The 144,179-nt window shown below is 39.8% G+C and overlaps 1 protein-coding gene across 2 annotated transcripts; it reads right to left on the reverse strand.

The window, feature by feature from the left end:
* Positions 1-2,538: 2,538 nt before the first annotated feature.
* Positions 2,539-115,988, reverse strand: PLD1 (phospholipase D1). 2 transcript variants are annotated; one of them, XM_065877026.1, is made up of 26 exons: positions 115,829-115,988; positions 115,218-115,345; positions 111,322-111,467; positions 110,990-111,095; positions 109,196-109,261; positions 105,273-105,331; positions 104,167-104,259; positions 98,070-98,222; positions 95,159-95,308; positions 94,374-94,457; positions 84,195-84,276; positions 77,190-77,300; positions 75,084-75,284; positions 73,821-74,034; positions 73,113-73,226; positions 64,078-64,206; positions 63,231-63,349; positions 61,633-61,746; positions 51,783-51,893; positions 49,291-49,379; positions 35,428-35,541; positions 33,017-33,066; positions 22,198-22,332; positions 12,899-13,052; positions 4,351-4,468; positions 2,539-2,763 (listed from the first exon to the last, which is right to left on the reverse strand). In XM_065877026.1, exons 1-26 carry the CDS (start codon positions 115,986-115,988, stop codon positions 2,539-2,541), a joined length of 3,225 nt encoding a protein of 1,074 aa, XP_065733098.1. The 2 variants fall into 2 exon arrangements, with proteins under 2 accessions (XP_065733098.1, XP_065733099.1); XM_065877027.1 differs by lacking the exon at positions 73,113-73,226.
* Between the last annotated feature and the right edge of the window lie 28,191 nt (positions 115,989-144,179).

Below are 144,179 nucleotides of genomic sequence, written 5' to 3' on the forward strand. Positions count from 1 at the left end.
CCAAATAAATCTTGCAGCCCCTCTCTTTGCAGATGAGCATCTTGCCTTTAAGAGGATGCAGTAGAAAAGAAACTTGCTAACAGTTTCTTTAGCAACAGCAGGAAGATTTCTTGTCTGAGACTCCATACGTTTTTCATTTCATTAGCTGTCTCCTCCACCTCCTTTATTCATCCGACAAACACGTACTGAGCACCTCCTATGAGCCAGGCACCGTTTCAGGCTTGGGGGATACACTAAGAACAAAACACGGGAAAGTCCCTGCCCCATGGAGCTTACATTCTAGTAGGGGGAGACAGACAAGCACATAAATACATAATATCACAGGGTTCAAAATAGCTTAGAGACATCCTGTCTGAAATCTCTTTACTGCATCTCCTGTTTTTGGGGCTGTGATGAGTGAAAGGAGAGGCCAGTAATGGACCAATGATGTCACTGGTCCTAATGGGTAAACTTCAGTGAGTCCTTCAACTAACCTGGGTCTCAGTTTCCTCAGCTATAAAATGGGCAGAGGTTGGATTAAGTGCCTTTTTCTTTAAGAGAAAGGGCCCTTTCAAGAGCCAGTTTGTTGACTGTTCTACATTTTTTAAAAATTTAAAAAGAAAACATGAAAATTCCTTAGGTATTCCACATACACTCAACATTTTAAATGCCAATCTAAACTTCATAAATAGCAAATGTCTTATTTACAACTGCTATAGAATGAAGTTATTTTACTGTCTTCAGCCACCATAAAAGCATATTCATTTCCATTGTTGGTTACATAGTTCCACCTCATTTGTAAAACCCTCCTGGGTATGACACTGTCTCTCTCCTACTAACCTAGTTCACAGACTTTGTGCTCCTGTTTAACCTTTTCCACTGGACTATCAGTTCTAGGAAAATAGGGATTGGGTCCTTACTCCTTTGGATGAGAGTCTGTCCAGGTAATCCATAGAGGTGTAATCATTGCACCTACACCATGTTTTATGGCCTCAGGCCCGTTGGGAACCCACATTAGTTCTTTAGGTTGTAAGAATAATTCTGCTTAATAAAATTAGAGCTATGGGTGGGGGCCTCCCTGGTGGCGCAGTGGTTGAGAGTCTGCCTGCCGATGCAGGGGATGCGGGTTCGTGCCCCGGTCCGGGAAGATCCCACATGCTGCGGAGTGGCTGGGCCCGTGAGCCATGGCCGCTGAGCCTGCGCGTCCGGAGCCTGTGCTCCGCAACGGGAGAGGCCACAACAGTGAGAGGCCCGCGTAGCGCAAAAAAAAAAAAAAAAAAAAATTAGAGCTATGGGGTACCAAAGGGTATGTACACTAACATCCAAAGAGGAGAAATGGGTTTCCAGAACAATTCACAGACTAGGATAATGTGAATTAAAAAATAATCCTAACCTCTTTGGAACCCTGGTGGAATGTTAATGTATATTTAATAACGCAAGTGAAATTGTATGCATTTTGCAAACAATTTTTCTTAAAGAATGTAACACAGCTGGCGAGCTGAATGTCAAATAAGGCTCATACTCATTAACTTGGCATGAGCTATGAAGCCCGTGATTCTCTTGAAAGACAAGTTGTATTCATTGGTTTGACTTTGAAATGTAGAAACTCAAATTTCAATCAATCCAGCAGCTAAGGATGACAGGAAATTTTACAGGACTATAAGAAATCTTCTTTTCTTATCCAGATCAGATTCCCACCAAAACATTGAAGACTGCTGAAGGCTGCATGCTGTGTCTTTGAGTTTTATTGGTTGCTGTGTAATCAAATATCCTACACGTTTTCAAATCTGATAGGGTGGGCCCTATCAAAAGGACACATCTTGTCAATGCCTTTGGAGGCAAAGTGAAATCTCTGCCTTAATAACCGAATTTAATTCCTTCCTGTTGATCTGTGGTGTCAACATACATGCTGTCAACGTTGTCAGAAGTGCCTAACGTGGGCTGCTGTGTAGACTAAGGTCGGTCCTGTCCTTTCAGTCACTGGAAAGGAATAAGGACCACATCCTTGGTTGGGTGCACACGACTACTCCGGGGCCAGAAGGGCAGGGGCAGGAGCAACCCATGTAACCTTAAATAACCTTGAAGCAGCATCACATCTTCTAGCAACAGACAATATCTCAAACAGAGCCTGTATGGACTACGAGAGGAAGGCAGGTCCAGCAGACATCAATTGCATACGTGAGGGTCAGAGAAAAATAAGGAGGTTCAGACAACTTTTGGCAAAGTAGATCACAGTGACAGGTAAATTCTTGTTAGCAAAGAAAATGCAGTTTGGTATACATCATGGAATTTTAGTATGTGTTTAAGCTGTTGGGTATACGCTACCTAAGAATACAGTCCTTTTTTCACAGGGACAGGCAGGAGGAATTATAAAGCCCTGCTGATTTTCACTGTCCTTCTATCAGTATGACTACAGCCCTTCCCAGCCAACCCAAAGGGTCCAAGGGTTGGACACAAGAGTGCACTGGGTCCGGCTATGGCTGTTAGGTCTCCAGAAGGTCACTGTGTGACATGTACTCTTCAGGGTGGAAGTCTTTGAGTTGCAAACAAGTATGACTCTTAAGTCCAAACCTCGGTGGGCACCATGGCTTCTTTGGTTCCAACAGAAGGCAGTAGGTTTTCTTCAGACAGGAAATAAAAGGGGAATTGTACCAAGAACCCACGGATCTTTTTCAGTTCTTCCTCAGCTCTAATGGGATCTTCCTTTGCTAAGATGGGCTTGCTTATAAAGTCTCTCAGCTGAATTAAATTGTGTACTTCATCATTGGGAAGGCACCGGAACACCTGATTAAATAGGAAACTGAGTGATAGGTTTGAAGGAAAGCGTATCCCCTTTACTGAAAATACTCATTCCGACGGACAAAACGTTTGTTTTATGAAACACATATTAATTAGTTTTATGTTACAGCGCAGACCTGATTGAAGGGTTGCTTCTTTTATTTGCTACAAAGAGAGTGCTAGATTTGCTTCCATCAAAACAACAACAACAACAACACAGATCCTATATCTGATCTACATAAGTGACTGACCTCAGGATAAAGTCAAGATAGTGGTAAGGAGTTTCATGGGTGATACCTTACTTTTTGGATAATAATCACCACTGAATTTCACTGGAGGCTCTGGTCTAAGAGGGAAATTGTGTATTATATTTTCTCTAACTTTTTAATTTTGAAAAATGTTCTTATCTGTACCTGTACTTAAAGTTATCAATTGTGCATGTATATTGCTAACTGAAAATAAGTCTCACACATCATAACACTTCACACCTCAATATTTCAGCATGTATTTCTTAAGAATAAGGACATGTGCCTATATAACCACAGTACAATTCTCACACCTCAGAAAATCAATTCTATGTTATTTAAGATATGGTCCATTTTCAGATTTATCTGATTATTCCCAAAATGTCTTCTATAGCTGTTATTCCTCCCAATCCAGGATCCAAACTAGGCTGTGCCCTGCATTTTAAAAATTACATTTGAAAAGACTCCATGCACACAACCTATTTGATCATGGCCTTGAGGCCTCAGTATGAAATAAGGCTATGTAGACAGTTGTCATGTTTCATTAGAAATGATGAATTTTCTGTGCTGAGGTGACTCTGGAAGTCAGAAGAAGAATGCACTCTCACCCAGTTTATAATAGATGGTCAGTGGAACTCAGCTTGAATATTTTCTATGATGGAATGCTGGCTACTTCATGATGTAACCTGTTTCAGTGTCGCGTGACTCAACTCTTGTACACTCTATCATCATCAGAAGATGCATTTAGCCTCCCTAACAAACGAAGCTGGTTTTAAAACACCTTTCCAAAATTAGAGCTGTCCAAAGGAGGAAGTTTCTCATTATTAATAAGCTTCATCATTAGGATGGACACCATTTACTCTATGTACTATGTGCTAAATACATTTAATAGACTGTTCTTTATCCTCACGACCACCTAGTGAATGTTCCTCCCAATTTATAGGACAGGAAAGAAAGGAAGGCTCAGAACATCAAATTACTATACACATAGTTATATCACCAGCAACTGTGGGAGCTGGGCTGAACCCAAGTCTGACTCATTTTTTGATCCCATCTGCCTCTTTTCTCTTTGTCACTAGACGTGTATAAAGGCTGGGTGCTAAGGATGCTTATGATGGGATTCTAGAATCTGCGACCAGAATGCCACTAAAGTCTCTTCTAAAAATAATCCATGGCTCTTTTTGACTCTGTTTGTTTAATGTCTACCAAGAAGTATTTTATTACACCTTGGAGGTGTATTGGTTTTTTACACTCATTAAGAATACTCTGTGCCAATAATGTACAGAAATAATTATGTGCTTTTGTGACGTGATTCAATTAAAAAAGGAGCAGGACATGTGAGTCTCACCTTGTCATAAATTGTAGCATTTCGAGCTGCCGTTGAAACCCACACCTCCTTGAAGAATTTGTCACTCACTGGATCCTGAATGTCTTCACTAGGGCCAGAAAGATAGCCGAGGACAACCCTGAAATACAAGTGTCCTCCAAAATGAGTAAATGAAACAAAGCAGTTTGCTGCAGGCACCGTTTCTAATGGTACAGCAATTCAGATACTCAACCACAGAAGTCCTCTTTTTTTAAGGAAATCAAAGGAAGCCATTAAGACTAAGTGTGTGTCTGTGTGTCTATATATAAAAAAGCCCAGCTGCAAAACAAAACAAAACAAAACAAAACAGGAAAGCCTAAGTTGTGATGATGTTTGAGACAGAGAAACACCTTCATTTTGCTCTAAGAGAGTTCTTGTAATTTGGCCTAAGAGGGCGAGAACCTTGGAAGACAGAATTAGTATTCAAAGCATGTGCCTTTCATCGTGCTGAGCCTTTCCAAAAACGATCTCAGTAAATCCTCAACAGCCTTATGAAGCAGCTATTAAAAAAAAAAAAAAGGAAAAGAATAGTAAAAACAAAAGAAGCAAGTATTATTATTTTCCTTTAACTGAAAAGGGAACAAAGGGGACATCCCTGGTGGCACAGGGTTAAGACTCTGAGCTTCCAATGCAGGGGGCCCAGGTTTGATCCCTGGTCCAGGAACTAGATCCCATATGCATGCTGCAACTAAGAGTCCACATGCCACAACTAAGGAGTCCACGAGCCGCAACTAAGGAGCCCACCTGCTGCAACAAGACCCAGTGCAACCAAATGAATAAATAAATAAATAGATCAACCGGTTAAAAAGAAAAAGAAAAGGGAACTAAGACACAGAGAGGTCAAGTAACTCTTTCAAGGTCATACAGCTAGCAAATTGTATATGTGGGACTCCAACCAGGACCACCTGACTCCCAAACCTGTCCTCTTAACCAAGACTTGACTTTCCTTCCTCCCTCCCCACGCCTTCCTCCCTTCCTCCCTTCCTTCCTTCCTTCTTCCCTCCCTTGGGCCAAGAACTATGCTGAACTCTAGGGTACAGAAATGAATATGAAAGACACGGAGCCTCTCTGGGTGCAGTTATACTCGGTGGGTGAGATCAACAATGACTAGAGAATCACCCTCAAAAGGAATTAATTAAAATGTGGTAAATACCAGGTGTGCTTTAAGAGTGTGAGATGGGAGTAGTCGGGGAGGCTTTTCCATCCCCTACCTGTTTGCCTAACATTACCTACCATCTTTCAGGATTCAGTACAAGGTCACCTCTATAAAAGTTTTTACGGCTCCCTTTCTCCCTTCTCCCATTTCTCCCCGTCAATCCTGAGAGATCTGAACTTTCTTCCTTTGTCGCCCTCACTGTGCTTCATCTGTGCTTCGTTTTTATCAGAGCACCTGCAATACTTCATGCACTTTTTGCTTTTAATAGGCCCATCTCCCACTTCTAGCATGTAAATTCTTTAAGAGAACATGACCTGGCTATTCTCATATCCCCAGAGTACCTGGCATAAAAGAAGCCATACAGTAGATTGTTTGAATTGATCAAATATAAACAGAGGACTAGAAATAATAAGAAATTCTCAAGCAAAGCAAGACAAGTTTTAGAGGTCATATGTGAAAATTATAAAAGTGCTGGTACCTACATAAAGCCTGAATGTTAAAAAGCACTGCCATCTTAATCCTGGAAGGTAGATGGTACAGGATTCCCATTTTGCAAATGGGAAACAAAAGGTTGGAGGCATTCTATTAATAGAGCTAGAATTGAAACTGAGTCCAAAGCTCTTTGCTCACATGCCTGGTAGGTTCAAGGAATACCAAAAAGGCTTGTGCTACATTGGAAATAAAAGTGAGGAGAATTCCCTGGTGGCACAGTGGTTAAGAATCCGCCTGCCAATGCAGGGGACACGGGTTCCATCCCTGGTCTGCAAAGATCCTACATGCCGCGGAACAACTAAGCCCGTGTGCCACAAATACTGAGCCTGCTCTCTAGAGCCTGTGAGCCACGACTACTGAGCCTGTGTGCCGCAACTACCGAAGCCCGCACGCCTAGAGCCAGCGCTCTGCAACAAGAGAAGCCACTGCAATGAGGAGCCTGTGCACCACAACGGAGAGTAGCCCCTGCTCGTTGCAACTAGAGAAAGCCTGCACACAGCAGCCAAGACCCAATGCAGCCAAAAATAACTAACTAAATTTATTTAAAGAAAGAAAGAAAGAAAAGTGGGGAAATGGGTCTCAGAAGGACTTTGGCTTTTACATTGTATGAAAGTGGGACATACTGCTGACACTGGAGCAAGGAGTGACAGGATCTGACTTAAATATTAACAAATGGCTGCTGGATTGAGAATAGACCGTGCAGGGCAAGGATTGAAACAGGGAGGTCAGTTAGGAGTCACTGCAGTGATCTCGGTGGGAGATGATGGTGGCTCGGGTGGTGGAGAGGAAGGTGGAGAGATCAGATTTCACTGATCCAGTGGACACAGGGTGTGAGAAAAAGTGAGGCATCAGGATGACTAAAAGAGCTTTGCCTTGAGCAAACAGAAGACTGTAGTTGCCATTAGCTGAGATGGGGAATTCTGTGGGTAGAGCCAGTTAGTGGGAGAAGACCAGGAATTCAGTTTTGAACCTGTTGGGACATCTATTAAATATACAAGTGGTGATGCTAAGTAGGCAGCTGGATAAAAGAATCTGGAGTTTGGGAGAGAAGGTCTGGCTGGAGATACACACTTGAGAATTGTCCACATATGTATACTCATAAAGCCATGTGACTTTAACTGACTTTACCAAAGTAGTGAGTATAGAGAGAGAAGAGGACCAGTGCACCTCAACAGTAGGGGAGAGAAGGAGCAGCCAGTGAGGCTGCAGAGAAGCCAGAGGATGGGTATCCTGGAGCCACATGGAGTCAAATTCAGATGAGAATTGACCATTGGATTTAACAGGGTGGAGGTCATAATATTGTTACCCTCTTTGTATTTAAATGTGTAGATTTACATCATCGTTTTTAATGGCTGTAGAATTTCCCATTATGTGAAATTTTATTTAACCAGCTATTTTATTATGACCTTTTGGGTTGTTTCCAGTTTTCCATTATTATAAACAATGCTATAATGAACATAATTTATTCATCATATATAATACTTTGTGAACTTCTATGATTATTTCACTAGGAGAAATTTAAGAATTAAAATCCTGGATCAAACAATTTGCAAAGGGCTTCCCTGGTGGTGCAGTGGTTGAGAGTCCGCCTGCCGATGCAGGGGACATGGGTTCGTGCCCCGGTCCGGGAAGATACCACATGCCGCGGAGCGGCTGGGCCCGTGAGCCATGGCCGCTGAGCCTGTGCGTCCGAAGCCTGTGCTCCGCAAGGAGAGAGGCCACAACAGTGAGAGGTCCGCGTACCGCAAAAAAAAAAAAAACAAAACAATTTGCAAAATCTACTTCAAGAAAGGCTGTTCCAACATACATGCTATTAACCATGTGTGTTCTCCCCAGTCAACTCCAATATTATCAACTCCTGAAAAGGCTCAGCCAGGCTTATAGGGATAAAAAGGCATCACATTTTAGTTTTAGTCTTCACTTTTTCTACTATATAAAAATTTTCTAAAATAAATGGATCTGGCATCTGGGCTCACTAGGATTCCTAGAGTTTTATAACCTCAAAATTCTATTTCCACTTCAAATAATGTCTCCCTCAGACTATATAGGAATAACTTTCAAAAAGGTTCTAAAGGATGATGTTTGCACCTAGATGCTGCCGTTCCTTAAGAACCAAAGCAAAATTTAACCATGCCAAATTTGAAGGACAGTGCAAGTTATAACAATAAGTCAATTACAGTAATGCCTTTGATTTGGGTGGCATCTAACCAACTGAAAACAGAGCTGAAAGAATATTTCTATGACTTTGCTTTTAAATGAGAACAGGAGGTGAGGCAATGTGTCTATCAAGTTATCAGTTAAGAGCCTGTGTAGAGAAAAAAGTATTTAAATAAGTCTATAACAGACAGTGTTCAGTAATAAATTATTTTCCCTGTCAGATTTTTTTTTTTTTTTTTTTGCGGTACGCGGACCTCTCACTGTTGTGGCCTCTCCCGTTGTGGAGCACAGGCTCTGGACGCACAGGCTCAGAGGCCATGGCTCACGGGCCCAGCCGCTCTGCGGCATGTGGGATCCTCCCGGACCGGGGCACGAACCCGTGTCGCCTGAATCGGTAGGCGGACTCTCAACCACTGCGCCACCAGGGAAGCCCCCCTGTCAGCTTTTTAATTATAAAAATTTATACAGTAAAAATAATACAAAGTACTCTAGATGTTCTTTAGAGGAGTAAGGTTTCAGAGAAAACAAATTTGATTTTATGTTGACGTGAATAATGTCAATTATTTAATGTTTAATTGTTTATGCATCAGTGGGATAGTAGGAAAACTGCAGAAAATTGTTTCTGTTCTTTCCATTCCTCATGTCTATCACTGTAAATGATTCTGAGCTCTACTTGTGTGGATAATGGTTTCTGTTGAGTGATGGTTACATCTGTAAAGTTTGGATAATTTTCTAGGACTTAATGAACTGTTTGGCATGCAGTTGTGACATTTAGTGCAGTACCCTGCTGGTTGATTCTATTTAGAATTGATTTCACATCGAAATGTGCCTCTCTATTTCTATTCAAAAATACCCCAGATGGAAAATGGATTGAAGTTGCATTTTTTTAAGGGAGAAAATGGTTCTGCTCTAGGTCACATTTATCTTTGAGAATATTTCCTAATAAAAAGAGCTAAAATCAACACAAGGTTTTCATGGTGCTTTTTAATGTATTATCTGTGTCTGCCATTGTGGCAAAGTGAAAATGCTTGTTCAAGAACTGCCTCTTCAAGACAGTTTGAAAATTGCCAGGAAAAATAAAGCATCTTGGAATAAACTTAGCATGAAATGCATAGGATCAGCATAAAACCAAAAGAACAACAAAAAAAACTTCAATGATCACTGAAGAACAACTTCTGCTTCCAATAATGAAAACCCTAGAGCTTTACTGAAGAACAGAAAAATGTGCATAACTTGAAGTCCACACCTTGTTCCTCAATAGGATGGCTCAATATTATAAAGACATCAACTCTTTTTTATATTAATCTATAAATATACTGTAGTCCTGATCAAAAAACTAGTGAGAGAACTTGAATAAACAATTTTAAAGTTCGTGTGGAAGAATGAATAAGAGTAGCCAAGATTATTCTGGAAAAGAATACTAATTTGGGGAAGTGGTATGGTAGAAGTAGTATTAAAGTGCACACCTACGATAATTAAACTGGTATCATAATGGCATGTAAGTCAACAGACTTTCAATAGGAAGTAGCAGAGAGTACAGATAGGTCAGGATATGTGGCAATTCGGTGCACCATCAAGAGGCACTACAGGTCAGAGAGGCAATGAGTACTGCAGTCATGCAGTTCTGGATCAGTTGGTTTGCCTGGGAAAAAGAGTTAGAGTCCCTACCTCATTTCTTACATTAAAATAAATTGCAGGTGTTGGCTTCCCTGGTGGCGCAGTGGTTAAGAATCTGCCTGCCAATGCAGGGCACATGGGTTCGAGCCCTGGTCCGAGAAGATCCCACATACCGTGGAGCCCGTGTGCCACAACTACTGAGCCTGTGCTCTAGAGCCCGCAAGCCACAACTACTGAAGCCCACGTGCCACAACTACTGAAGCCCACGTGCCTAGAGCCCGTGCTCTGCAACAAGAGAAGCCACCGCAATGAGAAGCCCACGCACTGCAACGAAGAGTGGCCCCGCTCGCTGCAACTAGAGATAGCCCATGCGCAGCAACGAAGACCCAGCACAGCCAAAATAAATAAATAGATAAATTTATTAAAAAATTTAAAAAAATAAATTGCAGATGTTAAATGTAAAAGTGATATCAAATGAGCACTAGAAGAAAATATAAGTAAATATTTTATCTTGGGGAAGCTATTCTAAGCATATTTTTAAAAAGGGGGGAAAAGAAAAAAACTGATAGATTTGATTAATAAGAATTGATGTTTCGGGCTTCCCTGGTGGGGCAGTGGTTGAGAGTCTGCCTGCCGATGCAAGGGACACGGGTTCATGCCCCGGTCCGGGAAGATCCCACATGCCGCGGAGCGGCTAGTGCCGTGAGCCATGGTCACTGAGCCTGCGCGTCCAGAGCCTGTGCTCTGCAACGGGAGAGGCCACAACAGTGAGAGGCCCACGTGCCGCAAAAAAAAAAAAAAAAAAAAAAAAAAAGAATTGATGGTTCCCCCAAATACTCTAAATATGATTAAAAGGCAATTGGCAAATCAGCTTTCCAACAAATGAGAGAAAGAAATTAGGCTCTTATGTACTTAAATTACTGATAAATCATTAAAAGAAAGTGAAACATTCCAACAAAATGGGCAAAGGACGTAAATAGTCTAGACAATTTGCAAAAGAACAATTACAAATGGCTAATGGATACATTTTTAAACCCTCAAATTGCAAATTAAAATAATGAAATTCCATTTGAAACTCAACAAATCGGCAAAGATAATAATAGAACTCAGAGGGCAAAGGAAATTGCACACTTCCTTTGGCTAGAAATCCTATAGATAGGATTTAGTTAAGGAAACAACTAAGAAGGTAAGCAAGATACTATCTACAACCATACCCACTTTTTTATATCAGCGAAAAATCTGCCCATCAATGAGGTTTTGGTTAAAGGAATTATGGCAGGCTCAAACAATGTAATACAATGCAGCCATTAAATGTTATAGAAGAACGCAATGACATGGAAAAGTGTGTGTAACATTATTTAAATAATAAAGGACTTTGTAGAACTGCAAGATCCTAATTATGTTTAAAAAAAGAAGTACAGTAGTGAATATTTATATATAGAAAAAAAGTGGAATGATATACATCAAATGTTAAAATTGTTAGCACTGGGTGGTGGGATTACAGATAAATATAATTTCCTTATTGCTTTTCTGTTTGCCAAATTTTCTACAATGAAAAATATGTTGTAATCAGAACCCTCTCCCTCTATAACTATTATACATTTAGAAAGTTATAAAGGAGGCTAAGCCTTTAAAGAGAATACTTAAGTTCTCATGGAACTGAAAAGGTGTGACATTTATTTCTAGCTTACAGGAGGAAATATTTGTTTCCTTATATGAGCTGCAGTAGGCAATCAATGGGTTGATTAACAGTGGGTTGGTTGCTAATCTTAAACTCTCCCCTGCTAAACAAAACAAATTAACATTAGAAGTCAATTAAAATGTCAATGGTCTAAAAAAAACAAAACCAAAAACCTTACTGACAAAACAATTAGTAACAAAGGTGATAAATACAGCAATAAAAACTGTGAGAAGGTCTGACAGTCAAATTTTGAGGGATGGATTTGCTGAGCTCCTGGGTCAGAGGGAGCAGAAAGAACGTCTCCAGAACTGAAGCTTGGTCCTCAAAAGTCAGAGTCTGGAGTGAGGTAGGAGGTAAGGGCCGCCAGCATTTGCAGGAGGGAAGTGCTGGTTTTGTGCCCATTTGCAAGTGAGCCAGTTTTCAGAAGCGACCATTAACACTGGAAGGGTTAAAACAACAGCACCACAACAGTATCTGTGCAGTGCCTTTCATCAAATAGCTTAAAATACCACCCTTAATCGGGGACACTTGGCTCTATCTCACCATACAGGCCACACTGAAATCCCATCCTGGCCAATATAGTTCTAGAATCTTATAATTGTGGACTTCCTGCAAATGCCTACAGGTGGGAGAGTGGTCAGGGTGTGTTCCACAGACAGTGGGGAGCTTAATGTGTCTTCAGTGGGCTGGGGGAGAGGGACAGGAGATAGATAAGCCATTTGAAAAAAAAAGATAAGAAGGCATTGAGGATTGGTTGAATAGCGGAGTGATAGGACCTGAGTTAGGTTCTCGAAGGATCACTCTGACAACTGAGACTGGACTACAGGGGCTGGGATGGGGCCAGTTATAGCCCCGCCCAGGAAAGTTCTCAGTAACACTTAACTGAATGAAGCACTTATTTAGGGATACACACCCCCTACTACTTAGCCCAGTGCTCTCTCTGTTGGACCACAGGTTTGTTTAAAATTCACATCTTCTTGCAGAAGATCAGGAATCTTCCATGTCTGGAGTCATCTTAAATCTGAGAAATGAAGTTTCCACATTTACTTTAACACCAGTAGTCACTAGCTTTCTCCTTTAGTAATTTTTATCATATCCTTGTATCGCTGGAATGATTTCAATTTCTAAAAATGGACTCACTATAAAAAACTTAAATAGACACTAGATGGTTTGACCTGGTCCTAAATCAATTAATAGATTTAAAATGCTAGTTTTCTCCATTACACATAAAAATAATAAAAGCTGTTCAAACAGGAAATTTTTATGCCCCACACAGAGCCATTTTGTATACGACTGGTGTGGTTCACGCTGTTTTGGACAAAGAAGAACCTGGAGATGGCATGTGTGCTAAGGGCCAGAGGCTAGGCTGGGTTCCATTGCCCACTGCAGTGGGATTATGTGAGGGAGACCCAGCTTCCGAGACCCACCGAAAGCACTGCAGCCGAAGTCCTAGGGCGAAGTGGCCAGCTTGGTACTCTTTTCCATCCATTACTGAAGGAACCGTCTCCGTGTCCTGCACAATGACAGCCATTTCACTGTCCCGTTTTCCCAGCATGCTTCGGTCGTTTATGTTGGCAGAGCCTATAAAGAGAAACAGTGAAACTGAACAATTTTCTTATTCCGGCAGACACTCATTTGCCCTCCAGACTCAATTCTTCCTTGCTAAAAAACCCCTAATTTTGTTCAGGTATCAAGAGATGCTGTGCTCTAGGAAGGCAGGGTGCTCCCTAACCCAGGGGTAAATCTTGATCAGTCTAAGGCCAGTCATGGTCATTTCATTGTTTTTTGCCAGTGATTGGCTTAGAAATGGGCACTTGTCATGATTCTAGTCAATGCAACGTAAGGCAAATCTGCCAGGGGCTTCTGAGAAAGTTTTTCTCTTTCTTATAAATAGACAGAAGAAGAAGATGGTGTCACTGCCAGTCTTTGGATACTCTGGCTTGAAGGGCTGCATGAGGACATGATTGTGGGAGCTGCTGCAGCCACTTTGTAACCAAGGGACAAACAGACAAGTTGAACATGGCAGAGCAGAAAGAAGAAAGACTCTGGGTCTTTAAGTCACTGAGCTGGCCAACCCTAGAACCTTCTTATTTTCTGTTATGTGAAGTAATACATTTCCCTTATTGTTTCACATACTTCTAGCTGAATTTTCTATCTTGTGGCTCAAAGGATTCTAACTGATATAGTCATTAAGCACACAAAGAAACAAGAACACTTACCAGCTCAGTGCAGTAAGGTTTCATGCTTAAGAATCACACTCTGTAGACTTTAACTCATGGTCACATAATCATAAATGTCAGAACACAAGAGGACCTTCACAAGCAATATAGTTCACTCCCAAATACAGATTATCATTAGTGGCTTTGGGTTTTCATTCTCTTGCCTCACTTGTGTGGCATGCCAACAGCTTCTGTATCAACTTCCCTCCATTCTATTTTTAAATCCAAACGAGCTGAGAATGCTGACTTTCACATGTGAAGGGCAAGTATTTGAATATTAGTTCAACCTGCACTTCCTGAGCTCCTCTGCTGTGTATTCAAAAACCTTGCAACATTTTCTGCATTAATCATTGTGGATCCACAGGTTTTTTTTTCTTTCTGGTACGCGGGCCTCTCACTGTTGTGGCCTCTCCCGTTGCGGAGCACAGGCTCCGGACGCGCAGGCTCAGCGGCCGTGGCTCACGGGCCCAGCCACTCCGCAGCATGTGGGATCTTCCCGGACCGGGGCACGAACCCGTGTCCCCCGCATCGGCAGGCGGACTCTCAACCACTGCGCCACCAGGGAAGCCCCAGGATCCACACTTTTGAATCCTTGAGGTGTCCTACAAACTACAAAAGGGGCCTGACTCTTTTTTCTTCTTGGTCCTCTTGCCCTAGTCCCACACTCCACTGCTTCTGCAGACAGGGTGCGGAAGAGTTAGGTTGAACACAAGCTCGGGCTACTGTCTGTGATGGGGACCATCAGGGTGTAAGGTGTTAGCAGTGCTACCCAGAGCCCAGACGGTGGGATGTTGGACATGAGAGGAAGCTGGCTCCTCCTGAAGCATCTATACCGCCATTTGCTACAATATGGTCACATAGTTAATACACAACTCTATGATAACTGTGGATGGGAACAGTGTCCCATAGGGACTCTGGGTGACAGAAAGGATGGAGCACCTCGCAGAAAGTTGGGAGCACCATTAGAGCGCTGTAAGGTGGGCCCCACCTTTGAAACACTTTGTTTTGTTAGCAACAAATCAACCTTTATACATACACTTACATTTTAATTACACTATAAAATTTGTAGCCATGTCTTTGGGCTTAACATGGGGCCCAGCATTAATCTGGGCAAAGTCATTTAATCTCTCTCAGCTTTAATTTGATCTTTTATAAATCGAGATAATAATACAGGCCTTGTAGGGTTGTTGTAAAAATTAAGTAAGACCATGTGAAAGCACTTACTGATCTATAAACTGTCCCACAAATGCTAATTATTACTGGCATTATTATCAGATACTCGTTACCTTGAGAATATCTGCACTAGAGAACATTACCATAGGAAGGGAAGACTTGCTGGCATGTAGCGTTTGTATCAAAGAAGCCTCCTCTCTGGGTGAATCACCTGTCAGGGGCAAGGAATAAGGACTCCATAGTGCTGCTTTGGGACATCACTACCACAGGGCCCCAGCAGAGGCCACTCTCGGGCTGGGGCTGCCAAATTGGGAGGACACAGCTGCTCTTCACCGTCAGGGAGACTGCGGATGTGAGCCCCCTGGAAAGCCACACACACACACACACACACACACACACACACACACACACACACACACTTTCACACCAGTCCTCTCAGACTCCTTCCCATCACCAGGGGAGGAATGCATTCCTGGCATTCTGAGCTGGAATTTTTAGAGGGTGTGGTTCTTGTACTTCCAGGGCCCATCTGGAGTTTCTCAGAGCACTGACTCTCAACCACACTGGATAAGTGAGTTGGCTACTACTTAATAGGAATGTGAAGAAAGGGAAGAGAAAATTTCAGGTGTGAATTTAATAAATGAGATACCAAAAATGAGATATTGATGGATGTAAATGTTACCCTCCCTTCTTGTTGTTAAACATTCCCATATTCTGAAAATCAAATTCAGAACAGCAGGTATAGTATTAACCCATTTCTATAGAACATACTAGGAAGAAGAGAGGGCAAGTGACCTCTAGAAAGATGCACACTGAAGGGTAAGAGTGATGAGTACCTTCCGGCAAAGAGAGGGAGACAATAAGGGGAACTTTGACCTTTTACTCTCTATGAGTCCTTAGAGTTTCAATTGTTTACAAGAAATATGCTCTGTTTTCATGTACTATGTTTTATGGTAACTGCAATCCCTTGGTTTATTAGGACATTGCCTTGATAATTTTTGGAAAATGACCTTTTCTAAGTTTGCTCTTAGGAACTTTTTAAACAGTATGTAATATAGCAAAATAGAAAACAGTATATGAAAACGTAAGTCCAACTTAGGTAATAATTTTAGAAAATCATTGAATTTATCACCCAAGCTGAAAAATAGAACATTACCACATCCCAGAAGCCCTCAGCTGTCTTCCCATTAAAGACCTTCCCTTCCTAAGAGAGAATCTGTATAGAATTTTGTGTTCATCATGCTCTGATGATGTTTTCCTAAACAAAAAAAGTTTACTTTTAGCTTATTTTTAATTTGTATAAGTGGAATCATATAGAAGATAAACTTTGGAGATTTGCTTCTTTCATTCAAAATCATGTCTTTGGGATTTATCTATGCATAATTGTAATGCATTATTTTCCTTGAATGAACACCCCCAAACATTTTATTTTATTTTTTTATTTTAATTTTTTCCTCACTCCTGGGCAGCCTAAATAGCACAGGTGGGAACCCAGGTGGAAGCATATCTCCCCCCCCCCCCCTTTATCACCTAACCTAACACAATGATAAAGAAAAGAGGACAAGAACAAAGTACCCTATGAGGTGAGGAATGCAAGATAAGCAGTCTGGCAGAGGCTAAAAATCCCCTTTTTACATGGGCTGCTTGCAATCTTGGAATCTCAGTTACCTTCACCACCCAGTGCCTATTTCAGCCTTACTCACCTTTCAGGTCTCAGTTTAGACATCACTTCCCACCTCTCCTCTCTCCCTGTCTCCCTCTCCCTCCCTCCACCCCATTTCTCCCTCCCCCCTCCCTCTCCTTCTCTCTCTCTATATGTATATATACATATATACTTAGAGAGAGAGAGAGAGAGAAACAGTATATATTCTCATAGCGCCTCATTTGTCTGTAGCTTACCTGATTTTCCCCAAAAGGGAGAAGTCATTCACTCTTGGGGTTTAAAACACAGAGGGGACGTGTTTAACATGTTTTTTTATTAGTGGATGCCTTTAGATGGGGCTTGCCTCTCATGTGCCACAGTTCCCCCAGCCCCGCCCCCGACTGCATCTTTTTGTCATAAGAATGGATCATTCATTGACCTGCCTGACCCCCCAGCCCCTCACCTCCTGCATCCCAGACCAGAGTAGGCCCTCAATAAGCATTTATCAGAGGGATGATTTTTTTCTTTTCAGGTTGGGTAAAGCACAGAACAAGATGGGAGTCAGTATTTCTTTAACGACCCCTGCCCCTCACTAGCCATGGCCCTCAAGACTGGACTGTCTTTACCTGCAGGAGTCCCCATGCCAAAAGCTCAGCCTCTCTGTACACCTGTGCCAAACTGAATTCAAGAGACAGAGTTTTGGGCGAAGTAGAAAAGGATAGCTTTCCTGCTTTGTCAGGCAAAGGGGAACACAGTGGGATCCTGCCTTGAAAACCTGTGTCCCACCCAAACTTAATTTTTCATTCTACTGTTGATGGATGTTTGGGTCGTTTCCAGAGTTTTGCTATAATACACAATTATGTTCTGCATAGTTGTGTATGTTTCCTGGTGTACACATGTGGGAGTTTACCTGGGCTCTGTATGCAAGAGTGGAGTACCTGGTGTTCCTCAGTGTCGTCAATACTTGGATTGTCCATTTTTTTTTTTTTTTTTTTGGTGGTACGCGGGCCTCTCACTGCTGTGGCTTCTCCTGCTGCGGAGCACAGGCTCTGGACGCGCAGGCTCGGCGGCCATGGCTCATGGGCCCAGCCGCTCTGCAGCATGTGGGATCCTCCCGGACCGGGGCACGAACCCGTGTCCCCTGCATCGGCAGGTGGACTCTCAACCACTGCGCCACCAGGGAAGCCCATGGATTTCCCAATTTTAAATTTTTGCCAATTGGTATTTTGAAAACCTGTTCTTTGTCTCATTATTATATTAATGAGGATGAACATGTTTCATATACTTATGGGCTTCAGGTATGTCCTCTTTGGGGACATTCCTATACAGTTCCTTTGCCCATCTTTCTTCGGATACTGTCTTTCCTTATTGATTTAAGGAGTTCTTCATATGTTTTGAATATTAACTGTATTGCAAATACCTTTTTTCAGTTTGTGGTTTATCTTTTTATTCTATTTATAGCATCTTTTAATGAATAAAGTTCTGAATTTTAATATAGTTGGATTTATCTGTCATTTCCTTTGTGGTTTTACTTTTTTAAAATGTCCTGTTTGAGAAATTGTGAATTCTTCTGTGGTAGGCAGAATAATGGCTCCCAAAGATGACTATGTCCTAATTCCCAAAGCCTGTGAATATGTTATATTACATGGCAAAGGGGAATTAAGGCTGCAGGTGGAGGTGGAATTAAGGGTGCTAATCAGCTGACCTTAAAAATAAGGGGATTATCCTGGATTATTCAGGTGGGCCCAGGATAATCACAAGAGTCTTTAAAAGTAAAGGGGATTCAGAGAGAGATGCGCTTACAGAAGAATGGGTTGACACTTTGAGAACTTTCAGAGAGATCTAACATTGCTGCCTTCAAAGATGGAAGAAGGGAGGCATGAACCAAGGAATGTGGGCAGCCCGGAGAAGCTGGAAAAGGCAGGGAAATGGATTCATCTTTAGAGCCTCCAGAAGGGAACACAGCCCTGCTGATACCCTGATTTTAGCCCAGTGAGACCCATGTTGAACTTCTAACCTATAGAATGGTTAGATAATACATTTGTGCTGATTTGAACCAGTAAGTTTGTGGTCATTTGTTACAGCAGTAATAGACAACTAACACACAAACTCTACCCTGTTCTAGCTTACTTGTTTTAAAGGAAAACTGATTCTTCAATTGAGCGTCAGTGGGCTACTCAGTACTTTCTACCCACTTGTGTTCCCTGTGCCTCCAGTTTGGGAGTTCTCAGCTTGACTCCACAGCGGCATCACCTAGGAAGCTTTCAAAAGATATTGGTGCCAAAACAAAAACAAAAAAACCTTGATGCCTGGGTCTCAAACCAGACCAATGAGTCAGAATTTCTGGAAGTAGGAACCAGGCATTAATATTTTCCCCTAATACCACTCCATCCCTTCACCTATCAATTAATCCCTCTTCGGCTGGGGAGGGGGGGGAATCTATTTGAAAGTAAATTGCAGACATGAATAATCTTCCCCCTAAATGATAGTTTCATTTACCTGAACTGAAACTCATCTGTGTTCAAAATTGTTCTGTGGTGACAGTGAAAACATTTTAGGGGCTGATTGACTGAGTGGAGACAGGAAGACACCTGTCAGAGTGATGGAAATATTCTGTATCTTGTTCTGGGTGGTGGTTACATGAATGTAAACATATGTGAATATTCATTAAGCTGTACACTTATGCAATTTACTATATATAATAGCTTAATTAAAAAAGGATAGTCCACCAAAAAAAAGCCAACAGGCAAACCTAATGCAGCCAGGGTTGAGACCCACGGGACTCACTCTTTACTGGGGTGGCCTTTCAACTACAGACTCTCAACAGCTGCTCTCGAGCCTGCCCCTTAAGCACTGATATCCATTCTCTCTCCATAGTTTCCCACATACCCACCTTCGCTGACAGTCTCTGGACCTTCTCGCACCAGGTCATCAATATCCATCCCGATGTTTCTGGTGTTTAGTGGAAAGAATACCTGCCTCCCCTGTAGCCCATGAGCTGTGTAGGGCAGTGGCACTGTGTGATCATGTTTTGTATCTCCCTATTGTGTTGTGCAATGGATTAGTGAATACTAAAAAACATCGTTTCACTTAGTCAACAGGATAGACTTAAATTCTATTTAAGGATAGCCTTGTTTTGTTTAGGAAAGCAAATAAATGTTAGTTCTGTTAAGTGCCAGTAAGATGAATTAGAAAATTGGACTTGGTCACAGATTTTGGGACCAACAGGGCCACCGGGGGTAAGAGATAATTAAAGGTACACACAAAAGAGATCCCAATGTGAGAAACCAAGTATTTCCTTGTGAGGAAAAAAAATGAGGATAAACCATTAGTCATTTTTCTTACGTCAATTATTCAATAATTCTGGCATAAGTCTGCCATGTTAGAAAATCTAATCACAGGTTACTTTAATTCCTTGTAAGCTCTCAACTACTTGCTTAACACCTGTAAAATACTGTCAACCTAACTTCTCAAGTTCCTCTTTGAGAACTTTAAACATTGTTCTCTGTCTGTGTTATGAAAACAGGCCAGATATCTGAGAGCAGCAATAACAAGCCTGCTTCTCCTAGAGTTTCCACTGAGATACAAAGAACAAAAGTACCTGTGGATTTTCCACGGGGGAAATGTGTTCTGCCCTTGGGGAAGGAGAAAAAGAAGTGCAGCCTCTAAAGACTAACAAGTGAGACCTCGTCATACGCCCAAGGCCACATCTTCAGTTTCAAGAAAGTCGGTAAGAACGATGTGCAAGATGGATCAGTTATTGCTAGCCTAAAGAAACTGTAGCCTTTGAGGGGTCAGAGACCTTTCCAGAAAATAAGTCAACTAAAAACCTCTACAAATCTGTAACTGTTAGCTCAGATACTGAAAACTACCTTGCATTTATACTTGATGGAAAGTAAAGCAGGCTGAAGGTCAAAATGACCTTTAAAAGGAAAATATTTACATCTCTCAATTTTTACTTCAAGAGTTCTGAAATCTTGCTGAAGAGATCAACTGAATTTTATCTGGCTTTGTTTGTTTTTTCATTTCAGCAAAATCAATATTTTTCCTTTCCTTACTGTCATTGCCAAATTTAATATAAAAATATCCTGAGATTGGCTTCTGAAAAGCAAGACCAGAATAGCTTGTGGGAAATGAGAGAAAACTTGTATATTGGGGGAAGTAAGGGAGGAAATAAATCCTTAAAGAGCTTTGATCCCTATTGAGCAAGAACTTGAAGACACAAGATATTTTTCTTAAATGCCCGATAAGTATTAAAAGAATGTCTGGGGCTTCCCTGGTGGCGCGGTGGTTGAAAGTCCGCCTGCCGATGCAGGGCACACGGGTTCGTGCCCCGGTCCGGGAAGATCCCACATGGCCGCGGAGCGGCTGGGCCCGTGAGCCATGGCCGCTGAGGCTGCGCGTCTGGAGCCTGTGCTCCGCAACGGGAGAGGCCACAACAGTGAGAGGCCCGCGTACCGCAAAAAAAAAAAAAGAATGTCTGTGTGTGTACACATATACATATATATGTATCACCACACTGTGGTCTATATATTTTATGGCTTCTGAACTACTTTTTCTTTTCAAATCATCTTCCAGACAAGACAGTCTCATTACTCCTAGGTATGAAAATTTTTTTTCTTTTCTCAGTGGAGGATAGACCTGGAAAAGGCATATTTACTGCCAAAATTTTTCGAAACACCCCATGACACTTAATTTCTTAAAGAATAGTTAAGTGTCTTATTATAGCTGAGAAACTACATTTTATTTTAAATGGATGAGTGGAATTCCCAATAGTGGGACACAGCATATCTCTAAGTAACATCCCCCCACCCTTGTCAATTAATTTATCCGGCTGGTTATTTATACTCTATTTCTCCTCCTGGCCTTTCAGTGTTTGTGTAACATGATATTAGAAGGCAAACCAATTCAATGATGGGAAAATGAAGCTTGTATTCTTGTATTCAGGTGTATACAAGAATGAAGCTGCAAACCCACCCCTCTGGTCAAGATCTAATCTGGGTAGAATGTACAACCAGTAACTCTCCCGAATCTGTCAGTGGGGCGAGGACTGCAGGAACAGACTGCAGACCTTAGTCTAGGACTACATCATATCATTACTACACAATGTCCACCTCACCCCCGCCCCCAACAAAGCTGGTCCGCTCTGCACTCTGATTAATAACGTCCAAAACATTGACTCCGGGGAAAAAATGGTAAGCACAGAGGCAGCAATATTTTAATATCCTTCCGATCCTAACTCTTGCAAAACTTCAGATCTGTGGTAATGCTTAGGTGGGTGTGATGCGTGCACGTACAAATTACCACAACGTACTCATTTGTGACACATTTCCCTCCCCACATCTCCTCCTTCCAAGCCCAGAAATCTAGGTACTTGGCTTCAAAATAAAAATAAGGAAATAATAAAGAATTAATGAGAGCAGGCTGATTATTGCACTGCTGGGTTAAATTGCTGTCTCTGGACTCTGTAATTTACACGATGGCCATTTGATTGTTCTGTGCCTCTGTTCCTTCATAGATAAAAGCAGGGATTAGACAGGACATAAGCAAAAAAGATTGCTTCGGAAATGTTTTAGATAACTGTGTGACTGTCCCTTTCAACTGCAAAGGAAGCTTTAGAGGAATAAAAAGAAAGATTGTTGCATGAGGTAAGTCAACTAACAAGGAATACAATTAGAGACCAAGTACTTACCAATAATAACAGTGTTGTCATCAGCAATTAGCAACTTGCTGTGGACATAGACAAGCTCAGTGACTAGGTTTCCTTCAAGCTCTGCGTGTGTTCTAAGACCACAGAAGGATATGTAATTTATCCACTGATTGCCGACTGTAAATTAAATAAGAAATCACTAAAATTAATATGACCAAGCTCAATAATGGCACGTTAAATTTTACTGTCTTTCAAAACAAATATACCATATAATAGGTTAAGAATAGATTGTAAAATATATGTGTGTATGTGTGTGTGTATAATTTCAGAATACATCTAGGATCTATATTTGCTTTCTGAAGAGTTTTATATTGTTAATATGAATGGAGATGCAATTTTAAAATATCATGCTGAAGTGATTTCTAGAATTCCTTATGTCGAGGTAGTCCAAAGATAAATTCAAATATGAACATTTTATTTTAATGATTTGGTGAGCAACTACTGAAGAGTGAAAAAGTATAGCTGCAGTAGATAACCCAAGACTTCAGTGTGACATTTGCATCTGTCTTGGTTGACACCTGCCGCTGTTTAAACCAGATGCAAGATGTGAGCCCAAACTACCTGATGTACACATACTTTGCAGCATATCCAGCGCAAAGCAACAGATAAATTTTGCACACTTTGGGTAAGTAAGAGTGTTGGCAATTAAATGACACTCCTCCTTCTAAATCACTAAAATTAGGAAAGAATCCTAAGTACATTTGAGTTCGGAGAATTTTCTTCAGAGCAAGCAGTACTAGGTTTGTACTTTAAAATGTTGTCCTCTCATCATGTGAGGGTCATTTATGTGATAAGAAGAAATGCATTCCATATCAAACCAACCCATATTCATTACCCTGGCATGAGTGTTAGTCATGAGATTTTATGGTCCCTCTCCCACATAGCAATCGCCCTGGATAAGCAAAGTCTGATACTAAGAATAAATGGAGTGGAATCAAACCATCTTAGATTCTTATAGAAAGAGAACATAAATTTTTAAAAGAATCTGAAGCATACTAATAGAACCAATGGTAGTTCATGTTTCATTTACTGAAGTTTCCATGTATCACTGATGCTTTCTATTTCACTGCTGACGTTAGTGTATCTATTAAATTTAGGTATACTGGAAAGAAGTCTGTTCATAGGTAATATACAGAGGTTCCTCCAATTACAAATAAACCTTCCCATATTTTATATTAACACAAAGTATAAAGTCTGTATAATTAAAACAGTGTAGAACTGGTACCTAAATAGACAGCCAAACCACTGAATGGAATAGGAAGTCCAGAAACAGACCCAAGTAGGTATGGAAATTTTGCATATGATAAAGGCTGCATCTCTAGGAAAAGGGCTTTTTAGATAAAGGACTAGAATTTTTAAATGAAAGGTGCTAGTACAACTGCACAGTTATTTGAAAAAGATAAAAATTATATACATTTCTCCCAGCAATCATAAGAACTCCAAATAAATCAGAGATGAAAATGTAAGCATATGAAACCATACAAGTGTTAGAAGAAAACAGGGTGAATTCCTGGTAACCTGAGTGCAGGGAAGGCTTATAAGTATCTAGAGCCAATAAAAGATCAATAATGTTGGCTAAATTAAAAAAAACATATTTGCATGACACAAAACACGAGCAAAGACAAATGACAAACAGGAAGAACATATTTGCAGTATACATTACAGACAAAGAACTGATTCTGAACATATAAAGAACTCAAAAACTGAAGGGAGAAAAAGATCAAAGTCTTGACAGAAAAATAGGCAAAAGACATGAACAGACAATTCACACACACGAAAAGATACATTTGAAAAGACATACATTCTCACTCATAATAACAGAAATGCAAATTAAAACCACAGTGAGAAACCGTTTTTTAACCTATGAGATTGGGCAAAAAAAAAAGTAAGATAACACATTCTATTGATGAGACTGGGTTGAAGCAAGCTCTCTCTTACACTGGTGGTAAGAATGCAAATTGGTACAAACTTGGAGGGTAATTGGCAATATCTAACAAAACCACCTATGTGTTTACCTACTGACCTAGCATTCCCACTCTAGAAACTTATCCTAAATATACACTTCCAACAAATAAGAACATATATGCACAAAGTTATCAACTGCATAATTGTAATTGAAAAATATTGAAAACAACCTAAATGTTCATACAGAGGAGAATGATTGAATCAACTATGGCAAATCTATACATGGGAGACTATGCAGAGCTAAAAAGGAATGAAAATCGCTATGAACTGATACGGAGTGATTTCCAGGATGTAGTGTTAAATGAAAAAACAGATGCACAAGAAAATATGTGGTATGCTATTCTTATGAAAGAGATTGGGAGAAATAAGAAAATATACATGTATCTGCCCATTTGTACAAAAAGAAACACAGCAAGAATAACTTAGAAACTGACAAAATTGGTTACCAATAGAGGATGAGTGGAATAGGGTGGAAAAGATGGATGGGGAAGAAACTGAAAGGAAGTATAGCGGAGTGGCACTTGTCTAAGCATGCCTTTTGTATAGTTCTGACTATTGGAAGTCTGTTACACACACTTAATCAAGAAAGACAGAGAAAAAAAGAAAAGCCTAAAATGAAATACAAATTAAAGCAATGAACCTAACTGTATTTCAAATTAATAACATAATCCAAGTAAATTTTCAACCCTAGTTTTTGAGCATATACTCTTAGGCTAAAGACAAAAAGAACTGTAAACAAATATTGAATTCTAGTGAGATTTATTTTTCATAGTAGTATGGGCTACAGATTTTTGTGTATTCTAAGATTGAGGAAGTATATATATCAGAGATAACAGAAGGAATCCTGTGGCATGGGACTGGAATTATAAGTATCAGTATGGAGATAGATAGATAATAGGTAGATAGATGGATAGGTAGATAGATAGACAGATAGATAGACATATAATAGATAATGTGTATACAAAAGGCCTAAAGCAGTAATATCCCAGTAGTAATGATCATATCTAGCACCCAGAATTTGGTTTCTAAATGCCAATTTCCACTAAAAGAACCTAGGTTTCTTGGAGAAATGGTTGACTGCAGGGCTAGTTCTGGGAATATACAAGATGGGTCTGGAACTCTTGTGCCAGTAAGAAAAAAAGGCTGATGGGAACATGTCCAAAGCACATAGGAGCAAGCTTAAAAAGGCCCTCACTGGTCAAATCTGTGCAAGCTGATCATCAAAATTATTACCCACTGAATAACATAAGAATCCATAGGTCCACACATGAATAAATGCTTAAGTGGGGAAGAAGGGAAAACTTTCTTATAGTAGAATTGCAACTAAGAAATTTAGAAGAAAGTAATAAATATAGAAGAAGCAATGGAACTAAAAAAATCAACATTTAGAAATATAGTAATAATAACTGAATCATAGTGTAATAATGGATCCAGGAAGAATCATTAATATATGCTAAAACCAGTGGGTGAATGTTTGATAAGAAGCAGAATATTTACTATATAGACTCAAAGTGTTTTCCCACGAAATATTTAATTACAAAGGGAAAAATGGTAATTTTACAGCAGAGAAACCTGGCAGATCTCACCTTCCCTAAATGATCAAAGTTAATATAACCAGTAATGGGGTAAATCAACACCATGTTCCTCCTGACATGGTATATGAAGGGCACATCACTTCTGTGATATTCCTGCTGAAAACGCATAACCTGAATCTAATCACAAGGAAACAATGGATATACCGAAACGGAGGGCTATTCTACAAAATATAACTGTACTCTTCAAACATACCAAGGTCATGAAAGTCCCCCCATTCTCCAAAAAAAAAAAAAGATTGAGGGATTATTTCAGATTACAGGAAAATAAAGATACCTACAACACATGTTGCTGACTGAAGCCTGGGACACACACAAAAAAAACATTTCCCCCCCTTTTGCTATAAAGGACCTTAATTAGTAAGACAATTGGAAAAATTTCAATAAGGTCTGCAAACAAGATAATAGTATTATATCAATGTTAATTTCATTAATTTCTATATTGAACTATAGCTGCTTTAAAAATGTCCTGCTTTTTCACAGAAACACACATTTATTTAGGAGTAAATGAGCATCATGGTTGCAACTTATTGTCAAACGGTTCAGAGGGAAAAAAACCATCCACCTGTCTGTCTGTCTATCTGTCTATCTACCTATCTGGAAAGAATGATAAAGCAAAGAAGGCAAATTTATTAACATTTGCGAAATCAGGATGAAGGGTATATGGCAGTTCTGGAAATTCTTCCGTAAGTTTGAAATTATTTAAAAATATTTTTTAAAGATTAACGATACCGACTGACTGTTAGCAGCCTGAAAAGCTTAAGACATAATAACTTGTAATTTCCTAAGGCACAGATTTGTGCCATTCCACAGCAGGTCTGGAGAGTCTCAGCAACACTCCAACTAGTGGGCGAGCCTCACAGCCCACAGTCCATACATACTCCTTCATCCTTGCTACAAAATAACTTTTTCTTTTAAGGATTTTTTGTTTTGTTTTGTTTTGTTTTAGATTTAATTTTATTTATTTTTGGCTGCGTTGGGTCTTCACTGCGGTGCCTGGGCTTCTCATTGGGGTGGTTTCTCTTGTTGTGGAGCACGGGCTCTAGGTATGTGGGTGTCAGCAGTTGTGGCGCCCAGGCTCAGTAGTTGTGGCTCGCGGGCTCTAGAGCTCAGGCTCAGTAGTTGTGGCACACAGGTTTAGTTGCTCCGCAGCATGTGGGATCTTCCCGGACCAGGGATCAAACCCGCATCCCCTGCACTGGCAGGCGGATTTCTGTCCACTGCACCAGCAGGGAAGTCCCCAAAATAGCTCTTGTGAAGTGGTAAAAAATCTTTATTTCTTTATGAAAAATACCTTTAAGAAGAAAGCTAAGGGTGAGTGCCAGTCACAGGGACCAGAAGAAAAACAAAGGTTCCAAGCCAGAAAGCAGACATTTTGATGAATTAACGTGTGGCCTGTCAAATGAGGTGAATGGATCCACCACACACTCTAGTGAGAAGAAGACAAATCAAACTGAGAAATTACTTTGGCCAGTACAGTCGTCCCTCAGTACCCGCGGGGTACTGCTTCCAGGACCCCCAAGGATAACAAAATCTGCCCTACTCAAGTCCATTATATAAAATGGTATAGCATTTGTGTATGATCTACACACATCCTCCCGTACACTTTAAATCATCTCTCGATTACTTATAATACCTAATACCATGTAAATGCTATGCAAATAGTTGCTTGCACATGGCAAATTCAAGTTTTGCCTTTTGGAACTTTCTGGGTTTTTTTTTTTTTTTCCTTTTTAAATATTTTCTATCTGTGGTTGGTTGAATGTGTGGATGGGGAACCTGCAGATACAGAGGTCTGACTGTACTTTATTCTGTGAAGGAAACTGGCTCAACGAGTAACAGGTACAAAGTTGGTGATGTTAACTTGTGGTGTGAGGATATACTCAAACAGTGCCTTCTGAGGAAAATATAAGAAAGCCAGGAGCATGACAGGTATTAATAAGAAGCAATAGATAGAAAAGAATCATGAGGGGTTCCAACTTACATGTTATGGAGGTATGTGAGAATCTGGAGATTTATCTAGGCTCCTAGGACATATCTGTTGTGAACGTTGGTGCATATATATCGATAGCTCGAAAGATGAGAAGTCTGATACAATAGACTCTATGTTTATAAGGACACTTTGTGAAAGGACTTGAAGAGTTGTTACAGGCTTTTGCTGCTTAAACAAGCACTTCCTATATGTACGTTTCTAATCCTGATTGAATACCTCTAGACCTTGTGTTAAATTAAACGAAATTGACTGCTAAAATGCCATAATTCACAACAATTATAAAAATAGTAAAGAAATGCTTTAAATTAAACACTAAATCCCTGAAGATTAGTGTATCAGAAAATCATACACTAATTGCAGCTGGTTTTCTTTTCAGGAATTTTAACATATTCGTAGCAGCAGTTTTGTTATTTCTAAAAACTACAGCTCTCTATCCAATTAGAGATTAGTTAGTTCATGTATTTAAAACCCACTATACATTTACAAAAACAAAACCAATAATACAACATTGTACCTCAAAAAGGGGCATTATGTAATTAATCTGTTCTTCCATGTTCAATGAACATTTTCCCCACTGAGATGTGTGATTTTGACTTGTTCCCAGGGTACTTGGAACTCTTTTCATAAGAGGGCTTAACATTGAAATGACTTATGTTAAAATCCAATTTTTCCCCAGAAGAGGCAGAGGCAGGAAAAGGGTCCAGAGCCAAAGAAAATGCTTTATAATAAGTTCAGGACACTTTTATGGTTGAGAAACTAAATAATAGGCGTGTTCTGACTTCTTATTCTCCTATAACCTCACCTTTACATTTTTACTAGCCACTGTTGTTACCGAATGGCTTTCCTGATTTTGTTTTTAATCAATATATCTTTTAGAACCTTACTCATTCAATATCAGTTTAATTTTCAACTGTTAGAAAATAGAGATAGGGTAATACTCTGGTAAATCTATGTCCTGGATAAAATTAGATACACCTTTTGAAAGTATTTATTATTTTTTTTAAAAATTTATTTATTTTCCTTAATTTTTTAGCTGCATTGGCTCTTAGTTGCGGCACATGGAATCTTTGTTGAGGCATGCAGGATCTTTTCGTTAAGGCACGGTCTCTTCGTTGCAGCGCTTGGGCTTCTCTCTAGTTGTGGCATGTGGGTTTTCTCTCTCTAGTTGTGGTGCACGAGTTCCAGAAGGCGTTGGGCTCTGTAGTTTGTGGCACGCGGGCTCTCTCTTTGAGGCACGTGAGCTCAATAGTTGTGGCGTGTGGGCTTAGTTGCCCTGCGGCATGTGAGATCTTAGTTCCCAGACTAGGGATCGAACCGGTGTCCCCTGCATTGGAAGGTGGACTCTTTACCACTGGACCACAAGGTAAGTCCCTGAAATTATTTATTATTGGTGATGTACATGTCTTATGTCCAAAGTTCTTTCTAAGATTTTTTAGATTGAGGAGGCCATTAGTGAAAAATTATTGAATACCACACACCAATAGATAAGTTTAAAATTATGTAGTCCTAAAAGCTTAATTCATTATTTTTAAACTTCCAAGTCATTTAAAAATCCATATGCCATAAAATTCACCTCTTTAAAGTATTCAATTCAGTGTTTTTTTTAAAGTATATTCACAAAGCTGTACAATCATCACCACTATCCAATTTTAAGATATTTTAATTACTCCGAAAAGAAATGTCATACCCATTAGAAGTCACTCCCCATTCCACTCTCTCCCCAGACCCTGGCAATGACTAATCTATTGTCCTGCCTCCAGGGATTTGCCTATTAAAAACATTGAATAAAAATGGAATTATACAATATGTGGCCTTTTGTGTCTTGCTTCTTTTCACATAGCATAATATTTTCAAGGTTCATCCACGTTGTAACATGGATCAGTACATTCCTTTTTAGATTTAAATAATATTCCACTGTATGGATATACACATTTTGTTTCTTCATTCACCCATTAATGGATACTTGAGTTGTTTACACCTTTTGGCTATAGTGAATAATGCTGCCAGAAATATTCATGTGCAAGTTTTTGTGTGAACATATGTTCTCAGTTCTCTTGGGTATATTCTATGGAGAATTGCTGAGTCATATGGTAACTCTATGTTTAACTTTTAGGGAATTACCAAACTGCTTTCCAAAGAACCCACACCATTTTGAATGACCAGCAGCAACATATGAGGGTTCCAATATCTTCATATTCTCATCATTATCTTTGTTATGTTTTAAATTATAGCCATCTTAGTGGATATGAAGTTGTATCTTGTGACTTTTATTTGAATTTCCCTAATGATTAATTATGTTGAGCATCTTTTTATAAGCTTATTAGCCATTTGTGTATCTTCTTTGGAGAAATGTCTCTTTAGATCTTTGGCCCATTTTTAAATTGGATTATTTTTTTACTGTTGACTTGTAAATGTTCTTTTGTATATTCAGGATATGAATCCCTTACCAGAGATATGATTTGCAAACATTTTCTCCCATTCTGTCATTTTTTTCTAGTTCCTTGATAGTATCCATCGGAGCACAAAAGCTTTTATGTCTGATGAAATCCAATTTATCCATTTTTATATTTTTGTTATAAACCCAAGAAACGTGTGCTTAATCCAAGGTCATAATGCTTTGTGCCCATGTTTTCTTCTAAGAGTTTTATAGTTTCAGTTTTTACATTTTAGGTCTTGATCCATTTTGACTTATTTTTTGTATGTGGTGTGAGGTAGAGGTCCATCTTCATTGTTTTGCATGTGAATATACAGTTGTTCCATCACCATTTGCTGAAAAGAATATTCTTCCTCCATTGAATTGTCCTGGAACCCTTGTTGAAATTCAAGTGACCATAATCGTAAGAGTTTATTTCTGGATTCTCAGTTCTATTCCTGTGATCTATATGTCTATCCTTACATCAGCACCACACTGGTTTTATTCCTGTAGGTTTATAGTAAGTTCTGAAATTGGGAGCATGAGTCCTCCAATTTGTTCTTTTTCAAGATTATTTTGGCTGTTCTAAATGCCCTATTCATTTTTCTGCATTCTTTTTTCTTTCTGGTCCTCTGATTGGATAATCTCAATTGACCTATCTTCAAGTTTGTTGATTCATCTGCCTACTCCAATCTGCTACTGAGTCTTCCAATGCACATTTCATTTCAGTTGTTATACTTTTCAACTACAGAATTCGTATTTGGTTCTTTTTATGTAAAAAAATTAATAAAAATATTAAATTAAAAAATTCTATTTTTTTATACTATTTGGGGAGAGATTGTTTTTAGACTTCTCTTTAGTCTTTAGACTTGTTGCTTTTAGTTTTTTGAACATAGTTAAACTAGCCATTTTAAAGTCTTTTAAACTGTCAGATGGGTGAAATTAGGACAATTCTCTGAGAATTGTTGGGGGATGGGAGCTTCAAACCCATTTGGCTCCTTCCAGTGGCTGCTAGGCTGTTGGTTTTCTTTCACAGCGATGGGGAGTTGGTTTTCAAGGCCACTGTGAAATGAGGAGAGGGGGATGGGCATATGGCAAATTAAAAAGCTTGCTGCTTTTACCAAGATACTGCTGTCTTTTTTTTTTTTTTTTTTGCGGTACGTGGGCCTCTCACTGTTGTGGCCTCTCCCGTTGCGGAGCACAGGCTCCGGACGCGCAGGCTCAGCGGCCATGGCTCACGGGCCCAGCCGCTCCGCGGCATGTGGGATCTTCCCGGACCGGGGCACGAACCCGTGTCCCCTGCATCGGCAGGCAGACTCTCAACCACTGCGCCACCAGGGAAGCTCTCTGCTGTCTTTCTTGAATAAACAGATTGTTACATGCCCTTGGTTAATTTCCAGAGTGCTGAAAAAGTTGATTTTTGACAATTTTTGTTAGTGTTTTTGTTGCTTTTATGTAGGAGTGGATTTGGGGGGATCCTTACTATACCATTCCTGCTAATGTCCTAATTCTTTATTTTTGAGGAAAGATATACATACATGGAAGGCCTAATTTTTTTCTCCCCACATTCTGATACATCACCCAGGGCACCACGTTTAGGAGGCTCCCAGTGTAAAATAAAAATTTCAAAAACCTCAGTTGAGGTGTATAGCATATGTGAACGCCATACCACATAGCATCATATGATTGCGGGAGCTCCTCCTGACTTTCCAGACCTTCGTGTGGCAGCCCCATCCTCCTGTTGAGCTGGGTTGAAACTCTTAGGATTATCTGACCCTTCCCTTACTCTTCTGCTCCCACATCCCCTCAAATGCTCCTTCACAGTTTTATCCATACATAACCTTTCTATCCATTCCCAAGGCACCATTTTCTCTCACCTGCCATCAGTCAGTGACCTTTGATATAAACACCACTTTGATGAGTTCAATCAGTGATCACAGGCATCCAACACCATACCTTGTCTTTTTCTGGATAAAAATCTAGTCTTTTTAATGTGACCTACAAATTTTCACAATCTTAATCCGATATGAACTAGAGGTCAGACAATTTGGGTTCTTTCTTCAGCTTAGTTCTTGTGGAATTTTCTGTACCTACTGTTCAGGGTATAAAAGATGATTGAGTACCTACTATGTGCTAAACTTAGAGTCAGTTCACAGAGATATAGGTAAGTAAACCCACAGTTACAATGTACTGTAGCTAAGAACTATGTGGAAGGATCAATTAAGATATCTGAGAAAGTGCCTTTGAAAATGTGAAGAATTTCAGGAGTAAAAGGTATTACTGTGGGTTTTTTTCTTATTTACTTACCTCCAGTATAATACCCTCCAAGATTTAGTCAAGTGTTATGGTGTTAAAATGGTTATATAATTAGTTTTCCTCCCTAAATACGACAGTGTGTGAGAACCCTGGGACTTCTACATCTGTAGGAGGCCACGTATATACATGCTGACTGTGTCCTCATCTTTAAAGCAGGGATGACACCTTCCTGCTTACTTCCCAGGACCGTGGTGAAGGATCGCAGGAGAAGATACATGTGGGGTCATTCTGAAGTGCCTTACAAATCCCACTTCTTATCAAAACAATTATTATAAATAAATAAAAATAAATTATAAAAAATTGTAAACATACTCTCATTTTTATCACCTACGCAGCTCATGCTGTGATGTCTTCATCTGAACATCTGTTTGGACAGTTTAATGACAATAAGTAATTTATTTCTGTTAAGCATTTTGTGGGCTACCTTTTGTGAAGAGTCCTATAACCACACTGTGAAAACATTAATAATCACTGATATGTCACCAAAAACAACCATGGAGGAAAAGAAAAGCAGTTACTTACGCTCTGCTTTTAATTGTCCAAGGATGGAATTTTCTCCTCTGCACATGGTTCTGAACATATGTAAAGGAAAGAAATAATTATAGAGGTTTCAAAGGTTTCAATTGCAATATCTGTGGGGTAGAGTCCTAATCCAAGTAAAAATAGAGCAAGTGCTTTTATGAGAAGATGCTACATAGATTTTTTAAAAGCCAAAAAAACATATGAATGTCACTTCTGTAATGTTATTGATGGGACAAGTTATTTTGAAGTGCGTAAATGGAGAAGTTATAAAATTGATCTTAGATTTCAGAAAGAGATGCTATTTTTAAAAGATGGGTTATGAATGAGCTTTCCCACTTAGAAAATGTGGTGACTGCAAAGATAAACTTAGAATGCCACAATAGATAAGAATACTTACAGAATCATATTACTTTCAGAGGTGAAAAGGGCAAACTTAGCAGAGTAATTCTGGAATTAAGGAAACTATTATACCTGAGCTGTCTCTGTAAAGTCAGAAAACCCCTTAAAAGTGAAAAATATAGTCTCAAAGAGCTGCCTCTACTAATGATTTTGCTTCTCAAGACTCCGATAATAGTCGATGAATTATAAAGACCGACAAGACAAAAAATTCTATGTTCCATCTACTTTGCTCTGTGAAAGTAATTATAAGTACAGTTATGCCTGGGAAATGCTGATATTATTAAAGATGATGCCAGAAAATAGAGATTTTTTTGCATAATAAAAGGTTATAGTTTTGGTTGCTGAACAAAAGCGAAGCATGTTATTTCATTCAGTTGGTTCACACCCAAGAAAATAGTTACAGAAAATAATTACAATCGATAATCTTCCAAAAATAATGTTAGCATGGCAAATGAAGTGGATAAAATCCAATTAAACATTATTGCCTTAAATACTTAAAACATTAAGTGCCTTAAATACTTGAAAAGCTTTGTTTGCCATGTTATAAATCAGATAATATTAGAAATGGGCAAATCTTCAATCCAAGTGTATAGACCAAAGCACAGTTAAAGTTTTCTCATACTGTAATGAGGCAAAATTACCCCAGATGAAACAAAACGCCTTACATGAAACCCTGGCAGACAGAAAGATACAAGCTTAAAAAGTCGGAAAGAAGCAAGAGGATTAAAAAAAAAAAGATTTCCACCACAGTGGTGCGCTCAAACTGTGCCTGGAGGACCTTGGATCTTGAGGAGGTGCCTCTAGGGAGGGGGACTCAAGCAAGAGGGCGTCTAAGTCCCCGGCCCCAATTTGACCAAGGCCCTGAACCCTTATCTGCTTTACACACTGGGGGTTTGGGGCAAGACTTCATTTGTCCCTCCCCCACAAAAGAATTTGATTAGAAAGGTGGGAAACTACAGGTGGTTCTGACGAACAGGGGATATTAAAAGAAAATATCCAGGCGCTAGTCCTTGCTTTGACTTATTAAGTGTGATTCTGAGTAGGGCTCTTTTGTGCTTCAGGTCACAGAGCTTATAATTGGGAGCTGGATTCATGCCAGGCCTGTCCATTGACCTCTTCTCAGCTAAGCGACCCAAAAAGAACGTCAGGGGGGCCTTTCCATCACTTTCTACAGCACCTCTCTACACCCGCCCACCAGCTAGCACCTCTCAACCCCCCCTCATAATCTTCCACTGGCCAAGTCTGAAGTCTCATGTGCCTTTTTGCGTGAATATGGGAACTCTGCTTTTTAGAATATTGAGAACAGGACTTACCACGTTCCCTAAAATTTTAACAAAGTGATGGTAGGGAAAACAATTAAAATTCCAGGAGACAGGAAAGGACCTTCACGCTTCACTTACTGGCAGAGACTATTATTACCAACCTTGTTGAAGGATTGCTGCCTAGAAAAATCATAAACCAATATGTGCAGATCATACCATTTTAAGCATTTAATTTTTTTCATCTACTTACTGCAAAGAATATGGAAAGCTCAAAACGATTTGGTGGCTTAAAGATAATTTTAAAATGATCTTTAAAAATTAATTATGTATAAAGGACTTCATATCTGTATCTATATAAAGTCCTTGTCTGCATTTATAATATATTAATATATATTAAAAGAACAAAAATATTAGTCTTTTTTATATTCATATATATTGTGTGTATATATACACCTCATAAATGGAGACAAGCACTCTATATATGTGATAGGCAATGAGTATAAAAGAGACACTAATATTTTAGTTCTTTTATATGTGTCATGTGTCCTAGGCCTACCACTTATGATTTTAGGCTCTATTTGAATTTTATCAACTAGTAAACAGGCCAAGATTCAAAAGTAAAATAAAGCAAAGTGTCCATCTGTTCAATGCTCCACTGAATAGATGAGGAGAAACATTTCCATTGCTTTCGCCAGCTTACATGCATAACTGATTGAAAGCTGTAAACAGAGGATTTTAGAACTTTGGCACCTGTAGTTGAAGTGCATTATTGCCTGTAGAGCATTTCCTCCACCGGTTGAAATGTCTCCTTCAAAACCTGGCAGAAGTGGTATCACAACATAAACCCGGTATCTCTGGCTTTCCCTGCAAAAGTCAGATGGAAAGAGTTGCACATACACACAAAAAGACACAGTAACAGTTAAAAATGACAGTCAAGCAGTTCACATGGTTTTGGAGATTGAGTGAATGGCTTCCTACAATACATTCTCTCACGTTCCAGGCTTTGGCAGGGAAGGGGATGCTGTTGGATTAAAGGCCAGAAACTGTTACCCAGGCTAACCATTCATAACAACCTGAAAAGTAAGCTGAACTTGGCAGTAAAGCGGGAATTGTACCCACTATCTCTCTATAGCACAATCCTTCCTAGGACAAAATTCACTGTAAAAAAGCCTTGCTTGGATCCCATGGGAGGTGGAGGAGTTATAATAAAGTTTCGAAAAAGACGTTATCCTAACTGTATTATGTATAACAAGTTATAGCCACAGTACCGAGCTCAGAGTCCAGCAAACAGTAGGCATTCAGTTAGTAACTACTGAGTAAATGAGCTCCCACAGCCTAAATCTCAGGGGCAAAAAAAGATATTGAACCCAGTATATTTACCAATGCAGAAATCCACATTGTTTAGAAACTCTGATTCATCTCTGAAAACTCTGCTTCAGATGCAAAATGTTACCCTGGGCCTGTCAAGAATTTTGAATGACTGATGTTGAGTTTTAAATCTCCTGTAGACGTAACACAATATTTCTTGGTCTGCTGTCCCAACTGATTAACAACAGCTTTTGAAAGAAAAGAAACAGAAGCAGAAGGTGTGGCTCCTAACTTTGATCTGCATTCAGAAAGTCAGAAATTTGGAGAATTATGTTCAAATAGGTATCGCCTCTTTGGAGGCTAGACTGTTAATATCCTTATCCCTAGAAAACACTCAGGAAGAAGAGAAAGTCTGGAGATGACTGTGGTATCCCTTATGGTCAGAATCTCGCCAGTTTATGTGAGAAGTCTGCATTCACACGAAGATGCTCCTACGGGTTAATTTTCAAATCGGAACCTACTTAAACTTTTCATAATACTTAATTTCTAAGGTGCATTGTCTTCTAAACAGCTACATTTTTCTTTCAGGTGAATATTATTACTACTCTCAGAGGGATGAGATTTCATTCCTGAGGTCTCTGATGCCAACATACTGTACATATCAGGGCACGGGGAAAGTGCAGTTTGAGACAGAGGCCACGGCCAACAGAACGGAGTCTGGAGGCCTATGAGCTTTAACCGCAGTGCTGAGAAATGAGGAATCTGAACCAGGGTGTTGTAATGGCATGGATTAATCGCTAGATGGCAAACACAGTTTGAGTTGGAAAAAAAACATTTTAAAAAAATACATAAATGGTTAAAGTTCTCTGTCAAATAAGGGTACGAAGCTCACATTCCTAGATAGTAAACAGGATAGTGGGAAGAACAGAAAGAATGCCTAAGCTATTTCCTCACAGCCGGTATTTAAAAGTCCAAACGAATTTTACAGTTGAAAATTGACACCATCTGGCTTCAACTGCCTTTACAGAATCACCTTTGGTCTGGTCCTCCCAGGCCCACACTCCAGTGACTGGACACCACTGCCCTGCGCTCAGAGGTGCACCCCCAGTAAGGCAGGTTAGTCAACCTAACTCATCTGCCCCCTGAGCCTGGATGCCCTTCTCTGCCTCGAAGAGAGGAGCTGATAACCAGCTCCTTCCGTCAAGCCATCCTGGATGTGCCAGTGAAAATTGGTTTGCTCCTGCCTCCGCACTCCCGCTACACATGGTTGGGACGCCTACTCAGCATCTTTTTTGCTTTACACAACAGTGACAGGTACCTCCGCTAGGCTAGGCTATGTGATAAGCCCTTTTGAACATGCGTCCACATATCTTTCTGTTTTGGGCGGTGCCCAACAGAGGACCTTTGCACTCAGTATGCACTTGGTACTATTTGCTTTGGGAGGATGGGGTCAGGTTGGAAGAATGTTTGTTTCTGGGAAGCCTCTGGTAGACAAGAGGTTAAACAGGATGTTTTTCTTTAAATTAGATTACATCTTATTTGAATTTTTTTTACTGTGGTAAAATATATGAAACATAAAATTTACCATTTTCACCATTTTTAAGCGTACTGTTCAGTGTTAACAATTACCTTCACATGTTGTGAACCATCGTGATCTCTATTTCCAAAACGTTTTCATGAGCCCAAACAAACTGTGATAATTAAGCAGTAACTTCCCATTTCCCCTCCCTGCAACCTCTGGTAACCTCGAATCTACTTTCTGTCTCTAGGAATTTGCCTGGTCTAGATATTTCAGCTAAGTGGAATCAAACAATATTTGTCTTTTTGCGGCTGACTTATTTCACTTAACATAATATCCTTAAGATTCATCCATGGTGTAGGATGGGTCAGAATCTCCTTCCTTCCTATGGCTGAATAATATTCTGTTATATATATAGACCACATTTGGTTTACCCAGTCATCTGTTGGTGGACACTTGCAATGTTTCCACTTTTAGCTATTGTGAATAATGCTGCAGTGGGCACGGGCATATAGTATCTGAGTCCCTGTTTTCAGTTATTTTGGGTATATACCCAGGAATGGTGTTGCTGGGTCATACAGTTATTCTATGTTTAGCTTTTTCAGGAACCACCAAAAAAAATTACATTTTCAAATGGATAATATATGTTCTCAGTGCAAACCTTCAGAGGTGGAAGATTATATGATGAAAAAACTTCTTTTTCACTCCTTTGTCCCCAGCCTTTGTTTCCCCTCCCTAAGGGCAATTTGTATTACCTTTCATGTTCTTTCAGAAATAGTCTATGAATTTATAAGCATATATATGTATTCTCTCCTTCTACACAAATGTTAGAATACTGTAAACACTTTAATGAATGTTTTTTTTTTTTTTTGTAATTTATCAGTGCATCCTGGAAATTCTTTGATAACTGTACTTAGAGAGGTGCCCATTTTTTAATTAATAGCGACAGTATTCCAAATCCATGCCATAATATTTTAACCAGTTCTCTATTGCTGGGCATTCAACTGTTTCTAATTTTTTGCTACCCCAAAATGCCTATTTTGCTATGTGTGCCAACCCACATAAGTCATCTCTCACATTTATTAGAAGCAGTACTGCTGGTCTTGAACACCAAGTGTTTGTAATTCTGTTTGGAAAAGATGGTTACCTTTTGCCCATGTGTTTTATAAAAGCAAAAATGACTTCAAAATGTAGACATTGGGAAATGTTCTATAAAAATCTTGTATCTTTAGATAAAGCATATTTGCAAATTTAGTTTGTAGAAATCAGAATATTCACATTTTCTTGTTCTTGGTTAGCTCTATATCAAAATCCTTGCTTTTTTATTTTTAAAAAAATTTTTTTATTTTTTGCAGTACGCGGGCCTCTCACTGTTGTGGCCTCTCCCATTGCGGAGCACAGGCTCTGAATGCGCAGGCTCAGCGGCCATGGCTCACGGGCCCAGCCGCTCCACGGCATGTGGGATTTTCCCGGACCGGGGCATGAACCCGTGTCCCCTGCATCGGCAGGTGGAGTCTCAACCACTGCGCCACCAGGGAAGCCCTATTTTTATTTTTTTAATACAATGCAGTTCTTGAATTTCCTAAATGATGAAATTTTTAAACTGTGTTCAGTAAATTAGCATAAATGACTTAGATTTTCACTGCTATAGAAAAAAAAAAGGGCTCTGGAATTTCAAACCATAAAGTTGTAGCTAAGTTTAAGCCAATGAAGAGAAAATTCTATGTGCTAACCTGTCCAGTCTCCTTCCTTGATCCGGTCCCCAGAAAATAACAGTTCTTGGCCACCGAGGATTCTAACCTCTTCCAAAACACTGCATCCTCACAATGCTGAGGTGGTGCAAATGATAGCAGTCAGCATAGGGCAAGAACCTGAGCCCCTAATGTGCAGAATTATTTATGATCTTAAAAGCAAGAGAAGAGCTAGTGGGCACCAGGCCATCATGCAGGCAACTGCTCCATCCACTTTAGTTCAGAACAATTTTATAAAATTGCATGCTCAGGCTTTTTGTTAAAATAAGTTTTTCTTTCAAAATCCACTAACTCTTACAGCGGTGTTACGTATAATAGATAAAAATTGGAAATGTTCAATAATGGGGGGATGATTAACTAAATTATGTTATAGTCACTCAATGGATGTAACTTCTTACTAAAATGACCACTATGACTTACTAGCAAAGTACTTCTGGTAGTGTGTTAAAATGGCCCTAATGCAAAGTTACAATTACAAGACAATTATAGATGTGGCAGGCTGATACTATGAAATATTAAATAATTTTTCCCCTTAAATATGTTAAATTCCCCCTCTCTGTGACTGGAGATATGAAGCAGGCTTTGCTCCTAGGACGGCGCTCTCACTGAGGAACCAGGGCACAAAGATGTCAGCTTCTTAGATTTGGGGAACTGAGGAGAGATCCTTTGAGCTGAGATGGGAGTATAGAGAAATAAGAGGAACTCCCCTGGTGGTCCGGTGGTTAAGAATCCGCGCTTCCACTGCAGCGGGCATGGGTTCGATCCCTGGTCAGGGAACTAAGATCCCACAGGCTGCGCAGCGTGCCCCAAAAAATAAATTAAAAAAAAAAGAAGAAGAAGAAATAAGAGTCAGACTCAGTGCAGGGACCCTCTACTGCCAGCAGTAGAGAAGGGACAGAAAGGCAGGTTTTAAAGGAGAAGGCTGAGGACCCCAGGTTACAGGAAGCAGATGCCAGAACAGGCTTGACAGATCGACACTGAGCGCTAGAAGCCCCTTCCCAAAGATCCAGGGCCCCTTAGCGTCTATACCAAGGGTGGGGGAGGGGAGGAAAGACCAGGGAGCACCCAGACGGACTGAATACAGAGCAGAAATGAGAAACCACTGGATTTGGCCACATTTATCAGGAAGTGACTAAACTAAATTTCCTTCTATTGTGTGGAAAAGGGACTTGAGACAGAAATCCAAGTGAGTTACAGGAAAAGGAAATAAATTACAACTCAGAAAATATGTCTGCATATTAATATGGACCAAAAAGAAAACAGGAAAACAAAAAGTAAATTGTTTAGGTGATGAGAATGTGGGATCTTTAATATTTTCAATTTTTGTGATTTGCTGAACTGCTGCTTTGTCCCTTTAAAAACAAGTCCTAGGGGCTTCCCTGGTGGCACAGTGGTTGAGAGTCCGCCTGCCGATGCAGGGGACATGGGTTCGTGCCCCGGTACGGGAGGATCCCACGTGCCGCGGAGCGGCTGGGCCCATGAGCCACGGCAGCTGAGCCTGCGCGTCCAGAGCCTGTGCTCCGCAACGGGAGAGGCCACAACAGTGAGAGGCTCGCGTACCGCAAAAAAACAAAAAACAACAAACAAGTCCTAGTTCAGCAACATAAGTGGGTCTTAGCAGTGGTTTTCCTCTAACTTCCCACCTTGTTCTCTCCAGAAGAACCCCTCCTCCTTCACCTCCTCCTTCCCCAGCATGGTGGGTAGTCAGGGGTCTTCTGCTCAGAGTGGGGTCTCAGGATCTATAAGAAGGCCCCAAAGGAGCTCATTGTGTTTCTCCAGTGACAAGATGCTTTATTTTTTGAGAATTTGAGATTTATAGATCATGTTTCATTGCCATAAACTTCAGGAGCTGGTATAAATCTTCTCGTTGTAGATTTTGCAGCAGTGAACGCTGCCAGAAGTAAGAAGAATTGTGGTTGGGGATTAGTGGTTGGTTTTTTTTTTTGTGGAGAGAATTTTATTCTATAGTGGTATCAGTTATGGGAGAATTGGATCTGTATCTTCTCAGTGGTTTGGGACACAGCCCATTTTATTTTGTGTTTGGCAAATCTTTTAAAAGCAGTAAACTTTTCTGGGCTTCAGTTTTCTCATCTGTAAAGGAAGGAGTTGGTGAAAATCATTGTTGGCCCACTAGAAATGCTGGTTCTATTTAGCACTGACTTTGCATATCATACGTGAGATTTTTATAGATTATGACCTTACATATTGTGTGAGCACACAAAAACACACACACATAATTTTTTTCATTGGTTATCTATTGAAAACGGCAAGCTTTTAAATGGAAGAATGTTCAGGGTCAGCCCAGCATGTGTGACTTAGACTTCACTCTGGACTTGATAACCTTTGGCAGGCATGTCCCTCAGTGTCCCTTAAATAAGATTCTACAGAACCTCTTATTAAACTGTTCCCACAATAGCCCATTTTCGTTTTTAAAAGAGTCTCTCCCTTCCTTCATCTCTCTGCCAGGGTACATGCTCAGGCTCAAAATGGATTTGTGGCCTCGGACCAGTACTAATCTTTACTCTCTCTATCTGCTGAGATTATCATTTATATAATTTTTGGAATCAAATAAAAGCAATTAAATGATCTAAATCAAAAGTTCTCCTGCCATGATCTGTCATCTCTGCCCTAATGTAACCTCTTCTCCATGAATTTCATAGAGCTTGGGAGATTATCCCACAAGATAAAATGTGAAACCAGCCATTGGCATACTTAATTTTCATATTTTTCTTCTTTTATTATAACTGCAGCTTAAATTTCATTAAGACAGTGATCCTGAAATATACCCAACATGTCCTTTCAACTTGGTACACAAGTTATAGGATGTGGTAATTACAGGATGTAGATTTTTCTTTAAACCTAAGAAATTTTTTTTTTTTTTGCGGTATGCGGGCCTCTCACTGTTGTGGCCTCTCCCGTTGCGGAGCACAGGCTCTGGACGCGCAGGCTCAGCTGCCGTGGCTCACGGGCCCAGCCGCTCCGCGGCATGTGGGCTCCTCCCGGACTGGGGCACAAACCCGTGTCCCCTGCATCGGCAGGCAGACTCTCAACCACTGCACCACCAGGGAAGCCCTAAACCTAAGAAATTTTAATCAAGCAATTACTTTAAAAAAAGAAAATGTTTATTTGATTTAAAAAAAATTTTAAATAAAGTACCTCTTCTAGATTTCTTGCAGGCTTAACATTAGAACATTTCTACTTCCCTTGAAATGAGGGAAGCTTTGTAGCTGAGCTACAAAGGTAGCACAAGGTAAAGAGCACAAGTTTAAGTCCTGAAGATGTGGTCTGAGTCACAGTTCTACTCATCAATAGCTGCATGACGTGGGCAAGTTACCATAACTGCACTTGGCCTCAGCTGCCTCATCTGTAGAATGGAAATCATTATGCATCCACTTCATAAGGCTGATGTGAGAATTAAATGAAGGCATGCATAAAAAGCACCTTGGATGTGGAATGCCTCAAAAACGATTTGATAACATTATTAATCAATTAACAACCAGTGATTTCAATTGGAAAGCTTCAAAGAATCATCAACAGTACCTAAAATTAAAACAAAGCAAAGCAAAACTGAACACACATTATGTTTCAGAATACATTTTATTTTATATTTTGGGGGAAGATGTAATCCAATCAAAAATGGGGAATCCAGAAATGGATTCCCATGAGGAGTCGGCTACAGCTTTCTGGCAGGACACCTCTAGACAGTGTTTTAATCGTGTGCCTCTACTTGGCACAGGACGAGAAGTGCCAGCAATAGGGAACCAAAGCAAGTTGCCCTTATCCAGCAATAGTCATCTAACAATTTACAATGAGGCACATTAAACACCTCTTTAATTAAAACATTTGTTTCTAACATAAATATTAATTTCTAAATAGGTGATTTGATATTGTGGTTCTTTGTCCCTGCTAGAATTTACCATGAGCTAGCATATTTCCAGATGATGAATTCCCTGGACATAACATAATTTCTTACGTGAACTGGTGCTTTACGGTTTTCAAATTGCTTTCACATCTATTCATATGAGATAGGTAGGGCAGATATTATTATTCTCTTTGTTGGTGAAAAAACAGAGTGACAGAAAGGCAAAAATGATAGATTCAAAAGGTCACATACCTGTAGACACAGAGTTGGGAAGAACTCAGATCTCCAGACATCTGGTTCCCAATTAATTTCAGATTCCCCAGAGGAGGTCCCTCATACCATCACGCATGCGCAAACTGCAAGCACTACCTGGCACTGTTCTACGGTCATAGGAAGCATGAAGAGTTTGAGCAATTTTCAAAACTGTGTATTTTCCAAGGCAGTGGAATTGTGTGTTTTCCAGTGCAGTTTAATATTAAAATACAGAAGCATTAAATCAACTGCCTAATTTCATTGCATGTGTCAAGCCTGTGGTGATAACAGTGCAAAATGCACTCTCTCCCTCCAAACTTTTTAGCAGGGCAGCAAAATTATGCATGTCAAGTTTCCATAAGCAAAAATGGTTTCACCCTCAGAAACCGTACAATCATGGCACACAGTGTTTTAAAATGTTTTCTACTTGGACCATCTGGTTACACTCTACATTTTGGCTTATTCAAACATGGTATAAGGCAGTCAATTCTAGACTGTGGATTATGATTTCTTCACCCTGATCTCTAGTCCTATTTGAGTTGTCAAAGATAGGCTTCCAGTGGGTTGGGGGCTGGGCTCAACTCGAAGACAGTTCTACTTTTTTAGAGCAGACCTTTTGTTTTCTGCAGAGATTCCCACAGTTATTTTTAGTTCAGCTTGGGGTGAACAGTGTTCTGAGGCTCTAGGTCATCAATCAGATCATGGAGGCTTGGCCTGTTTCTGTAAAGAATTATGGATGCTGGAGAGGGTGTGGAGAAAAGGGAAGCCTCCTACACTGCCAGTGAGAATGTAAATTGGTGCAGCCACTATGGGGAACAGTATGGAGGTTCCTTAAAAAACTAAAAATAGAGCTACCATATGATCCAGCAATCCCACTCCTGGGCATATACCCTGAGAAAACCATAATTCAAAAAGATACATGTACCCCAATGTTCACTGCAGCACTATTTACAATAGCCAGGAAGCAACCTAAATGTCCATTGATGGAAGAATGGATAAAGAAGATGTGGTACATATATACAATGGAATATTACTCAGCCATAAAAAAGAATGAAATAATGCCATTTGCAGCAACATGGATGGACCTCGAGATTGGCATACTGAGTAAAGTAAGTCAAAGACAATATCTTACGATATTGCTTATGTGTGGAATCTAAAAAAATGGTACAAAAGAACCTATTTGCAAAATAGAAATAGAGTCACAGATGTAGAAAACAAACTTATGATTACCAAGGGGCAAAGTGGGGGAAAGATAAAGTGGGAAACTGGGATTGACATATACACACTACTATATACAAAATAGATAACTAATAAGAACCTACTGTACAGCACAGGGAACTCTACTCAGTACTCTGTAATGACCTATATGGGAACAGAATCTAAAAAAGAGTGGACATATGTATATGTATAACTGACTCACTTTGCTGTGCAGCAGGAACTAACACAACACTGTAAATCAGTTATACTCCAATAAAATTTAATTTAAAAAAATTACAGCTGCTGAGAAAGAATGAGGAGAAAGTGAGGGAAGCAGAGAACTCACTTTAGGGAACTGAGGTGGGACCAGATTCCAGCACTGGCATAAAAGTAAAGGCTCAGCCCAGTCGAGAGAAGTTGGCAATTTAAAGACGCCAATCTCTCTAGGGTAGGAGGGTCCTGGAAGAGAGTCTGTGTTCCTTGGTCAGGCTGGCCGAATGCTGACTGTCATTTCCCTCCATCTGCTTTGTGCTCTATTCTCTTCTTTTTCCAACAACCAAAGTTATACTTGTTGCTAGGCACATGACTCTGGCAGGGAAGTTCTGAGTTTCAGAAGAGTAGAGAGCAGAAGAGTGAAAGGAAGAGAGAGGGGTAAGCTTGAGGATGGCACACAACAGCCCTCAGTGAGAAGAAGGGGAGCCACTGTAGGCAGCCTGCAAGATGAGCTTTTTAATTCTACCTTTACCTTTTTCCTAAGAATACAAGCTCACAGATTTGAAATTATTCAATGAAAATATATTTTACAGTTTGGAATTAACACAGGAGATAAACGATAATGTGGAGATACAGAGGAGGGGGAAAATGTAAAATAGGTTTCCAGGATATGTGTGTGTATCCACTAAGTTTGAATGTGTAATATACATACCACTTTAAAATGTGACTATCAAAGCAAGTGAGATTATTGAGAGATCAAAGCTAAATGACACACAGTTAATTTGAAATTTGACGAACTCATTTCCCAGTTTCGACAAAGTGAGCTTGAAATTGCCACCCTTTAAGGTGCTCTGTGAACTTCTAAGCATGAGATAAAATCTGCAACAGATGCTACCTTACCATGCTCTCTTACTGTGGATCCCAAGGTCACTGGGAAATGTTCAATCAGAAAATATCTTAACATTCCTTCCAGCCTTAAAGTGCTATGATTTTAGAAGAAATCCAGATACTAAAAGACAAATTAATATGCTAAAGAAAAATATTCATTCAGGCTCCTGAACACTTAAAAACAAATCTTACAGATACTTACTAAACCACGTACTAATAAGTCAATAACTGGAATGAGTGAAGTTGAGATTCATCCTACTCTCCTAATCAGCTGTCAAAGTTCCAAAATTCATGATTCACTGCTCAGCCCAATGAGCTCATTTGTCAATTTAATGTATTTTTGTGACATTTCAATTTCATGAAAAAATTATTTTTCTTTTTTGTCAAATGTGCTTTATAAAGGGGACGCTCCTACATCAATAAAATGCAAGAGTTGTCAGAAATATAATGCAATTTTGTAAATGAGACATAAATTGACCCAGAAAATTGGGAGACTGGAGACTGGAAAGGATGCAAGGAATCTCTGTGTGTACATATGTGTTTAACTGGAAACAAGACTGCTTTTAAGTCATCTCAGAAACAGTCCTTGGTGACTTTCTTAAAAAAAGCATATGAGAAGGCAAAGAATAAAGGTCACTTGTAAAAACACAGACCATCATTCATATTTATGGCCATATATGCTGTTCTAGATGAGTACTATATAATCCTGGCAGTGCCTGTGGAATATTATAAAATACAGGTACTTGGGCCCTCCTCCAGAAAATTCTGATCCAGCAAGCCTGGAGTTGAGTCCAGCCCTCTGTGTGTTTGTAAAGTGGTGATTTTGATGCATGGGAAGGGGTGAGAAACACTGTACAGCCCGCAGGATGGGTGAGTATTGTGCCTTGCTGCCCAAAGGCCCTCACTGTGGGATCAAGACAGCCATTCCCCCAGCTGCTGAGAGAGCTGGCCACTGGCTACTCACTCACAGTGAAGCCTTTCTCCAGGAACTGCCCTCCAGAGGCCAAAGAGGCCTGCCTCACCCAAGGCCATGCCCATTTCCTGAAGTCAGCCTACATCCAAAGACCAGTCAATGGGAGGAGGAGATTATAAAGGCCCAACCTACTTGCTTCAATTTGGGGCAACCCTGAAGTGGTCTCTAATCCTAACTGTCAATGCATTGGAGTTACATGGTGTGGGAGGCATTGGGTCCGAAGTCCAAAGACTTGGCTTCAAAGCTGTTTTTGCCTTTTGCTGTTAGTGGCCCAGACAAGTCACACTAACTCTTTCAACTCAGTTTAACTTTAAAAATGGGGACAAAAAAAAAAAAAGATGCATATTGTAACCCCCAGACCAACCACTAAAAAATGCAGAGGTATCTCGCTTAAATGCTGATAAAGGAATTAAGCAGAAAAAAATAAAAATGTACAGAAACAACAATAATAATAAGAACAAAACTATATGATCTACTTTCAAGAGTAGTTGTGAAAATTCAGTAAGAGTCTGTAGATATAAACTGTGAATCATATAAAGTGCTGGTAGTTGTTGTTATAAAATGTTCTTAGTCTAAAACTCCCCACATATTTTGTGAAAAAAAGATATTAAAGTACCACAGGACACTGGAAGTCAAAATATGTTTTAAGCCCCAAATGCTTATGTACTTAACATTCTCCACTGCATATGTTCAATGAATTAAGATAATAAAATGTAATGATTTTGTTTGTTTGTTTATTTTGCTGTTTTTACACAGAGCTAAAATCAGCCATAAAAAGAAATAGTCCCAGGTGTCAAGACAATTCATTAGGGACAGAATAGACTTTTCAACAAATGGTGCTGGAACAACTGTATATTCACATGCAAAAGAATGAAGTTGGACCTCTACCTCACACCACATACAAAAAGTAACTAAAAATGAATCAAGACCTAAATGTAAGAGCTAAAACTATAACATTCTTAGAAGAGAACAGGCATAAATCTTCATGACTTTGGATCAGGCAGTGGTTTCTCTGCTATGAAACTAAAGCACAGCAATAAAGGAAAAAAAAAAGATAAATGGAACTTTATCAGAATTTAAAACTTCTGAGTTTCAAAGGACACTACCAAGAAAGTAAAAAAGAAAACAGACTGAATGGGAGCAAATATTTGCAAATCATAAATCTGATATGACTTGTATCCAGAATACCTAAAGAACTCTTACAACTCAGTAATAAAAAGACAACCTAGGGCCTCCCTGGTGGCGCGGTGGTTGAGAGTCCGCCTGCCGATGCAGGGGACACGGGTTCGTGCCCCGGTCCGGGAAGATCCCACATGCCGCAGAGCGGCTGGGCCCGTGAGCCATGGCCGCTGAGCCTGCGCGTCCAGAGCCTGTGCTCCGCAACAGGAGAGGCCACAACAGTGAGAGGCCCGCGTACCGCAAAAATAATAAAAATAAAAAAAGACAACCTAATTAAACAATGGACAATGATAATACATGAATGTCCAATAAACAAAAAAATACTCAACATTATTAGTCATTAGGGAAATTCAAATCAAAACCACATGAGATACCATTTCACACCTACTAGGATCGCTATAATCAAAAAGAGAGATAATAATAAGTATTAGTGATGATACAGAGAAATTGGAACCCTCATACACTATGGGAATGTAAAATGGTGTTGCCACTTTTGAAAACATTCTGACAGTTTCTCAAACTGTTAAACATAGAGTTACCATATGATCCAGTAATTCCAACCCTAGAGTAATGAAAACATGTCTCACATAAAAACTAGTACAGAATGTTTATAGCATCTTTATTCATAATAGCCAAAAAGTAGAAACAACCCAAATATATACCAACTGATGAATGGATAAATCCATTTATATGAAGTATATCCAGATAATGAAATATTACCTGACAATAAAAATAAATGAAATACTGGTACATTCTATAACATTAAGCTAAGTGAAAGAAGCAAGTCACAAAAGATCACATATTGTATGATTTCATTTATATGAAACGACCAGACCAGGCAAATCTACAGAGAAAGAAAGTAGATTAGTGGTTGCCAGGGGCTAAGAATAGGGGGAATGGGTAGTGACTGCTAATAAGTGTGCAGTTCCTTTCTGGGGTGATGAAAACGTTCTAAAATTGATTCAGCGATGGTTGCACACAACTCTGTGAATATACTACAAATGACTAAATTGTCCACTTTGGGTGGATTGTATGGTATGTGAATTATATCTTAATAGAAGTGTTATTAAAGAAAATAATCCCATGAGCTGAAAAAATACGACAGAAGGTAAAAAGAATTTAAATATAACCCATGGAAAAACGTTATGACTATTTTGCTTTGAGTTTTAAGTGAACACAGCTCACTGTCTGCCTTTAAATAAATCAAATCACAAATCTAATGCGTGGGAAAGAGACTGGCCAGGAAAAAATGACTGTGCTCTGGAAGCATTCAGAGCCCCTCAAAAATGGACTCAAAAATTTTTAGCAACTGACTCAGATTTAAGGAATCAGTAACCTACTGGTAGTTGAACCAAAGTCATGCCTGTTAGAAAAAGACAGTATTTTAAAAATGGGCTTTCAAAAGTCATTTTAGCAGTAAATGCAAGAACATCTGCAGTAACAACTCCTACCAAAATGGCAAAAACTTTACCTGTGAGCTTTCAGTATCCTCTGAGCAATGGCATCGCCAACCTTGTTGAACACAACTTTGTCATCAGCGCAGCTTATGAAAAACTGGTTCTACACAAAATAAATGAGATTTATAACAAGTTTTTCTTATCTTAGTAGCATGCATATAAGGAAAATGTGGTATATAACAAAAAACTACTTTGATATTGTTTTTAAAAATGTTTCACCTAGCAGACATGTTCTGATTCCTAAAATCACCTCGGGAAAGTAAATGACACTGGGAATAAAAGAAGTCTCATGTCACTCTGGGTCTCATGCATTTCTAAGCAATATTACCTATATCATCTTAGTAAAGTGGAAAGCTAAATTATTATTTAATCATGCAAATTCCTTGTAAGCTACATTCTTAGAATGGTAGGAACATTTTGAACTTAATAGAGAAATCAGGTTTTTCAGATTCACATATTGTATAAATGCTTCTGATTAAAAATTCCATATTGGTAAACATTCTATCTCATGCTAAGTTTATTTCTGAACAGGGTAGATGGCAGAATTCTGGCCTAATTTTCTCCACTATTTCCTAGTATCTGCCTTGATCTTATCTCATTTGTTTAGGTCTCTTATTATTCCCGAACTTCTATTTTAAGTAGTTACAAATCTCTTTTGTAAGTATGTTGCATTATACAAATAAACCAATAAGATGGAAAGAGAAATATTTTTATTTTTTTTCTTTAAGTACTTCTGCTTATAGATTCATGCAACATTCTTTAAAACTGTTACTTAGGAACCAGGGTACAACATTATTATTATAATGGTATGGAAGATTCAGCTGCTACATTATGGATTGTTGAAAGTTAGGTACAAATATTATGAGTATCACATGCTCTGTTTACTATACAAATAGTTATAACACACCTGTAACTTATAAGTATAATCATCACAGAGTAATCTTTGCTGATCATCTTAGGTAAAGTGATATATAGGCAATGACTCGAAATAGGATTATCATCCTTTTGCCACATTATCATTTTTACTATTGTACACGCTTTTAAACTTAAGTGCATAAAGCTGTAAACAGCTTCCAGAAGACAAACTTTGAGGAAGACAAGAACTCATTTGAGAATATGTTTCCCTTTAGGGCATCAAACAATCAAAATCTCAGTGGCAACCAAACCGTGTTTGTTCTGAATTCATATCACAGAGAAGCTTAGCATTCCTCAGCAGCTGTAGCACAGACTCACATCCTTCACTTCTCCTTTTTTGGAGGGAGCAGGGTGAATGCCAACTGCTTACCTCGGCTACAGGCATTTCAACCAAGTTTCTGTCCACAGCCATGTGTGTTAATGTGGCATTCCTGACCTCATTTAGTACTGTGGTAGCGTTACAAAGAAAGGCTGATTTAATACTACTAAAAAGAGACAAAGCAAAAGGATGCTGGGTAACAGATGAACCAGCCATTAACATCTTACATTATTATGGTATAATTGTTGAAATTAATAACACTAATAGTATTAGTTTTATTAAACTCTAGACTTCGTTCAGAATTCACTAATTTTTCCACTAATGTCCTTTTTCTGTTGCATGATCCCATCCAGGATACCACATTGCATTTAGCCTGCTAATAGTTTTAATCAGCCTTCTCTTTCTCCAGGCCTGTAAAATAAATTAAGCTCCAATTCTTTCCCACTTTCCTTTAATTAATTGTCACTTCATGGAAGGGGATAGGGCCAGGACTCAAGGGGAAGGAAAGTAGGGCTAGAATGGTTTTCTCCAGTGACCCCATCTCTCTCCATATATATTTTTAAATTCAGTGGGAAAGAAAATACTAAAATAAAGAAGAGAGATGTGCTCTGAGTTATCTTTCCATTGTCACGGCTTTTTATTTTTTAAGGATTTTCCAAGTGCTCTGAACTAGCTCCAGATCTACTTTGAAGCACAATTAAGGTTCCCAAACTAAATACAGTACCCACGGGTTTTCTCCTAGTCTTTACACACAAACTCTGAGAACTGAAAAAGCTTTATAATGAATGGCAGTTGACACAGAATTGAAGAAGTTGGTACTTGCCCTCGCTATTCTTACATCTCCCTTTTCCATGTTCCTTTTCCTGCCCTCTCCCCACTCCAACATCCCCAAACCAGAGGCATCCAGTGGTCTCTAGGTTAACAGCTTACCCCTGCGTGTGCTCTCCTGAAGCGGCACATGCCTCACATTTACACCTTCCAACTCAAGCCAAATCAAAACCTACGTCTCCACGGTGTGATATTTCTGGCTGATAATATTACGAATTGATACATTTTAATAATAAGGATTTGGGGGATTCCTGTTAGAGTCCCGAGTTAATTAAAATGCAAAGCGAATGTCAGGTATGCTGGGGGAATCAAAATTCAGGTGACCTCTTCACATCTCAACATACACTTATTAATGTAGCAGGTCCTGGGTTCGGGGACCCTGCAGTCTCTGTGGTATTTACAGGAAGGCAGGTTGTCATACCAATTGACACGAGCAAGACTTACTTCTATATAGATATAGTGTTTGCTGTTCTCTATCACATAGACGTAAGCAGCATGGATGGACTCTTCATGGTACTTTATACCAGCAGACCAGTCAGCAGCAGAACGGAGCAACTATAAGGCAGCAATCAGAAATGAGCGAACATGAGACAATGGAGGTGACACCAGAGGTATTAATAAATGAAGCCCATCTTTTTCTTCCAAACAACTAATTGATTACAGTGGCTTGTGTGTCATGTGTGGGCCAAGGCAGAGTAGGTAGGTAGGGAACTGGTCCTTAAACATCATCCATAATGAAGGGGCCCAGCTGGAAATTAAATCCTGAATATATATTCTTCCCCCCAGGATTATTTTCATTCAAGACTGGAAACCAGGAGGTGTGGTTTCTACAAAGAGCGTTTCAGAAGGACCTCTTTTGGTGGCTATGAGTAGGGTGACCATCTGTACTCTTTTTCTGTTATAGCCCCACAATCACACGAGAATGCCTCATGTATTAATAACACCACTTTTACTCTCAGAAGTGTCCCGGTTTGAATCATATGATAGATACAGTCACCCTAGCTCTGACTTGACAATGTGATTACTCTTTTTCCCTCAAGTAGATACTGTTCAGAACAATACATTCTAAAAGACAAATAGATTCATTTAGACATTTAATCTTGATTCTGGCTTTAATTAGCTGTCTGATCTTTGGTGTGTCACTTCAACTCTCAACTTTCTCATTCATACCACCTCCCTCTATTCAGACACTCACCTGCTTCCTCCTGGATTACAACAAGAGCATCCAGCTCAGACACCTGAATATACGTTAAATACACAGATGCGCAGTGGGACTGCCTAGGTTCAAAGTTTAGCTCAACCACCTGGTGGCTTTGATCTTGGTCAAGTTTCTCAATCTCTTTGTGCCTCAGATTTCTGTTCTATAAAACTGAGTATCCACTTTATAGGGTTGTAGAGAGGATTAAATTAATTACTGTGCAGTGAGCTGAAGAAGACCAAGCACCTAGTAAGTGGTACATAAGTGTTTGCTATTATTAATGAGAACTTAGAGGATGTATTTGAGCTGTGGTGGATCATGCCATAGACGCTTCAGAGTAGACTGCAGTCCGGCCAGGCTACAGTCTGGCCACATGGAAGGCTTTTTCAACACTAAGAATCCATTGGTTGTAATTTTTTTTCAGCACTCTAACTAGGGTTCCAATATAATGTTAGTCATATAGTAGGTGGTCAATAAATGCTTATTACTTGACTTTCCTTAAGCAATAGAGTTTCATCACAGAAGAATCACTATAAAAATATATTCACTAATCCTGGTTTGAAATATATATTGAAACTGTTCCTCATGAGGTCAACTGAAATTGAAAATAAAAGAATAGCCCATACTTAGAAATTCATAAAGTGATCTAATACATAATCAGTTTTATATCTGTTATATATAAAAGGTCTGGTAAAATTCTTGCTTTAATCAATAACTTTAAAAATTGTACATATAAGGCTACTGAAATTCAAACCTGATACTTGCTAAAACTGATTGTGCCATCCTCAAAATGTTATTTCTTTATTCATTATGAGGTATTTATTACAATATAGTTCCCTCAAAGCATTTTATTTAATTTTATCAGATGAATCTGTAAAATGAAATTGGAAAAATTAACTGTGAATAAGAATAGTCAAATACCTCAGAAGAAAAATTTAGGTAAATATAATGCACCCTTGGAAAATAGCTTGATTCACATAATCTTCAAGGAACTGCATTATTGTTCATCAGCAGAAATAACAAAGGTTGAACGAATAGAGGTTTCCATTCTTTGTCCACCCAAATTTATATTGAATTTTGTTGCTAAGGAGCATAGCCCTAAAATGCAGGCAACCTTGAGAAGATTCTTTTGCCACCCATCCTGATCCAATTCTATATTACTCTGGAAACAGTGTATAAAACTGCAGGGTATACTGGAATGATAGGAACTCTTGAGATATGCACTATTGCTCTGCACTTACTAGCTTTTTCACCTTGAACAAGTCATTTTAACATCACGGAGGCTCAGTTTCCTCCTCTGAACACTTGAGACTGCTCTCTCTGTCTCTGTCTCTCTCTCACACACACATCTGCCCACCCACACACTCCCACATAGAGCTGTTGTAAAGAAAAAAAAATGGCATAACAAACACAAAGCACTATGTTACACAGCACATAGTAGATATTTGATATATGGTTGATCTACCGCTCTAAAAAGCTATGAGCAAAGTTTATGTACCACCTTGGCGGTAATGTCCTAGTCTTGCCCTCAAATCCCAAAACCTTATACTTTCTTTCCTTTCACACTCTCAAAAATTTGCTGCTTCAAAGGCTTAATAAGCTCATTTGCATAATACATAAATCAGGAGTGTCAAGCAAGTTTCAACTTAAAGGTCAAGACTAACTGATTCCAAGTCTTCCTGAACAGCTATGTTGAAGAATGGATTCTTGGGACTAGACACACTGGGGAAGAAATCTAAGGTTGAAGGCCAATGGTGGCCATGAAGGGAAAGCAGGAAGGTCACATATCTGCCGTCTTTCTTGTGAAGGATAATGGTAAAAGTTTTCCTTTCTAAAGGCAGTTGAATGTTTATATTAAGTACACTTGTAAGCCAAAAGAAGACCATTTTGGCATCCGCCTGTGGGAAAGCATAAGCAAAGTAGAGGGGAGCCCCCCGAGGCCTATAAAACCATAGAAGTGGGGGGTTGCCTACATCCTAAGGGGGCTCAGCATTACCTGTCTTATTGTCTGGATCCAAATCTACATCATTTTCTCAAAATGAAAAGTCATTTAACTTTAAAAAGTCATCATTTTTGGTTAAACTTGAACATGTCTTTCAAGTAATACAGAAAAAAATTACTTGGAATTATGATGCATTTACTAGGATTCTGATTAGTTAAAATCTGTTTATCACCACAAGATAAATTGAAAATATGAATTTCTCTTTTACCCCTGAACCAGGGACCAACTCCACTGCTTTAAATGCTTGATGTTCTAGGAAATCTGTAAACTAACCTACTGAGTCAAAGACATCTTGATTGACTTACTTTTGTTTCAAATTTAAGATTTACTCATTTCTTTTTCTTAACTGACCTAACTTGTCTTGCATTTCTGTTTCAATCCAATGTAACTGAGACGAGCCTCAAACTCCTCCTTACACACACAGAAATGTGGCTTATCTTACTGGCCCAAGTAGATTGAGAATCAAATCTAACCCACGCTTTTCAAACCTCAAGTTTGAAAACACAATTTTAAAGTATATTTATGCCCTTTATAAAGGGCATATTTCTGATTTTATGTTTTCGCCTCAAGATTGTAACTAAAACCAGTCATTTTCCTTTGTACTGTGTCCTATTTTTTGACTTCTTAAAAGATAACCTTCTCTTTATCTACAAGCTCTAATCCCCTTACATACAGTGGGCCCAAGCTGAATATGTGGCTTAAAATACAGAAATCTCTTCCTGAAGGAAAACTTTCAAAACTTTCTTAGTATTTGTCCCAAGTTCCTGTTCTCTTACTGCAACGCTTTTACTCCCTACAAATTCAGTACATATCTTAATTCTTTTCTGTTTCTCTGAGCTCCCAAGTCAATCATGGAACAAAAGCACTATTTTTTTTGTCTCTCATGTAGAAGTTGGCCTCCATGTTGCAGCTCACAAGTGGCATGGGCTGGGGAGAGAAAAGAAGTGCTCAAATTATTGGGCCTCATTCTTCCAGTCTGTATTGAGAAGCACTGCAGGCAAGGAGAAGCAGAAATGGACTTTGTTCAAGAATCTGCCTCAGATTACCAAGCTCTTTCTTCCATATTTTTCTTTTTTTGGCTGTGCCACGTGGCTTGTGGGATCTTAGTTCCCCTGACCAGGGATCGAACATAGGCCCCCTGCTGTGGAAGCGCAGACTCTTAACCGCTGGACCACCAGGGAATTCCAAGCTCTTCCTTCTAAGAACCATTTTTCTACAGCTGAGCGTCATCCATTCACATCACAGTGTGTCATTATTCGAATAGGATGTTCCTTTGGCCTGAGCAATAGTGAAAAGTTAAACTTGAGGCTGAAGGAAAAGAAGAGAATATGCTTTTTGAAGAATAAGACTTAAGGGGAGAGAAGTCCTAGGAAAAAAATGCAGATTTGAGGGCTCTTTGGAGCCAGAAAACAAAAGGAGAGTTGGGGCTGGATTGGGCTGGATTTGGGTCTGCGGCAACAGAGGATAATATCAAAAGGCAAGCATGACATGCAGCTTTGCCTTGCTGGGGCCCTTGGTGGTTACAACCATCCTGGGACTTACTGGAAACAGTCTCTCTGCTGAGCAGTTATGACCTCAGCCTCTGGAAGCAGGCTGCTTAGAATCCAGTCTCATCCCGTCCAACACTCACTGTGTAATAACCTCTCAAAGTCTTAGTTTCCTCATCTGTAAAATATGGGGTCAAAGAGAACCGTAATTTATAGACTGGTGAATATTAAATGAGATACTCCATAAAAAACTTAGTGCAATGCTGGGCACTGAGTGAACACTCCCTGTTCACGTGGCTTCAGCCAGTCAAGACCCACAGCAAGATGCCTTACTGTACGAAGCCCTGGTCCGTAAACAGAAAGCAGCTTCTATGTTAAGGAACTTCCTTAGAAATAAATCAAGTGGCTTTCTTTCACCCTTCCCTACCTACTTTGTTCTATCACTATACAAAACGCTTTGCTGTCCTTTGAAATCTACATTGATTCCTACATTGACATCCTTTGGAGTGTCTTTTGGACACTTTCCCCAAGTGTAGGAACAAATTTTTCCAATAGTATAATTTGAATGTCATTTACATTTGCCTTTATATATTTTTCTTTTCTTTTAATAGACAAAGAGATTGAAGACATGACTCCACTGGAATTACTTCCTTCAGTTCGGTAGAACTTCTTGGCAATGACTGTCTAAGAAATGACTTTTCTGCTATAAGCTGCCCAATTTAATAAAAAGGATTGTTCCACGTATCGATTCCGTGTTAACGCTAATTTGGCATCAAGAACTTTCTTTTACCTTAATAGAAATGTCAGATGTCCTCTGTCTTGGTCATTTATCGTAAGTGGCAACAAAAGCATTCAGGAACATAGTTTGTTCTTTTTAGGGAGAAAACAAGTTCTTTTATAAACTCTGTGCCTAAGCAGTTTCAGAATCATCTTTCTTCCAACCCCCTCCCCACGCCTGTCTCCTGCTATGCCTTCTCTGAGTGTTCTTGCCAGGCTTCTGAGAATACCCAGCACTGAGGGGAAACACCCAAGATTATTTTAAAGTGTCAGTGGAAGTTGCTGAAGTCAGCTGTCAGGTCTGGATGACATTTTTAGAAGCAGAAATTCATGTTGGTGAGGACAGGTCTCCATTCTGGCTGCTGTAGCTCTAGTCTCCTTGGCCGGCCCTGTCGGCCATAGCTTCTGTGACAGCTATGCACGTAGCTGGTGTGGAATCACCAGTAGTACATGCCTAAGGGTGATCAGGCCCAGTGCTTTTGTATTAAAAAATTAAATAACTGGGTTCCCTTCTGCAGATGAAAGAACAACATGAATTTTTTTTCTTTAAATCTTTTGTTTTTTTGGCTGCATTGGGTCTTCGTTGCTGCACGCGGACTTTCTCTAGTTGCGGCGAGCAGGGGCTACTCTTTGTTGCGGTGCGCAGGCTTCTCATTGCAGTGGCTTCTCTTGTTGTGCAGCACGGGCTCTAGGCACACGGATTTCAGTAGTTGTGGCTCACAGGCTCAGTAGTTGTGGCTCGCGGGCTCTAGAGCGCAGGCTCAGTAGTTGTGGCGCACGGGCTTAGTTGCTCCACGGCATGTGGGATGTTCCCAGATCAGGGCTCGAACCTGTGTCCTCTGCATTGGCAAGCAGATTCTTAACCACTACGCCACCAGGGAAGCCCAAGAACAACATGAATTTTATCTAGTATTTACTTCATTGTGTCCAATGCTCTTTCTCTCTCCATTTCAATATATATGGTATAAATAGTATAAAGATTTTTGTATCCAGAACTAGCCCGTGACCCATCCAGAGAAATGTCAGCTTCTTTGTTGCAAACTTTTGAAAACACTAGGGAATACCTGAAGGTTGCAGCTAATATTGATAGAATTCAAACTAGTATACTCTTCTAGGTGATTTGCATGGATTAATTTATTTAACTATCACCACAACCCTATGAGACAGGTACTATTGTGTTTCCTGTTTTAAAGATGAAGGAAACACATTCAGAGAGGTGAAATAATTTTCCCAAGGTTATACAGCTCGTATGTAGTGAGACAGGAATTTTTTTTTTGCGGTACACGGGCCTCTCACTGTTGTGGCCTCTCCCGTTGCGGAGCACAGGCTCCGGACGTGCAGGCTCAGCGGCCATGGCTCATGGGCCTAGCCGCTCCATGCATGTGGGATCTTCCCGGACCAGGGCACGAACCTGTGTTCCCTGCATCGGCAGGCGGACTCTCAACCACAGCGCCACCACGGAAGCCCAGAGACAGGAATTTGAATACAGTCTGCCCCTTCCCCTGGCTACATTACATCGCTCCTTTCCAGTTAATTAAGCCTGTGGTCTCTAAGTTATGTTATGAACAATAAACTATGTTAAAAACTATGTTAAAATCAATGTTAAAAAGACTAAGAAGACTTTTATTACGTTTTATTAAATTTCTCAACGAAGAGTATTTAACAGTCATTTGGCTATTGCCACACTGTAACTGAGAGAGTGAAAGACTTGAAAATACGACTATAAACTTTTTAAATCTTAAGTAGCCTCCTGCACAGCCAGGTCCCTATCTCCCTGATGTCTTCTGGATTCTCTGGAAAACCAGGGATTGGACTAGATTATTGCTTTTACCCGCTAAGCACTATACATTCATAACTTGACAACAACAATGCCTAGAACAAGGTGAATAATGTTTAGAGCCAGTAAGTAATGTGAAGTGAAACAATACTGTGGTCAGAATTTTACAGAAAAGGAGAAATGGAGCAGAGTAATTTCTTTACTTTTCTTCAGTGTCTGGTCATCTCAGATTTTCCTGTCTTCAAAAAGATGCACTGCCTGGTGGTGCCCGCTGTTTTCACAACTGGAGTTATTTTGGCAGTTCTGCAAAACATCTACTGGCAACCAGTAGGTGCTTTGTGAGGTCTAAAACTTTTTAAACTATGGGGGAGTCTTCTGTAAGAAAAAGAATACTAATTTATAAACACAAAATTAGTGTATTCTAGAATTACTATAGCAGTCTCTTTACTTGTCTCCTGTGTTCATTCTCCTTCTAGTCTTATAAGTTTTGCACATGTATAAACTTTAGGTCCCAAAGTGTGTTTGTTTGGAAAAACGGAAATAGGTGACACATTGAGAGATCCTACATCAATTAAGCTTGGGAAATGCTCATAGAATATTCAGTCTTAGTAATTCCATTATGCACACCGACATAACGAAGGCACTAAGAAATCCTATATTTTAAAAATCTGCAAAAACTTATCTGTCCATGGAAACCGTTTTTTGTGGACTAGCTATTAGCATTTCACAGACAAAACCCAATTAGGGAAACTCTGATCTAGATTAATCTTCATAAAACATTCATGTATCATGCTTCCTCTCAGATGACAAAAAAACATTCCAAAGTTCACTAATGCCTCCAGGATCAGGTCGAAATGAACCAGGCCAGCACTTCAGGGCAACCCCAATCTGGCCTTATGCTGTCTGAACCTCATCTACTACCTCTTCAAGAGCAAATGGTTTGCTGCAGTGGGTTCTACCATCTTCTGAGCAGCAGACTTATTCCTTAAAGGGGGTACCCAGCTCTGTCCCTCTCATTTGCCAACCTCTCATGGCATGCTGGTCCATACTCTCAAGACTGGCATTTGGTCCTAGACCACACCTTGCGTTGTTAACTGAATTCTTTAACATCACATCTTCCTCTCCCCCATCTAACTCCTTTTCCAGAGGCAGAGAACTCCTTTTGTCTGTCTCCTCAGTATCCAGGTGTGCACTGATGATTTGACTGTGCAAACAGACGGCACTTAGTAGACATAAACTGACTGAATAAATGAACTAATGAGTCTTGGTAAACTTCGTTTCAAATCAATTGGCTTTGTAGAGTGCAGGCAGCCTGGGCATGTCAGGGATGAACATGTGAGCATGTTGAGAAGTCACTGATCTAGCACCATTTCTACCACAACATCCACTAATAGGGAGAAGGTGAACCAAGGGAGGCGTTTTGTAGGGCGGATATGCGGAGCATCTATCTGCCTCATCAGGGTGGCAGGAAGAGATTACATAAACCAGGGCTTTACCAAAAAACATTAGAAGATGTCTGTATATGCAACACTGGGATAAACCATCTTTTGCTAATCATAAAAATACACAATTCTCAGAAATAACTTTTCAACAGATGCTTAATTAGCATCGGCTAACTTGGATAAGTTGATCACTGAGTCAATTTTAATGCCATCTCAAATATTAAATTAAATTCTCTTATTTTCTTAATATCAAGGCTCCTATTTTATCTTACAGCACAGGTTATTTTTCCCTCTAAGTAGAAAAAAATTAAACAGGTTCATAAAATATTCATTAACTTACATATGAATGCATATCTATCTGTGCCTCTAAGTTTAAATTAGTTATCTCCTTTAGCCTGGGATGACGAAGTATTTGCTGTAGGTAATTCTCTTAAGTGATTTATCTTTTTGATTGTTCTATTATTTGATCTACGGTCTGAAATGTCTTTTTATTTCTTAGATACACACACCTCTCCTTGCACGTAGTACAAAGTAACTGATTCAGGCGTTTCATTTATATAATCATATTCACCAGAATCCATATCCAAATTAAATGAATCCATAATAGTGATGTCAGCAGCAGACTACTGGATCTTCACTTAAGAAATACTTTTAGCACAATAAGTTTAGTTAACATCCATCACTTCACATACTTACAAATTTTTTTTCTTGTGATGAGAACTTTTAAGATCTACTCCCTTAGCAACGTTCAAATATACAACACAGTACTGTTAACCACAGTCACCATGCTCTACATTACATCCCAGGACTTATTAAGAGTAAAATGGGAAGCTGTACCTTTTGACCCCTGTCACCCATTTCTGCACCCCTTCCATCCCACCCTTTGCCTTTGAAAAACACCAATCTGTTCTGTACTTAAACAATACATTTGACGCCGACAGTGATGACTTTGAACAAAAGGCAATGCAATCCTAGTTCTGTCCCTGCATGATCTCAAGACACTTGAGCTGGAGTTGGTACAGGGAGCAGATTGGGTAACTGTGGACTAGACTAGGATTTCAAGCTCCACCTCTGTTGATAACCAGCTCGATGACCCTGGGCAAGTCTCAAAGTTTCACTGGGTCTTAATTTTCTTATTTGTAATTTGAGAATGTTGTACTGGATGTGGTTAAATTTTGTTACTTTAATAAGCAAATTTCTCATTCTTTTAAAAGTGTCTCTAAAAGGCATTTGGTTAATTAGGAACTCAAATTAGATTGAACTATAACTAGCTTCCTAGATGCTAAGTTTCAGCCATATTCCTGGTGCTTCACTGGTATCAGCTCCAGGTTTACTGGGTATCATGTTGCTAGAGTCACTTCAGAAGGAATTACAGGACAAGCCTCTTCTTGAGTGGCCTTTTCTAAAGATATGCATTTATTGTATCTATATGAGAGTTTTAACAAGAGGATAAATTGAGTACATTTAAAATAGAAAATACAATACTAAGTTTTAAAAGGTCTATTTAGATTTGCTTTGGAGTTGTCCTTATTGTTGAAGCCAATAGGCATTTAGTCCCGTAAGAGTGACTCTACCCAGTAGTACTTCATGAAAAAGAAAAGCCAGACTTACCTGTACATTAGCATGGACAGACCCAGGCACTTGGTGTTTCAACTCATGGGCTGTTGTTTGAGATTTTGGAAGCAGAAAAGGATAAGAAAGGGACCGATATTTTGGTTTCATAATCTAAAATAAAGAAAAATCAGGTAAAAAAGATTCAAATGAAAAAACAGTTCCAGTCTTCCTTACTTTGTGATTATAAAAAAAAATTCAGGTTCATTTGAAAAAGAAAAAGGGAAAGAAATATTAACAATGGGTGTTTCTAGGTGAAGAGGCAATAGATTATTTATTTTTGTTTTCTGTCTATTTCCCAGGGACAGAAAACTCCCTTTTTCCTTCTTTTACCTTTTCAAGTGAGCATTGTTGCTTTGTATTTTTAAAGAAAACTTAAATACAACCTGGAGTTATAGAAGTACACAATTGCAAAAATGGTATTATTTTATAAACTGATTTTTTTACTACATTGTAGATATCTTGCAACAGCAGTAAAGCACTATATATCATTTAAAAATAATTTCATAGTAAAATGGCATGGAACAATCATAATTTGTTTAACGATTTCTATCAATGAGGATGTCAGCTGTTTCTCATTTTATATGAATTATTAGATGCAATGTCAAGATAAATGACTTATTGAGTAATTTCTTTAGCTTAAATACCTGAAATAGATTTTGAGTCAAAGGTTACATACCTTTAAAAAGTTTTCTGCAGTTGTACCAATTTATCCTCCCAGGAGCAAGGTATAAGACCATCATAGATCCCAAACCCAATTGTAGGTAACTGCAGCGTTTTTATCTTTGTCAGTCCAATAAGTTAAAAATATTATCCTTTTATTTATTCATTCATTTGCCTCTAAATTCTTGTTAAAAATATTTCCACTATTTCTAAGAGCTCCCACTAACTGTCTATAATGTTATTTAAATGAAAATAAGGGGACACTTTAAGTTGTTAATAAAAGTAAATCTTTTTCCAAATTGTAGGGACAAAATGCCTATAAAACCATTTTATTTATTTTATTTATTAAGATTCTATAAATAAAATGGAATCTTAATAACACCTAGACGATAGGTACTTAGCTTAGGAATGTTAGGTCAAATTCTTACAAGTAATGAAGACATCATACTAAAGAAGACACAGACTGGAGAAAAGAAAAATGTCTCCATTTTCTCATACTACTCACTTTGCTCAGAACCGCCTCTCAGAAGCCTGTACCAATATGGGCCCAGGGCAGTGCCAGGATTGGAAGGCCTTGCAAGCTCCAGCTCTCTTACCTGAATGAGGCTCCCATCCCCCTACAGTAGCCCGGCAGCCCTCCACGTGACTATCAGCCCCGGCCAGGTGCTTAAACGACACGGAGTGTCCCAAGTGTTCAAAGGGTTAAACCATAGGCTGTGATAGCAGCATCATCCCTCCACCCTCTGAATTGTCTGTGGTGTGAAAGTTCAGGAACATTTTCTTTTTCTTTTGCTCAGAGACCCAGGCACTCTGACAACCGGGCACCCAAGAGTGGATGGGTAGCACAGCTGCGGCTACCACAGCCCCTTCTCGCCTCCTTTTCCTGGCCTGTCTCTCTTCATGTGGACTGAATCATGATAAGACCACCTATGTACCTTCGTGAAGTTCCAGCGCTGGATGAAGTGACGGGCCACGTCACGAGCTGCCTTCCCGTGGACTACAGAGGCGATGTCGTGCCATGGCATCCGGGGGGTGGAGTGCCTGTCAATGAAATCTGCCCGGGTGCACCAGGCAAGGTCCTCGCTAACTTCTGTGCCCAGAGGCACACAAGCCATCTGACCCCATCTCTGACCCTGACTACGATACATATAAGAAAATGTGGTAATGCCCACCGTGTGTATATTACTTGGCTTGGATAGAACAATACCTTTATAGCCAAGAGAAACATAGATCTCACAGTGAGGAACACAGTCTCCTACGCACCTCTCCCAAATATGTTTCCACTTCACTTATTAGATAATCACTAGGCAAGGCAGATGTGAGTTGGTACAAATTATTTAAAGCTGTGTACTTGACATTACATTTTTCTTTTTTATCCTGTTGAAATAATGTTAAGCTACGTTCTTATTTCCTGTTAGATATACAAGCACAGTGATAATCTGAAATGTGTTGTTTTAATGCTGGAAGATGAAGATGATATGCAGAAAAAAGGAGATGATCAAAGGAAGGGAACCATCTCCTGGAGAATTAGAGACTATTACCCCCCTAAAATATGCCTATATGGAAGCTGGAGATTTCCAACAAGTAAGCTCTATTTCATTTTCTTTTCTTACTATAAGGAAAAGCCCTTAAGTACATGACTGAATCATAGCTTCCAGTGTTTTACCAAATATTCAAAACAAAACAAAACAAAAGATATTAGATCATGCACATGCATACTTGTTGAGATGCTGACAAGGAAAAGACAAAATATAAGCAGCCACCCACTACCATGGTACTTACCTGCAAAAGGTTTATCAAGTTGAACCCAATCTTTGAAGACAAAATTGCAGTAGTCCTTTCCATGCCAGAATCTGGTTTCCCCATGTAGCTCTCCCACACCTGTCTGCAAACTTTGGATGGAGCCCGTGTCTGTAAATGCAGCAAGACTCTCACTCAGAGACTGGTTCAGGCGGACCCCAGAGAGGGAGGCTCATCTCTTATTTATTAAACACCTAAAGACTTCTTAACTTTTCTTCTTAAGCCTCATAACTAGGACAGCATGTGTTCATAAGGCTGTGGACTGACAAGGTTTTAAAACCTTCATGAATTTACTATTAGTGGGTAGTTGGGACTACAATCAGGTTCATCATTTGGCAGTGAAATTTAATATTCTTATTCTCACCATCTACCAGATCACTGGAAGAATGGATCACAGGGTTAACTGTGAATAAAGAACTTGCTAGGAGAGCCTATGAGAGAGCAGTAAAGTCAGGTCAGGTGGAGGAACATGAGATGCAGAGGCCATAAAGAAGTCATGTCCTTCTTTTTCCTCAACCAAAATGGTGCACATCTAATGTATCATTCTTGTCTTTTGCATCTCAAAATGCAAGAACCTCAAATTTGCAGACAGCCTGTGTTCCAGCCCTGGAACTGACTAGCTAAGTGACACTGAGCTTCATCTTTTTGGGTCAGAAATCCTTTATGTGTGAAAGGAAACATTTGGCCCAGATGACATCTAAGATCTTTTGGGCTTTAACATTCTATTTTTCTAAAATTATAAATGACATCCATAAGTAGTGTAACAATAGACAGAAGCTCATGACCACACAGGCGCAAAAGCAGCAATCCACTGCAATATTTCACAAAGAACTTTGTCGGCAACATTTTACTTAAGGGTAAATATGTTGACTTAAATAGTTTGTATGTTTATGGAATATGCTGATCACAAAGACAACTAAGCAGGAAAACCAGCAGAACTACAAATCACAAAATGCAGCGCTTGGCACAAAAGAGACACTTAACAGATAGACACTGGATGCAAAAATGCTTGTTGAATGAATAAATGGTACCGTGTGCAGGAGCCAGTAAGAGTACCGGACTGGTCTCCCTACCAACACACTGCCCCAGAGCTGTCCTTCTAAAAATGCAGACTCCGTGCTTAAAAGCCTTCTAGGATGACCTACTGCCTAGAGGGGGTCAAATCCTAAGGGTTTAGTATGCACAGAGAGCTCTTCTCAAGCTGCTGACAATCTCTCTTTCTGGTCCTTGTTTTCCTCACACAGCCCAGACCCCAGGCACACCATACTTCTCACTGCTTTTGACAGGCCTGGTTCATCATGCAGCTGGTACATTATTCCTTCTGCCTAGAAGGTTCTTCCCTCCCTCTTGGTCTGAACTCCTCATCCTCCTTCAAGAGCCACATTAGCTGTCATCTGTCCTAGAGACACCTCCCAGATCCCAGCAGGGAGAGGCAGTCCCTAGCACTGCTGTAGAACCATTAACAGTTGCACACCTCAGGGCCTCTGACTCTGTGACCCAATTGTGTAAGGATGCTCCTCCCTGCTCCCCACTCACTCATCTATAAACTTTGGGGCGGGGAGTATGTCTCCTCAGTGCCTGGTATAGCTACTGGCAGTCAGTAGGCAATCAGTAAGTATTTGCAGAGCAAAAGTTTTTAAACAATCACCACACATACTGCTAGTATTCTATCTCAGACTGAATAATTAACCTCCAAAGGGTATTGGAATTTTCTGTAAAAGGAAAATGTCTTAAAATGTTAACAATGAACAAAACTCAATAATGTTAAAAATAAAATTCTGTTGATTTCTCCCAGTGATTTATATTCCTGCTCTCTAAGACTGAAAGGCCAAAGTACTGGTAGGTCTATTTGCTCACCTGTAGGCTCTTTATAGTAAGCATGGCACTTTGTTTATTAAAAAAAAAGGAAAAGAAAAAAAAAATAAAAAAAAATAAAAAAAAACAGGAAAAGAAAAAAAGGAGACAGAGAACGAGATAAATAGTGGGTCAATTCTGAAATATATATATATATATATATATATATATATATATATATAATATATAAAATTTGTTTTCATCAATTGAGAAACTCCAGGCTAAATCTTTATATGTATACACATATACTTGTTTAAAAATCTCACCTAATAATCAGTTTTGATAAGAAAAACAAAGCAAATTCTCAGTCTCAGATAATGATCTTGGTGCTAATTGAATTCAACCTGCTCACAGTTCAAATTTGGTTTTGGTTTTAGTCATGGCCAAAACTAGTCCAAATAAATCAGGGTCCTCCTCAGAACAAATGAAATAATATTAAGGCTAAACAGAACAAAATACTCCTACTTACTGCGATTACTGCTCAGAATTGCATGAACACGTACGAGCAGGAAGGGAGGACTTTTTACATCAGCAATGCCGACCTGAGGTGGTTCTTATTAGTCTATATCTGGCTCCAGTTGATTTCATAATCGCATCTGCCTTGTCTTTTGGCACCGGTTTTTCATGCCAGTTTACTGTAAGCCTCATCCATCGGTGGCCCAGACTCTGGCTGCTGAAGTTCATGAAGAACTTTTTTTTTTTTTTTTTTTTTTTTTTTTTTTTTGTGGCATGCAGGCCTCTCACTGTTGTGGCCTCTCCCGTTGCGGAGCACAGGCTCCGGACGTGCAGGCTCAGCGGCCATGGATCACAGGCCCAGCCACTCCATGGCAGGTGGGATCTTCCCAGACCGGGGCACGAACCCGTGTCCCCTGCATCGGCAGGCAGACTCTCAACCACTGCGCCACCAGGGAAGAGGGTATCTTCCTGCCCCTCATCCGGTGTCTTCTGACTTTGCCACATCCTCCTGTTTTTTCTCTCGTCTCTTGGCTTCCAAGGCTGCACTCCTCTACCATTACTCCGACTCACCCTTCTTGATCTTCTTTCCTAGCTCCTCCCTCACAAGGTTTTCCCCAGCTTTCCCCTAAATGTACCCCTGTAGCCCTGGCTTCTCACTGGGGCTCTAGATCTACAGCCACGTCCAATGCCTCACTTGACCTCATCTACCTAGTTGTCCCACCAAACTATAAACTCATGTGTAACACTAGAATCACCATCATTCCTACAAAATCAAGTCTTCCCTTGAGATTTCTGCTTTCTGTTCATGGTTTCTCAAGCAAAACCTCAGAATCACCTCTGGCTCCCCTCTCTTCTTCACTGTCTTCTCCACCCACCTCCCCATCACCACTTCTCAAATCCTACTGAAATTTGCGGATTCTTTCTTCTGAAAAAAGATTCTCTTATTCACTGGAACAAGCTAGTCAGACTCCCCATGTCTCTAGTATGACCTTCGTAAAATACCACCCTTATTCCCCTACCCTTCCCCTCCACCCCCCACCCCCTCCAAATTCCACCTTCCCAGGGATTCTCCAGCATTTAAGGAATGAGGGTCAATGACCCAGCCTGACTTTCAAGACTCTCCAGATATTGGTACAATTATATCCCACCAGCCCAATCCATACAAATTAACTACCTATCAACAGCAATTCCAAAACCCCAAAGCTCTGAAAATCCAAATGTTTCTTCACAGCTCATTGGTTAGCAAAACCTGACGTGAACTTGAGGTTATTATCTTTATTTATCCCACTTGATGTTGCACGAATGTAAATGATTTGCTTATAGGGTATTTCCTGGACTTTGCCAGGAGTGTAACATAATATAGAGTATAGGTATTGTATTACCTTTCTAAAATCCAGAATCTTCTAATTTCTTTTTTTTAATTGAGGTAACATTGGTTTATAACATTATGTAAGTTTCATGTGTATGACCTTATATTTCTACTTCTATATACACTACAGCATGCTCCCCACCAAAAATTTATTCTCCATCCATCACCATACAGTTGATCCCCTTTACCCATTTCACCTCCCTCAATCCCTTCCCTTTTGGTAACCACTACTCTGTTCTCTGTATCTCCATAATTATTTCTGTTTAGTTTGCTTGTTTATTTTGTTTCTGTGTTTGTTTCCTTGTCTTTTACATTCCACATATCAGTGAAATCACATAGTATTTGTCTTTCTCCATCGGACTTATTTCACTTAATATAATAATCTCAAGGTCCATTTATGTTGTTGAAAATGGCAAGATTTCATCTTGTTTTATGGCTAAGCAGTATTCTATTGTATATATTTACCACATCTTTACCTATTCATTCACTGATGGGCACTTAGGTTGTTTCCATATCTTGGCTATTGTAAATAATGCTGCAATGAACATAAAGGTGTATATATCTTTTTGAATTAGGTTTTTATTTTTGTATTTTTTAGGTAAATACCCAGAAATGGGATAGCTGGATCATACGGTAGTTCTATTCTTAATTTTTTGAGGAATCTCCATACTGCTTTCCAAAGTGGCTGCACCAATTTACCTTCCCATCAACAGTGCATGAAAGTTCCCTTTTCTCCTCATGGTCGCCAACATTTTTTATTTTTTCCCTTTTCGATAACAGGCATTCTAACAGGTGTGAAGTGATATGTCATTCTGGTTTTGGTTTGCATTTCCCTAACGATTAGTGATGTTGACTATATTTTCGTGTGTCTGTTGTTCATCTGTATGTCTTCTTTGGAAAAATGTCTCTTTAGCTTTTCTACCCATTTTTAGTTGGGTTGTTTTTGAGTTATACTAATTCTTTATATATTTTGGATATTATTTGCTTATTATATATATCATTTACAAATATCGTCTCCCATTCAGTAGGTTGTCTTTTCATTTTGCTGTTGGTTTCCCCCTTTGTTGTTGGCATTTCTCATATGTGTGTTAAGATATAACATCTACCTGGAGTGCCTGTTTCTCTCCCTTCTTAGTCTCTACCTACTGAATTTCTGCCTATATTCACGGCCAGTTCTGAAACAGGTCCCCAGTGAGTTATATACATATATTTTTAAATCTCTTGGTTCTTGAAACTTGTTGGATTTTGGCATTGTGGATCAGGTTTACACTTGTGGAGAAGGCTTCGCTGACAACTCTTGCCAGAGGATATTTCCCCCTGATGAATTACTAAGGCACTAGGTTAGTAATACCACCACTTACCTATTAGACAATAAGCTCTTTGAGAGTGAAAATAAGTGTTATACATTCTACACCACTGAAAACAGAGTTTAGAAATGACTTAACCTACTCTTCATTACCCCTTATAATTAGATATCTGAGTTTGAAACACTTGTCTCAACTAAATGGCAAGAATTATTTTCCCCATCAGCCATATATTAAATCTTGCTTAAAAGGAAAAGATTAGCAAACAATTACTGAATATAAGAAGAATAAAATTCAACTCTTTTGGGCTTCCCTGGTGGCGCAGTGGTTGAGAGTCCGCCTGCCGATGCAGGGGACACGGGTTCGTGCCCCGGTCCGGGAAGATCCCACATGCCATGGAGCAGCTGGGCCTGTGAGCCATGGCCGCTGAGCCTGCGCGTCCGGAGCCTGTGCTCCGCAATGGGAGAGGCCACAACAGTGAGAGGCCCACGTACCGGAAAAAAAAAAAAAAATTCAACCCTTTAAAAATAACTGTATCAAGGAAACGTGCTTGAAATTCTCCCTCTTGCAACATAATTTTAAGAGAAAAAAAATCTTGAAGATGGCTGAGTGATTTTGAATTAAAATATATACTATAGAAATCTACCATAGTTACTAATCACGTTTAAGATGAGCTGATTTTAGTGCAGTTTTTTCTACTTAAAAACCCACAGTGATCTTGCGTGTACACTCTGTGTGCAGGAAGAAGACCCAATGCAGCCGAAAATAAAAATAAATAAATAAATAAATTTATAAAAAGAAAACACAGACCATAAAAAAAAAAAAAAGTATGGAAAACAAAGGAAACCATGATGAAGCATAAAAAACAAAACAAAAACAAAAAACAACCCGGGCTTCGCTAGGAGCCCCGTTCAGCCATGGCCTTTTCCATTCAAGTGAAACATTGCAGAGAAGCTGATCCAGTTCATATCTTCAGGAAAGGAAGTTATTAACTCAAGTAAACATTCAGTTTCAAATTTATAATGAAGAGTCACTCTGTGCTTAATTTGGGTTTCAAGTCCTATAAGACAATATACGTTTAGGTCATTACATGATTTAAATGTAGAGATGTGCTCTTTAAACTTCCTTCATTATTAATAGTAGAACTTCCCTTTTTTTTTCCCAATACAAATTCACATGGCAGTCCAATATATAAAATAATATATGTGGGATTTTTCTGGTTGACACAGGTACCAATAGAGGTAGGAGGGTCCGGGGCCTTCAGGTACCAATAGAGGTAGGAGGGTCCGGGGCCCTCAGTATAATCCTCAGAGCCCCCCTGAGAAACACCAGGATGCAAGGAATAGACTTTGCAAAGCACTGCGCCAGAAGGACTCAACTATCCTTTGGCTTTCCTATTTAAGTAAATTAACTTTTTTCCTATTAAAAAATTAAATTTGTAACTTAATGTAGTTAATGGAAAGAGTCCTCTCCATCCCCCACATCCCATATGCAGTGCATCAGCAAATGCTGTCAGCTCCACCTCAAGATGTATTCAGTACCTGCCTGGTCACTACTTGCCACCCCTGTCTGCTCTGAGGAAAACGTTTGTAAAAATGCAAATCAGACCTTGTCTGGCCTTTGCTCAAGAAAGACCATCTGATGGCTTCCTTTTTCACTCAACGTATAAACCAAAATTCTATAATCTACCCAACCCTCTCCGACTTTGCTCCTATCATTCTCCCCTAGCCCACCTGACTTCAGCCACTCCTGGAACATACCAATCCCCTCCTGCCTCATAGTCTGCACTTGCTACTCCTCCTGGCTGGACTCCCTCCCCACAGACATTATCTTATCCTGATTCTTCTCTCCCTTTTGATCTTTCTCGAAAACTCGCTTCATTGGAAAAGCATTCTCTGACCCCCTCCCCACATAAAATAGTAACTCCTCCCCTCTGCCCTTCCCCCCTTCCCCTGCTGTACTGTTTTCCATGATAATTCTTACCGCCTGACACGTTGTGTTTGATGATCTATTTGTATATACAATTCCCATCCTTACTCTCCTACTAGTTAACAGAATTTTGTCTGTGTTGTTCATTCCATCCCTAGTATCTAGAACAGTGATTGACATAGGAGCTCAGTAAGTACTTATTTAAAGAACAAATGAGTCATATACATTTATTTTTGTATCCCCACTTACAGTTTTTTTTTTTTTTTCTTTTGCGGTACGTGGGCCTCTCACTGTTGTGGCCTCTCCCGTTGTGGAGCACAGGCTCCGGATGCGCAGGCTCAGTGGCCATGGCTCACGGGCCCAGCCGCTCCGCGGCATGTGGAATCTTCCCGGACCGGGACACGAACCCGTGTCCCCTGCATGGGCAGGCGGACTCTCAACCACTGTGCCACCAGGGAAGCCCCCCACTTACAGATTTTTTTTTTTTTTTTTGCGGTACGCGGGCCTCTCACGGCTGTGGCCTCTCCCGTTGCGGAGCACAGGCTCCAGACGCGCAGGCTCAGCGGCCATGGCCCACGGGCCCAGCCGCTCCGCGGCATGTGGGATCTTCCCGGACCGGGGCACGAACCCGCGTCCCCCGCATCGGCAGGCGGACTCTCAACCACTGCGCCACCAGGGAAGCCCTACAGATTTTAATGATTGTGCAATTCCATCAAGGGAATGAACTGCTCATTATGTTCTCAACCATCCTCCATCTTCTACTCTTGGATTTTAGGTTGTTTACTTTCTCTCTTCTCTCTCTCTCAATAAAAAACACTGCATTGGACGTGTATCCAGTTTATTAGGGAGAGGATTTCCATCAACACCTGAAAACCACCCACATTGCTGTCCCTAGTTCTCCACTATGGTGATCACCCCCTCAGCCTACCATCAGCCTGAATTACTTAACGTAGTCTGCACCCAGCTTGCATCTTCTTTTCCACTTGCCCCCAATCCTGTTATCAGCAACACTAGCATTCAGTCCCCTTGACTTCATGTTTCACAACTTCATTCCTCCATCTCATCATCAGTCCTAACGCAGCAAAGCCACACTCTGGAATTACAAAGCAATACCTGGACCTGTTTGCAACCTTTTATCTTTAATGTCTGCCCCGGCATGCACCCCTGACCTGGCTCTCTGGACTCCCCAGTGCCCTGTCTCAGGGCTAGGATGCTCTACGGAGCGCAGGAATTACTGTGAGCTATCACTGAATCCACACAGGCATCAAGGACTAGCTGTATGTTAAATAAAGAAAATGTCTCCCCACATATGCTCTTCTCCATATTTTAGTATATATCAATGTTGTTTACGTATTTTATATCAATGTGATTTAAGACGAACAAATGTACTTAACAGTCACATGGGAGCTTTAGTTCACTATATACGGTTAATCAGTTTAAAAGTTGCAGGGTCTCCAGACTACAGAATGCTGGAACCACTGCTCAAGGTCCAGCTTAACGTTCAGGGTCATCAGCTCTTGACAGCCACAAGTGACTCACAGCCAGCCATGCTAGCTGGGCTCTATCTCAGCCATCTCCTAAATAGTACACAGAACTGTGGCCTTAAGAATTTAGCCAAAAGGTCCTGATGTAGTCATCTGCATATCTGCTAAATCACAAGTCTGAAGCATGACTTCTGGGAGACTGATAAACTAGAACTTCTCTGGGCACATCACTTATCATCTCCTAACCCTGCCTGGTTCGTCTGTAAAAAGGAGATAACACTGTTATTACCAAGCCCCACAAGCGCTCGGGGCAGTGAGCGGCAGAGCCTGCACACAGTAAACGCTAGCTCACAATTTTACTATGGTTGTTATTTATTATGATGATCACTTGTTACTAAATCTGATCCATTGCCAAGTTCCTCTTCATTCCACCATATTTTAGGCCCTGATTAATTTATTCGAGAACCTAGTTCTTAGAGAAACTTATCAGATTATCAATTCTAAAAGTATACGTGGGGTGAAAACTGTGAGAATGGAAAGCCAATCCAGAGACACAGTCACTCTGCTCATGCAGCAAAAGCTGAAGCCTACAGAGATTGTGGCGCTTCACACATCACTTACCAATGTTAGGTCTAGTGAGCCCCTGCTCAGACTCACCGGAAGAGCGAAAGAGTTTCAAGTGGGGCTTTAGACCATGGATTAAATTCTGACGACTCCTACAGTGATTACAATCACCTGGAGAAAGTTGAGAGTTCTTTCTTTACAAAGAGATATAGATATAGATATAAATATACCAAGTTTTCTAAACTCAGAAGCAGCTGCAATCATTTTAAAAACAAGGCGAGGCTATAAAATCAGTCACAAATTCTGTGCAACAGAAAACTGTAGAGCTTTAAGACAAATCTTAAAGAATGGTAAATTTATAAGATGTAGAAAATCTGATGTTTGAGGATAAAAGCTGGGTGTATTTCTGGATAGAAAGAGACATGAAATCTCTTATATGAAAAGTTTATAAAGTACACCTAATACTTTTCTTTTTCCTTTATAACGGCGTTATTTCAGAAATGCTTAGTCATTCTACAACCATTAGAAGCATGAATTGTGGCTGTAATGACTAGTGATGTGAATAAAACAATAAATCTGTTCTAAAATGGGTCGAACAGAGCCGTGAAATGGCATGAGACTGAATAGGATGATATAATGACTTCTCAGCATTGTTCACTTTACTCCATTATAGAAGGACAAGTTCTGCAAACAGGTATATACAGTGTCTGGCTATGGAGGAACAGAGCATTGTTGAGATAAATTCCAGTGCAGACGATGACTTACTGGAGGCGCTGTCAATGCTGCTGATGCTGTCCGTGTTGCGTAGGTGGTGTCTGTGCAGCTGCCTGTAGAGGCTGAATTTGGAGAACTTTCTGGGCTTTCCTATTCCTTTCAGTTTTGAATCTGCATCATCAACAGTCTTCAGGACGGGCAGATTTTTGTTAGATTCGTTTTCATCTTTGAGGCATAAGGATTCCATAGACTCTGTTGTTTCAGCCTGAGAAAATTATTTAAAAAACAAGAAAAAGAAAGAGAAGAAAAGAAACTGCATAAGATAAGCTGCACTGTGGCCTTTGAATTCCAGTTTAAAGTTTACACATGATGGAGGCTCCCTAAGAGACACACAATAATATGTGTGAGGTCAGCCACAGGGCAGTGGGCGATTCTTGTGAGCTGTTTAAATACTTCCAAAGGGATACCAGGAAGTCCATTATAGTTCCTCTTTCACTGGGCCAGAAATTTCATGCCAATTAACCTTTTGGTTTCAAATACAATTACATGAGTTATACTCACTGTTGAGCTACTGAACTTCTTCCTCTGATAAATATTAAGTAAGCGATGCTTTTTCTGTCAGTTATTTTCCCCGTTACCTTTTCACTAAATCTCTGTTTTCCCAGAAAAGTCACCAACATGTACAGCAGTAAAATAAGATGGAGCCCGTCAAACTTTTTAATAAGCATACTGATATTTGGCAACCATTCGAGTTGAAGTAACAAGTTACAAATACAGGCATTTAGAGATTTTGGCAGCTCTTGATTTGGCAGCTCTTGATTTGATACTTTGAGAAGTTATTAACCTCCTGCTTTCAAATAGAATTCCCTAAATGACTCCAGACTGACCTATCCTATTTTTGTATGTTTGTAGGAAGGAAGATTTCAAAAACCTTGGCAGCTAATTGTAATAAGGTTGCTTATTTAACTTAAAGTCCAATTTTGCCGCACATTTTTGTTTATGAACTTTTTTCCCAAATAGGAACTAAATCTTGAATTTAAATGGAAAGCAAAGGAACTGACTATGAGATAGCAAATGCTCTATCAGATCTGTTTTCTCTTCTTACAAGAGAGGAAACTGAGATTAACAGATGCATAGTTACAGACTCACTAAGTGGTATTTGAAACCAGGTCTGTGTTGGACTCAATGTTCTTTACCTCTCCAGGGATATGCCACCTCTCATTCAATCCATCGGTCAACCAATCACACTATTAATACACACTTATACAAACTGTGTCCCTTATATGCAGGTCCATAAAGGTGAAATTTACTAACTGTGAGGGAAACCAGAGAAGGTCCCCCGATGACGCGCTTCACGCTGCCCACGTCCGTGAGTCTGTGTTCATTGTCATCCCACCTTCCATAGGCCAGGTCAATCCCACCCACAAAGGCAACCGACTGGTCGATGATGATGAGTTTCTCGTGATGAGCCCACAGATATACACTGGATGACACATGATCTGGGTGCCTCATCACCTTGAGAGGAAAAAAAAACACACACGTAATATGCTTTCTAAAATGTCTTTCATATTATAATAAAATAGGTCTGTTTACTCCCCTGAACAACATTTCCTACAATTCAAATGCTAAAATGTGCTATCTATACATCAAAGAAAATCCCCAAACTTCTAATTTTATCCTCAGTATTTAGCAGAGTATTTATTTATTTTATCCTCAGTGTTTACCCCTGGATACTTTTCAAAACTCCCCTGACCACCCTGGACCCCTCACATATGGGGGAAGCTGCCCTTTAGCTTGAAATTTGGCCACATATTTCAATAAAAGTCAGTTCAATGGAATAGCAGATTCCCTTTTCCCCCTAAAGGGTTATGTTATATGTTATATAGAAAACACAGAAACGTTTTAGCCTACACCTATCTCTGACAAAATTTTTTAATGCGTATATTGATATTTGGGCAGTTATCACGTTGAACTAGTAATCATACTGATATAGGGATACAGATGCTTTGGCAGCTCTTGACTTTAAAGGTAATTTAAGAAGTTATTAACCTCCCGGTTTCAAACGGAATTCTCTCTTAAATAACCCCAGACTGACCTCCTTTTGTATGTCTTTAAGTAGAAATATTCCAAAAACTTTGGACGCAACTTTATTTTTTAGTAACATGTTTTTATTGTGGTAAAATACACATAACATAAAATTTACCATATTAACCTTTTTAAGTGTACAGTTCAGTGGTATTAAGCATGTTCATATAGTGCAACCATCACCACTATCCATCACCAGAACTTTTTAGTTTGCAAAACTGGAACTCCGTACCTATTAAACAGAAACTCCTTGTTCCCTCCTCCTCACAAAATCTGGCAACTACCATCTACTTTCTGTCTCTATGAATTTGACCACTCTAGGTATCTCATGTAAATGGAATCACACAATATCTGTCTTTATGTCTGGCTTATTTTACTTAGAATAATGTCTTCAAGGTTCATCCATGTTTTAACACATGTCAGAATTTCCTTCCTTTTTAAGACTGAAAAATATTCCATTGTATGTATATACCGATCCATTATGGAGAGTGTGATATTAAAGTGTCCAACTGTTATTATAGAACTGCTTTATTTCACCCTTCAATTCTTTCAATGTTTGCTTTATATATTTTGATGGTCAGTATTAGGTATGTAAATGTTTATAATTATTACATTTTCTTGCTGCATTGAACCTTTTATTAATATATAATGTCCTTTATCTATTGTAAACTTTATTGATTTAAAGTCTATTTTGTCCAATATTAGTATAGCCACTCCTGCTCTCTTTTGGTTATTATTTACATGGAATATCTTTTTTTAATCAAGTGAAATATATAATCATTATATACTTTAAGCCTGCTGAAGATTAATTCATTGTCTTGATGTAGCTCAGTGACTGGGCAACAATATTTACTGATAGGCTTCAGGTCTTTGGTAAAATATCAAAAGGCTTTTTTCAAATTGCTTATCATGTTTATTCACTTTACTAGTACTGTATACAAAGTGCTTTTAAGGAGAGCACTCTAAATCCTAAAGGAGTTCTCTTTGTTGCTATCAGTGTTCAAGGGATATCCCAGGGAGATCACATTTAAGAGGTTCCAGGATAACCTTAATGAGGAGTATAGAAACTTGACAGGGCTCTTAAAACAACTCTAGGAAGAATGTTCTTGGCTAAATTATCAGGGTAAGAGAAGCAGAAATGAGAACTCTGCTGACTCCATCAAGATCAGAAGCATAAGAAAGTATAATTATTTTATTTCTGAGAAGTTCACAATATTATTGATTCAAAATATACATTAGGGAATTCTAAAGATTACCACTGCTCAAAGTAAAATGTATCTGAAAAACTACAGAATAATAAAGGAGGAACATTGTTAAGCAAGATGACCTGAATACCTTTATGTTGGGGTGTAGATGCATCAAAGTCCTCTTGCTGTATTCACTATTGATTCCAAGAGCAAGTTCCACCTCTTTGTAGAGCATAATGAAGATACGCACCCCCTGTTGCTGTCACAAGAGAAAACACAAGGAGGAGTAAGAATTTCTGGAGGTAGGTTATGATTTTCTTTTTCTTCTTCATTTCTGGGGCATTGTACTTTTTAAAAATTTTTTCTATAGACAAGTATAATAAAATATTTAATGAAAAGTGCAATACAAGAAGGTGAAACATAAGTGTATATTAAGACACAAATATAAAAAATAAAAATTTATCTCCCTTCCGTTCTATGACTTGTCATACTGAGACAGTCAGTATTTGACTAATTATAGCCAGAAAGTTGAAATTGCAACTTGAAATACTAAAAGTATCTGATAGTCTTACAACTTTGAACATCTCAGAACACTTGACCTTGAGGAAAGTTTTGACCTGATTCATGTTACAGGATTAGGATCTTCTGTTTGTCTTTATTATACCACAAAGAACTGAAATAACAGTGTTTTTAAAACTCTGATGCAATAAATTATGCTAAACATGCCTTAAATGTTTCTAGGGGTATTTTCATAGAGTTTTTCTTTATTAAAAATTATTTCAGTGGCAAAAACATGTCTCAGGCTTCAGAGGTGAATGTATTGGTTCATACTCTTAACCCATAATTAAATCATTAATGTCTATTTCACCACTGAAATGACTTCTTCAGAAGTCAGCTTCTCTAACATTCAAAAATCCCCGAGTTTTAGCAGCAGCACAGAAATTAACATTGATCCATCCTAAGACCTTGGACCTAAAAGAAAGTAGACAAGGCCGTTGTGAAGGTCAAATTAAATCAAAATTGCCTCATAAACTTTAATATGCTATACAAATAATATTTATTCTTAATATTAACCATCAAAGAAATGCCCGACAGCTAGTAGTATAGAAAAGTACTAGTAATTTCTCTCCTAGCTTTGGGCGGTGACAAGGTTTTAGCTTATGATAAATTGCCTGACACCTGAATGTCCTCCCCCATCCCTGTCTGCTTACACAGTTCCACCACCAACATACAGTTCCTCCAGGAAACCCTATCTTATTTACCCTCACTTCTTATATCACTTTTTTACTTTTTAGGTTTGCATCCTCAGTGTTGCTGTGCAGTTTGCAACATTTTAATTTGCATTTACTGTACCCAGCAGCTCTGAAAGCATCCTGCAACATATTACGTGCATATTGAGTACTGTAGCTACACCTAGGCATTTAATATCCTACAGATTTAAGGCAAGAAGTTTTCCATAATCCTTTCTAGAGTATTTGAGATGCAGGCATATCTAATAAACTAGAGTGAATAATTCAGTTACACTTTAAATGTAATCCATGGTAATTAGGTATTGTTCATAATGGACATTTGAGTCACAAATTTAAGAAGCCTTACTGGTTGAACACATCTAATTTATAACAACTGGATATTTTTGCAATGCTATAAAAATGTGAAATAACATAAGAGTTAATATTTTTAGGCTGCAAGATGTAAAATCTTGGAGTAAATCAAACATATATACAGTTCCCCAATGTTGCTCTGCCAATAAAAAGCATATTTTGGCCCCTAAATCCTTATAATAACACATCACTTCAAAATACTAACTGTATCTTACTTGGTGTTAGTAGTATCTGAAAAGTGTGCATATTTTTGAAGGGATACACTAGATTTACATTCTGGGCTACATTAAAGAAATCTGAGTACTAAGAGAAGACCCATTCTTGCTCTGAAAAAAAACAGGATTAAAAATACATATGTCGGGGGCTTCCCTGGTGGCACAGTGCTTGAGAGTCCGCCTGCCGATACAGGGGACCCGGGTTCGTGCCCCAGTCTGGGAAGATCCCACATGCCGTGGAGCGCCTGGGCCCGTGAGCCATGGCCACTGAGCCTGCGCGTCCGAAGCCTGTGCTCCACAACGGGAGAGGCCACAGCAGTGAAAGGCCTGCGTACCGCAAAAAAAAAAAAAAAAAAAACATATGTCATTTTATTTCTCTGGTTAACAGCTGACTTTTGGAACTTGCTTGTTATTTATTATATTATGCAACTATTGTTGTAATCAAGTACATAAGTACAGACTTGAGTAAAGAAATAAGGAAGTGAAAGTGCAGGCAGGAAGTGAACAGATTAATTTCCAACGATCTGGTCAGTGAGCACTCTAAATGAAAACTAGAACGTTATTTTATTTTTCTCCTCTACTATTCAGATTTACTTTGCTATTTGAATATTTTAGGATTCAGCGCTGAATAGCAGTTTAAAAAAACAGCCTCCCATTGAATGACATAATATAAAGTTTAAGACCCCCAATTTCAACCTAAAGAACGTTACACCTGACATCTTTCATCACAGTTCATTTGTTTTAAATGGATGAAATTCTGCTTCTCAGGCTTATGAGATTATTACCCATGAAGTACAGTAATTGAAAATTAGGAACTGGCCTGAATCTTACAATTTTCCATTTATCTGCATAACTAATGGATTTTTTAAATAACAGAGATTTTTAATGCTAATGGATTATAGCATTATCCTCCATCTATTAATACCTGACATTTTCTTCTATACTGTGTCTTTTCACATTGAAATAAATAACTCTGTAGGAAATAGGATAGAGACTTTTAAGTCATTTTAGCTTAAATAGAAATGACTAATAAGGAAGTAATTAAATATAAAAAGTTCATTTTTCTGTAGTCTGGTTTACAATTATTTACCTATGCCCATGCCCACAATAAACAGTTAATTAGTGACAAGATTCCTGTGATAATAAAGCAATAAATTCCTCTTCTTTTGGTCAAGGGATTACAACACTGCCATAAACTCTAAACTATAAAGGGCAAAGCAAAATACTTCCTTTGGGAATGAAGGCATTTGTTGGGCCATAATAGTGCAGACTTATACAAAATATGGGAACTATTTGTGCAAAATGAAAGCCCAATTACAAAAAAAAGGACTGATGTTAATTCTGTAATTTCAAAAATACACTTTTGAAGTATCCAGTGTTTTACCAATGCCTTTTAGTGACCCCAGGGGAAATTACTTTTTGCTCAGAAGAAAAGTATTAATAGGGGAAGTAGGAAAACAAATAGCCTGGACTTGACTGTGCTTCTTACGTTTCTATGCCATGTTTCTTATCTCTGCTGCAGTCAACTAACCCAAGGATTCCACAGAATAAACTTTATGACACCTGAGTTTAAAAAGATAAAAGTTCTATACTCTTTTCTAATTAGTTTTTAAGCAAGTAGAACAGATATAATACTATTAACAGTAGGAATTTTTAGGTGCTTTACACATACAAATGCATGTGAAGAAAATGAAAAATAAACATCTTTTATAGTTGAAATCAAGAGACTTTGCTTCTGAGCCAGCTTTTTTCTCTGATTGTTCAAGCACTGTGGTCAAATATTTTCTAAATGTAGCTAAGTTTGTCCATTGCCTAAAGATAGCTTAGCTAACACATCTCCAGGATCATCACTTGTCAAGAGCTTCCCCAGTGGAGGGGGGGATGGGAGGTGGAGGAGGTGTGCGATATTTTAGGAACATGCAAAGTAAAGGATAAAAAAAAAATCGTATCCTCACCATTTAAATGCAAGCAGCACTGGGATGTAAGAGCACATGTGCTCATGCGCCTTTTTTTAAAACCAGTTTTGTTCAAAGCACAGTCCTTAAGGTTGAAGATCCCTTCCCTCCTTCCCTGCCATGCCCTTCTAGCCCACCATTTTGGTAAGATTCCCTTTGATTTTTCTCTGCAGTGATGTGATTATTCATCTCGTTTGACAAACCTGCACATCTTTCCCTCCTGTTGGTCACGGACCGCAACTCTAGAATGTGCCTTGTGGCCCAGGACAGAAAGAAATTAACCTGACGACAAAATCCTCCCTGAGAACCTAGGTTCTGTTAAGTCTCCAGGTGGCCGCACTTGAAGAATCTTTTGGTGCAAGTCTCATCAGAAATATCACATATTTCTAAGGTTAAAATATACAAACTGGATACAGGGACGCAGTTACAATAACTATGATGAAACTTACCTCACCTCTTAGTGCAATAAATGCAGAACTGTGAAAACCCTGGGATGCTGCTTTGAGTTAAAGCAGTCTGCCTCTCAACATTGGCTTACACTATTTTAAATGATGACATTGCATATCAGAAGGCCAAAGAAACAGGAAAATATCAACTTGGCTATTACCAGAGAAACAAAATATTGTATTTTCCCCCTAAGAAACATCCATTAAAAGAAATGTTTGCCTATATGTTGGCTATAAAGCAGAGACACTAAATTTCTCCCCAAAGACCTGCACAACCAGTTAGAAGAAAAAAATAATTCATTTCAATCAACCTTGCGGACCTCTGGGACCCATTAATGCAAGAATAAATGCTATTTTAAACCCAGTACTTTGTGAAGCTAGTGGCTTTCAGAAACTATTTATGTGAAGCAGTGTTTATGAGCATATGAAATGTCAATCTGGAATGATCTGAATGTTAAAAATTTAATAATATTTTGTAACTGGATTAAGGAAGAGCAATTCTCTTAAATGTACCACTGAGAAATTAATATTTAATAGTATTACTATTTCCTTAGGAAATTAAAAAACTCATTTCAGGCAAGTTAAAAATTACAAGTTTCAAAAAGCAGATGAAATTGGAGCAAACAAAGCACGGTTATCAGGCAGCACTATTTACCTGGTCATGGTATTCACCTGGTACCTCACAGGATTCATGGGCCGTAAAAGCAAAGAGAAGCCACGATAGTGACAGAAAAGGGACCTGGACAGATACGCTGAGGGGAATAAACAAACACACGCCAGCTACCATGAAGTGGAGGACCAGGTTTGCAGGACCTGCCTCCTGAGCCCTGATCTGGCAACTCGCTTTCTGGAGTATACTTAGATGTCCTGTAGGCACCTCACATGCACATGATCTAAAATGTAGCTCTCTGACTCTGGGTTCTTCCCACTTCCTCCTACTACCAGATTCACCGTCCCAACACACCATATTTATCAGCTCACCCTTCTTCCATCATACCCCCGCCCCCGACAGTGGTTCCCCACTGTCGTCCGTAAAGTGCAAACCACTGGCTTGACTCACAAAGCCTCCACATCCCAACGGCCTTTCCAGCTCGATCTCCCATCCTACCTATGCTAACACTCAGGTGTCATCAACTTTGTCACCTTGCTGTGACTGATAAGGCCTTATGAATTCCTGCATCCAGAATGTTTCCTCATCACACTTCCTATACCTAGAAAGCGCTTCTTTTAAAATTTCTGGCCCATACTAAATGCCCTAAAGTCCTCATATTGTGAGGGGCTTCCACATCAGACCTACCCAATGCTCTCCCTCCTGCTTTGAATCTTGGCACTGTCTCTGTACCCAGCTGACTCTTGTGTAGATTTTTAAGCTCCTTCAGCTCAAGAATCGTGTCTTTTATTTTTGTACATTCTCATGTGATTAGCCAAGTGCCCTGCACGTAAGAGGCATTCAACAAAAACATGTTAATTGAAACCTAAAAGAGTAAAGCATCGGATAAGTTCTATGAGGAGAGGATTTTCTGTTATGATTGATGATCGCTAGGCAAGGCTGGAAAAACTTATTAGAATGGAGTTTCAGGAGTTTACTTTTAGAGGAGAAATGGGAAAGCTGCCATTTCGCAGAGAGAAACATGGAGAAAGTTACAGCCCATTCAATATGTAGAAAGATGTTTGGTAAGGCTAGGACTAGCCCAGGACATGAGTCCTTCAGCAAGCAAGGCAGGGATGGAATCCTATTCACACACATGGCATCCTTAGTAATTAGTGTAGTACCAGGCTCAGAGAAGACACCGTAACTGTATGATGGATTATTTAATGAATATGCAAATAATGCTTTTCAAGACCAGAATTTCAAATTTTGTGAATGGAAGTCTGTTGAGACAACAGATTAGACTAGCCTTGAAAATGATGCTGTTTGGCAGAACATGTGTCTGAAATAAAGACAATCAACTTCTTTTGCCTTTAATATCAACAGTGAGGTCTGCCTACACTATCCCCAGATATCCTAAACTAAAGGCATGGGGAAAAGACATTGAAGGAAGGGGGAAAGGTGAGTGGGAAAGGGGTAGTGGAATGTAGAGGATGGAAAAAAAGAAATAAGTGATGGCTGTGATAAATAGAAAATATTGATACTAACCCCAATTACTTAGGACCTACAAATCTGCTAGAATGTTTAATGACAGAATTCTAAAAGTTAAGACAGTTTCAAATAATAGTAAAAAGGCTACTAGCACTCCCTAATTTGGACATGATTAATAATAAATTGAACTTAATTCAACTATTCTAATTCAACTTAATTTAACTCGGTTGAGGGCCAACCACATAAAATATTTCATTAGAAATATGAATGTAAAGTAGTCATTGGTGAGCTTATACTGCTTCAGTTGTTTACTTTTTATAACAAAAAAAGCACACTCAATGCTCACCCAGGATCTACAGGGTCACACTATTACCATGAACTGTCCCAAAACTGGAACCACCAATTCTTTATGTCCTTCCATTTGACGTGCTTCAACATCAGCTTGACCCCATCTGACTGAAATCATTCTCAGATGACTTCGAATTTTGCTCAAATGACAAAGTAATGAAAAATAAATAAAATTCTATGTTTCATTTCATCATTTATTACTCAATGATGAAATTTTATTACAATTTTTTGCCTAACAAATCAGCTGCCTACAACTGATTAAAAAACAAAAAAATTAGACTTGGTCATATAATCCATGCTGTGAATTAGGTGAAAATATTTATGATTCACAAGTAATGGGAAAAAAATCAGAACCAAATGAACTTGAAAACAGTAAGTATTCTACTTTTTGTCAAGCTCTAAAGAAAATAGTTATAAGTGTACACGAAGGGCTTTGGGGAAAAAAAGGCATTTCAGAGGCAATAAACTTTTAAAAAATTACATCAGCATTTGTTAGGAAAGTACATACTGCTTTTCGCTTAAGAATGCAGTCCAACCTCCAACGATTTCCTTCAACCACCGGACGTTTCAGGAAGATTTCTGGACTCAACCTGAAATCACGAAACCAAGATTTCAAGAAACTAAAACAAATATAAAGTTCTGGTTGTGTCATAGGAAGCAGAGGCAATTTTAGCTCAAATGTCATCACCATCCTCCACTGTGGCAGGCCATCCAAAGTTCCACTATGAGTCCACGTACAACTTCATATGGGAACAGCAGCCTCTACCCCAAAAAGGTCAATTTCAATTTCTCTATCTTACTCACACATCATACATAGACACACCTGCAGATACTATTGACTGTCCACCTTCTCCTTCCTTGCTGTCAGAGCCCACCTCCCATGACTGAATGTGAATATTCTAAATAATTGCTTTCCCAGACTCCTGTGCAGCTCCAGCACAGGAAAATAACACAATCCTGTACAATGAGATATATGAGGAGGTACACGAGGGGTTAATGGAAAAGTTGTTTCTCTTATGAGAGGAAGAGACACATGCACACACAAAAAAACCCCCAGGAAAAGCGGCTCTAGGATGGATGTTGTATGGGGGTGTGATGCTTAGACGGGTGCGGCCAAATGGAAATTTAAGGGCAAAGCCAGAACCCCGAAATCACTGGATGACTTCACCAACTTCAGTACTGCCTAACTTTAGATTTCTCACTCAATGAGACAAATCCTCATTGTTTAAGCCACCTTTAGTTGAGCATTCTAGCAACCTAGGCCAAAAGTGTTCTAATAGATAAACATGAACACTGACTTCCTATACCAAGCAGTGTCCATGGGAACCTGGGGCTTTCTGAGCAGGGAAGAAGGCAGGCTTGCTGATAGATGAACTTTTCCCAGTGTGAGAATGGACCCCTGGGTTCTTCTCCTTAGTAGTGCCACAAGCAGCACAGTACAGGAGTCACTTTTTCCCTTGGGCGTGTGTTCAAAATTACTGCCTGAGTTAAACTGGTAAGTAGTGTACCTCCTCTATAATGGGAAAAACAAACAAACAAACAAAAACAACAAAGAAAATTTCATCCACTGAAATGCTAGACCTGGAGGAGTGGGGTAGACTGTGTAAGGATCAAAGCCTTACAGAATACTAGCGTGGAATATTGGCTTAGCCAGGGAGTCTTCTAAGCATGTGAAAACAACAGGGTTTTAAGGAGCTAAAGAGATTAAAAGAAATAATTTTATGCTCTGTGTCATTCAGTTAAAGAAAATAAAAACCCAGAGAAAAAAGTATCTAAAGAAACTCATATTGGGTAAGATAAATAAGAAAACAGACAAATAGAAGGCTGTGTACAGTAAAAATCTTAACATATTTAGTTTAGAATAGGAAACAACTCAAACAAACAAACAAAAATGCAGCAACTGGTAGGAAAAGATCTAAGATGAATTAAAAACAGATCTGTTTTAAATAGAAAAGTGTGTCATTGGGCACTGCTAGTTCACTGAAAGTAGGACATACCTAACAACATATATACACTTGCAATTTTTGATGTACACATTAATTATGGGATCAGAGGGCTTCAGTTTTGGGGCCATTTTCAGGTCTATACTCTGCAATTAAGCCTTCATCATCTTTTTTTTTAAATCTAAAAGCATTGTGTACCCTGTATGCAGAGTGTTCTATTAGATGCGTTGGAGGATCTTAAGCAGGCTCTCAAGGAGACCTGGATTTTGAGGATAATACATGAAAAGATAAAAATAGTCATGCTATAAAAACTGAAAGTATAAACAAAGGCAAGGAGAGAATAGCTATGACCCACAAGCATCATTATGTCAAGATCTTTACTAAGTAATTATTAGCTAAGCAAAATTCAAAAGAATTGTGTAATACTACATATCATTGAGTTTAGGACACCAATGACTGTAAGATGTGTGTATCACTAAGAAAGAAAAAATAATGACAGCTATAACTGTAAGATGCTATTGAGTGTATGATGTATTACGACTTCAGAGATGTTGAAATGTGCTTCTAAGTAAATGCTCCTTTTAGAAGGTTTTATAGCTGCAAATGCTTGTATGAGAAAAAAAGCTTAAAATCGATGATCAGAGCTTCCATCTTAATTAGACAGAATAAAAGAATAAATTAAGAAAAAGTAAGAAGGATGGGAATAATAGATAAGAATGGAACTCAACGCAATATGAAACAGAACAACAGTAGACAAAACTCAATGAAACCAAAATCTAGCTCTTTGAAAAGATTAATAAAATTGACAAACTAGCTAGATTGAAACAGAAAAGAGGAGTTTGACTATTTTAGATTTCTTACTTAAGTGGGAAGAAATAATATCAATCCTACCCAAACTCTTTCAGGAAACAAAGGCAGGGGAAATACCATCTCATACAATGAGGCTAGCATTATCCTAATACCAAAACCAAACAAAGACAATCCAAGAAAAGAAAAAAATTAAGTACAATATTCCTTACGATCATAGAGGTAAAAATCTTTACCAAAACATCACAACTTATAAAAAGGATAACAAATCATGACAAAGTGGGGTTATTCCTAAGAATGCAAGGTTAGTTTAAAAGTTGAAAATCAATCAATGCAATTCAGCACATTAACAGAAAAAAATGGTCATTTCAATGCATGCAGAAAAGTCTTGACAAAATTCAATACCCATTCAGAATAAAAACTCTCAATACATTATAAATAGGAAGGAATTTCCTCAAAGTAATAAAAGGCACCTATTAAAAAAAATCTACCTAAAGCATATAATAAAAGACTGAAAGCTTTTCTTCTAAGACTGAGAACAAGAAAGATGTCCGTTCTCATCACTCCTTTTCAACATTTTACTGATGACGCTAGCCAGTGCAATAAGGAAAAAAAAGAAAGAAAAAGAAAATAAGAAATAGAAGGCATGCAGATTATGAAGGAAAAAGGAAAACTGTCATTATTCACACATCACATGATCATCTATGGGAAAAATCCTAGGGCATCTACAAAAAAGCTATTCATACTAGTAAGTGAACTAAGCAAGATTGCAGTAAATAAGATAAATATAAAAAATCAACTGCATTTCCATATGCTGGCAGTAAACAATTGGAACATGAATTTTTTAAAATAACATTTACAATAACATAAAAAAACATGAACTACTTAGTGATAAGTGCAAGACCTGTATATGGAAAGTACAGAACACTAATGAGAAAATTTAAATAAGATCTAAAAAACTGGAGAGATACACAGTATTTATGAATTGGAAGACTCAATAATGAGAAAGAAGAAAAAATTTGACATACTGTCTAACCAGAGGTGATTTTACCATTCTTTTCCCTCTGATTTCTCAGTTGGGAGGGAGAACCTGGAAATGGGCACTGGCACTGGTAGAGAGAGCCTCAGAAGTCCTCTAGCTCAGGCTTGAGGAGGAAGAGTGGGATTTCCTGACAGTGATAGTGGTGGCAGGGAGGGACCCACAGGCATCAAAAATGAGGAAATGGAACTTTTCTCTCCAATGGAAGAGCTGTGGTTCCAAGAGGAAAATATAAATATCCACTGCTTGGCTCTGGACACAAAGTGTCACTGAAGGAAGTGTGTGGCAGAGCAGGGTAAATAAAGCCTCCTTCTAGCAAGAGGACTAAAAAGGGAAGCCGCAGGCAACCCATAAGGAGTGGGTATACCATGGAGAGAGAGGAGCTCAGAAAAGCAATGCTATAAAGTTGTTTATGAATTTCTAGCTCACTCCTAAGCTGCCCATGCATGGGTTTGGTCCTAATATGCCGCCAAAGAATTTGAAAACTGAAATAAGAAATAGACCACTGACCAAATTGGCCACTAGGTGGAGCACATGGGGGGGCAGATCTAAAGAGCACTGCAAAGGCTTTGAAAACAAAATTGACATTAAAAACACACAGGTAGAAGACTGGTTGCAACATTCTGCATGAACCCAAATGGGCCAATTTCCTGCTAAAACAAAAATATCAACATTCTCTATAAGATTTAAACAAGACCCAGAGTCATAATATTCAAAACTTCCAGAATACAGTAAAAAATTACTTGGCATACAAAAAAAATCAGAAAAATCTCAACTTGCAGGAAAGACATTCAACAAATGCCAATGCCAAAATGACATAAATGTTGGAATTATTTAATGTAATTCTCTGCCAGATATTATAAAAATGTTTCAACAAGTAAGGGTGAACACTCTTAAAATGAATGGATAGTCAGAAAGTCTCAGCAAAGAAATAAAGATATAAATAAAAACCAATGAGAAATTTTCAAACTGAAAAATACAATTACAAAAAACCAAACTCTCACTGGATAGGTTCGGTACCAGAACAGAGATGACAAAGGAAATAATCAGTGAACTTAAAGACAGATAAATAGAAATTATCCAATTTGAATAACAAAGAAAAGATTGAAAAAAATGAACAGAGCCTCAGAGACTTGTGGGACAATACTAAAAGACACAATTTATGTCATCAGAGACTCAGAAAAAGAGGAGAAAGAGGGAAATACAGGAAAAAATTTGAAGAAAAATGGCTGAAAATTTCTCAAATTTGATGAATGATATAAACCTACAGATTCAAGAAGCTCAGTGAACTCCAAACAGGATAAATTCAAATATCATAATCAAACTGCTGAAAACAAAAGGCAGGAAGAAAATGTTGAAAGCACTCAGAACAATGCATTATTATTTTTTGTGTGGTATGCGGGCCTCTCACTGTTGTGGCCTCTCCCATTGCGGAGCACAGGCTCCGGATGCACAGGCTCAGCAGCCATGGCTCACGGGCCCAGCTGCTCCACTGCATGTGGGATCTTCCCGGACTGGGGCACGAACCCGCATCCCCTGTATCAGCAGGTGGACTCTCAACCACTGCACCACCAGGGAAGCCCAACAATGCATTATTTAAGAGGGGAGCAATGATTCAAAATGACTGCAAATTTCTCATCAGAAAACATGGAGGCCAGAATGAAGTGGAGCAAATTGTAGCTAGACTGTATAAAGTTCTTCTACAGTTTAGTAATAAGAAAACAATCCAATAAAAAAAGAAGAAAGGTAAGATTTTAATATGTTTCCAAAAAAGCTAAACAAATGTCCAAAAGTCACAGGAAGATATGCTTAACGTGAAAAGACATTGCTAATGCAAACTGAAACCACAGTGAGAGACTACTCCATACCCTTTGGAATGACTAACATTAAAAAAGACTAACAGTACCAAGTGCTTGCAATGATGAGGAGGAATGAAACTCTCATACATTAGTAGTACAAGCACTTTGGAAAACAGATTGACAGTTTCTCATGTTAACCATATATTTAACTCCTAGTATTGATATAATACAGTAACTTGAATCTACTTTCTAAGACAAGGGTTACCTAACTGTGCTCCATGAGCCAAATCTGGTCCATCGCCTGTTTTAGTATGGCTTATGAGCTAAGAATGGTTGTTACATTTTTAAAGGGTTATTAAACACACACACACACACACACACACACACACACACACACCCCACACACACACACAAAGAAGAATATACATCAGAGACTGTATGTATGTGAACTGAAAAGCCTAAAATATTTACTGTCTGGCCCTTTACAGAAAAAGTTTGCCAACCCTGTTGAAAGTCAGAGGCTTTTGAACTTTTTGGGTCATAATCCACAAGAATACATTATGAATCCACCCCAATATTTTCATCTATCTACCTACCTATCAGTCAGTCTTCTACTGACTACTGAAATAAAAATTTCACAAAATAACCCTTACTGCCACTTAAGTTGCAACTTTCCGTTCTCTTATTTCCTTCCTTTTCTTATCCTATTTCATTATTTAAATAAAATTCTGAACATAACCCACTGAATTCTTTTTTTTTTTAATAAATTTATTTTATTTATTATTTTTGGCTGCGTTGGGTCTTTGTTGCTGAGCACTGGCTTTCTCTAGTTGCAGCGAGCGGGAGCTACTCTTTGTTGCGCTGCATGGGCTTCACATTGCGGTGGCTTCTCTTGTTGCAGAGCACGGGCTCTAGAGCGCAGGCTCAGTAGTTGTGGTGCACTGGCTTAGCTGCTCTGCGGCATGTGGGATATTCCCGGACCAGGGCTCGAACCCATGTCCCCTGCATTGGCAGGAGGATTCTTAACCACTGCGCCACCAGGGAAGCCCAATTCTTTTAATAAATAATTACTAAAGGGCTTCCCTGGTGGCGCAGTGGTTGAGAGTCCACCTGCCGATGCAGGGGACACGGGTTCGCGCCCCGGTCTGGGAAGATCCCACATGCCGCGGAGCAGCTGGGCCTGTGAGCCATGGCCACTGAGCCTGAGCACCCGGAGCCTGTGCTCCGCGACGGGAGAGGCCACAACAGTGAGAAGCCCGCGTACCACACACACACAAAAATAATAATTATAATAATAATTACTAAAGAGTCGCAACCCACCATTTGAAAAACATAACATTAAAATCAACTTAAATGTGTCTCCTACTTAGAACAGTCTTAGCTTGTGAGCCAGTCCAAATGAAATGTTGACTTTGTTTTTCACTTTAGAGCCTTTGTCTCCAGCTCAAAGGAGACCTTGTTTCTGTTCCCGTTCCTCTGATAACTCCCCCTTTAAATATCTTTGTTTATTGTTTTTCTTCTTTTTCTCCAGTTTTACTAATCCAGTCTGTCTCTCGCCTGTTTAATGCACGGACTCAGTACAGACACTGTGGCAGACCCCACCTGCACCCTCACCACCGACAGGCCAGGCAGAGAACCAATCTAGGCAAAGACTCAACACACATGCTCCAAACATCCCTGCTGACCAGTGGGAATGAGAATCACCATCATCCAGAGGAAAGGTGATCTAAGCCACGCTTTATACATCCATCCTAAGTTAAAGCAATGGACTGGAAGCCACATCTTGGCACCCAGCCTCATTCTAGGACTCACTCCAGTGAACACTGGGTAGTTCACAGGTGACGTGAAGTAGCACCAAGCACAGAAAAGACATATAAGACATGTTCTCCTGGTAGATACAGATAAACAAGTGAGGAATGTTCACTAATCCTTACACAGAAACTACCTCTTTTGATACCTTCAACTTCTAGCTAGGATTTACTCTTCACCTTAATTTTCAGATAGTCTGGGCTGTTTAACGAATCATTCTCTCTTCTAACCTGACAGCCTACCTTAGAATTTACCTCTTCAGAAAATGTCTTCTGACTAAATCTACCCAAATCTGATTATTACTTTATCCAGCACCTTAAAAAAATCCAATCTGCACTTAAAAAATGTCAGAGCTAAAAGGGATCTCACACACCAGGCGGTGCATTCAGCTCCTGGGAGAGGCAGCTCCATGACATGTGGGCACTAGAGCAGACACACTGGATCCAAGCCAGCACCAGCACGTACAGACTGTGTTGCTACGGGCAGTTTCCTAATTGGCCCCACTGAGCCTCACTTTTCTCATCTGTAACACAGTCCCTGGCGTTTAGTAAGAATTCAACTAATAGTAGCTACTTACTGTTAATGTTATTCAACTATGCCTTAGAAATGACCCCTTATAAAGGTGAATATGACTTGCCCCAAGTTAGTAATAGTGAGGCCCCTAAGGCGGTCTGAGCAGAGACTCTCACCATTCCTCTCCTGGACCACAACAATAACTCGCTAGATGGTCTCTATAACCACTGTTCAATTCATCTTCTACACTATAACCAAAATGGTCCCTTTTAGAAAACAAATTTGATTAAAATTCCCATGCTTAAAAATGTTCACTGATTCCCAGTGTTCAAGGGACTGCACTGGAGTTCAAAGGACTCCAGTGTTCAAACAATGCAAACTCTTCAGCAGCTTATCAAGGGCCCTTCACAATTTGGCCCTAACCCGTCTTTTGAATGCTATCTCCACCCACCATCCCAAAGAATGCTATGCTTAAGCTGTTTATGACCTCTACCTTCCTCCAAAATTGCTGTGCTCTCTCACTCCTCTATGCCTTGGTCCTGGTTATCCCTCTGTCAAAAACATTCACTGTCTTCAACTGGACAGCTCCATCACCCAGGACTCAGGCCAGCATTCTGTCCATTGAAGCTTCCACAGCTCCTGCAGGCTCAGTCACTGCCCTAATCCATTGTTCTACACATGACTTCCTGACTCTCTACTGCTGCAGGGTAGGGGCTGCTTATCTTTCATCTTTCTGTACACGTGGCCTCGTTCAGTACCCGTCATAGAGGCTGCTCACTAAATAGCTCTGGAATGAATGAGTGAATAAATTAACAAATGAAAAGATGGATGGTTAAATGAATTAACAAATAAAGAAACTAAGAGCTTCTAGGTCCCAGGTTGCTTCTCATTTCACTAAATCTGCCTTTGCTTGCATACTAATTGTTTTAGAAACAGATTAACACAGTTTTCACTCATGTATATGATGTCTCTTGAATTAGACTGGAAACTTCTAAAGGTCATGTGCACCTTCTCACTATGCTTTTCATTCTCTCAGACCCAGATATATCAGGGTTTGATAAAGTTTCTGAATGCTCTCTTTTGCAACGTACTTGCACAACAAGTATTTTCTTCCTTGTTATGAGGGAAGTTCCTGCAAAGGTTTTATTTCAAAGAGTGTTGTAATAAGATGTTATCCTAGTGCAGTCACGAAAAAGCAATAACCTCCTGATTTATTTTCTTGCTGACAGCAGAAGAAAAAACATTCAAGGTTCCATCTCTTTAGATGTTTAAATGAGTCTGTATTTTAGTGTTCAGAACCTTCAAAATATATATTATTTGCTTGTGTAAAACATGAAAATACGGGCTCAGTGGAAATGCTATTTTCAGTCTCTTTCATGTCCCTGTCAAACTTTCAGAAATACTTTTTAAAGGGACATACCCACTACATTAAGCTTGAATCTACTCTCATAAGTGTTTAGAAAGTATTCAACCAAAGAGGTAGCTTCTAAGTATGAAACTTTCTTTTATTCCTTGTAACTGACAGAAGAGACAAAATTTGGCAAGAATACAAAGGGCAAGATTAAGGTCCTCCATAAACATGAGAATAAGCAGGTTCTCAGACATGCTGACTATCACACACCCTATCTATTGAATCTAGATCAATCGTTCTCAACCAAGAGGGACTGTGCCCTGCCAGGGGACATGTGATGACAGCTGAAGACATTTTGGTTATCACAACTGGGAGCTTGCTACTGGCATCTAGTGGATAAAAGACAGGGATACTGATGGTTTTAAACATCCCACAACGCACAGAACAACACCCCCATAATAAAGAATTATCTGGCCCCAAAGGTCAATAGTGCCGATTGGGAAAGCATGCCCTAGAATTATAGATTTCCTCATCACTGAGGCAAAACAGTAGAAGAAGATGCGTTCATATTCCTAATTACTCTCCCCTCCCTGAAAAACCTAGAATTAGGAGGAAATGAATTATGAAGGTATTTTCATAGTTCAGTACAAGAGAGCATTTGGAAGGAAACAGGATAGGGAAAAACAGGGGGCATTTCAAGCAACTAAGTTCTTAGAAGGAAAACATATTTAAGACATTTTCATTTCCTTTGTAGCAAATGTTAGCATCTGCAATGGGTTTTAACTATCCAGGCAGGTGGATAATTGGAACTAAAGTCAGACTACAAAGCCTACACCCACTCCAGGAGGAAAATTTCCCAAGAGCTAAATGAGTTTTAGGTACAAGACTTTCAGTGGCTTTAATAAGCATAATAACTCTCATGGATGATTTTAAAGGGGATTAGAAAGTTGAGACATGACGCATCTTCAAAAAAGCTAACCATTACAATGGATATTTTCATAGAATAGGCAAATGGGAATATTCTAATTTCAAAGGGACAATTCAGAGGAAGCATATTCATTGGACCTCATGACAGACATAACCAGATGAGGAAAGATACCCAGGGAAGATTATTTTCCATTACCTCTACACCTATATTTGCATTGCAAAATAATCTTTACTAAAATGAATACGGGTTATCTGCTTCCAAATGGAAAGACAAAAACAAAACTGTTCAAACTAAATATTTTAAGAATATATATGGGTGCCAGGTTTTTTGAAAAGACCTTTTAGTGGAGGCTACTACAATTCATTAGTTGAGACTTTGGCCAAACCATCTGTGAGTACTGCTGTCTTTCCTAATGTATAATTCTACAACAGCACAACACTGTTCTATATTCCTAAACATAGAGACCTCCAAACAAACTCCCCAGGGACAAATACTAACCACCAATCTGTGATAAAAATCTCTTCTTTTGCCTCTTCCATTGCATTCGCCACATCTTCAAAATATCCTTTGGCATTAACATACCTGAAAAGACAAGTTTTCTGTTTCATTTTTTTAACAAAACAAACAAACAAAAAGGCATTTATCGTATGGCAAAAGAGAAGATGGAAGCCACTGCCTAGAGTTTCTACAAAACCACCGGTTTACTTTGTATAACTGGAAACAAGGATTGAAAACACCTTCTGTCTGCTATGTAGGAAGTACAGTAAGTAGACAGAAGTAGGCAACCTGATCCCTTTCTGCTGAGAGAATAACGAATTGATTGGCCTTATCATCGTATGGGGTCAGATGAATTCTCCCATCCTGTTGAACTCACACACGGTTGTTCTTCTGAGACCGAAAGCAAACCAGCTTCTAATCCATGGGTAGAAAAGCATGCTAAGCAGGGTTTCATTTAAAAGAAATACGTGGCAAGTAAAGTCTCTTTCTTAAATTATGGCTAATGACTTAAATAAACTTTCCATTTGCATCATTAAGAAAATGTATGAAATTAACTTTTAAAATCAAACTTCAAAATCTAAAGCTAGCTGTCTAAAGCTCTCTGTAAAAAATCATAAAATGGAAGACTAAGTGCTGCTCAGGTAGTCCTATAAAGAAAGTCCCTTGTTAAGTATAATGCATAATATCTTTTCACAGCTTCAGAAATTGATTCCAGGTGAATTTAGACCACTACAATATTAAATGCTATGACTACTGTGATAGTCTTAGAGCAAAAAAGATCTTACCATTTAGCTAAAGTGTTCTCTTGGATTGCAGCATAAGACCCAAATCGATGATCTTTGAGAAAGTTGGGGCCATGTTTATGGATGAATTCTTCTATAGCCCCTCCCCACCACCGAGCATGTCTATAGCTGTTGCATTTTAAAATCAGTGTCCTTCAAAGAAAAGCAAAATGTGGAAAAGAATGGTCACTCTGTGTTCTGTCTCTTTAAACAATTTAAGAATTAAACATGTCCCATTTTGTTTTGTTACTGCAGCAAACATAAGTGGAAAATTTTAGGCAAAGAGCACCTTACCTATATCAGAAAAGTAGATTTTTAAACGTTTTTGGCAGGATTTTAAACTATATTCAACGTAGCAAAAACAAACCTTCAGGTTACTTATTCCCTCATTCACTTATGCAAACTTGTGTAAAGGCACTTATTACAGGCCTCGAGCTCGCTGTGCTGGACTGTGAGGTGGACAACGGAAGAGACATAAGGTGAAGGTCCTACATCGAAGTGTTAGAGAGTTGTTGGCTCCTGTAGAGGACATTTCCCTTGGGACTGCCTGGTGTCCATTCCCTCAGCCTCCCTTCCCTACTCTGCATCCACCAAAGCCAACAAAATGGCATCTTCCAGCCCCTGATCTCAAAGATTGGTTCAGGGATGAGGACATTAGCCAATTCCACCCAACAAGTGAGAATAAATGCAAGGACTTGCTCAGAAATGCCAAGAAGAGATTCCTTCCCTTCCACTGAACTTGGTTTGAGTGTAAGAGGCAGCCATCTTGCTACCACCAGGGGACCAGCCTGAGGATGGTGCAGATCCCAGGAGACAGAGCTGAGAAAGGCCAGGAAAACGCATCTCAATGACATAGTTGGAAGCTTGGAATCAGCCATGGTTAACGTGGCTTATTAGTTACTTCTGATGTAACCCAGAATGCACTGGATTTTTCTACTGCCAATGACTAAACTATCCTAAATGGTTACAGATTTATAAGTGCTGAAAAAAAATTCAGAGTAGGAGATCATAAAAAGTTATTACATGACAAATGCCAGAAATGGTGATTACCACCAAGAGGTGGAAATAAGTTATCCAAATTTGAAGTTCAGAGAAAACAAGGTGTTGGAGCCAGCGGTCTCCCTGCCATTTAGGGAGAAACCCACCTCAGTATAAAAGCCCTGTGAGTGAGGAGGGAGAGTTTGCCTTTGGGGGGAAATGCAATGATCCTGATGAGAAGCAGGGGAGGGGCTATATTCACAGACCCCAAAATAATTATTTATAAAGATTAGGGATGTCCAAACATCCTAACATTGATGCTTGGCTTTTGTCTGGGGGGTGGCGAGGGGCGAGGTGAGACGTGGTGGTGCTGGGAGCAGTGAGGCACTCTCCATTGGCCGCCGCAGGGCTGACACCAGACTCTGCGGGCAGGTCAGGAGGCCATGGAACGTGCCTGGGCTTGAGCCAACATGCTAGTACTACTCCAACTGAGTTGAAATGCCTCTGAAAACTAGTTATGAGAAACAGATATTGTAGAAGAGATAGTGACAAACAGCGGTCTTATCACAGGATGTGAGCCAGAGTTAAGGAAAAAAAAAAAAAAAAAAACCATTCCAAACATGGAGATAGGAAGAAGAAAGGTGAAGAGGAATCTAGAAATGTGTGAGACGGGATGGTGAAGAGAACCGTCTCCATAGAACTGAAAGGCTGTATTAGGGAGGGGTTGCTAATAAAGGCAGAGAGATAGAAGGCCTCCGACTGCAAATGGAGGAACTTAGGCTTGTTTGATACAATGAGGAGGACCACTTACACCAGGGAGGAAGCAGATGAAACCTGGATCTGTATGGATTCATTTGGCAAGGGTGTGCAAGTGAGTGAGGATAGGAGATGGAGGTAAGACGGCCAGTAAGTAACTGTTATAGCGACCAATGAGAATTGTGGCCTGATTTCTACAGTCCCCCAGAAAACAGGAAAGTACAGTACCAGGAGAGAGGTTGGGTTTTTTTTTGTTTGATTGACTGTTTGTTTGTTGGCCGTGCCAGGCGGCTTGTGGGATTTTAGTTCCCTGACCAGGTATTGAACCTGGGCCCTGGGCAGTGAGAGCTGAGAGCACAGAGTCCTAACCCCTGGACCACCAGGGATTCCCAGGAGGGAGGCTAATTGGCAGCACCACTACATTTCCAATAACCAATCCTGAACCTTCTATTGTCAGAGATCAGGAAGTTCAGCACATATTTTCACACACACAAACACACATGCAAACATATTACTAAGAGTAGCATATTTATATAATATATATATATTTAATGTCAGTGTGTATAAAGAGAGAAATGTATATCTATAAGTATTTATATACATGAGGCTGAACTTTATAGAGACAGATGTATATATAAAGACACGTATATCGTATAACTACAGTCTTCCAGAAACAAACATTTATCAACACACACACACACACACACACACTCGCTAATAAAATCTACAGTAAATGTACAGTTGAGTATCCTTCAAGGTATCTTTCTTAAAATCTGTATGTAAACAGAATTTTTCTAATCAAGTCACTTTTTACATGTTTTGTTAATAAAAGGATATCAATTTATAAAGTAAAATTTTACTTTTTAAAAATATGCATTATTACTCCTTATCTGCTTGGTAAATTGGTATTATTGGGTAGTCAATTTTGTTAAAATGGGCATATATTTTATTAAAACAGGCACGCAGCAACACATGGGGTCATTTATTCTGACTCGTGTACATATGTAATTCACATCTTAAAAATATACAAAAAGAAAAGTCGTTTCATCACTTTTGATTGAGAATGAGTTCTAAATAATAATTTCCTAACATCTAAATTATTTTACCATCTTCTTCACTTAAGGTTGGGAGAAAAACTCTGTTTTTAGAGAAATCTTTTAAAAATATTTCCAATTTGTACCTTGAAAGATTATCAATTCGGAGTCCATATTTTGTCTCCGTCTCCTTCTTTCCCACCGTAACTCTGAATTCTTTATCTACCAGCAAGACGAAGGCAATAGCACCACTGTCTGGTTTCATATATAGTAAAAAGGAATCTTTTACTATCAACCACCTGTAAGAAGGAAATAAGTATTTTTAAAGTACTGAATTACTGAAACAAAAAGAACGAATTATTATGACACATCTGAAGTAAACACTCTAGCAGACGGTACGCATAATTTTATTTTTTACACAAGGGATCTATTTTTTAAAAAATATGAAAACACTATAAAACAATAAAAAAATCTTCCTATTATGTTTTTTGAGAAGTACTGGCACCAAGCAATTCAAAACAATTCATTAGCTCTTTAAACACTAATGGCAAATCCTGGAAGAATGCCCCGATACGGGCAGGCAGCGCTAATAGGATGCAAAGCAGGCGCCATAGTTGTTCCGAAAGTGGAATGGGTTGGTGTTTGCTAAAATAAACCACCATAAAAGAGGCCAATGAGGGGCTTCCCTGGTGGCGCAGTGGTTGAGAGTCCGTCTGCAGATGCAGGGGACACGGATTCGTGCCCCGGTCCGGGAGGATCCCACATGCCGCGGAGCGGCTGGGCCCGTGAGCCATGGCCGCTGAGCCTGCGCATCCAGAGCCTGTGCTCCGCAACGGGAGAGGCCACAGCAGTGAGAGGCCCGCGTACAGCAAAAAAAAAGAGGCCAATGAGTCTCTGAGTAAGTAAAACCCCCCTTTCAAAAAATCCAGTAAGCATCCAATAATCTACATATTGTTGTTCATTTCAAATTATTGGTGGCTTTAAGGACCATTAATAAATGATGCTCAGTGGAACATGGTCTCTCAAAAGTATATCTGCATTCAATCCAATATCTATTTAAGAGCCTCGTGATGCAAAAGTACAGTGATAAACTGGGAGTTCGGGCAGAGGTAGAAACAACACAAAGATAAATCAGACATGTTCTCAAAGGAGCTTATTAGGCTAGTGGGGCACGATAATTCTAGGCTGAATGGATAGGTACTAGAGGAAAGAAGCAAAAAGTGATGTGTGTAAGGAGGGGGGAGCCCTTAGTTCTCACTAAGAGAATGAGCTAGTGGCGTTCTCCCAAAGAGCTGGTGTCTGAGGGAGGCCAGGACGAAGCCCATCACGTAGAGCCTAAAGGGTTCAAGGTGTACATCCCGTATGGAGGGAAGTTAGCAAAGGCTCTAACGTGTGGGAATGCTGCCTGTATTGGAAGAAAGTCTGGAGAGGCCGGGGTTTCAGGAGGTGTAGTATGAGAAAATGGACAGTGAAGTTAGGTGGGGTGGGTGTGGGGAACAGGCAAAGGCCACATTGAGGAGGGTCTGAAGGCCATGTGAAGGAGGAGGACTTTACATCATGGAACCAGTTTTTTCTAAACTTGCCTGATCATCAGAATCTCGAGATGCTTGTTAAAAAAACAGTAGATTCCTAGGCCCTACCGCAGACCCATTAAAAAGGCCGGACAATCTGTGTTTCTAAAACAACACCCAGATGCCTTTTAAATAAAGCAATCCTCCTGCCCTGGCAAGGCAATGGGACAATAAACCATGGGAACTATATTTTAGAAAGAAAGGTCTGAAGGATCAAGAAGGATGTCCTGTAGCAGGTTGGCAAGCTGCTGTAGTAATAGAAAACAGTGCTTCTCACCACTTCACCGTGAATATGCATCACCAAGGGATCCTGTTAAATAAAATGCAGATTCTGATTCGGTAGGCCTGGGGCGGGGCCTGAGATTCTGCATTCTAACAGGACTCGGAGGGGATGCTGAGGTTAGGACCTCACCCTGCAGAGTCAGGACGCAGATGATAGGGCGTGACACTGACAGTGGCAAGAGCCAGAGAGAAAGGGTGGGATTGATTTGAAGTGAAAACAAATGGCAACTTTGTCAAGCTGCATCTAACATCATATTCACCTGAGATTGTATAGTGAGCGAATGAATCGGTCGATAACTAAATAAAGTAACAGTGGGAGTATTATATCACACACTAGGCAACGTAAAGCACATTACGAAATAGGTAAGGCCAGAACACCTGAACATAAATTGACTAATACTGTAAACGTAACATGTGAACTCAGCATTTAAAAGAAATGTATAACAAATCATTACTGAAATTGCTAACCACGTTACATTTTAGTGGCTCTCTGATTTGGGATTTAATGTAGACAAATCTACATTGATTTCCACATGGTTTCATTTAATTCATTTGTTTTTTAATATATAGGCTGTCTCCTTTCCAATAAAAGAGCGTGGGATGGATTTAGGATAACGTAATAAAGGACGTACATGTGCTATGGTTAATAAAAAGGAAAAATATCAATGTCACAGAAAGCAAATACCTAACCACAACACTAATATAATTATGGTGATGGCATGCCAACGTGGGTTTGAGCTTCCAGGCTTTTCCTTCTTTTTTTTTCTTTTTTTGTAAATTTATTTATTTATTTTTGGCTGCGTTGGGTCTTTGTTGCTGCGCACAGGCTTTCTCTAGTCACGGCGAGCAGGGGTCATTCTTCGTTGCGGTGCATGGGCTTCTCATTGCGGTGGCTTCTCTTGTTGCAGAGCATGGGCTCTAGGTGCGCGGACTTCGGTAGTTGTGGCTCGCGGGCTCTAGAGTGCAGGCTCAGTAGTTGTGGCGCACGGGCTTAGTTGCTCCGCGGCATGTGGGATCTTCCCGGACCAGGGCTCGAACCCATGTCCCTGCACTGGTAGGTGGATTCTCAACCATTGAGCCACCAGGGAAGTCCCTTCCTGGTTTTTCTTATCAAATGAATAAATTAAGGAAATAAAGAGGTCACCCACCAAAAAACTAAATTCCAAAGGAAGTTTCTCACTTGGAACCTAATAAGGCAATTGAACAATATTAATGGATAACATTCTCAATAATTTTCAGCAAATGCAGAAATTTATGTTTTACAAGAATTCTCATAACTCTGCTCAATATAAATGCCAAGGCCATGATATCACATGGTAACTCGGGCATTCTGATGGGGCTGAGTTATGAGTCCAGACATGTAGCTGCCTGTTGATAAAGAGATGGTCAAGGTTAAAAGAGAGTAGATGGATCACATATCTGGTAAAGGTCCTTCTTTAGCTACAGTCCCTTGTCCCAGCTTGACTTTCAATGCAAGCTAGAGAGCAGACAGCAGGGCACAGGCCCAGAGCTCCGGTGTGCTATACTGCTGATGGGGAAGGAGCCACAGGCTTTGAAAACCACAGCTGGCAGGTTTGTCACACTGAGAAAGAAAGTCCAAGATGTGGCAGCCTGGAAATACAGAACAGTTTAGTAGTGACTGCTGGAGTTTGAAAGTTGAATGCCAAAGATACTGGTTTCCGTTTTGACAATGATGAGTTGTTCTCTACAACAGTCATTAGATGTAAGATGAATGGATGCCTGGCCTTTATTTCAAGCTCTTCTTAATTATGCCATTCCTTAAACCTCTTCTGGTTTCTCCCCTTTCTCTCTTTTGTCAACAGATGTTTTTCTTTAACAGGAGAATATGCATCAAGAAAGGAATCCATCAAGCAGCCTTCAGGGGGTCAGTCCCTGCTGCTCAGGGACTAAGCGTCTGCCTTGAAGTCAGCCTCCCTGGGCTCCAATTCCGGTTTTGCCACTTGTGCACTTCTGTGAACTTGGGTAACTGAGCCTGAGGTCTAAATCCATAAAATGAGGATAACAATAATGCCCAGCTCATAAGTGTTTGTGAGGAATCACTGAGATGATTCATGGACATTGCTTAACACAATGCCTGGCACCAATATACGTGAGCTTTTATGAGTACTCTTGCTCTAAACAAGGTGAGATTATGGTCTGTTCTAACAAGATGTGACCGCCTGTGCTACTACTTGCCGTGTCATTAAGATACAGAGAGACCCACATGAGCCAGACATCACCTTCTCAGCCTCGTCTCCTCCCCTTCACTCCCACCACGGTGGTCGCACTGGTCCTGAGACTTGCTAAACTTGTTCTTTGGGCTTCCACGTTTGCTATTCCTCACCCAGAAATTATTTCTTCCAGATCCTCCCATGGGCAGTCCCTTCCTATCTATCAACCTTTGGTTTAAACATTCCTCCACAGGGAGGCTTTCCCAGGCTCCCATCCCACCCACTACTCCATCCTGTTTAGCTTCTTCATAGCACTTATCACTATCTGGAACTATTTATGTCTGCTTGTTTATTGTCTCTCCTCCACTAGAAAATGAGAGCCTTGAGAGCAGGGAATGTGTGTCACATCCACTGGTATCTTCCCAGGGCCGAGAGCAAGTCTTCAGGCAAAGCAATCCTTTTGCCTAAATAATGGTTGTACAAATGGGCCCCAGAGAGTAAATGAAATCATTTAGACACTGTCACTGTCTAAAAATTGTAATTCTTGGTATAGCTCACAGTTCAGTAAAGTAAATGCTAAATGTGTTAAAAACTATCTCTTTCTTTTAAGACATTATTTGAGATAAGAAATATCATCTAGTCCATCAATAGGATGTGCTGTTTAAGTAGATGTTTTAAATTGTGGGAAGAAATGTTTGCTGTGTTTGCCATTTTTTTTTTCTTTCTACTTGTGCCTGAGACAAGGTCATTATGAGACTTGACTGAAAGTTTGATTGCCTTGTTTGCCTTACGGCAATTTGTCAATATAGAATATATAAGGCAATCAGAATGGTTTTTTATGGATACAAAAATAACAAAAAGAGTTATGACCGAGTGTTGCCCTTAAAAGTAAACTCCCGGGGGCTTCCCTGGTGGCGCAGTGGTTGAGAGTCCGCCTGCCGATGCAGGGGACACGGGTTCGTGTCCCAGTCCGGGAGGATCCCACGTGCCGCGGAGGGGCTGGGCCCGTGAGCCATGGCCGCTGGGCCTGCGCGTCCGGAGCCTGTGCTCCGCGGCGGGAGAGGCCGCAACGGTGAGAGGCCCGCGTACCGCAAAAATAAATAAATAAATAAATAAATAAATAAATAAATAAATAAAAGTAAACTCCCGTTTAGACACCAATAGCCTTCTAGTGTGGGAAATTTTCGAAACAAATTTTGTCAGCTATATCTTATCATCTTTATTTGGTACTGACATTTTATACCCCACGAATGTGACTCAGGAAATACTTATTCATATGGAACCAAGGCTTCAAGCTTCATGGAAAGATTTATACAATTTAAAATGATGACATATTTCATTCCTGGGAGGATCATATCTTTTTAGATTGTCCTGGTTGAAGTCTGATATAAACCAGACTTTAAAAGTCGGGGAGGTGTATTTCCTTTATATAACAAAGTCTTCTCCCCCATCTTTTCGGGCTGCCCCTTCTCATAGAGGTTAAACTCAAACATCAGTTCCTTGGCTCCCAGAGCTAAAGTCGCCATCTGCAGTCCTCAAGTCCTTCATTATCCCATTGCCTTCTTTTTCCTTCAAAGCTCTGATCACCACTTGCGTTGATGTCATTCACATTGCTTGTCAGCTTCTCCACTGCCTGCGTTCCCCTCCAATAGAGCTCTGTGAGGGCAGGGACCTCGTCTTGTTCACCACTGTTCTCACAGCGGCTAGAATACAGCCTGGCAAACGTTAGGCACTCAATAAATGACAAAAGGGACCAGATCAAGGCTTCCTTTTCTTTTTTTTTTTTTTTTTTTTGCGGTACGCGGGCCTCTCACTGTTGTGGCCTCTCCCGTTGTAGAGCACAGGCTCCGGACGCACAGGTTCAGCGGCCATGGCTCACGGGCCCAGCCGCTCCGCGGCATGTGGGATCCTCCCAGAGCGGGACACGAACCTGTGTCCCCTGCATCGGCAGGCAGACTCTCAACCACTGCGCTGCCAGGGAAGCCCAGGCAGAGCAATTTTTGAATCCTATGGCCCACCAGGTCTTTACGTATACAACTGGCACACTCTGCTTACAAGTCCAAGTTTGAGTAGAATGTTTAAATAGAGCTGAAACCTAGAACTTAATTTAAAATTTGCTCTGCCATGACTTTCAAAGATTTACCACTGAAAACTAGTATATAAAAACTCCCCAAATACTCAGTTTATTAAAACAAACACACAAAACTCTCAAGTCCTACCTTTTGGACCACCGGTAGCAGGCCCTTCCCTGACCACAGCAGTTCAAGCCTGGTATTCTGTGTCCACCGGATCTTTTCATTATCATACCTTCTCTGAAAGAGACATCAAGTTAACCCATCATCTTCAAGCTTCCAGCTAACACTTAGCTGATACAGCCTCACAACTTAGGACTAAATATACCGTTTCATTCTCCCGTGTCTTTCCTCCCCACTTTTTCCTCTTTCACAGTCAAATAGCTCAATGCTATGTTTACTAGGCTGAGTACTCCAGCAGCTAATCTTTTAAAGTACTCCGGTCAGATGCAGGCCTGTTGGCACTGGGGGCAGCATAATTCTGTTACACACACTGCAGGACCGTAAGCATTCCAGCTTCTGGCTCTAAATGCTGAGCGTTCCCTCCAGTCACTGTGACAGCCTGAAAAAGACCCCACACGTTGCTAAATGCCTGCACGGGGAAGGTTCAGCTGCTGTTCAGACCACTGGAGGTGCTCACCCACAGATTCCACAGATATATTTCTGCGTCCCTTCACCTACAGTTCTGGTACAAAGCCATGCCAAAGAAGCAGAGCAAAGCTTTGGAAGAAAAAAATATCCTGGTTTTGAAAGATGTGAAAAGAAAGAATAATAATGGCTAAACAAACAAAAGTTAAAACAGCTGCTATCAATGCTCTTTACTACAAAAGTTAAGCTCTTTGTAATGTCAGGCTCTCATATTATGAAGGAAAATAATCATTAAGTAAATTTCAATCCTGTTACTTGGCATACATTTTATACAGTATTATTTTTAGTATAAGTGATTAAAAGAAGGGATCTTGTATATTTGATTTTTAAGGCATTCTCCCACACATCATATTTGCTACCTCTGTTAAACACCCCTACTGTGGGGTTAGAGGAGGAGAGTGGAGCAGTTGACACCCTTGTTTAAAGTAGCAAGATACGCTGTTTTGTATAAATAGGCCCCTCAGTCGCTCTAACTCTGTTGGGAAGAAAAGCAGCTATCAGTGAAGCCGGGTGAGCTCTATCACCTTGGCAAATGTTAAAAAATCAAGTGTTAATGCTCATCAACTTTTCACACTTCTCCTTAGAGATCCGACACTGGAACTTACATGCCCTTTGGTCCCAAATCATGGATGAAGGACAGCTGGCTTATATCAAGGAATTCTGTCTGAAAAGAGGCCAAAAATCCAAACTTTAGAAAGCAAAAAAAAGAGGGGGGAAATTTATGCATTCAGAAAGATATTATTAGGTACCTTCATGTATAAACACGTCTGGGGTACTCTACAGATGACACAGACCAACAACAATGGTATTGCCCTGAAAGAGTATATTTTAGAAGCATATACACAATTAATACAATCAAGAAAGTGATGTGTGCTCTAAGATGAAGAGACAAATGCTCAAGAAGGTCATGGAGAGATCTGCCAATGGCAGTAGACCATGGCAGAACAGCCTTAACAGAAAATCAAAGACGAAAAAGATACACTCCTGGCATTAGGAGGCAAAGGGGAGACCAGACATGGAAAATACTCCACATCAACCAAGTTCTATGGGAAGAACCGTAACAGTTACATGGAAAAGTAGTTATAAAGTTATAGAGTTATAGGGAGAGGGTGACCACTTCCTAGCTATTGTGACATCACAGAGGAAACGGCACTTGATCTGGGCTTGAAAATGGGATTAATAAAATGAAACATAACAATTTTCCTTTGAAGTTTTGTATACGTGATTGGGACTCTCTAATATTAACCTTGTAAGAAAAATTACACACCTCTCAAAGCTGTCAGTACGTGTGAAGTCCAATTAAATGCTTAGTTTTCTTTCTTAGGGTTATTTGAAGAAGTCTTTGAAATCCAAAAGGATTTCAATATCTTTAAAAACCCCAAATCAAACATATCCTCACATAGTACTTTTTATAAGGATTTTGAAAAAGTCAAGGTCTTTACATTTTATTTCTTATATAAAACGTGGTAATTCGGTACCACACATTTTCAAAATCTGATTTGTGGAACTGCTTTCTAATCAGAAAATATAGAAATACATAGGTTATTAGAAGTGATACCACAGACTTTAAGCCACAGAATCCAAAATGTCTCAAGATCCTAAGCCATAAGTTCTCATTTTATCTCTAAGGAGCAGAGAGAAAAATACTAGCCCTAGTTTACACTGGAAGAAACTACTACAGAGGTGTAACTAAATTATGCAAAGTCAGAGACTAGTTGAATGGAAGAATAGGAAATGAAAAGCAAACATCAGGGAAACCACTCATCTATTACCTGGATGTTTTCTTACGCACATAGCTCTTAACAAACAGTTGACAACAGAAATATTCCTTGAACTAATTCAGAAACGATAACTTCAGAATATCATACCAAAATTGCTAAATGTAAAGAATTTCATCTAAATAAAAAGGTACACATTAGCAATGCAGAAAATTTTAAGTTGTGTATTAAGATAAAATTTAAATTTATCCTAATGGTTTACTAAAGAGAAATTTGGAGGAAGAACTAGTCCTATTACAGAGAAAAAAAATATTTGGCAATAAATGTTCTAATACAGATTTATGGATTTGAAAAAAAATGTGGCAAAGCCAATTTAGAAGCAATCCTAAATAATACAATTTGAAATATAATATTGTATTGTCCAAACTTCTCCATGCATCTTCAGGGATAAGAATTCCATTCTCCATTTGGGCAGGTGATTCTCAGGAATAAGAATTTAAAGATCAATTTAGCCTGACAATAATCCATAGGGCTTATTGATCTCTGAATAATGTACTAATCAATATCTTTTTTCTCTCCAATGGAACTGGTGAAAAGCACATTTAAATGTTAGGGAAACAGGGAAGCAAAGGGTTCCCATGCCAAAGGGACAAGCAACAAACCTGAGGGGTAATAACGGACCCTAGAAATTACTAGGGGCTCGTTTTACACTTATAAAAATATAAGTTAATTATATGTAATTATATTAAAATAACTTTTAATATGTTTTTTGCAGACAGAAGTTTTAATATGTCTCACAATTATCAAAGGAGACACACAGATGCCAATCTAATTTCTCAAATATGAGACAGAGGCCTGCAAATCTAGTCTCTGGGACAAATTATAATTAGTGTGAGAGGAAAATAACATTAGAAAATTAAGACAGATCAAATTGTATCCCATGCTTGAAGTATTTTGGAGAATTCCACTGTTAGGGAGAATAATCTAAGTAGCCACCAAAAAAGAGGGATTCCCTGGCAGTACAGTGGTTAGGACTCAGTGCTTTCACTACCGTGGCCCCGGGTTCAATCCCTGGTCAGGGAATTAAGATCCTGCAAGCTGCCCAGTGCAGAAAAAAATAAAATAAAATAAAAAATAAGAAGTAACATATATATTCAGTCAGTTTAAAGCAGGTTTTCCCTCCCAAAGGAAATGTTTAGAAGACACTCTGGAATATCTAAATACAATATGGCTCAACTTTTAAAAGATTTTTATAATTGGAAAAGAAATTAAAATGAACATTTTGAAAAAATGTAAACATTCAAAAATCAACATTAGACGCCAAAATATAGAAAGGCACGCAGAAAAAGAGACTAAACTCAGCAAGTACTGTTCAAGGGCCAAAAGAAATATTAAAGCCAAGTCACAGGCAGGCAGGAAAGTAAAACAAATGGAAAATTATTGCATGCTGGTACTAGCATGCATTTAAATAATTCTCTATCAAAGAAAACAGCATGTCTGATTTCAGAGAATACGACAGGAAGCAGCATTTTCAGTAATAATAGTAATATCCTTATTCGTTATGTTCTTTCAAAGATGCACATTCCTGAGTCCTAGAAAGGAAGAAATCCTTCCCATCAGCCTTCTCTTGAGGTTCTCTGGTTGGATCCTAATTGCTGGTTTCCCTGGGAAAACGCTTCTCCAGGATTATGAAACCACAGAAGGTCCTTTAAGTCAATGGAACATCACAGTGCAAGTTGCTGCAGAAGGTGGGCTGTGGCCCGGCCCCAGGTCATTTGTGTGTAAAGGGGACCAGCTAGGTGCATGCCCAGCATCCATTAACACATAGGCAGGCAGCAATAGGGCAGCGAGGCACCAAAAAACTCCCAAGAGTCAAGGCACTCTTGCTTCCTCTCCTAAATACTGTAGGCTTCCCTCTTTCTGTTCATGTGTGCATGCCATTCTCTAAACTAGAGGCCGAATCATAACTGCAGCTACTCTGAAGTTCTGCACACATACCATACACACATATTCAACCTCCACAGCAATACGGTTGATACATACACAGGCACAGAATATAATAATGCAGTGCCCTCTCAGTTATCTGAACCTTTGGATAATTGAAGGCTAACCCTTTAACACCACCACCACCACACCCCTACCCCTGCCCCAGGCCTCAAGGGCCTCTAAGAAGGCAGAACTCATTGTTTTCTGATGCCTTCTGTAAAGCCCACTTCCTCCTGCTTGCCAGCCACGTGCCTCCCAAACTTAAGTCTGTGCAGCTGCTTCCAAGCCTCACCACCTCTCCTCTCTTTTCTCTGAATTCTCTAGAGCTTTATCTCTCCTTAGCTTTTCCCATGCTTCTCACTTACTCGTGAAAAGACAAGCCTTTTACGGGCATCACAGGCCAATCAGATGGCAATCACAGTATGCTCTGTATAATCTTTGGGTATTGCACTCTGCTTAACTGTTTTCATCACCTACTACTCAATGTTTTTTCTTCAGCATTAGAAACGCTTTTCGGCATTATTCTGGAAGCCTGAGGAGAGAAGGAGGTTGATTTCTAGATAATCTAGCCTGTAGTAGCATTTCAAGTTCATTTAAATCTGTTGTTATAGACATATTAATTAAGTTATATTTGATATTTTAAAAACAGCATCCTCATATACTGGATCCTTGCTGACAAATCAATTCTGGATTCATTTCATTTAGTTTAACCCAAGGAATAATGCAGAAGTGAAAACAAGCACTTGTGTTAATAAAATGATCCAAAATTTAGCTTTACAGTTTTATAAATTATTTCAAAATTTAAATCACTGAATAGTACTTACTGTTGCATGATAGTTTCTATACATGGGCATTTTTAGTAATTTTGTCAAGTAATCCTCTAGTTGTTTCTGTAATGCAAATATTTTACATTAGAGATATCAGCATACTTAGGGGAAAATGTAAACAGTGACAAATGACATGACTGTTCCATCTTAACTTCTGTAGGTTATTTAACTATTTATTAATGTTTTCATTGGACAAGGAACCCTGAATACATCCCTCTCAGAATATAAAAGTTTCAGATTACAAAACAGAACTGACATTTATGTGTTGATTTTCTGGTAAAAAGTGAATTAATCTTCTGCCCTATGCAGCACCATATCACTGAATCAGTGTGGGCAGAAGTGTCCCCCGTCTTGAGGTTTCTGTTCTACTGTTGTACGTGTCTGTACTTTGTCCTACTCTTCTGAGACTCTAACTGTCCCATCTATAGTTTGGGAATGATATTTACATATATTTAGAACAAGCCACTGCAAATTCTTTTTAAGTTTTTACTTATTTATTTTAATTGAAGTATAGCCGATTCACAATGCTGTGTTAGTTTCAGGTGTACAGCAAAGTGATTCAGTTATCCATACACACATACATATCTATTTTTCTCAGATTCTTTTCCCTGATAGGTTATTATAAAATATTGAGTATAGTTCCCTGTGCTATACGTATAGTAGGTTTTTGTTGGTTATCTATTTTATATATCGTAGTGTATATATGTTAATATACAAACTCTTAATTTATCCCTCCCCCCCACTTTTCCCCTTGGTAACCATAAATCTGTTTTCTATGTCTGTGAGTCTATTTCTGTTTTGTATATAAGTTCATCTGTATCTATTTTTTAGATTCCACATATAAGCAATATTATATGATATTTTTCTTTCTCTGGCTTACTTTGCTTAATATGATATCTCTAAGTCCATCCATGTTGTTTCAAATGGCATTATTTCATTCTTTTTTTAAGGCTGAATAATATTCCATAGTATGTATATAACACATCTTTATCCATTCATCTGTCGATGGACATTTAGGGTGCTTCCATGTCTTAGCTACTATAAATAATGCTACAATGAACACTGGGGTGCATGTATCTTTTCTAATTATGGTTTTCTCTTGTTATATGCCCAGGAGTGGGATTGCAGGGTCATATGGTAGCTCTATTTTTAGATTTTTTTAAGGAACCGCCATATTGTCCATAGTGCCCATAGAAGCCACTACAAATTCTGAAGCAAATATATGGAAATAGATTATTTTAAAAGAGTAGATCTCAGGGCTTCCCTGGTGGCGCAGTGGTTGAGAGTCCGCCTGCCGATGCAGGGGATGCGGGTTCGTGCCCCGGTCCGGGAAGATCCCACATGCCGCGGAGCGGCTGGGCCCGTGAGCCATGGCCGCTGAGCCTGCGCGTCCGGAGTCTGTGCTCGGCAACGGGAGAAGCCACAACAGTGAGAGGCCCGTGTACCGCAAAAAAAAAAAAAAAAGAGTAGCTCTCAAAGCCCTCAATGATGAGCTCAATCTTGCCTCACAATGAACCCCAAAAGGTTTCTGAGGGGCAGGAAGCTTCCACATAAAGTCACTCCTGACATAGAACATTCTTCCTCTTCTGGGAAAATGCAACCTCCCCAGGGCCAGAGTGGCTTGGGGAAGAAGGGTTACCTAACTAGTTCCAGAAATGCTAAACCAGCCTGGGTGATGGATCAGCAGGTGAGAGAAGTTGCATCCAGGCCCACCTCACCCCTCAGTAGATGCCATGTTTCTACAGCACTGCAGAAGTATGTTCAGAACAACAGAAAAGCGAAAGGACTCACCCTTCTACCAAAGAACTGTTCTTCTTGGATCATGTTTTCAGATGAACGGGGCAAACTTGGCATCTCTCGAGGCTCTTCTTTGACATTCTGTCTTCTAAATGTGTGTCTAAAACACAGAGACACACACACACACAATGCAAACATTTATCAGATTATTCTTTAAACCATGACTGTCACAGCATCTTTCAGGAGATAACTTATTTTTAGAAGAGCCTATTTGATAAAAAAATATCCACCAGCAATGGACCAATTAACCAATAACATGAATAAAATATTCTTTCAATCCAACTTGTATACTGGGACAACTTTATAATTAATTCTGGGACAGTTACCTTCTGGTGGGAATGGGGATTCGGATGAAGGCTTTGTACTTGAGCAGCTCTCTGTGAAATTCTTGGAAGTGCTTGAACTTCCTCTTAACTTGCCATTTAAATTCCCCATGTGTTAATTCAATAGTGTAAAGATTGATGCTTGGTACCTATAGCGATAAATAAAAATGGTTGATAGTTTAGATAACAACAAAAATTCCAAAATCTCTCAATGAACAATAGCTAAGTAATAAGTAACATGGATGTATCTTTAAATACAGCCTACTTATTCTGTGTAAGCACTGAAGCAAAAAGTTTTCCAAAACGACTGATGACAGAAGTAATATGCTCTTAAATATTCATCTTATGATATACATAAGACAAACTCTGAGTCACACCAAAGGCAAACCCCCATCAGTCCTATTGTTTCATATACACAGACACACACATCCACCCTTGAAACAAGAAACCAGGTAAAAGAGACAATGAGTGAAAGCCCTAATCAGCCATCAGGGGATTGTCCAAAAGTACAAGCAGTGAACAGACAGTGGAGGGGGTGAGAGGGAAGCTGGAGGAAATGACTTCCATTGTCATCCTTAGCCCACTTCAGCTCTTCACAAAAGACACTAATGCCCTCTCCTTCTGAAATGCCTTGCAAGGTCCATCCTCGTCTATAACGTCTCCCTGCCCTAAAGCAACACCAGTGACTAGGAAGGTACAGGATGATTAGAGGGAAAAAAGCAAAAGATCTTCCTACACACAAAATATTTCCCCAACTACTTAACTAGAATGAATTTCCACTTAAAATTTTTTAAATATTTCTTACTAAAATGCAAATATATCTTAGTGACTAGTGAATTATTTCAATCAGAAGAGCTAACAGACCTGGGGGATACAAGTTTTGATTTTGTGGAAGGTGTCAGGAGATGGAGGGATATTTATAAAGCACAGGAGATTGTGGAGAAATTCCCATGGTGTGTGGAGGATAGGGGAGGGTAGTGGACACTGGACCACCTAGAGGGCACTGGCCCCTGCTGGGAGATTGAGGTGCCACAGGTATTGATAAGTGTTGGGGGTGAAAGAAAGTAAATGTCTCCTACTTTACTAGCTTATCCAGGCTTTGGTGTCAGCAACCCCACGGGTGATTCCCGGGCTGCTGCCAATCATTATTGATGTTTGGTATATTTTGCAAACTTCTAAAGCATGGACCACGCTGTGTAGATGTAGTATATAAAAATGAGCACGAGAATCAATGTAACTTGTACTCTTAAGCCTGGAATCCAAACATATCGCTGGTAAATATTCAAATTCAGCTCTTGCTTTGCCTCTAGTTGGGATCCATGACAGTTACTATAACCAGAAGTCGAAAAAACCCAGTTCTGGGGTCTACTATTATATGCTGTCTTTCACCTTGGCCAACATTACAGGCATCACCCTGCATCATGTTTCAGAGGGAAGGTTGCTGAACTCAGAGTGGTCAGAAACTCTGCATTCAAGTGAAAAATGCTCAGTTTAAGACAAGCCAAATAAATAAGAAAAATTATACAAGTTAAACAAGCTGCCCCATATCCTAGGATTATATTCCCAATCTAAGAAAACGGAATACTTAAAAAACATTGCAAGTGCCAAGTTTTATCCTTCACACATAAACCCAGAACTTTGGACACTAAACTTAGCAATTCTAAGGCAGTGTGGGGCAATGGAAACAGCCTGTCCCATCCTTTTTGAAGATTTTAAAGGCTTGAAACACTGTAGTGCAGCCTACCAGCTATGAAGCCTTAGCCAAGCATCACTTCTGTCAGATAATATCCCAGCAGAATTATTGGAATTTTTTGGAACTGGAATAGTGTGAGAAGTTTTAATAAAGGGACTGCCCATGAAGGTGTGATAAGAGTAAGGAAACCACAACGTGAGGACAGTTACCTGGGACTCAGGAAGGCATCTCCAGTTCCAAAGGGACAAGAGGCAAGACCAGGTGCTGGAGTAGGAAGGAGAGAGCCATGTAAAGAGGCTGCCTTGCGGGGAGGATGCCTTTGGTCAAGGGACACAGCCAGGCCAGGGTGGCCCCAGTCTGGGCTCTCCACTGCCTGAACCCTGCCAGAAGACAAAGGCAAGGAAGCCTTGGCGGGGCAGAGCACAGGGTAGAGAAGGGTGGGAGGAGGAGTGGAAGGGGCAAGTGGGAGATCTCCTGCTGGGGAGGCGGGGCAACGTATGTCCCTCAGGGTTGTCATGAGAGTGAAAAGAGAAATGCCTAACCATGAGCCGGCACACAGAATGCATTCAGTCATTAGAAAAGTGTCATTTTTATTTACCTGGAATCACATTCAAACTGCATGAATTTAGTTCATATTTCTCAGTAAACTAAACACTAAGTAGGATAAGGAAGCTCCTTAGCTTTCCTACACAGACTAGGATTTAAAACAGAACTTGAAATTAATATAATATTGTAAATCAACTATACTTTAAAAATTAGGATCCAAAGGAAAAATTTTAATATATATAAAAAAAGAACAGAACTAAACTCACTTGACCAACAGAAGAGTATGCGCAAAGAGAAGTCCCTGGTTTGGTGGCTTAAATATTTATCTTCATAAATAACATTAGCAGATACCTAGTAATAACACTAATACATAGTATTATACAGTATATACTTGTATAATACAATATATAATATTCTTATATTATACTATGTATTATTATTATTAAATCCTCATAACAAACCTAAAAGGTGTGTCCTATGATACGTATTATTCAGATGAGGAAACTGAGAAACAGAGAGTTTAAGTAAATGGCTGAGGGTCACAATGCCAAGACAGGAATTAAACCATGTGGTCTGGCTCTGGAGTCTGTGCGTTTAACCTCCACATGTTATCACCTCCCAATCTAAATGCTGGTAGGTGAAATAAGAAGGCAAAGGTCATTTTAGAGACATTTCTTGGTAGGTTGTGTTCAGTGGTGTATCAGGGAGATATGGACCCAACTCACAGGAAGAGCCTGAAGGAAAGCTGAATACCGAGGTGGCCGTAAACTAGGAGTCAGGACATGCACAGGTAGGTCAGGACAGAGCGCGAGGCAAAATCATTAGGAAGCAGGCAGCACGTGCCATCCTCCAGAGCCTGCCCCTGGCGGAAAGATTATTCTACACCTCCCCGGAAGCAGGAGCCAATGGCTGCCTTACTCTGCCAGGACCAGAGCTTAACTCGAACGGACAAAGGCCACCAGCCTGCATCAATGTTCTCTACCCTCAGACTTGACAAGTGTGAAATCCAGTCAGTAACAGAGCAAACGCAGCTACCCTAACAGCTTCTCCTAGTCTCATCCCCTTCAAAAGAATGCAGGTTTGCTTGATGAAAACTCTACTCCCAATGCCTTTCCAGAGCTTAAAGAGAAAACGTGAGCGAAGCTTAAGGGATGGTGTTAGGAACAAGTCAGAAGGGCAGGGTATGCCAGCAGAATTCTCTCAGCAGCACTTCTGGGCAATGGCACTGGCCAGTGCAGCCTCCTGGCTTTGTTTCTTTCAAGAGCCAGGTAGTATCATTATTTTCTTGCTGAACAAGCATTAGGAAAGCTAAACTTTTCCTTGGCTTATATCTGGCATTCTAGGTGTTAGAGCCATGCCTCACGAGTCCACATGGAACAGAAAACTGGGGAGAGGCCTTTCGCAAGTTATTAAACTTATAATCTGCCTTAAGTGCCTTTTTAAAAAAGCATTTTCCAGAATGGGGAAACAGATGAATAAGAATAAAGACTAAATGAGAAGGATGCAAAAACTTGAGAGGTGATGAGCACTCAGAATTGATAAACAAAAACACAAACCGAAAGTTAAAAGCATAGTCATAGCTAGGAGGAAGGACACTGCAAGGCAATGTGTTACATCGTATATATTGACGGATACAAGTTGAGTCTATAAATGCTCTGACCCTTTTTGTAGATGTTAAGCGCTCCACTTCCAGAACTTGAACTTTTATTGGACAGCCGGAGAGATACGTCTGTGTATTAGGCTCCTTAAATCCTTGAGTCTTATAAATAGCAGAGAAAGGGATATACACTAAAAAATAAATAAGTAAACAAAGTTATTGCAAGAATACAATGATATTAGCATAACTTGCTTTTTACAGGCATCTTTTTCTTTTTTTTTTGTTTTTGTTTTTGTTTTTGCGGTACACGGGCCTCTCACTGTTGTGGCCTCTCCCGTTGCGGACCACAGGCTCCGGACGCGCAGGCTCAGCGGCCATGGCTCACGGGCCCAGCCGCTCCGCGGCATGTGGGATCTTCCCGGACCGGGGCACGGACCCGCGTCCCCTGCATCGGCAGGTGGACTCCCAACCACTGTGCCACCAGGGAAGCCCCAGCAGGCATCTTTTTTAAGAATCATAACGTGCTACAACAAGAAAACAGCTAATGAAAATGAGCTCAGTGTTGTGACATCAGCAAGGATGACCAATCATCTGCCGGCTATTTCATTGAATCTGTGCTCTGCCAAGCAACCCTGATACACTCTCTTCTCCTCGCTCAGACCATCAGTCTTTACCTTCCTGTATCCTGGGATCGCTGGGAGACACTTCGTAGTCCACCTCCTCTCCCTCAAAGTGGAGCTCCCGCGTGTCCAGATTTTCTATCAAATTACTCATGTCAGCAGCAATTTTCTGCAGTGCAGAGGTATTTACTCTGGGCTCATCTTTCAGTGACATGTTGGCTTGAGACAGGGTAAAAGCAAAGGAAAGAAGAAAAGGGTTACTAGACTTATTGTTTTGGTCAAATAGAAAAAAGAATGCAATAATGCCATTTGCAGCGACATGGATGGACCCGGAGATTGTCATACTGAGTGAAGTTAAGTCAGACGGAGAAAGACAAACACATGATATTGCTTATATGTGGAATCTAAAAAATCGGTACAAATGAACTTATTTACAAAACAGAAATAGAGTCACAGGTGTAGGAAACAAACTTACCGCTACCAAGGGGGAAAAGGGGAGGGAAGGGATAAATTGGGAGATTGGGATTGACGTATACACACTACTATGTATAAAATAGATAACTAATAAGGACCTGCTGTATAGCACAGGGAACTCTACTCAATACTCTGTAATGACCTATATGGGAACAGAATCTAAAAAAGAGTGGCTATATGTATATGTATAACTGATTCACTTTGCTAAACACCTGAAACTAACACAGCATTGTATATCAACTATACTCCAATAAAGATTAATTTTTTAAAAACCCCAAAACCCAATTTTACTATTTAAATCCAGGCTTAGGTATAGCATAAGGAAACAAGTCAACTAGCTCTATGTGAGCCCCAGTTACCTCAAACAACCTTTTAATTTATTTTGAGTTTAACATTTAAAGGATTCCTAGCTTGTAAATTAAATTGGAATGAGATACTTACTTGTATCTCAAGTAAGAAAACAAGAAAAAGATACACCACATTGACTAAATGCCAATATTATCTTTCATCCGATTTTATTAACTTGGGTAAGTGAGGAGAGACTCAAGGTAGATGGGTTTGGGAATCATTATCCAGAGAAAAGGAATTGATTCTTGACTCTAACAAATACATGGGAAGAAAGAATACCAGCTAAAATAAGCAACTTTGAATATTTTCTACAGAAAATTTAGGGTATTTTACAATAATTTCAACATGCAGATTTAAAAAGTATTTTTATGTAGCATAACCTTTCTACATTTCCCCTATAGGTGATATCCCCAGCAAACCATATACTATCTTTTTGAGATATGAGATTTGGCCATGACTTTACGTGAGTTATAGTGACGTACCTGTCCTGGAAGGTAACCAATTAGTATACCTATTCTGAAAGATACCAGAAGTGCAAGAACTGCACTTCTCTCCTTTTTTAGGAAAACTGGTTCTATTTCATTCCGACATTTAATAACACAGGTCATTGCACATCAGAACCCAGGAGAGAAGAGTCCACAGAGATTTTGTTTTTCATTTAAAATACCAAGATTTAAGCCTTGAATGCTGTCACTGGAGTTGGCTAAAAAATCGGTACAGGCTGAAATAATCTCTCCATTACAACCAGACCCAAAAATGCGAGGGCTTCCATACCAGTAACTCCTCCACATACGTTCGTTTATTACTGCAAATCACAAACATTTACAGGGCATCCACCACCTACTCACTGTGAGATGGAATGAGTGAATATGTAAAGACACTGGTTCCCACGATTAAGGAGTGCCTGATGTAGGTGATGGAGATATGCTACACGACCCCAAATTCATCCCTGGCCTCCTCCACGGTCTTGGCCTTCCTGAGAATGGCATGTGCTGAGCGGAAAACACTTAGCTGGGTTCTCTCCTACAGGTGCTATCAAGAAGCAGGGGTGGGCTGGTCTCTGTGAGAAATGCTAGGACAGAGTCTTGGGCAGACTTGGGGAGCCCTATTGTAACTCAACAAGTTTCTCAAACCTATACTAACATGTGTGGTAGAAAGAGAAATTGTATGGAAATACAAAGATGGGAGTAGAGGAGGGAGGTTCTGGTTTGGCCAGGCATGTAAAATCAATATGTCTAACCTCTCTGTGAACTGTGTAGCCAATCACGTTTCCTCCCCCATGTTGGCTATAAGGAAGCTTGGAGCCAAGTTTGTGGCCTCCTATTAGCAAAATATAGGACTAGCCTCGCCTATATCACTTCCCTTCAACTTTCTCTCCCACTTCTAATTCATTTTATAATAACACTTAATGTGTACTGATTGCTTACTATCACCTGGCTTGGTGATAAACCTTTATATACCTTATGACATTTATTATCAATAAGAAATCTATGAAGGTTTGTTATTTCCATTTTGAAGAAGACAGGATTTGTCATCGCCTCTTTATAGATAAGGAAACTGAAGCATGGGAGATCAGGTAATTTGATGAATACTTTGGACAATCTGTCCAAGGTCACATAACTAGTAAGTGGAGAAGGGATTTGAAACCAGGTCTCTCTGACCCAAAAGCTGATGTTCTTAATCATGGTCTTTAACTTCTGTATATTTTTTGTAGATATGTAAGTGCCCCTAGAATAGATGGAAGTTTTAGTAAAACCAGTGCCCTTGAGCAAGTCCCTTTAGAAGCTGACTCAAATGCAAAGAAAAAGAAATGAATTCTTCTTGCAGCTCAGCCGTTTAAACTCAGGGCTCTGGTTTCCTCCTCTATAAATTAAGGAGGCTGAGCCATTTCATCTCTAGGGTCCCTTTAACACTAAAACACTAAATGTAAATAAAAGATGCTATAAATTGTTCAGCTTCCCCTTATAATGTAATCAAGTTAACCCTTCTCCTATCCCAAGAAATTAACTGAGGTAGTTTTTCATACGGATTCATTCTCATGGAGCCATGGCCATAATTAAAACATTTATTTCCTTCCCTCTCAGTTCAACAAATACTTATTAGATGCCAACTATGAGCCAGGGTTTACTTTATTTAAAATACAAGGTAATGAAAAACTTAGAGGAAACGAAACAAGGAAAAACAAGTAAGAAATTACATCATATCATTGCTGCTTGTGAATTTGTCAAGACGTTAGGTATTTTTCCATTGATTAAACAGTCTAATGGCTAACTCAGTTAACTTTCTCAGCATAGCAAAGGAAAACAAGGGTTACTCCGAATGACTTTCCTTTTGGACTGTTAATGTTAAAAATGCATGTTGAATTTAAGATATACAGAGAACAGAGTAATTTATACACTGCAAGCTAATTGGAATAGTCATTGGATCAAGCTAAAAAAAAATCCTATTTCAGATCAGGAGAACAGAAGGATATAAATTTGTGAAAAGCTTAAGGAAGAGTGAGAAAAGAAACAGAAAGGAATCCTCTTATCATTTATCCTCAAGTGTTTACTATGTGCTAAGCGCCATTTGAGCTCAGTTATGGTATTTAGTACCCATAATGATCCTACTTGGTACTTATGATCCTGAATTATCTGCATTCAAAACTTTGATTATTTAGTTAAATAACTTGTCCAAGGTCACTCCAGTTGTGTCAGTGTTGAATTTATAAAGCAGATTTGTCTGGCTCTGAAATCTCATGGACTTGCTTATAGAGGTTCGTAATTATTGATTTTATTTTGTGGGCTTGAATGTCTATAAATTGATTGTTTCTATGAAGTTGAAGTTCCATAACAATAGATACTCTTTAATCATCACCCTTTGAAGGGATCCTACTGGTTCCACTGTCATTACAATTAAGGAAACAACACATCCTGACAGCATCCTAAACTTTATCTTAGCCTTTTATTTTTATGGTTCATAATATTTTATAAGGTTACATGGAATTTCAGTTGACTCAAAGGCTTTGCAGATTTGTTTATGCTTTTGTGAAGACCTTGCCATTTTTATTAATGGGAAATGAACCAAATTATTTGCCCATCACTGCCTTCACTTGAGTGCGGGGTTGCCTTGCGTTGACTTTTCATCCAACAAGTGTATTGCTGGTTTCATTCTTGAATATGAAGCTGTAAGGCCACCAACACTCTTATGTTGTCAAATCATAATTTATTAGTCCATGTTTTCTTTCATCTAAAATAATATATAATGGTCGGTGAGCAGCTGTCACAGTTACAGCCTATCTTAACCAGCAACGCGATAAGGTCTTGCAGTGTTTACACTTGAGATAGTGTCATTGATTTTGTTACCTCCTTATAAAATTATACTGCAAGATCATTATCTCTTTTGGTACCAAGTAGAGACGGGGTGACCATGGGAGCAATAACAGCAGCTGTGTTTTATTTCTATTTGCATCTGTATCCGGGAAGTAAATACGCTTTGTTTTTTTTCTGGGGTTAAATACTAGAATTAAAATTCTTTGCAGGGAATATTTAATTACCTCCAGTTATTTACTGGTGAAATCAGAGAAATTTAGAATTTCCTTCTGATCTTAAGTTTTCAACATGATTGGGAAGCAGAACATCAAAGGGAGCAGATATTTTCCTTCCCAGATACATGCATAAACATTGCCTTAGCCAAAATACAAGAATAATAATATCAACTATAACTATTAACATTAAAATATTAACATTAGCTAATATTTGCTGAATATGTACTACCTGCCACGCACTATACAAAGAGATTAATCGCATGATCTCATTGACTCCTCACAACAACCTTAGGAGCTGGGTCTTATTGTTACTTCCATTTTCAAGATGAGAGGTTTAGAGAGCGTGGGCAACTTGTCCAGGGCCACACGGCTGGAAGTGATAGAGTTGGACCTGGCCCTGCTTGATCTGACTCCAAAGTCCAGCTCTTTAAGCAGCCGGAGGTGGAACTGGGGGTGGCAGGACGGAAGGACACTTCTACTTCTTCACGTAGTCTTAGAATAAAACAATTCAAAAAGGAACCACCCCTCAACTTTCATTTTGTGAAGATGACTGTGATTCACTTCTTGCTTCCCTTTCTAACATAAGTTAGAAAGTTTCCCCCATATTTTTTTCAATATGCGATGTTTGTTTACCAAGGGAAATCAGTGCAATGGATTTCTAAACCAAAAATCACACTGTATGAATATGAAATGAATTATACTTAGATCATTTAAAACCAAACTGAGTCATGGGAATTTCTCGTCTTCCCATTTCTCATTTTGATGAAATTAATTGGCAGATCCATACTACGTAACCTCCCCCAAACATATTATACAGCCGTGATTTGTACAGAACTGATTTGATGCTCCCTGAAATGCGAAAAATCATAAATGTGTTTTCAAGTACTAAACTCAATCTCCAGTGACATAGTAAGCCTTGGATAATTATTTTTGGAGTTTAGCTGACTCTGAATAAACTAAATGATATTATCATATTTTACATTCCAGTTTATATATTTTGAGAAAGTAACATATCAAAAAAAAAAAAACAACAACGACTCAATGTTTACTTGGATCTTTGAATTTTTTAAAGAGAACATCGGTTCCACAAATATCGCTGGAGGGCTTATCACGAGCCTTGAATAGATAATTAAATGTCATCGGTGTAGAGGACAGGTCAGATGACCTAAGTTCATTCTTTCCTTATTATCAGCGTAACCCGGGCAACTAACAGCCTCCAGGGTTTCTCCTCTGTAAAATGCAAACAGGACAGACTTGCTATTACTTACATGGTTCCAAGAGATAGACGTTTAATTCACAAACTCTACCCTCCTTTGGAGCTTCATATCTAATTTGGTCTTGAAGCCTCCAGAGCCCAGCAATCTCCCACTTTCTCATCCTTCTTTCTTGGTTTCATCCCAAAGCCCCCATTTGGCCTAGCACTGACTCTGCTTTTTTTCCCTGGGGTGTCGAGACTGGAGACGATGTGCTAAATAATCTGGACTCCCTGTGTCCACAGAACAGAAGTTGGAAATCATGCTCTCTTTTTTCCCCTAGCTAAAAATAAAGCCGAATCTACAATTACAAAAGCAATTTTTAGCATGAAAATCATTTCTCAGTTCTCATGATTTTCTCTAAATCCTTTGACCTCCTTGGATGGCCTCTGTTCTCTGCCATAAGCTTTCTTAGTCATTTCCCTTGACGTGTTCTAGGGTTAAATATTACCCTCTTTGCAATAGTATCAGCTTCTTCCAGTTCATCTCAGTCATGTCTTCGAATTCAAACAGATATTTCATTTCCAGAGGCAAATACAAGTGTTAAGAGAAACTGATGTCTGTTTCAAATATGAGTGGATAGGAAAATATTAGGTCATTTATTGAGTACCCACTCTGAGTCAAGCACTAAAGGCACATTACATGTATCACTTCTAACCCTCAGGACAATCTCATTGAGAATCCAAGACACGGAGCCACAGCACCTCACTGAGGCTACAGAGTTGTGAGCGGTGGGGCTGGTCCCAGTGCATGGGCTGCCCCCGGATGGCTCCCTGGCCTCTGCCGCTGGCTCAGCGGAGACCCCCATCACCGCCACTCTCACCTCTTCTCCTAATGCCACCAAACCATCTTGGCTTCCTCCTGGCTGAGGGCAGGGCTTCAGCACAGTGTCCAGGGTGCAACCCAGCAGGAGCTCTCACGGCTCCAGCAACCCAGCCCCACCCACCTCTGGCCAGACTGACAGAAGGACTGGCTCGTCCTGAGGCTTCTGAGGAAGTTCAGCACCAGGGGCTGGAACCTGGCTTCCTCAGGAGTTGTGTGTGTGTGTTGAGGGGTGGGGGGAGAAAGAGGGGCCGAGGGGAGCGTGGGGAATCAAGCCACACAACCTGTGAGCATGGAAGACGTACCCCTCTCCCCTCTCCTCGCCTGCCTGTGCGGAGCACACTGGTCCCACACAGCCAATCTGGAAGCTGTCCTATGTGACCAAGCCACTGTCTGATTTTGGGCCGGCCAGGTAATGCACCACCTCCCATGCTTTCCTGCCTCTCTTCTCTTCTCCCCTTCCTCTTGCTGCTCTCAGTAAAGCCTACCTTAGCTCAGGTTCTATGATCCAGGAAACGTGCGCTCGGACAGTGTTAGAACCAGCATGAACCACTGAGCCATCTCCCCTCTTGCAGAAGTCCATTTTGTGCTGAAGTTAACAGTAATGATAAAAAGCAATAGTAATGGTAATAATACAAAGTAAACTCGAATAGTGCTTACCATATTCCAGGCAGTGATACAGGTGCTTTGCATGCATTAACTCAATCTGCCCTCACAAAGGCCCTATGGAGCGGGTGCTATTCTTATCTCCTTTTTCATAGACAAGGACACTGAGGACACAGACAGCTTAAGTGACTTGCTCAAGGCCACACAGCAATCTGATGGCAGTCAGCCTGGTTTGCTCCTATTTTTGCCTTACTAACCTGGACTTTAGTACTCAGTTTCCTCATTTAAAACTGAAATTAGGGGCTTCCCTGGTGGTGCAGTGGTTGAGAGTCTGCCTGCCGATGCAGGGGACACGGGTTCGTGCCCCGGTCCGGGAAGATCCCACATGCCTCTGAGCGGCTAGGCCCGTGGGCCATGGCGCTGAGCCTGCACGTCCGGAGCCTGTGCTCCGCAGCGGGAGAGGCCACAACAGTGAGAGGCCCGTGTACCGAAAAAAAAAAAAAGAGGGGCCCTCTTGACCTCAAAGTTTGTTAATAAGTTTATTAGATATGATGAGTGAGAGACTTTGTACAGCCACTAAATTGACTTAAATCCAATAAGGATCCCAAAGGAAAAATTCTTCTTTATGAAAAGAAAGATAGGGTAGGGGGAAGGGTAAGCTGAGACGAAGTGAGAGAGTGGCATGGACTTATGTATACTACCAAATGTAAAATAGATAGCTAGAGGGATAGCAGCCACATAGCACAGGGAGATCAGCTCGGTGCTTTGTGACCACCTAGAGGGGTGGGATAGGGAGGGCGGGAGGGAGACGCAAGACGGAGGGGATATGGGGATATATGTACACATATAGCTGATTCACTCTGTTATACAGCAGAAACTAACACACCATTCTAAAGCAATTATACTCCAATACAGATGTTAAAAAAATAAAAATAGAAGAAAGATAACTAACATTGCTATACACTGCAGTCAAACTTCTAAAAATAATATCCTTCAGTGTTAACTGAGTACTCAATTTTTTATGGCCAAGAATAGAATATGCATGCATTGTGATGGGTCTTTAGAAGAAGAAGCTAACTGCACTTAAATTTATAGAAAACACCCTTTATTCTGGCTAACAAATTATGTTAAGTGATATAAATTTTTTTCTTACTAAGGGAGATTTAGAACACCAATGATTCAGTAGGTGAGAAATATATGAACAGGATAAATATTTTTCCAGGATAATCTCTATTAAAATGACTTTAAGAAAAAAATTCTTTCACTGGCTCAGAATAGTAAATAAAGATTTTTTTATTGCTTTTGATTGCTTTTTTATTGCTTTAGATAAGAACACATGTTGATCAAGAATCTATAGATAGGATTTCCCTGGTGGCGCAGTGGTTAAGAATCTGCCTGCCAAAGCAGGGGACGGGGTTCGAGCCCTGGTCCGGGAAGATCCCATGTGCTGCGGAGCAACTAAGCCCGTGCGCCACAACTACCGAGCCTGCGCTCTAGAGCCCGCCAGCCACAACTACTGAGTCTGTGTGTCACAACTACTGAAGCCTGCACGCCTAGAGCCTGTGCTCCACAAGAGAAGCCACCGCAATGAGAAGCCCACGCACCGCAACAAAGAGTAGCCCCCGCTCGCCGCAACTAGAGAAAGCCCGTGTGCAGCAATGAAGACCCAACGCAGCCAAAAATAAATAAATTTATAAAGAAAAAGAATTTACAGATATTAATTCAAGGGTTTTAATATAATCATTTCTACTCTTGCTTCTTTCTTTCTTAAAACTGTTCTTCGCATCTTATGATGGCCATCCCATTTAACTAGAAGAAACTGTGTTCTCACATACAGACTTTATCATTAAAATTCTGTCCAGCTGTGTAAAATTCTATGATTCCTTTTTTTCACTGTCCTCCAAAGGAATTGGCAAACAACCTCCATTAGTGTGAGTTTAGGCAGCACGGAAAGTATTTTCACTGATAACCCATGAATTTCACCAATGAAAAGAATGAAACTGGCAAACATACATGTATAAACTCCAGACATTTCTCCAGTGCCAAAGAGCTCTCAAATTTTGCCTTAACTTCTGGGAAACACAGCAAAATCTGAATTTTTTACTCATCTATATAATTACCGAAAAAATTTGTTGAGACAGAAGAGTACCATGGAAGGTATGTGATTTGTGAGTCAAACAGCTTGAATTCTGATGCTTCTTATGCTGAAACAAGTTACTTATAGCTCTTTAAAGTCTCTGTTCTAATGTGTAAAGTGGAGGTAATACTATTAAAGTAAGGAATTGTAAGAATTTAAGTGATATAAAGTGAGTAGCTTAGAGCTTGGGCTATAGTAGATATTGAAATCATGTCAGTTCCGGCTATGCTGTTAGCTATTCTAAGAGCTACAAGTCCTCTGTCCAAAGTCCATGTATCAGTATCAGAACTCAGTCCCCTCTCGAGTACAGCAATTAGCAGCCAGAGTAGTATTCTGGGGGTGGTCTATTTGTTTCCCACTATAGAAAACACTGCTGCAAATGTCTGAAAACAAAATGGATTAAGCTAATGCAGGTGCCCATTTCCCACTACAAACATGGAACTGCTTAATAAATTGTAATCATTTTTTGAAAATACTTAGTCAAGGATAAAAACAGAGGCAGCAGCAACAAAAACAATAATGAGGAAAGGCTTCCAGCTTCCAAGAATAAAGAAAGAAAGTCAGGTGGGGGTATACTAGAACTAAAGCTAAAGGGACCCAAAGGGCTTTTTTTTTTTTTTTAATTTTTACCGAAGTACGGTTGCTTTACAATGTTGTGTTAGTTTCTGCTGTACAGCAAAGTGAATCAGCTATACATATACACATATTCCCTCTTTTTGGGATTTCCTTCCCATGTAGGTCACCACAGAGCACTGAGTAGAGTTCCCTGTGCTCTACAGTAGGTTCTCATTAGTTATCTATTTTATACATAGTGTCAATATCAGCTTTGCCCAAAGGGTTTTGATCGTGGATAAAGGGTCTGGGATTACTTTTCTGTCCCCAGGTGACTGTTAGGAGACATGATCCCAGGACTATGGGAGGCAGGGGCCTAAAGGTGGGACTTCTACAAAAACACGGAGCCTCAAAGAGCAGCACTGGAAAGAAACTGCATAAACTATGGAAACCACAAAATAAGAAACTTTATATGAAAATTATCTGGGGGTTTCCCTGGTGGCGCAGTGGTTGAGAGTCCGCCTGCCGATGCAGGGGACATGGGTTCGTACCCTGGTCCGGGAAGATCCCACATGCTGCGGAGCGGCTGGGCCCGTGAGCCATGGCCGCTGAGAGAGGCCGCAACAGTGAGAGGCCCGCGTACTGCAGAAAAAAAAAAAAAAAAAAGAAAAGAAAAGAAAAAATTATCTGGGATCACAACTTCCAGCTTTCAGTAATAGAGGTGTAGCTCCTATTAGGTCAGCCATCCCACAGATGATGACTATAAATTCTGGACAAAATGTATAAAATAGCTGACTGAAGAACAATCAGAAAAGCAAGCAGAAACCGGAAAGGAATCAACATTTGGAAGAAAGTAATGGCACTGTTTTTGTCTCAGGGCACACCTAGTCCATGCCAAGTGGGGTGCCTAAAACTCAGAAAGAAAATCCATAATTGTACTGGCTTGAAGACCCAGGAAACAGTTTCAGTGGCAATTACAACAGCTTAAAAGTAAATTGGGAAATCCTGGAAAGGAGAGAGCCACACAAAGGGAGCACCAAGTTGTGCTTAGGCTGATCCTTGAACCATGTAGGAATGGGATACACTCCAAAGCACTCAGATAGTACTAAAATGACTTCAGCAGAGATTTTTGCTACTGCCCACCACAGGAAATATAGAGTTTGAAGTATGAGTCCAACCAAGTTAAGTGCCTCCTAAAACAAACAAATAAATGAACTCTTGAATAGAACATAACTGAATCCAAAGTCTCTAGACTATATGTTACAATATCATCTAAACTTATTTGACATAGAAGAAACAGGAAAATGTGATCCATTTTGAGGAGGAAAGTGCATCAGTGGAGGCCCATCCTGAGTTGTAGAAATTAACTGACAAAGATTTTAAGGCAAATATTATAACGTGCTCAAGTATGTAAAGGAAAATATGTTTCTGATGAATGAGCAAGTAGAAAATCTCAGCAGAAAAAAGGAAAATCCACTGGATGGGCTTAACATCAAAATGGCAATGACAGAGTCAGTGAACTTGAAGACAGATCCATAGAAATTATCCAAAGTGAAGAACAAATAAAGGGGTAGAAAGATTTCTAAAAGACGAACAGAGCCTCAGTGACCTATGTGATGATATCAAAAGATCTAACATTCACATAATTTGAGTTCAAGAGAGAAAATGAGGGAAAAAAAGGTTGAAATAATGGCTAAAAAAGTTATGAAGTTTGGTGAAAGACAGACATAGAGATCAAACTTGTAGTTGCCAATGCGGAGAGCAGGAGGGAGAGGGATGGACTGGGAATTTGGGGTTGGTAGATGCAAACTACTACGTTTAGAATGGATGAACAGCAAGGTCCTACTGTAGAGCACAGGGAACTATATCCAGTCTCCTGGGATAAACCATAATGGAAAAGGATATTAAAAAAAGAATGTGTATGTGTGTAAAACTGAGTCACTTCGCTGTACAGCAGAGATTGGCACATCATTGTAAACCAACTATACTTCAATAAAAAAAATTTGCTGAAAGAAATATATTTACAGACAGAAGAAGTTTGGTGAATCTCAAGCAGGAATAAATGCAATGAAAAGCACACCTAGGGATATTGAAGTCAAGCTGCTGAAGTATAAAGAAAGAAAATCTTAAAAGCGGCCTGAGAAAAATGTCCTGTTAATATTCAGAAAAACCAAATTAATGACATTAAACTATCATTAGAAAGAGAGTCCCTAAGACAGTGAAACAGCATCCTGAAATTCAATAAATATGGAACTGAATAAATGAGTATATGTTGCTTTCCCCAAGCTAATCTACTAATTCAAATTCCAAAGAATTTCTCACAGAACTTGACAATATGATCCTAACTTCATAACAGAAAATAACTAAGAATAAGCAGAAAAGTCTTATCCAACCAGATCAAGAATATTATAAGATAGAGAAATTAAAATAGTACAGTACTGGCACAGAAACAGACAACTAGAACCAAACAGAGAACCCAAAACAAACCTATGTATACATGGGTTCTTGGTGTATGATAAAACTGGCATGAAAAAAAGTTAGTGAAGAAAGAATGAACTCTTCAATAAACAATGTTGAGACCACTGGAAATTCATAAAGAAATATAATTGGAAAGTTATGAAGAAATAGAAAATAAAATTAGTTCCCTAGCTCACAGTTTCTATAAGAACTTCCATGTGGATTAAAGTCATAAAAAGTATTATAAAGATGTAAACCTTTGCAATAAAATACAGAAGAATGTCTTTATGACTTCAGGGTCAGGGATGAATCTTAAGACATGAAAAGCACAAACCTTAAAGGAAAAGGTAATAAATTCAACTACACTAAAATTTAAAATTGCTAGGCAAATGGCAAAATTAAAAGACAAGCCCAGATTTGGAGAACACACACATAGAATATATAAAGAATTATAATTATAGAAGAAGATCCAAAACAATAGAAAATAGGCCTGGCGATACATAGGCAATTCACAAAAGATAAATTCTGAATTTCCAGTAAACCTTTAACATTCTCAACCTTTCCAGTAATCAGGGAAGTAATATTAAAACAACAATAAGATACTTTTTCAAATCCAATGGACTAGTAAAATTTTTGCAAGTCTAAAATTAAAATGTATTGGTAAGGTACTAGGCCTCTCATTCCCTCCTTGGTAGAAGTATGAATTGAAATAACCTTTTGGAAAGCAATTCGGTAGTATCTAATAAACTTGAAGATGGTATAACCTACCACCCAGCAATTCTTCCTCTAAGTATATTCACAAAGAACTCATCCATGGGAGTATAAGAAAACATATATGAATGGGCACTGAGGCAGTGTTCATAGTAAAGGAAACTCCACAATCAAAATGTTCATTCATCAGAGAATGGATGATTGGATTATATTTTTAATAAGATACTATACAGCAGAGAAAATAAGTGGATCAGAACTACATGTATCAACATGAATAAATCTCAACACAAAGTTTGGTGAAACAGAAGTCAGCTTACAGTTTGTATTTAGAATTAAAAAAACAAACAAAACAATCCTGTATGTTGTCTATTAACATAAACATATGTAGAAGTATGACAGAAAAAGTAATCAAGGAAATAATATACGACAACTTCAGAAGCGTGGTTACCTCTACGGAAAGAGGGTGGGTACCCTCTAATTATGCAATTAGGATGGGGTACAAAGAGGACTTAATATATCAGTAACATTTTCTTTCAATCTGGGTGGTATAGGTACATAGGGTTTTTTCCCCTAAATATTCCTCTCTATTTTTGAAATATTTCATTTAAAACAATCGAAGAAAAAAAAAAAGTTGCCAAATGTGACACTTTGCTAATATCCTTAAATCCAGTCGTGGTTAATGACTTTTGCATTCCTTGCAAACAAATAAAATTCACTATTCTTTCTCAATTCAGCCAATACTTGTGACCCACTAACAGGGCAATATGCAAGATACTTTGAACTGTTTTGTCCCCCACTGTCCCTTGCCCACCCATGGAAAGCATATTTGTAGACTTCAACCTGATTCCCCTTACAGTCAACAGTTATCATCCCCAATTGCTGGCATGCTTAGGAATTAGTTCAACATTCAGTAGAAACATGAAGTTAAACAGACCCATACTGGAACTGAAAGTAAACTTGACCTCTTTTGAGACAACGAAATTAACCTTCCAAATAGGGCCTTGATGCTCCATGGCTCTTGTCTATAAAGTTGGGGTGTCCACTATTAATGGTAGTGATGCTCAGGTAAGGGGAAAACAGTCATCAAAACCGAAGTTCTGTTTGAGTTTTCCTTCCTGGAGGAGCTATTAAAATTGCTTCAATTAAACTTAAAACAAGGAAGTCTTAATAAATTCATTTGAAAATTTCCCCTCCTTAGCACCGGGTATCTAACTCTCCAAATTAGGTAGTCCCTTTCTTTATTCTAAGAATCTAAGCATTTAAAATATAGTGAAACTCATTTCACAAGTACTTCAAAAATAAATAAGTACAGATGATAATAATTATTAAAATTATAACCAACATATAGCCTTTTCCTTCTTTTAACACATTCTCCTAGACTTGATCTCATTTGAGCTTCAGAATACCCTAGACAGGAGGCATTCTTTCCTTTTCTTTTTTTTTTTTGCAATTAAAAAAAATTATTTATTTATTTGGCTGCACCAAGTCTTAGTTGCAGCATGCAGGTATCCAGTTCCCTGACCAGGGATAGAACACGGGCCCCCTGCATTGGGTGTGCGGAGTCTTAACTGCTGGACCACCAGGGAAGTCTCCAGGAGGCATTACTTTCATCTCCACAGCACAGGTGAGTGAACTGCGACTCAAGAGAACACAGGTGCTGTGCCCGGTCATTCAGCGACAGTGTGCAGTGGGCCAGGGCTCAAACATGAGTCCCAGCGAAATGACAAGAGAACAGGTATTTCAGACTGAAAACAGATATGGAGGAGCCTTCCTATTAGGAAAACACCTGAGTCACTGGCCCAGCTACCACCTGGATTCTAGCTGAGACAGTGTCGTGGACTCATATGACTACCTGAGTTTGAATCTCCATTCTACCACTTACCAGCTGTGTAACCCTACATGAGTAACTTACCCTCTCAGTGCTTCACTTTTCCAGTCTAGAAAATGGGGAGAGTAGTAATGCCTACCACACTGGATTGTTCTGAGGATTAAATCAGTCAACATATAAAATGCTAAAAATAACATCTGGCCCAAAGTCGTGCTATGTACATGTGAGTTGCTATTATAAACTGGCCTTCTTACTTTTAAAAAGTAAAACAAGGTGAATAATGAGGTTAAGAAGTTCCTCGAGACTCTAAGAAATAATACTTGTGAGTCCATTGCCCTGTTTAAATTCTACTGGTGGTAGCAGTTTTTGATAAGCCATTTGGAAAGAGAGTATTTCTTTTAGAAATACTTAAGAATCTTAAGAAATTAAGATTTCTTAAGCAGAATAGGTAATATCTCCCTCTCTTTCAACAACTTTCTTAGATTTGTTCATTTTACACTTCTTGACTTAAGATGCATGTTTCTCCCTAGACCTAGTCTTATAATATTTATGATGCTCCTCGAAAAAGTATGTATATTATGAACTTACTATTCCCTATTACATAGTTTCACTCACAAAGCATTTATAGGAAATTCTTAGCGACCTTATATCATAGTATTACAGAAAGTGATAACCAACCATCTGCATATTATTTCAAGATTTCACACTCATTAGTTCACCCTTCTAACGTCATGACCAACAGTCATTCCTATACAGATATGTGGCTGGAAAGGGTACTTGTGAAGATGTTGTTCCTTGACTCAAAAACCTACAAAGTTGGCCTCCTCGAGTCTCCTCACTCCCTGCCACCTAAACAAACACACACCACAGCTCAAGCTCACTATTACAGCATTCAAGGCACTTTGTGAACTGACCTCAAAATGCCTTTACAGCCCAACCTCCTACTCCAGTTCCATTCATTCACTCCTGCCTAGTCTAACAGGTCCTAGGGATTGAGGCCTCATCTGATCAGAAGACCTCTGGACCCAACTTATTTACCTCTGATCAGAAGACCTCTGGACCCAACCCAATTTACAGGACACGCAGAAGGCAGAGGGACACACTGAACTGTACCATGAGGTTACAATCAGCAAAATCCAGATTGTGGGCAACTCTCCAAGTCAAAAGCCCTGGGGTCTTCAACAAAAAAATTATAAGGAAAAGGATGCAAGAGAATCTGTAGATTAAAGGTGGCTCAAAATACATATCAAATAGAAAAACAATAAAATAGGCACGATTAAACTTTACTGTCTGGGGATGACACTCAGGTGATAAAACTATGAAGAAACACAAAGATAGTGATTGCTCTGGGAATCAGGGGGTTGGCACTGAGACGGGGCATGTGGAAGCAGCTTCTGGCGTGGCCGGCACGGGTCTGTTTCTTGACCTGAGTAGTGGTCATATGGGTGTCTGATTTACAATTATGCACCAACCTGTACATGTGGCCTTGCACGCATCTTCTCCTGTCATTTAAATACCCACCTGCCCCACTTCTCTGCCTGAGAAGACCTTCCACATTGCCTTTTCCTAAAACTCTCCTGGCTCCCCCACCCATCCCCAGAAGACAGCGGTAGCCACCTCTCTTGACTCAGCTTTCCAGTACCTGGTTTCTAAGTGTTTGGTGGCACTTGCATCTCAGAGGTTTAGGAGCATGCCTCATTTCTTCTGTGATACTGGGGACAGGAAGCCGGATCATTCCCGCAGATTTACACCGTAAGCACCCTGAACTCTTTGCTGAGTGAAAAATGCTAGTCAATTAAAAGTTAGGTGAGAACTTTGAATCCATTGGGTTCACCCTGTCACAAGATCCCCATCTTCAGCCTCCAATCTATCCTCACTCACTCCTTTGGCTTACCTGCAACCAAGGTACAGACCCTGAGTGCCCACCTGGGTTAAGAACATGGGCCCTTGATCCTGGTTCTGCTCTTTATTAGTCTTTCTTTTTTAAAAAAATATTTACTTATTTGGCCACGCTGGGTCGCAGTTGTGGCATGCTGAGACACGTGGGATCTTTAGTTGCGGCATGCAGGCTCTTAGTTGCGGCATGTGGGATCTAGTTCCCCGAGCAGGGATTGAACCCGGGCCTCCTGCATTGGAAGCGTGGAGTCTTAACCACTGAACCATCAGGGAAGTCCCCCTTATTAGTCTTGTAACTACATTGCTTTACTTACATTGCTTGAGTCTCTCTGAGCCTCAGCTTTTTCATCTGTAAAACAGGGCTAACCTTACTTAATAGGATGGTAGAATAGTGCATGTAAAGTAATTAACCCAGTATCTGACACAAAGTAAGATACTTAATACAGTCAATATTATAAATATTACTGTTACTATTAGCATCATTAATAAGAAAGGCATGTCAATCACCAAACACTGGCACTCTAGCCAAGTGAAGTAAAAATGTAAAACCTAGTAACAGACATGTTTATGCAATGCCAGACAAACTGTGGGAGTAGAAAACTCTGTGTATTTGTCATTCCTTTGGTCTCCATCATACAAACCTAGCATTTTTTTTGCGAAAGTGAAGTTATCTGTTTGCGTTTCTTTCACTCTTACTGAGCTGTGAGCTCCTTGGGAACCCAGGCTGACAGTGTGTTACACTTGTGTCCAGCCTCTCCAATCACAACCCCATGGCTAGTTTCACTACGTGATCACAGCCCTTTTTCTTCCCTGGGCCTGGATACAGCCTCCTAATTCTTCTGACTTCTCTATTTCAGTGGCTTTACACTCCTTGCCATCTCTGAAAGAAGTCAAGTCTGATCTGTCTCATATCTTTAGCATTTGTTGAGAAGAAATGAATTAAATGAACACAGTGAACTGCACCATCAGTGGGCACTATTTTACTCTGGGTGTGCATAAGTGAGTGTGTGTGCGTGTATGTGTGTCTGAGAAAAAACAGAAGCTAATGCAATCCAATTCAATAAACCTGTATGCCGCATGTATCTGATAACAGACACTGGGTAAGAAATGAGGATACAATCTTTAGACTGATGAAACTGATGGATACAAAACCTGGTCAGTGACATCTAGTACACGTGAGGATCTAGGTAATCATTTGGTTCCACCTCCTTTGATGCACTGAGAAGAAGAGGCCTGGGATCCCACAGAGGAAGCAGAGATGAGGCTAGAACTCAGGCCTCCTTCATGCCCTGCATGCTCACACAAGTCTGTTTCCAGGGCAGATTCGTTCCTTACAATACAGCTCTGAACCACGTCGAAGTGTGTAAGGAGTACGACCTGACAGGCAGGATAAACCACTATTGTCTCAGCTGCAGGCGGACTCTGCTCAGTAGGTGTGGACCGGCTGCCGGCCTCACAGGGAATGAACTAGTTTGGTCCTCACTCAAGGAACTGCCACTCCCATGAATGTCACTAAGGGACAGAGCTGTTCTACTGACACCTGACTCTGTGACACCCCTGATGGTGAGAAGCACATGGATTACATCAATGCTAACAAGAAATGGCAGACTGAAAGACAGGCCGCCACATTTCGGTGAACTGGAGAGAGGCAGCGTGTGCCAGCCGGACTGGCCAGCCATCCTGCCTTCCAGGCGTGCTGCTCTGCGGGTTTCTCAAGCGGCTCGGGATGATGTAATTCACTCAGTGGGTATTTACGGAGCAACTGCAGTGTGCTGAGCACCAAATTAGCTGCTGGGGAAACAAAAGGACCTCACGTATTCTACTTCACTGTGAAAAGAACACTCTCGTTCCGCCCCGCCTCACCCTGTGTGCTTACCTCCTTCCCCACCAAAACCCCAGAAGAGCGCCCCTCCTCCCACCTCTCCTGTCTCCCACCTGTGCTTCTTTCCAACCCTCCTCTCCCTCCATTAATCAACTCCCTTATCAACCTCTCCTGCTTCCGTGGTTTTTCCCTATTGCCACTTAAAATACTCTCAAGCATCTCAGTTACATGTATGTTCCACTCAACTTCTCACTTCTCTCTCCCTGTGACTTGAGTCAAGCTTTTGAAGGATTTATATTGCCCTGCTCAGCTAGACTGAACCAAACATGCTTCATGCTCTCGGACGTCTCAGCCTTCCAACAGGCTGCTCCCTCTGGAGTTTGCCTTCCTCCAATTTCTTTCTAGGCCTGATTAACTCTTTGTCATTCATTCTTTGTCCCAGGTGCCACCTCCTCCAGGAAGCCTCCTTGACCTTGCAGGCTGGTTCAGATGCCTCTCCTGAGTGCTTCTACAGCATCTAGGTGAGTCCATTGAGAACATTCTTTTCCACTTGGCCTCTGTCTCCTCTAGAAGACTCTCAATTCCCTGAAGGGAGAGGCCATCTCAAGATCCACAGTTCCTAGCGTCTACTGGGCTCTCAGTAACTGTCTGTGGACCAAATGAGCAATGAATGAATATAAGACTTGGAACAGCTCATGGTATGGGCAAAACAGATAATAACATGTGCATAAAGCTTTCCAGGTTACAAAGTATTTTCCACATATATATCTTATTTGATATTCCTAATCTTGCAGGGCAAACGGTATTATTTTTAACCCTTTTTTCAGCTGAAGAAGTAATGATCCAAAATGAGTAAGAGGTCTGATGAGGGTCATACTGTGTAAGTGGTAGATCTGAGATTCAAATTATGATCCTTGAACTTCACATTCCCGGCTTTCTCCATTCCCTGTGAGCTACCGTCTTCATAGTCAGATGTACACAAGACTATATAAACGTTCCTCATTGAAACCTGATATCTGGAAACTAGTCTGCTTGCCTTGCGCTTAGCCAAACTGCTTACTAGAAGGAACAGAAATGAATTCTGACCAATTTTAACAAAAGAAGTAAATCTAGAAAAGGAAGTAATATAGCCAGAACAACACAGATACCACTTTCATCTTCCCTTGGTGGGATGAATCAACATAAATGATTTAGGCACCATATCCTCCTGCCAAACCAGCAGAACATCTCAGATTTAGGGTTCGTGTTGAAATGGCTACAGACCTGTCCTGTGACCCACTTGTTATTAAAGCCAGGAAATCACCATCCTATCTGGTGGGACAGCAGTGAAGGCAATTTTTATCCAAGAACACCTTTGATACCCAGCAACTACTGCATCTCCCACAGGCTGTTAGCACCCCCTCAGCCCCTCCCAGGCCTCACACCCATTCATCCAGCTGAGGGCACATGATCTATCACCCTAACTTCCCTCTCACTGAAAAGCTCTACTCACTTACCCCATTGTCCTGTTGTAGTCACCTGGCAAGGCCCAGTCCAGGTCAATCCATCTATCTGCTTTCTTGGCCCCTACCCCAAGTTTTCTAAACATGGGTGTGGAAAAAGCATCCAAAAGCATGGACTAGTGTTTATGGACCCCAACCTCAGCTGGGCTACCCCGCCATCTCTCACTCCCTTTTCAAGGCCAACTTCTTAAGAAAGTTGTCTACTTGCTTCTTGTATTTCTTCACTCTTCACTCATTCTTCAACCCATTACAACTGGCTTCCACCGCTACATTCTACTAGCCTTCACCAAAGTTCTTAATCGCCTGCATTTTGTGCAACCCAAAGGGCCCCTCCCCACTCTTATGTCACTTAACCTTCCATTGCTTGACTCCCTTCTTCTTAATAGTCTCTTCTCTTGGCTTTCATGTTCCCACACTCCTCTAGATTTCCTCCTCTCTCTCTCACCACTGAGATGGAATCATCTTTCAGGCTGTTCTTCTTCTGCTCAGCATTTACATGCTAGTATTTTTCAGGATCCTAGGATCTTCCTTTCTGACTCTACTCACCTCTCAGGGTAATCTGTGTCATTCTAATGGTTATAATACATGCTGCTGTTTCCTTTCCTTGGTGTTGCTATGGCTCCCAGCTGATCCCACCATTGAGTACATTCCTTTCTACTTGCCCTCTGTCTCCCCTGGAAGACTGAGAGCTCCTTGAAGGCAGGGGCCATCTCTGGATTCCCAGTCACTAGTATCTACTGGGCTCTCAGTAACTCTTTCCAGCCTTATTCTTCTTCCTAAGCTTCAGATCTATATACCCAGCTCCCTATGAACTTCCCTTTTCGGTGAACTTAATATTCTCGAAATAGAACTCATCATCTTCCAAATCCCAAAACATCTCCTTGTCCTGTGTTTCCTTCCTGCGTGAATTGGGAACATCATCTACCCAGCTGCAGAAACTGAATCCTGGAACTCATCCTCAGCAATTCTCTTTCCCTAGCTCTCTATAGCCAAGCAATTAATAAGTCCTGTCAAATTCTAAATATCTCTTCAGTCTAGCCACTATATTTTATCTCCATAACCATGGCAGGTTTGAGGAAATGAAAAAAGGTGCAGTGTAGCTGGGCATAGGGTTAAGGGCAGGTGACGTTAAGGCATTTAGGCTTTATCTCCAAGTCCTCATCCACGACCTCTCACTCCCCACTCTCGATGCTGGAGGCCTGCAGCTAAAAAGTATTCAATGACAATAATTTGGGGCTGCCCCAAATGGGATTTTGTAGGATAAGTGACATCACTTTCGACGGTTATTTCTTTTATTACCCAGATAACCAATGGTGGTTTCCCAAATAAAAAAGATACCGGGGCTAAATGGAATACTGGCTCTGCTCTCTTTATAAAGTTACTGCAGACAACAATGATTTCCAGATGAGTCTCAGGTACATAGGTAATGCCTTCGTGGAACCATGAGAGTTCAGTTTTGCCACATTTGAGAAACAACGTAATATTTAAGGTAAACAAGCTAAACTGGATGTGCGTGGAGGGTGAGGGTTAGAGGAAGGAAGGATAGGAGGGATGAGAAACAGGTCATGCCTAATGACACATTGGCATAGTTCACAGATGATCAATTCATCGTTAAAACAGCACTCATATAAAGTTAATAAAAAGCCACAAAGTAATCAGGAAGTACCTTAAGTTAGTAGTTTCTAAAAGTTCCTCGTTACTGTACATATATCTGCCCCAAACTGTCAGTACTAACCAAATTCATTAGAAGTATGGTAATATGGAGGGGGGTTGACACACACAGTAGAAAGAGAAAAGAAAAATATACTGGTAAGAATCTACAAAAACAACACTGTGAATATTAAAAACTTTTAAATTGTACACTTTAAATGGGTGAAAATTATGGTTTGTAAATTATATCCCAAGGAAGCTACTTTTTAAAAAATCTGCCAAGACACAGGAATAGTAAGCAGAGTGGCTTACTATTGATATAGTTGCTTACTATATCAATCAACATATCAATAATCAAAAAAAATATATTGATACTCAAAGGAAGAGCAGGTAATTTTTCTTGATCCTATAGAGGAATAACAAGCAGCAATGTCATTTTTACATTTATTTCTGTTACATATAACAAAAATAGACAAACTACTACTTACAACCAAAAAGACCAGGGGAAGAAAAGACATCGTCAAAACACTTAAGAGAAAGCGATCTGTCAATTCCCACCTTGAATATTGCTTTAATTCCACTGTTTTCACTACCAGAAGACTCTGCTCAGTGAGACTGTTATGTTTTCACAAACACAGCAGTCTCACTGGGAAGTTTCTGCCAAACGAGTATCTTGCTAAGAAATTACAAAAGTATGTATCACAAAGAGAACTATTATAAGCTCAGAAAAAGCATGCAAGTCTCAACATCTAGAGAAACAATTAGATAAAGAAAAGACAAATTCTGGGTCAGTGATGATTTCCTTTTCAAGACAGGGTTCGAAAGAAAGGTACAAAAGATAGACGAAAAGTGGCAATACTCAGCACGTCATAAGCACACATGCGTTTGTGCTGGGTGCTTGTTGGGAAAGAAGCAGGGTGTAATTTTTTGAGTCTCTTAGAGAAACAAGTTAGTTCGTGCAAAGACAGAATCCTTTTGAAATCACTTCAAAAGGTAGATACCAAAGTGGAAGGCAGGTGTATGCTTAGAATATGATCCACCGGAATAGAAATTAACTATGCCCAGTCTCTGATCTCAGTTTCACCTAACCAAGCAAAACAATCCGGCTGATACAAAACAAAACAAAAACCTATCCTTCAGTTTTTATCCTCAGAGATAACTCGCTCAAACCCAAGGAAACAAACGTAACTCACTTCTGGTTTCCTTGAATCCACTGTGACTCGGCACACGGGTTTCACTTACTTAAAGTTGTCTGAAACCAGGTTAGCTTTAATATGGTTATCCAACATGAGAAACAGCCAATGAATTAGGCACAGAATTAGGGAGGAAGAGTACTGGCCTCAGAGCCAGTTTTAGATCTAATCTCAACTTTGGGGACTCCCAAAACACCCAATTCAATCTCTGTTGAAATTAAAGAGTTGTCTTTGAATTTTTACAATACCTACATGCCAGGCATATGGTAGATGTTCAAGAAATGCTTTCTGAATTATCACTACGGATAGCTAACATTTAGCAAGCACTTATTAAGGAAGTACTTCATATGCATTATATCATTTAATGATTACAATAACCCTATGAAGTAGATTTTCATATTATCTGCATGTCACGAATTCAGAAACTGAGGTTTAGAGAGGCTAGTAATGTGCCCATGTGACTCAAGTGCTGAGTGGCAGACAGAGGACTGCAGGGCTCAGAGTTCTTAATCAATGTGCACTTACGCGCTACTGTCCCTCTGAACTCAACGGGGCACCGGCCAAGGTAATTGCAGTCATTAATGAACATATGAGGCTCCTCCAATTTACTGTTTGTTTGATTGCTTGCTTTTTCCCACCACCTGTCTTCCTGGGAGTATTGACTGTAAAAACCTTGGGATCCTTGTTACTCAAAACGTGGTCCGTTGAGCATAGCCATCACCCTGAAGCTTTCTGGGAATGCAGAATCTTAGCCATATCCCAGAAACAGAATCTGTGTTTTAACAAGATGCCTGGGTGATTCAGAGACATCTCAGTTTGAAAGGCACTGGTTTAGACTAGCTCCAGCATGACACACATTATATGACAGGAGGAAAGAAGCTCTGAGAAGGAAAATACAACAGAAATGTTATAGTCGGGGAGAACAAAACCAGCTTGCTATGGCCGTGTTAGGACCTTAATTCACCTAGATATATGCACACAGATATTTATAAAGGACCTATAAAGATGCCTAGGGAGTTGATGATAGAGACAATGGCTGAATCTATAGGGAGTATAACTATAGTTCCACGCCTTCTAAAATCTCCAAACCTGTGTCTTTAGAAGCACGTATCATGTAGCAAATAAAAATACATTAAGTCTTTGGCAAATACTGAATCTCTCATGATGTGAAGGGTAGAGCTGTGTTATGGACTGATAAGCTCAAGACTTGTATGATATCACCACCTTCGTTCACAATCCAGGAGTCACTTCTTAACAAGGCAACTTTATCCTTTTGAACGTTAACACGTTTTTTGAGCCCAACACCGAAGTCAACTTAAATTTGAGTTTAAACTTGATTTAACTTTGAGCTATTTCAATATGGTTTATGGTTTTCTTTTTAAATCACATACCTACATTTCTAGTCAGAAAGTGGCCTACATTTTTAGCCAAGAAGTGCAGGACAGCAACTGTCCTCTCACAAAAGATATGAGTTATGTTGTGCTATGAATCAGAATCTAAAGAAGCATCTGAAGGACTTAATTTTTGCTCACTATTTCTTACCCATTTAAACGGAGTTATAAAACCCCAATAACTCCACATATAAAAGCTATGCATATAAGTAAAAGTTATCTTAGTGGGAAGTGAGACGTACAGTTGACCTTTTTCTTTATTCCCACTTTTAAAATAAAAAATAAATTACATTCTTTTCCAGTCGCAATTCTGTGCTTCCCAGAGCTAAGAGACTGCCCTGCACACAGGTGGAAATCCATTCTCTTCTTCATTTCTATCCTTTTAGCCATTTGAAATCTACTAGGCAGGTTCTTCTCCTTAAAGCCTTCAACTATATATTCTTGACACTTTCTACATCCTCCCTGTCTTCATCTAGGGAGAACTAGAACAATTAGAATGGATTACTTGCTAATTAATCATCCAGATATCTCCTAGAAGGCTTGCTTTCACCACAATGCATCAAAAACAAGAACTGCTTTTAATTCTCAACCCATTAATTCTGTTACCATCATAAATTGTCCTTGGGATTCAGAGATTTTCTACAGGCTGCATCAAAGAACGCAGGGTATTACAATAAAGGCAAGGGGAGGACTTGGGTATGCTCAGAGCCAGAGGGCAAGCAGAAAGACAGCAAAGTCTAGGGCTGTGCAGCCCCCAAGGATTCTGACTCAGAGTTGAGTCCAGAGGCCATGGAAACAGGAAGGCACATATTAACTACAAAGAAGCACTGAAGGGGCCTGAGTCAGCCTACGATGGGGGCTCAGGGGCCTGAGGAGTCCCACGAGAGAATCAAATATACACATAAGTTTCCCACAACAGACCCAAATTCCCATTCTCAATGAGGCCAGTGATGGACTATATTGAAAACCAGCTACAACTGTGCTAAACCAACCTCATAGCTGGTGGCATTGTTAATGAATACACCAGTTTGGGGCATAATTTAGTAATATGTTTGTAGAGTCACAAAATACTTATAGTCTTTGATCTGGTAACCACACTCTAAAAATACGGACGTATGGAAAGCTGTTCACTGCCAAGGACAAGTGCAGCCATCTGCATTTAGGTTTAAACACTCACAAGTGCAGGCTGGGATTACCCGGATTGGCAGCCGTTTTGTGAAAAAGCCCCAGGGATTTAGGATGAACCAACTTCACTTTAGGGCTCCTTAGGAGGGAGTAGCAAGAATGGTGGGAGCGTACACCGAAGTCAGCAGAGCTGGGTCTGAATCGGTTCTCCCTTCTACAGACCGTAGCAAGTCACTCAAATCCTTAAGCTTGGGCTCCGCATCTGCAGAATGAAGATATATTTCCTTGATTCTAAGATGTGCTTTCTGTCCCCCTTCCCCCAACACGCATTTTAACTTTTCTGAAACGGGCAGGACTATTGCATTTTATGTCTCTGTTTAATATGATGGCATTTTCCTTCCTCTACTTCTCCCTGAAAAGCTGAAATTTAATTGATGGTGTATCTTGCCATTAACAGTGTCTTAGAATCAAGGAAATACAGTAGTAATACTGACCTCAGTACTGCTGTGAAGATTAAATAACATCACATATATAAGGCACTTTGGCACGTTGCCTTGAAAATAGTGACTGTCCCCCCAAAATGGCACGTGTTAACATCATTTTTTAAGAACCGATGCATCGGTTAGGTTAGGATACATCATCAGAAGAGCAGTACCCAGGAAAGCAGCCAATAATCCCAGCTGCTGGTCAGACTACACTTGGAGAACTGTATTCAGACTGAGGGCCACAGAAAAACAAAGGCAAACCAGGGATACTCAGAGAATAGGGACCAGGCTGGAGAAGTCTGAAAACCATGATATTATGAGGAATGGTTGAAATAAGCTGGAATTTTTAGGCTGCACAGAAATGAAGCCTTTTGAACATATCAAGACCTGTGGGTGTAAGTAGATGTTTCCTCTGTGGTTCCAGCGGAGAAGAGCGGCAACACAGGGATGGATATTCTAGACAGGCCCATGTCACATCAGCATAAAGGAGAACTTTCTAACACTTTGAGCTCTCTAGGAGTGAAAGAGCCCTGGTGAATGGAGAGCTTCCTAAAACAGGAAGCGCTCCGTCAGCGCCTGGATGGCGCCGCGTCAGCACTTGCCAGAAGAGCCTCCTTTTTGGTCTCAGAGGCTGCACCCTGTGTCCACTTCAGCTTTAGAATACCACGCCTGCGTCTTCCTCCTCCAAACCCAGGCCAGACCTCAGGGGACCACTCTGAGCAGAGGTGGCCCCCTTGGCCTCCACGAGCTAGGACTCTACCGTCTAGGGAAAAGCTAGCACAAAACCATGAAACTGGCAGAAAGTGAAGGGAGGAGGGGACGGATTCACTGGGGTGTCTAATATTGTAGCAATTCACATGGGAGGTAAAGATGAGGTTTGGATGAAGACTGCCAGATTCGAACTGAGGCGGCAAGAGGAAGTACCAGCGCCTGACCTACTCCACGTAGAATGTTTTTGTTCGGCCCCAAATGATTCCATGGGGCAGACCAGTTTTACAAATGACAGCAAGGCCTTGCTGAGATCCACATTCTTTCCTTCAGATGTAGGCCAGCTCCCTTCTTGCGCCAGTTACGTACTCCTTCTTAAATTAACCCTCTATCCATGCTTTAGGAAATAACCTTTATCCGTACTCTATGAAAACCTGCTAAGATGCCAGATTAAAACAGAAGCATAACTTTGGACTGTGTCTTCTTATCAACATTTATGAACACTGGTATTACGTTTACTATGAACTTTGTGATTCAACTACATTGTCAATGTTGCAAATGTTATCTAAATCTCTCTGAGTAGAAGGTACTATGTGAATGGGAAAGGGGGGTACCTACGAGAGTGTACACTTCAGTTTAATGTATATAAGCCCATTCTTTAAAAAAGAACTATTTATAAAGAAACTGGTTGCCTGGAGTAAACAAGTTTACTTCATAATTATATAGTTTTGGATTCACTTTGGGTTCTAATTCTAGCTTAGCTCATGGTAAGTGCTTAATAAATAGTGACTATCCATATTGTAAGATGGTGAACTCACCTTCACACTGTGAGTTCCAACACCAAGCTGTCATCTCCGGCTCTGTCTCATGCGCGGGGTATGAAGGTAGACCAGAGACCACCAAGGTCCCTCCCAGGTCCCAGCCTGGGGCTTCATTTCAGTGTCTCTGCCCATTTCTGATCTGGCAATATTCCCTCAGCTCACTAGGAAGGACACTGAAGAAATATCCATTCGTAACCCGCTATATAAATGTTAGCTCTCATTACTACTGTTATTATTTCCTCTGATACTGTCCTTCTACTAACTTTATCATCCCTGCTTTTGTTTTATTCCTGTGTGTGTGTGTGTTTAATGGTATGTAAATATTCTTGCAAGCCAACTCAAATCCTCAGTAGTAGATAGATGAAGTCAGAAAGAATGAAATAAAATAACTCCTACAGTTTATTATAAATGACACTAATAACAATAGGTAACATTCACTTAACACTCATGCATCAGGCACTGTGGGAGGTGTTATATATACATTATTTCATTTAATACTCATTAGAACCCTAAAAGGTAAGTACTAGTATTATGATCCTCATTTTACAGATAAGGAAATTGAGTCTTAGAAAAGTCAAGTAAGTCACTCAAGGTCCCATCTAATAAGCTGTGGTCTAACCTAACAATTTTGCAGCACAGCCTACAACAATCTCATATTAATGGATATGTACTCCCATATATTTTTAAAATTTGAATACTGAATATTTTTCATTTGCATCTTGAATACAGGGACTCCAGAAAACAAAAATAAGCCACTTAATCTAGTAAATAGGTGACAACACTGAGTTCATTTGGTCTTAATCTCACAGTGCAAGACACTGTTGAGAAGAAAGGGCCCACAGAGTAACCAGGTCATGTTCGCCTAAGTGGTCTTTGAGCATCAAATTAAAATTTCTAGCTTTCTCATCCAGTGTATGATTTCACTCAATGTTCAGAATGGGCAAATCTAGAGGCAGGAAGTTAGAACAGTGGTTGCCTAAGGCTGGGTAAGGAAGAGAGGGGAGTAGGGAGAGTGGGTACAAGGTCTCCTTTAGGGGGTACCAAAAATGTTCTAAAATTAGATTATGGTGATGGTTACACAACTCTGTAAATATGCTA

Source organism: Phocoena phocoena, chromosome 4 (assembly GCF_963924675.1).
Source record: "Phocoena phocoena chromosome 4, mPhoPho1.1, whole genome shotgun sequence".
NCBI lineage: Eukaryota > Metazoa > Chordata > Mammalia > Artiodactyla > Phocoenidae > Phocoena > Phocoena phocoena.

Excerpts from the sequence above, each read along its gene's own strand:
- PLD1 (XM_065877026.1), bottom strand. The coding sequence starts at position 115,988 with ATGTCACTGAAAGATGAGCCCAGAGTAAATACCTCTGCACTGCAGAAA. Across the intron at positions 104,260-105,272 it reads GATTTGGGACCAAAGGGCAT|AGAAGGTATGATAATGAAAA; the intron begins GTAAGTTCCAGT and ends TGTCTCTTTCAG. Across the intron at positions 95,309-98,069 it reads CGAATTGATAATCTTTCAAG|GACACTGATTTTAAAATGCA; the intron begins GTACAAATTGGA and ends TTTTCTTTGAAG.